This window comes from Xyrauchen texanus, chromosome 37 (assembly GCF_025860055.1).
Source record: "Xyrauchen texanus isolate HMW12.3.18 chromosome 37, RBS_HiC_50CHRs, whole genome shotgun sequence".
Classification (NCBI taxonomy): Eukaryota; Metazoa; Chordata; class Actinopteri; order Cypriniformes; family Catostomidae; genus Xyrauchen; species Xyrauchen texanus.
This window is the reverse complement of record NC_068312.1, coordinates 13008036-13152214: the sequence shown is the minus strand read 5'-3', so window position 1 is coordinate 13152214 and position 144179 is coordinate 13008036. Positions and strand designations below refer to the sequence as shown.

The 144179-nt window shown below is 37.7% G+C and overlaps 7 protein-coding genes across 9 annotated transcripts in view; 2 read left to right on the top strand and 5 right to left on the bottom strand.

The window, feature by feature from the left end:
• renbp (renin binding protein) overlaps window positions 1-1571 on the bottom strand; it is a 10935-nt gene extending 9364 nt beyond the window's left edge. Inside the window, exon 1 of the mRNA XM_052108223.1 lies at window positions 1407-1571. The gene's annotated coding sequence lies outside the window, so the exon portion shown is untranslated. The remainder of the gene's footprint in view (window positions 1-1406) is intronic.
• An 8503-nt stretch (window positions 1572-10074) lies between these two features.
• On the bottom strand, window positions 10075-16470 carry LOC127631305 (protein FAM107B-like). Its single transcript, XM_052109390.1, has 5 exons — window positions 16350-16470; window positions 15498-15716; window positions 15285-15396; window positions 14361-14508; window positions 10075-10332 (listed from the first exon to the last, which is right to left on the bottom strand). Exons 2-5 carry the CDS (start codon window positions 15685-15687, stop codon window positions 10216-10218), a joined length of 567 nt encoding a protein of 188 aa, XP_051965350.1. The 5' UTR covers window positions 15688-15716; window positions 16350-16470; the 3' UTR covers window positions 10075-10215.
• Window positions 16471-25180: 8710 nt separating this feature from the next.
• zgc:162200 (uncharacterized protein LOC558638 homolog) lies at window positions 25181-47366 on the bottom strand. 2 transcript variants are annotated; one of them, XM_052108759.1, is made up of 10 exons: window positions 47224-47366; window positions 45827-46120; window positions 42924-43136; window positions 40855-41007; window positions 36961-37407; window positions 33285-34169; window positions 30743-30922; window positions 29830-29981; window positions 28153-28483; window positions 25181-26557 (listed from the first exon to the last, which is right to left on the bottom strand). In XM_052108759.1, exons 2-10 carry the CDS (start codon window positions 46052-46054, stop codon window positions 26552-26554), a joined length of 2595 nt encoding a protein of 864 aa, XP_051964719.1. In that variant the 5' UTR covers window positions 46055-46120; window positions 47224-47366; the 3' UTR covers window positions 25181-26551. The 2 variants fall into 2 exon arrangements, with proteins under 2 accessions (XP_051964719.1, XP_051964718.1); XM_052108758.1 differs by having other exon boundaries at window positions 45827-46123; window positions 47224-47346.
• A 3295-nt stretch (window positions 47367-50661) lies between these two features.
• On the top strand, window positions 50662-62079 carry ren (renin). The gene is given in 11 exon segments (XM_052108760.1): window positions 50662-50726; window positions 51402-51555; window positions 51705-51828; window positions 51982-52100; window positions 52505-52548; window positions 52550-52681; window positions 53068-53195; window positions 58246-58391; window positions 58799-58897; window positions 61916-61997; window positions 62000-62079. Coding segments are annotated over 11 exon segments (1173 nt in total).
• An 11458-nt stretch (window positions 62080-73537) lies between these two features.
• Window positions 73538-98150, top strand: csf1b (colony stimulating factor 1b (macrophage)). Its single transcript, XM_052108480.1, has 9 exons — window positions 73538-73755; window positions 76391-76504; window positions 76661-76723; window positions 78268-78438; window positions 81343-81529; window positions 81630-81766; window positions 88631-88677; window positions 89490-89530; window positions 95673-98150. The coding sequence occupies exons 1-9, from the start codon at window positions 73714-73716 to the stop codon at window positions 95723-95725; spliced, it is 855 nt and encodes a 284-aa protein (XP_051964440.1). The 5' UTR covers window positions 73538-73713; the 3' UTR covers window positions 95726-98150.
• A 355-nt stretch (window positions 98151-98505) lies between these two features.
• On the bottom strand, window positions 98506-122529 carry rbm39b (RNA binding motif protein 39b). 2 transcript variants are annotated; one of them, XM_052108479.1, is made up of 17 exons: window positions 122282-122529; window positions 121913-121969; window positions 121627-121697; window positions 116259-116311; window positions 115073-115258; window positions 109453-109515; window positions 109267-109320; window positions 108640-108757; window positions 108348-108500; window positions 104741-104881; window positions 104589-104654; window positions 104184-104388; window positions 103952-104032; window positions 102505-102625; window positions 102292-102397; window positions 100520-100598; window positions 98511-100424 (listed from the first exon to the last, which is right to left on the bottom strand). In XM_052108479.1, the coding sequence occupies exons 6-17, from the start codon at window positions 109512-109514 to the stop codon at window positions 100324-100326; spliced, it is 1287 nt and encodes a 428-aa protein (XP_051964439.1). In that variant the 5' UTR covers window position 109515; window positions 115073-115258; window positions 116259-116311; window positions 121627-121697; window positions 121913-121969; window positions 122282-122529; the 3' UTR covers window positions 98511-100323. The 2 variants fall into 2 exon arrangements, with proteins under 2 accessions (XP_051964437.1, XP_051964439.1); XM_052108477.1 differs by lacking the exon at window positions 121627-121697 and having other exon boundaries at window positions 98506-100424.
• A 6192-nt stretch (window positions 122530-128721) lies between these two features.
• rh50 (Rh50-like protein) lies at window positions 128722-132467 on the bottom strand. The gene is made up of 2 exons (XM_052109347.1): window positions 132021-132467; window positions 128722-129717 (listed from the first exon to the last, which is right to left on the bottom strand). Exons 1-2 carry the CDS (start codon window positions 132465-132467, stop codon window positions 128722-128724), a joined length of 1443 nt encoding a protein of 480 aa, XP_051965307.1.
• Between the last annotated feature and the right edge of the window lie 11712 nt (window positions 132468-144179).

The following is a 144179-nucleotide window of genomic DNA, read 5'->3' as shown; positions in this document are numbered from 1 at the left end:
ATGGTATGAGGGTGAGTAAATGATGAAAGAGTGTCATACACATCTGGGATGGTATGAGGGTGAGTAAATGATGAAAGGGAGTCATACACATCTGGGATGGTATGAGGGTGAGTAAATGATGAAAGGGAGTCATACACATCTGGGATGGTATGAGGGTGAGTAAATGATGAAGGGAGTCATACACATCTGGGATGGTATGAGGGTGAGTAAATGATGAAAGGGAGTCATACACATCTGGGATGGTATGAGGGTGAGTAAATGATGAAAGGGAGTCATACACATCTGGGATGGTATGAGGGTGAGTAAATGATGAAAGGAGTCATACACATCTGGGATGGTATGAGGGTGAGTAAATGATGAAGGGAGTCATACACATCTGGGATGGTATGAGGGTGAGTAAATGATGAAAGGGAGTCATACACATCTGGGATGGTATGAGGGTGAGTAAATGATGAAAGGGAGTCATACACATCTGGGATGGTATGAGGGTGAGTAAATGATGAAAGGGAGTCATACACATCTGGGATGGTATGAGGGTGAGTAAATGATGAAAGGGAGTCATACACATCTGGGATGGTATGAGGGTGAGTAAATGATGAAAGAGTGTCATACACATCTGGGATGGCATGAGGGCGAGTAAATGATTAAAGAATTTTCGTTTTTGGGTGAACTATCCCTTTAACCTGAGTTAGCATTTTTTTTATGTAACCACAGTGATATTTTTGTCAATTTGGTGATTTATTTTTATACCACGCATAACATTTCCTAACTTGTATCACTACAAAAAAGAAATATCTTGTCTTTGTGGCAGAAAATAAATAAATAAAAATAACCGCGGCCGGCGTGTATTAGAGGGTCTCTCTGCACATCTCAACCAATGGCGTGAAATTATCCGTTTTTGCTATTTCCTTTTCTGTGCAGTGCAAGAGCCGCCTTACACAAGTTTGTACCAAGAACAAAACCTACCACAAGTTTTGGCAATAATGTCGAGAAAAAGACTGATTTCTACAGATATTTCTATAACGCACCGATTACACGCAAATGGCAAATAGTGTGACAGCCCTCGGTGGCGTTTCAGCGCTTGTGCCTTTAAGAGACTTCGCTTGTGTTTCGTGCTACATTAATATTAGACGCTTCACTGCACTAAAAGCGTTGAGAAAAAGAAGCAACTACGAGGAGCAGTTAACACTCTACTAACTGTCTCATTTTGAAAATGATTTTTTTGTAACTGGGCAAGTTTAGAATAGTTATTGGTTACACGTATTTACAAAACCATCTTGCACGCCACAATTAAATCAAACGGTCCGACAAAACTTCACAAGATAAATCGACATTCAGGCAGTTCATGCCTACACTCGTCCCTTTTGAATGTCCCTGCTTGCAAAAAACAAACATAATTTCTTTACCTGGTTTGCAAAATGAAGCAAATGTCGCTCCTTCGCAGGACTGTCTTAAAAATGTATCTTTTTTTTTATTGGCAGTTAATATAACAGCACTGTGAAAGCGACTCAATGGACTCTTCTTCCTTAATTTAGCAGAGGCAATGAAAAACAGCGCATCATATGACCAAAACCCCAGACAGCTGGTCCTGTTTATTCCGCTTTCTAAAGATCATTTGTCAGCTCCTTTCCCTGTTCATCCAATCACAGTTCAGAAGAAAAGGCAGAGGGGTGCGTTCACTAGAGCCATATAGGCGCTACAATTACGCAATACATTTAACAACGTGCACGTTCCTGTATTTTATAGAGGAACTAGTTTTATTTCAAATGCAGACAAAGTAATATATTTACATTAAACAATCAGATTTATGTCAGTCGAAAACATGTTTGTTTGTTTGATGTAATAATTACAACAAGCCTTGATCAACATGTGGCAATATGGTGGCAAAAACAGCCCACATGAAGTTGATGGTGATTACACAGATCATGTGAGAATAATTTACATAAACTTTGTGGACTGTGGAGTCCACCATAAGCTGTCAGTCACACAAAGCAAGCAGTTTCTTAAAAGAGATGTTGAAACCATTTCAAACAATGTAAAAACATCTTGAATGCCTCATATTGTTTAATCATTTATTCTTTATATTTTATTTTTGAGTTGATATTTAGTATTTTTTAGTTTATTTCTGTGATCCTCTCAGATAATGCTTATTTATCATGTGAACTTATTGATTTACATTGTGTTTGTTAATTATTACAATAAAAGGGAGTTTGTATTAATGGCCCTACATTCCATATGTCAAAAATGTGCTTTATTTTTATATTATTATTATTGGCAATGTTATCACACATAGTCATGGCAATGTTAAACATGTTAAAAGTCCCCACTACATCCATATCATTTAGAAAACAGAATTATACAATTTTAATGTAAAATTGGCTACTGTTTTTCTGGACATATATTCAGCACAAATAAATAATGGTTAATATTTTACATCATATATATAAAAAAAAAGAAGATTGATTTTAACATCAAGGAACAACATCAGGTTGTCAACAAATAAGAACTATTTCATGAAAAAGAAAAGCAAACAAGAAAACATATGAAACAACATTTTATTACAAGCTATTCATATTTGAAAGAATACAACCATGCTCTTTGATATTCATTTCAGATTTTTATTATTTGCACTTTGAATCAACGACCCCTTATAAACCCACATTGGGAATAAGAGCCAGATCTTTTAGGGTATCCATGACAGGAACCTCCAAAGCAGTCATGACAGGAAGGTCTGGGGCAGTCATTAAAAGTACCTTTGGAGCGGCTGTGGCTGGAGACTCTGGGACAGTGATGATGGGACCCTTTGTAGCAGTTTTGCAGGAGCCTTTGGTGCAACCATGTCTGGAACCTCTCGGGCTGTCGTCATGGGAAGTTTTGGGGCAGCTATGAAAGGAACCTTTGGGGCAGTCTTGGCTGGATTTCCTGTGACAGCCATTACAGAAGCGACTGAGGCGACTATGACAGGAGCCTCTGTAATGGTCATGACTCTAGAACAGGTTCTGGGGCTGCAGTAACAGGAGCCTTTGGGTGGCTGTGGAAGGAAACTCTTAAATGACCATGACAGAAACGGCTGAAGCAGATGTGGCTGGAACCTCTGGGCGACCATGACTGGAATCTTTGGGGCATCAGTGGCAGAAATTGGGTGGCCTTGATAGGAACATTTGAGCTGTTTTGGAAGAAACTTTGGCGGCCATGGCAAGAAACAGGAACATTTGGGCAGCTGTGGCAGGAACCTCTGGGGTAGCCATAACAGGAACATTTGGGCGGCTGTGGCAGGAACCTCTGGGGTAGCCATAGCAGGAACATTTGGACAGCTGTAGCAGGAACCTCTGGGGTAGTCAGAACAGGAACATTTGGGTAGATGTGGTAGGAACATCTGGGGTAGCCATAACAGGAACATTTAGACAGCTATGGCAGGAGGCTATAGTGGACTGTGATAGGAATCTCTGGGCAGCTATGACAGCAACATTTGGGGCCGTCTTGGCTGGATTTCCTGGGACAGCCATTACAGAAGCGACTGAGGTGACTATGACAGGAGCCTCTTAATGGTCATGATTCTAGAGCAGGTTCTGGGGCTGCAGTAACAGGAGCCTTTGAATGGCTGTGGAAGGAATGTCTTAAATGACCATGACAGAAAACGCTGAAGCAGATGTGGCTGAAACATCTTGGCAGCCATGACTGGAATCTTTGGGGTGTCAGTGGCAGGAATTGGGTGGCCTTGACAGGAACATTTCAGCTGTTGTGGCAGAAACTTTGACGGCCATGGCAAGAAACAGGAACATTTGGACAGTTGTTGCAGGAACCTCTGGGGTAGCCATAACTGGAACATTTGGGCAGCTGTGGCAGGAACATCAGGGGTAGCCATAGCAGGAACATTTGTGTGGCTGTGGCAGGAACCTCTGGGGTAGCCATAACAGGAACATATGGACAGCTGTAGCAGGAACCTCTGGGGTAGCCATAACAGGAACATTTGTGTGGTTGTGGCAGGAACATCTGGGGTAGCCATAACAGGAACATTTGGGTGGCTTTGGCAGGAACATCTGAGTGGCTATGAAAGGAACCTTTCGGGTGTCAGTGGCAGGAACATTTGGGTGGCCGTTATAGGAACTACTGGGGCAACCATGACAGGGACTTTGGCACCCGTTGCAGGAATCTCTGTGTGGCCATGATAGGAACCTTTAGGGCATCAGTGGCAGGAGTCTTTGGGTGGTCGTAATATGAACCCCTGGGTCATCCATGACAGGAAACTTTGGTGGCTGTTGCAGGAACCTCTTATGTATCCATGACAGAAAAACATAGGTAGCCAGAGTAGGAACCTTTGGCAGCCGTGACAGGAACCATTGAGGTGTCAGTGGCAGGAACCTCTGGGTGACCATGCCAGGAACCTCTGGAATGGCTGAGACAGCTCTGGAACTGGTGTGGAGTTAGAGCTTCATATTGACCAGAGTCATTGTGTGACCTCTAGGTGGAGACATATCCCTAGGCAAGCAATATCGCAAGACGCAAATATTGCCACCTCAAGCCAAGGCGCCAGTCGCTACCAGGACTTGCCAGCCTCGCAAGACGCTAAGGCTGGAGGGATGGAGAGGCTGCTCATTTCAGCCCATCAGATGCTAAGCTGTTAGGACTTTTTCTGTGACTTATGCAGTGGCCTGAGAAAAAAAGAAAAAAAAAGAAATCATTGTTTAAATACAACACACTTCTATACATTCTACTATACATTGTCTGATAACCAAAAAAAAAAAGATTTTATTCAAAATATTCAAAATGTAACTATGTCTTCAAAATATTTTTTTGCCGATCTGAGGTTCAGTACCTTAAACCAGTCATGAAGAAGGATATTCTCCAGATCAATCCGCTGCGATGGTTCACTCTGAAGGCAAGCAGACATCAGATGACAGCACTCTGTGTAGAAAGATGGGAGAAACTGATAGTAACGTCTTAAACCTTACACCTGCTCTATTTGATCATGATATTATAGGTTGTAAGATCTCACTACACGTCAGAATTCTACAAAATCTGGAAAGATTATTCCTTCATTAGCCATAAAGCCACTTGGTTCAGGTGTTACTTTTCTTACCATGTTTCTTTGTTCTGTTATCTGTGATTTAGAATTACAATTATATTTTTTGTTGTAATGAAGAATCTTACCTTCTGACAAGCCAGGTTTGGTCCAGGGGTTCACATTGATCATGTGGAGGTCATTGCTGTCTGGATAGCATCCAAAGACCAATGTAAACAACAGCACCCCAAGTGACCACACAGTCGCAGGCTTGCCATAGTACTCGCCTGTCTTTGTGAACTCAGGTGGTATATCTGTACCTGGAGGAAAGAGATTTTGTACAATGTGTAAGTATGATTTACCAAAGTCTTGACTCTATCCATTAGCATGTAAGAAATTATTTGGTGTAATTTATTTTACAATAGTGGTGCTACAAAAGTGAGCGTAACACCATGTCCAAGTAATTAAAAAGAGTTTACTCTGAAACAAAAAATTTTGTTTGACAAGACAAAATCTCAGCCAATCAGAACTTTTGAAAATGTATTGTGGGAAAAATGTCATGTTGCTCGTAGTTTGTTGGCGTTGTGGCTGGTAACAACAAAACCTAATTTGGAAGAAGAGATCATTTGTCAGTTTAGCACATTACGCCTGGTTAGGACATGGTGTAACTTGTCACTGGAGTTTAAGTCTAAACTACAGCTTTGAGGTATATACATATATACCATTGAATGTCTTGTAAGCACTGTCCTTCAGGAGGTCCCCACACCCAAAATCGATTAGTTTCACCTCCAGGGTGTCACTGTTGACCAGGAGATTTTCCAGTTTAATATCCCTGTGAAGGACGCCACGGCGACAGCACGTTTCAGCCGCTACAGTTGCCTGCCACATGCAACACCGTGCTAGCTCTTCATTTAAGCTGCCTCCATGGCGCTTCAGGAAATCAAACATGGTCTCGCACGGTGAGGGACACTCCATGACCATGATGTAATATTCTGCCTCCTCCTGCCAGTCCAGCAGGTGAATAATCTGGGCAACCCTGGGGCCCCTATTGGCAAGGATGTTGAGTGCCACTTCTGAAGGAAGGGGTTTGGAATAGCCAGGCTAGAAGAAAGATCATTTTTATTATGGTTAGATTGAAGTGGTTCAAATTAATAACAGTGATTGAGAGAAAAATACAGTGCTTGCAGCCTACTTACAATGGTCATATAAACCAGCTTGTCCGTTTTCATGGCAAATTTCACTGCCACCTGATCAACAAATAAAAAAAGAGGGATTTGGTAACAATTATCACATGTGTCATATTATTCCAGTCATGAACAGGCTTGTGAAGTTTTGTCAATTTAACTTCCAAGTATGAATTTAAAAATAGTCTATGTAGGGCATGTTTGGTCTGTTTAAACAGGTCAAGTGCTCTAAAAATTGGACATATGAGACAATATAATGGCTTGCAAAGGATACAGGCAGATATAGACAGGATAAGACAGATATTGTAGGTAAAAAAATGAAACCTTCTGGCCATCCTCGTAGCGAATGCCTTCAAAGACGTCCCCATATGCTCCTTCACCCAGTTTATTGCCCAGAATTGGCTTATAACGGCAGAAAATGTCATCTATTAAAAGATAAATAATTGTTGTTGTCATGAAATTTCAAGCAGTGACAGCAGTGTCCCATTTTAAAATCATTTAAAAAAAAAGTCCTATACTTGTATAATTATTATCCATATAGTTTTAATGACTAATTAGAGTAAATGGAATACTTGTACATTTAAATGAGAATAAATGGGATATTTACAGTTTTGAAAATGATTTGTTCACTGAAGATAAAATGGTGGTAATGTTTTGCAGATATTGTAAAAGGAGCAGAAGTGTGTTATGTTTGGTGTTTGAGTGACAGTAACCTCACCATCAAGACTCATGTCCATGTTGTCCTCCAGCGGTCTTGTCTCAGGAGACACAATGTCCCCTGCTGCCCGACTGGCTGAAGTGTTGTGGACTTCATCCTGATCCTCTAAAGTGGGGGGGACCTCAAGGTGAGTGGCAGGAGGTTCCTCTGCCGTGGGTTCAGGGTCACTGATAGGAGCAGTGTCCTGAAGATCATAGTCTTCTACAATATCAACCAAAAGCTTGTTTTAACCAAATATAAGTATTGCATATTCATATTAATGGATACTCATATCTACACTAATCATAATCATATTACATTTATGGTAAAAATGCCAGTAGTGGGCTGAATTTCACTATAAAATCATGACAATGTTTCAGACATTCTTGGATAGCATATTGGTGCCTGTATATTTTACAGTTCATAACCATTTATTTAATCAATTTATATAATTTCAATACACCAACCTAAAGATCTTTATTCCCAAGAAGAGCAAGTTAAATAAAATGGTCTTTCTCATTAACAATGGCTAATATAGAACAGTGCACAATGCTACACACTCATAGAGAAAACACCATCAGGGTAACACCACACGATGTCATGAAAATAATGCAAGAAACATAAACTACACAACATAACACCCCAATATGCATAACTGTAAAAATGTGTATTATAACAATATGCATTGCAAAGCTATTTCTAGCCATTTTACATGCACAAGTTACCAGACACAATCATATTTAAGAGAAAATTCACGTTGGATCATAATAATGTTTTTTCTTGTAAGACCTTTGATATTAGGGCAAAATCGTATTCTTGATAATACTTTTTGTATTGTTTTCCTGTATAAATAAATAAAAATCCTATTGGATTTATCTTATTTTAGAAACAACACTGCATAAGATATTTAGGTTATTCAGAGAATGTATTTTTTAACATGTATTATGTCTTACTGTACTGGCAGAGTTTTTAATAGTCAAAAGAAGTGAAAAAATCTACCAGTGCTGAAGAAGTAATCCAAAGTATTTAGATTGTTACTGACCTTGAGTTAGCTAACGGAATATGTTGCAAATTACATTTTACAGCATGTCATCTGTAGTGTAATACATTTCAAAAGTACATTTCCCTCCCAACCCTGTGCATAGGCAACAAATGTGCATAACTGATATCTAAAATAAGAACAAATATAAGTAGGCTATATAAATAAATATAATATGACGTGTTACACTTGGACTTCTGAACATTTAGATTTTCACCATAAATGATAAGGTGACTCTATTTTCGACAAAATGTGATTAACAATATTTTACTGTAAAAGTTGTGATGTTCACAGCTCGAGTATATAAAGAGATTAACCCCTTCTCATAATATCATGGTCATTTACCTTCAGCCCTGTTCTCAGGTGGACTCTCATGATGACCCACTGTCTCCACAGTCTCAACTTGACCAGAGCTGCTCTCTGTCGGGGCGACTTTTGCAGCTCTTCTCCACTTCCAGAAGGGCATCAGCTTCTTTCGCCTCTTCTTTCTATCAGCAGAAGCAGCGGGATTCTCACCCGCCCGATGACTGCTGCAGGATTCTGGTGCGGGTCGATGGTGAGACTCCAACTCCAGATCGCGAACCTTGTTCGTCTTACACAGTGAAACTAGCTGTCCCATAATGAACAGATAAACGCCAACTACACTCTCAGAGAATTACGAGAAATTCACACTTTTATATGCAACTCTCACTACTTTAAGAATTCTTTCTATTACGTCATAAACACCTAAGAACTTTAGAATATTCAAACAACGTCACTCTTGACACACATTCTGAGAGAATTACACGCATACATAGAACATTAGGATACTTAAAAATATAAGTGATAAAAACATATAATTATTATAAAATATAAATACAAATAATTTGTGAATATACATCGTAAACTATATTAATATAAATAGTGTAGATGTTTTCCCATAGAAATGTTGGCCATTTTTGTACGTTACATGTTTGTTAGTTTTTTCCATATCTTTTCTGTCTGCATGTTGGTCTTTCTATTGCTCCAAAAAGTATTTAGAAATAAACAATTAAGCATATCATTGCATTAGATAACAAAATATAAAAGCAAGTGGCATTTATTTTAAAGATATATAGCATGAGCACACTTTTCAAGCAAAACATTTCACAAAAAGAAGTTTGTTAGGTTTGAAATAATAATAATAAAAAGAATAATTGTTGAAAATACAAACAAAAAGTATTGTGACAGTGTGTGGTTGTCAAGTGTTAATTGAGTTAATAGGCATTCTTCTTGGTGGCCTTCCATAGACCAGAGTCTCCTTTTAATGATTGACTGGTGCACATTCACAACGACTGTTGCCAGAGCTGCCTGTAGATCCCTTGATGACACCAGTTGGTGCTTTGAGACTTCTCAAAGCATCTTGCACTCTGCTTTTAGGGTGATTTTGGTCAGTCAGCCTGGTCTGGACAGACTGTTAGTGGACTGAAAGCTTCTCCATTTGAAAATCATTTAACTTAAAATGGAAAGGTGGATTTGAATTAGCTTGGAAACGACTTCCGGACTCATAAGCCTCAACAATCTTCCCTCAGGGATCAGCCAGCTCTTTTATTTTGCCATGATAATAGCATGTACTTTAATGCTTATGACCATATCATACCAGTTTATTGAGGTTTATATTAGTTGTGGTCTTTCTTCCTGATGTTCTACTAATTACACTTGCTCTTCTTCTAATTGGTGCTCTTGATTCTACACCCCTGATAAAACAATTTATATTTCAAATATTCAGCAGACAATTAGATGGAGTTACAAAAGGTGCTTTTAGTTTTTTACATTCAGTGACAGGTTGTGGTTAATGTAATAAACCAAATAAAACTTCCTTGTTTTGCACTTTAAATTAAACAATGTGAAGAGCAACAACTGATAGACCGAGTGCTCTTTCAGGATTCTGCTGTGAAACTGAACTGATTTAAACAAATGCCAAAATACTGACAGTGACTGCACATCAGCATTATGCTCTTTACCAACCCTTTTACGAGTATCCATCAGTGAACCATATATGTACATGATACACAGTAATCATTCAGTGCCATGCTTTATATCACAATTACAATAGCATAACCAGCTGTACCATGGGACCACCACAGTCCTTCTGTAGGGAGGTTTCTATCTACAATAAAACATTGTTGTAATATATATCCGTTCAAACATGTATGAAAAACAAATGATTAATATCAGATATAATGGAAAACACTGTGTACATTATTCCACAATAAATTTACATGGCCAGATGAGCTTTTCCTTTAGTCAGATCAGTGTCTTGGGCTGATCACATTTAGGAGTGAGTGTGCTTGTGCAGGGCTGAATGGACTTTCTTCAGGTTCTGTCTCACTCTCACAAACTCCAAGAGCTGAACCTCCTCCTGTAACTTCTGTTCCTCTTCCTTCTCTTTCTGAGATATCAAGAGATACATAACTTAGACTGCATGAACACATTTTAAATGTAAACATTTTAAAAACTTTAAAAATATGACCATTTAAAAATATGCAGCCAGTTGCGGAAACTCCTTAAAGGAATTCACCCTCATGCCAACCCAGATGTGTGACTTTCTTTCTTCTGCTGAACACAAATTATGATTTTTAGAAGAATATTTCAGCTCTGTAGGTTCATAAAATGCAAGTGAATGGGTGCCAAAATGTGATGCTCCAAAAAGCACATAAATGCAGCATAAAAGAAATCCATACAACTCCAGTGTTTAAAACCATATCATCCAACATGATATGATAGGTGTGGGTAAGAAACAGATAAATATTTACATCCTTTTTTTTGTGCTAGACATTTTTCTCCCAGCCCAGTAGGGGGCATATGCATGAAGAATGCTAAAGATCAAAACACAAGAAGAAGAATGTGAACGTTAATGTGGAGATTGACTGAGGAGGGAAGAGAATTTAGGGTAAGAAATTACTTAAATATTGATCTGTTTCTCACTCACACCTATCATATCACTTCTGAAGATATTGATTTAACCACTGGAGTCTTTGGATTACTTTTGTGCTGCAATTATGTAATTGTTGGAGCTTAAACATTTTGGCACCCATTCACTTGCATTGTATGAACCTACAGAGCTTAAATATTCTTCCAAAAATCTTAATTTGAGTTCAGCAGATGAAAAAGTCATACACATTTGGGATGGCATAAGGGTGAGTAAATGATGAGAGAATTTTCCTTTTTTGGTGAACTATTCCTTTAAGAAAACAGTAATAATAACCTTGATGTTTTGATCCTGTACTAGAGCTGCTCCAGATGAATATGGGATAATACTGTTTGGTAGAAGCAGGCCCCTTTCTCTTTGTTTAGAGAGAGGGAGATTTAGAATGAAGTTTGAATCTGTATCTAATCTGTATGAATCTGTATAAACTGTGAAATTATTGTTGAACATTAATCTCGTACTATATAGTTGTCTTGTTGACTCTCTGAGCTAAATTATTAGCCCTTTTCAGCCAGAGCATGTGAGCGGAGCATAGCAGGAGCAGAGCAATCAGAATTTCACAGAAGTAAGGAGTGCATCTCACAAGATCTCCAGCTGATCTCGAGGCGCTCCCCATCCTCCCAGAATGCGCTACAATGTCTCATGCGGCCACATGAATATGCATTTGCATCTACACTGACAAATATATGGTGTTGGCAGCTCTATTAGATCCAAGATTTTAAACAGAGTAGATTATCAGAGATGAGCCATTCAGTGAATAATAACATTGGTCATCTGCTGTTAACAGGGGCCAAATCCAACAGACCACAATGAGGTGAGAGCGCAGAGGCAGTTCAAAACACAGATTCATTTCCCAGACATACACTGATCAGCATTACAACATTAAAACCACTGACAGGTGAAGTGAATAACATCGATTATCTCGTTCCAATGGCACCTGTCAAGGGGTGGGATATATTAGGCAGCAAGTGAACTGTCAGATCTTGAATTTCAAGTGGAAGGATCTGAATGATTTTGACAAGGGCCAAATTGTGATGGTTAGATGAGTGGGCCAGAGCGTCTCCAAAACAGCAGGTCTTGTGGGGTGTTCCCAGTATGCAGTGGTTAGTACCTACCAAAAGTCATCCAAGGAAGGACAACCTGTGAGCCAGCAACAGGGTCATGGGTGCCCAAGGCTCATTGATGCGTGTGGGGAGTGAAAGCTAGCCTGTCTGGTCCGATCCCACCGAAGAGCTACTGTAGCACAAATTGCTGAAAAACGTAATGCTAGCCATGATAGAAAAGTGTCAGAACACACAGTGCATCGCCACTTGCTGCATTTGGGGTTGCGCAACAACAGATCAGTCAGAGTGAAAATGCTGACCCTGGTCCACCGCCGAAAGTGTCTACAATGGGCACGTGAGCGTCAGAACTGGACCATGGAGCAATGGAAGAAGGTGGCCTGGTCTGATGAATCATGTTTTCTTTTAGATCATATGGACAGACGGCTGTGTGTGCGTAGTTTACCTGGGGAGAGATGGCAGCAGGATGCACCATGGGAAGAAGGCAGGCCGGAAGAGGCAGTGTGATGCTCTGGGCAATATTCTGCTGTGAAACATTGGGTACTGGCATTCATGTGGATGTTACTTTGACACTTACCACCTACCTAAACGTTGCAGACCACGTACACCCCTTCATGGCAATGGTATACCCCGATGGCAATGGCTTCTTTCAGCTGGATAATTCGCCCTGCTACACTGCACATATTGTTCAGGAATGGTTTGAGGAACATGACAAAGAGTTCAAGGTGTTGACTTGGCCTCCAAATTCCCCAGATCTCAATGTGATTGAGAATCTATGGGATGTGCTGGACCAACAAGTCAGATCCATGGAGGCCCCACCTCGCAACTTACAGGACTTATAGGATCTGCTGCTAACGTCTTGGTGCCAGATACCACGGGACACCTTCAGAGGTCTTGTGGAGTCCATGCCTCGATGGGTCATAGCTGTTTTGGTGACACAAGGGGCACCTACACGATATTAGGTAGGTGGTTTTAATGTTGTGGCTGATCGGTGTATGTCTGTAAAATAATTATTACTGGGGAAGTCTGTAATGTTTACCATCTATTCTCACAGGATAAGTAATGTCTGCATAGCAGAGATGGGAGTGTCCACTGCATGTTCACACAGCTGTCACGTGAAACTGACCCATCAGAAAATGTATTTAGTTTTGCTCATTAATAATGCAGTGAATAATAAACATTCTGTATCTGGGATAATTAGAAGAAACTCATCAAAATATTTGGCCAAATCATCCTATTTTACATTCCTGAACTGAAAATATAGACAATCCATTTACATTATGGAATTAATATAAATGATTACGGTAACACTTTATAATTAGGTTGTACTTGTTAACACTTGTTAATGCATTAGGTTATCATGGTGAACAATAATTGTTTTCACACCATTTTTTTTAATCTTCAATAAAGTTAATTTATTAAAAAATCTGTGGTTTGTTGTTGGTTTATGTTTACTTGTAATGCATAAAAGGAATATTCCAGGATCAATACAAGTTAAGCATTTGTAGCATAATGTTGATTAACGCAAACATTCATTTTTACTTTAAAAAAGAATAAGAAGCATAAATCACAGTAACTGTCGATTACTTTCAATGGAAGTAAATTGGGCCAATCTGTAAACATTAAAATACTCACTGTTTTAAAAGTGTAGCCACAAGACACATACGAAATGTGTGTTAACATGATTTTATTGTGATAAAACCACTTACTGACCTTTTCTGTGGAAAGTTACATTAAATTTAACTTTGTTGCCATGACGACGTAATGCCTTAAACCCTAAAATGACCATTTAAACAACTTTACAGATCAAATAATTACATTATAAATTAATGTAAGTGCTTTTATAATATAATAAGCTTCACATTTCTGCTTTTAAAACCGTTTAATTTAAACCCTTAAAAAATTGGCCCCATTCACTTCCATTGTAATTGCCTCACTGTAACCTCTTGCTTTCACAATAATTAACCTTGTATTGATCCCAGAACATTCCTTTAACTAATGTTAACATATACAACTTTTAATCTTAAAAATGTATCAGTATATTTTACAGTTAACATTAGCAAACATCAATAAGTACTGTAAACGTATTGTTCATTGTTTATTCATATTGACCAATGAAGTTACCTAATGTTATTGAACAAACTTATTGTAAAGTGTTACCATTATTGCAATAATTACATTATAACGGTTTTCTAAACAAGTTTTTTTTTTTTTTTTGCAACTGGGCACAGAAACTTAGTTTCCATCAAAATACCACACCACATTGATCGAAACTACAATTAAACTATGGTAATGCGGTTTGCCAGCACTTTCATTAAAAAGGAAATGAAACAAAAATAAAGAAATGAAACAAAATTGTCCAAATTCAACTTATTCCGATTCATTTACATAAGACACACAAACACACATCACAAACTGGTGTTAGCTGACCATCATCTCCTGATGTTTCTGCTGGCGTTTGAGGAGGACTTGTTCTAGAGGGCTCCTGCTCTGTTCTCCCTCCTCCTTCTGGGTCTGTTCTCTCTTCCTCCTCTCCAAAACCATCTGAAGCTCTGGCTTACAACACGCCACCAGCCCTCTGTCCCGCCCAAAGAACCAAAGCATAAGAAAGAGTCAGAGACAGATATAAAAGTAGCATTGTTATATTTTTAAATACAAACCAACCCCTAAAATCAGAGGGAAATTACTTGAAAAGAACGTAGTTCAAGCCCCAACCCCAGTCCCAACCCTAACCCTAAAATCGAAAATGGATGATAAGAATGCCAAACCAACAAGGATGCTGACCTAGAAACATGTTCTACTTGGGTTAATCACATTAAGAGCCTGGCACTACCTTTAAATTATACATCTCAACAAAATGATACCATGTAGCCTACTCAAGGTAAACAATTTGATCAACATTTTTCTTATACTTTCAAAATGATAACTCTCTGTCATTATGTCACTGAATTGTGTCATCATGAGTGTTGACTGATGTTATTGTAGTCAGTTTTAGGGCAATTTTTGATACCATCCAAACCAAGACTGAACTTTTCCTTTTTAGTACATCTCCAAAGGACATCACATTACTAGGAGGTTGCACATAGCAGGAGTGACCTGCCTAACATTACAGTGCCTGACACAGTATGGCTTGAGAGTAGACTGCTGATAATACCAGCGGGTGTACGATTGCAGCCTGTGTGTCCACACATGGCTGCCTGACACAAAAGACCAGGGAGAAAGAACGAGCCATCATCAATTTTTCACCAGCCCCACTTAAAAAAAAGCTCAGCGGTTTACAAAAGACAACATTTCATCAAAGGGGGATATGAAAATGTTTCTGCGTGGTAAAAGTTCCTATATTTTTTTCCTCACTTTTTGTGGGCCAGTAACAGCTCTTTGTGGAGTTCCTGGTGGCTCCTCGAGGCTTTCACTGGGTTGTTCAGGTTCTCGGGACCCTCGGCAACATCACATTTATCTGCATTTTCTTACACACAAAAGGTATTTCTGCAAGATTCTACAAGACACAGTCTAATTCCATCATGCATTTTAAAGGTGAAGCCTGTGAAAAACATCAGGGCAACAAACCTCGATTATGGCCATGATGATACAAAGAACTACAATGAAATGTGTCTGTGGGCGATTTTGTTCTGGCCTGGGCTGGTCTTGATGAGTTGGAGACGTGGTTGTGTCCTGTGACTGCACTGTTGGATAAGGCATTTTTCAGATCTTGCTCGGTTGGTCTTATCGGGAATGATGTTGCGTTGGCTGATCTCATGGCACACACTCCTGCTGCATGCTGGGCAACTGAATGTTGGGGTGGTCAATGAAAGCAATGAGAGTAACAAGAGGGGGGGAGATTGAGTTTCACCTAAGTTGGAATCTATAATTTATCTGCTGGCCAAATGCCTGTCCTGCACAAATCTTTTATTTGTAATTTCAAGCACAATCACATGAACAGATTGCGTACAGATTAAAAGAACGCATCAAGTTTACATGCAACTAAAGCATCATGGATAAGAAGATACATAAGGCAACAGACTGACGTAAAAAGACATGTTTTCATTTATTACTACCACTTCTAATTCGAAGGGAGCATATCACATTATTGCACTGCACATTGTGTAAATTGAAGAAAAAAAAAAAGGCATTAAAATGATGCTTAAAATTACATTATATTATTAATTAACACACGTATAGCCTACGCATGTATACAGTGAATTCTACAAGCACTGAAATAGAAAACACGTTTGATTCGAGTTTGGACTTGTTGGAAGATGATTACCGTCATCATCTAAAACTACTTTACAATTCCCCCAGGAATAATGAATTACATTGTGTCACACACCTATTTTGCAACAAACATATCGGCCTAGGTAACCATTGTTATGTAAGAATGTCAGATAAGATGAAAAATATAAAGTCTAGTTGTCAGCTCACCCAAAGTGTGTCACCGCTCCATGAGCGAGGTCTCCTCTGGCCAGAAGTAAGTATGGGCTATCATATTCACCACACAGCACAGAGGACGGACACCTGAGAAAGGTGCGACTTTATCTCGTCCGTCAATCTGAAATGCATTTCATCTTTACGCCGCATGGGGGCAGTGTAATGTAAGAGGGGGACCGGCTAGGGGTCGTTCACACCGAACGTGTCCTTGAGCTAAAAGGTTCATTCTTCCAATTCGGCGACATTTAAATCCCCAGTACACTAGTTCAGTTGTTTCATTTCACCCTATTAAAATTGTAATAGGCTTGGTAAAAGTAATTAAGAGACTTTATAATGTTACACACTGCTGTGGACCTTAAAGTTAAATGTTAAACAATTAAAATAATGTTAATATTTTCCTCATGTTCCCAGAGCTGCACGTCAAACACATTTGACAAACTGGTGCTAAATCATTGTATTCAAGAAAAATCTAGAGACATTGTCCAATGTTGTACTTCAAACACATCATAAAGTGATGCCTATCTAAAAATGACTAGGATAAGTTATTCACTAACAATTTTTAAATAAATCTATTATGCAAAAAAAAAAAACAACAACAACAACAACAACAAAATAAATTCTTAATGAGATTCTTTATCTTTTAGTAAAAATAAACATCCTAATTACAACTTAAATTTACCTGTAATTTTATTGTATAAGATATTAAAGGTGCACTCAGTAATTTATTCCTCATTAAAAAAGTTTTACTCCCAAATAAATTAATTTTTTCATTTTAAAACATATGTATAAAATCTTGACCTCTCACAGGATATGAATACTCATCTCAGTAACCTTATAAAAGCTTTTTTATTCTACACGGAGAGGGTCCACTAATGGGGGCTGCCATGTTAGGACCACATGACCAGCTGAATGTAACTTCATCTCAGTAACAGCCCTTTTATTGGACACAAGCCCCTCCAATTATGCACCTGTCCATGTTTATATTTTTTTATCATCTCTGAAAATAATTTTATTTGAGATACCTTGCAATTGCATGGCTGTGAGTATCTCATATTGAGACAAAAAACTGAAGTCCCCCCTCCATTGTACAAGTTGGTATCGCCCAAATAGATGGTGGTGTCACATGGTATAGGAATAAAACTTTGTGTCTTATAAGACACAGTCAGTGGCTTACAATATGCAATTTTGGTTTGTAGGTCTGTTACCCAAACAAAACTATCTTATGAATTTTTTAAATATGAAATTTATCACATGAGTCATCTCTGGAGTCAATGAAGATGTTTAGATTAGATTAGATTAGATTCAACTTTATTGTCATTGTGCAGAGTACAAAGACAACGAAATGCAGTAAAGGCGTCCATATAAATTATCAGTTGTTTTTCATGATGAAGAAAGCAGACTGTATTTTCTGAAAGGGTAAATCTTTTATGAGTCATTAACCCTAATGCTTTTTCTGAATTATGGATGACGTGATTATATGGTACTATTAACCCGGGATTAAACATTTCACATTTAATTTAACCGTAAGAACTTCGAATCCACGATTAAAAACCATGAAATACTTTACACGTGGCAAAAATATTATGTATAATGTATAAATATATCATATAAAAGATTTTTATCTAAATGGAAAAAATCTTGTACCTGTGTGGGTACTGGAGCTGTTGCTATGGTTACAGACAGTAGCCGCGTGGTGCTTTAATGGCCAGGTGTCGTGAACGGAATGTGAACTTCAAATTCATGTGAAACTGAAGCTTAAAGCTACTCTATGTAAGGTTGTTTGGTTGAAAATAAACAAATTGCCATTACTGATTGAGTACTGTAACGCAGGTCAAATGAAAGGAGGAGGCGAGAACCGGCCTGGCGATATAAACAATATTTTAATGATTAACTTAAACAAAAGACAAACACACACATGACAGACATCGTCACACCACCGTCCCCAATCGGCCTTTATCCCTCTCAGAGGCATAATTAGCCTGATAAGGGACCTGGTGTGTATAATCACGACCCGGCCCCGCCCTCCGCCCTGCCACATTCCTCCCTCGTTCTCTCAGGCAAGGGAGCCCCCGGCATGACCTACACCCCCCATTCCCTGGGGGAGGGCGTGCCCTAAGCCCCATCTGCTGGCAGGTCATCCCCGTCTACCTGGATGAGGGAGGGGACAAGGTGAGGTAAACAGAAACATTCTGTAACATACTTCCTGTAACAGTGTAGTACCCCCCAAAAAAACACTGTCAAATTTAGAGAGGGAAAAGGCCAACACGGATCGGCAGTGAGAGAGAGAGGAGAGAGAGATGAAAAAAAACCCCACTTACCAGTTCTCCGATACACCGTAGCTTGTTCCTCGGCCACTCCTCCACCCTCTAACGGACGACAGTCGCGCCTCTCCGGGCGGATCGGAGGCAGTCCTCCAGCCCCTGGTGGACGGAATGCCCCGCCGCATTCTCGGGGAACAGATGTGGTCTCCCCCGCCCCTGGCAGCGGTTCTCCCGCTCCAGGCGGTTGGTAGTGAGCCCCTCCCCGCTCGGTGGTCTTTGTATTTTGAGTTGTCGGGTTCGATTTGGTGAGAAACCGCTGGCTTATGACGTTCATCTTTGATATGTCAATATGTCATGTCCGCACACACAGGAAAGAAGTGCTGACAATCTGTGCTACCTGCACAGGATTACTACCAGCAGTAAAAACAGTGATATGTAAAGTTAAAACATGGGTAGCACATGTCGGGAGGCACAGGAGAACCTGTCAGTGAGCTCTACAACAGCATGAAATGAGTTACAATCCTAGGTAGTACATCTTGTCAGGCAGATAATACCTATTAGGATGTGTTACCAGCATAAATATCAGATAGGTGTGAGGCTGTACCAAGCCATAACCAGGGGTGGACTGGCCACCGGGACTTTTCCTGGTGGGCCGGCCGCAATACAAGGCCAAACGGGGCCTCGTCAATCAAAGCAAGTGATATTTTCATTTTAAATGTTTTATCATTTAACATAATATCAACATGAAAATAGCACTCCAGTCATGATCACACACAGGCGATGTCCGGGAAAACTCAAATTGGGAGATTCATCCGCTAGAAGAGCAGTGCCAGAACACGACTGACGTAATGTATACTTCTGCAAATCTCTTGCAATTTTAAGTTTCAACCACAGATGTTGCTTGACAGCACAAACTTAAATAGTGCAGCTTTAAACACACAAAAGGATGCTCTACTTGTCGTCCAACAACAAACTAGTAAGTTGAATATTTTTAGCTGTGTTGATTTTAAAATGATGATTTAAAAATGCCACTTTTTGTATTGTTTAAGCGTGCTGACAGCCGCACGGTGCATTTGCGTGTAGTTACTATAAGCATGTAAACGTAAAAATTTGTGTCTTATTTCGTCCTTATTATTTAAAGCATTGCTACTGCACAAATTCACCGCAACATCACTCATTCTAGATATATTAAAAGAAGAAAGAATGTTCAATAGTGGTATATTAGCGAATGTGTGCCATCTCTTCTAGAAAAGGGGTCTTCATAGCTTCATGCTGCAGCGGCGTGCGGCGAGGGAAGACGGTGTAAGTGAGGTCGTATTTTAGTAGGCCTGACAGAGGACAAATAGAGGTCAGAGTAATGACAGAGGCAGCGGGAGAAGTATGTCGGGTTGTGGCAGGTGCGAAAGATACTGCCAAACTGAGGGTTGAAGAGGTTCTTGATTCTAATTCTGAAATAAGGAAAGTTGTGAATTACAAAATGACAACATATACATATAAGAGAACTGTTTATACAATGTGGTTCAAAGGCCTGAATCTGCTTGTGAAAATGACTCTATTTTTCTAATATAGTACAGCTTTATAATTACAAATGATATTATTAGCATAAAACTGAGTGGATGGGACACATTATGGATGGACACATTATGCGAACTCACTGGTAAGCGTCATCATCCTATCAGACATTTTTGCATCAGCTCCAGCATGTTTACCTTCCACCGTGGTGCGACCAGAAGCATGTTGCATCAGCAGTGTGAGAGACCTCGGTTCGGATCTCAAATTGAAATCAAGAATGAATCGCTTTTAAATAATCAATGAAGAGCGCGATTCAGAGGTTGCATTTAGGATTAGATTTGGGGTTTGGGTTGGGGGTACAGTTTATCAAATATGCATTCCTCTTCACTGTATTTCAGCCTGCACAGCTGAAAACAACTTGCGTTTGCCGTCCCTCTTTGGACATCACCAGGAAAATTTGCACGTGCCCATACACCCAACAACACTTACCGCTTTAGCCACTGGGGGCAGTGTTTCAAATTTCGGTTAGCACAGACCAATTTTAGATGAAGAAAAGTAATATAAAAGTAAATATAATAGTAACATAATATTCTCTTTGCAAATAACTGCAACATCTTTCACCTGAGTCCTTCTCTCTATTTAAGCCAGTGATGCAAAACCTTTCTGGAATCAGGGTCTCGATGCACCTACAAACAGAGAAAAAAGGGTAACTCTTTCTCTTGTTGCATGAAACCTATTCACAGCTACAGACTGTAGGAAATAGGATGTCTGGGACAACAGTCACTTGTACAGTTTAACAATTGTTACACAAAAATACTTGACAGTAGAATGGCACGATTGCCCAGTCAGAATCAAGTATACCAGAGTGCTGTGTCATAAGTAATTATGGTACCAGGACTAAATGCAGAATTTCCCCCTCACCTGCATGTGCTCTCGTAGTCCAGTGAGAGCTTGCAACCAGGAGAGACTCGTAGCATACTGCAGTGTGTTCACCACTTTAGTTTCCAACTTCAACTTCAGGTCTGCACAGACCTGTTTGTAGATTTGACCTTTGTTTAGACTAGTGATCTTGTCCAAATGAAGGTCACCATTCATTTCCAAAGGTCTGAAAGGTCTTAAAATTATAACAATAAGTAAAATTCTCAAATTGTAATTTCATTTGAATTAAGTTAACTTCTTTATTAATAGAAGAAGGGCACTAACTTGACATTGCCTGCATGTATGATATGATGACAAAATCTCTCCAGTGCTTCCCCAACGTATACTTCATTCCTACATCTCAGAAAAATGATTATTATGAATGATTTAGCAATGTAAACATGTAATACTGACATTGGCATTTTCACCAAATCTCATTGTCATCTCGAGTCTCATCTCAACAGAGATACCTACACAACGCTGAAGTGATAAGGGATCGTGATAAGAAACAATGTTTTCTGTGGCTCACCAGCCAGAGCAGGATAGCATATGTCTCCTCTCCTCTGACTGTATTTCTCTGAGAGAGTATGAAAATTTTGTTACAAATCAGAGCTGATTGAGAAGAAAAGAAGCCTATTTATTATAATAAATCAACAGGCTACTTGTTGTTAAAAAAAATAAAAACTAAACTAAACTTCAAACAAAACAATACCTTTGGACCAACACAGTTACTTGCAAAATTGCATATTTATTATTATTATTATTATTATTTTTATGTTAGCACTGTGATAATTCAGTGATAATTTGTGACATTGGTGTTAATTTAACTAACCTAGATCTTGCATGATCCATTGGTACATTTATCCTTTGATGTGCACCATTCCAGTAGCTTCCTACAGTAGGCAACACAAAGAATGGTGCAAAATCTCCTTCCATTTCCCACAAAACGAGCATTTTGAACCATCTTACAACGAGTGTTCCACAAGAGCTCCAGCTGTCTGGACAAATAAAACTAATGTTTTTGTGTAATGTAATTTAGCTGAAAAATGGTTGTAATAGTTGCTCTGTAATGTCCTCTAAAACTAATGTTGCCCAAGACATGCAATCACTGAATTAACTTGTGGACCTACAAACCCAACTGGCATCCACATTTACAGTCAGCAGTCACTTTGGTCAGTACAACCATTGACAATATGACCTTACTGCCCAGTCTTGGTCAATTCTCCTTAGACTAGACAATGGAAAAAATGACATGGGCTGCATTCCAATTCAAGACTGTTACTTTAGATAATTTAAGTTGATTTAATGCATTAGATAACACTGAAATTGTCTCTGTTTCATTAAAGTAGACCACACAGTAATAACGAGAAGCGCTGGCCCTCAGTCAGCTGTGTAACATGAGAACCGTCACACTGAGCTTACAGATCTCTTTACTGCAGGACCTCATGACAAAAATTCACCTAGAGAGCACTAAACACGCAAGCCTGGAATATGACACTGGGAACTCTGAGGGGGTGCAGCATTTGATATTTGATGAGTAGAAAGCATGGGGCATGAAGGGTGGTGAAAAGGGAATGCACTGGGTATTATTGTTTTGATGATAAAATTAAGTGCTGATCTTCGACCATCATAAGCTCATCAGTAACTGTGAGCAGGGCCATCGTTAGGGTGGTGCAACCTCATGAATATAATAAGTTAGTAGGTTTGGTCTCATAATAGATCTGTTAACGCTGCTGCAGAACAACATATTTAGACATGCTGGGTTGATCATGTTAAACATGCTGCTGCATTATTATAATGAACCCTTTTATTCAAAGGCGAAAGGGTGTAGCAGTAGCGGGGGACGTGGCAGACACGTCCCCACACTCTTTAAAAAGGTGATATGATAACCCACACTATTTCAAACCCATATCAAGTCCAAAAGGTGGATTTGTATACAGTATTCTTTGCGTTTTGTTATAGTGGGCTGATTGAATGACCATCCAGCCAGTCACAGGTGAGTTTCATGAGCCGAAAACACTCTTATGAAATAGGCCATCAGTCAGAGACAGTCTTACCAACCGTTCATTTCTACAAAGTTGCTTTGAAAAATGCTTCAAACAATTATAGGTATTGATGTTGATCAAAATTAATAATGTAGAGATGAGGAACACTCAAACGAGAGATTTTGATCGACATATCGTTCTTGATTGGCAGCATTATGTGAAATGCACTGCAGTTTATATCAGTGCATGAGTCTTCATTAAGTTATGCTTTTTACATTGTTTGTGAGGTAACACAAACAGTCAGTTTGATCAGTAGTTTTAGCCAATTAAAGCAGATTACTAGATCTGTGTTAAATATGTAAAGCCCCCCCTTTTTCTCCCCAATTTGGAATGTCCCTAATTCCCAATGTGCTTTAAGTCCTCTTGGTGGTGTAGTGACTCACCTGAATCCGGTTGGTGGAGAACGGACCGCCAATCTGCGCATCTTATCACGTGGCTTGTTGGGTGCGTTACTGCAGAGACATGGCGTGTGTGGAGGCTTCACCTATTCTCTGCGGCATCCACGCACAACTCACGTGCCCCACCGAGAGCGTGAACCGCATATTATATTGACCACAAGGAGGTTGCCCCATGTAACTCTACCCTCCCTTGCAACCAGGCCAATTTGGTTGCTTAGGAGACCTGGCTGGAGTCACTCAGAATGCCCTGGATTCGAACTCGCAACTCCAAGGGTGGTAGTCAGCGTCTTTACTCGCTGAGCTACCCAGGCCTCCTGTAAAGCTATTTTTAATATCAGCTCCTGTTTATTTACCTCTATCTTGATGTGCAGTCGTCAAACTTATTAAACGTATTATTGTTGCCTTTTGATAAAAGTCATGCTCAGCAGCTCAAACTGTAGGGAAATTATAGATTTGCTTTGTTTTTATAATGTCTGTAGACACACACATTTTAAAGGATAACAATTTTCTTTGGATTGTTGATTCAGTGACTAACTCATTTCACACAAGACACTCATTTGTCACCACCATCTGGAATCACCAGAAATGGTCACTGAATCATTAAATGAATCAGAATGAATTTTAAACGTAGTCAAAACCCTCACGCCACTTGAATACATTTAAATCCCACAATGCACAAGCATAGAGGAAAAATGTAATTGTTCACATGCACAATTGTCATTATTGTAATTGATTAAATAATTTATTCATGACAGCTTCTGCTGTCTTTTATTGTTATGTGTGAAACAAAAGCAAGTGCTCCATAAGATGACCTTTATTTTTGCAGCTTTTCTGCAATTAATTTGCAAGAGTTGAATCTTTAAAATACTAAAAATATTAAAAGTATACAATACGTATATATTCATTTAATACTTATATCAAACTTGTATATTAATATATACTGTAATATATTAATACTGCACTGTAAGTGTTGGGTCTATGGGTGCCACCTACTGAGGGTTGCGTAAAATATCTGCATCGCCCCTGGCAAAAATCGTAAAATGATTTTATATATTCAAGATATTAAGTATTAAATCTCTCAACGATCACTAATAAATAAACACGATCACTTCATTAGCCTACTTTCAAATGTTAAATTAAGTTATTAGAGCATAAGTCTATGAGCAGTAGATAAATATGGACATGAATGTTTTTCCTTTTCTATACCGGACTATAGGTAAAACAAGTCTGTAATTTGTATGTTTGCATATAGTTTCACTTCTCACTAATATAAGTCACATACTAGTACATACATTTTAAAATACTACAAACATAGCTGTTTGCATACATGTAAATTCTTGCAGTTCACTTAAAATGTCCTGCAGTGTTAAGATTTTTTTTTTTTAAAGAAAAGGACGAAAGTCACAATTATTTTGGTTGTAATCAACATTATGCCACAGATGCTGTCGATTGAGCCCAACTTGTATTGAACCCGGAATATTCCTTAAAAGTATTAATATTCCATGTAGTTAAACAAGGTCATAAAACTACATCTATAATTACAAGAATTTGAATAATTTTTAACAAGTTTTAGATAAAGTATAGAACATCACACTGCTTGACATGCCAACTACCGATCTATCTATTATATATATATATATATTAGTAAAAATGTTGTGTACATTTACAGCAAACCAAAAGACAAGAAAATAAACATTGAAACCACTTTATTTTTACACTGCACATTTCACAAACAACATACAAGGTTGCATGAGATTTGCTATTGTTTTAGGAGTGAAGAATAAAATGTCAAAGAAAATTGGGTTTAAAAAGGAGAAAAAATAAATGAATCATTTTTTGTTGTTATTGAAAATAGCATTTTGAAATACATATTTTTAAACGTCTGGAAAGACGGGATGATTTTAAAATAGGTTGATAACACACACACACACTGTTCTGATAAGAACAGTGTAATGCTTCTGTTGCAAAGGCCTAGCTTTTAACAAAACTGGCTTATTGCAGGGAATGTTACATTATCTACACATACATGCACAAACAATGTCCATAATTAGTTTCAAAACAATCCAAACCCTTTTCACTGGTTAATAAACAAAATTTTAAATCAATATCTACAATTTTACACTCAAAACATTAAGGCACTATTTTATATCCTATTATATATTTTCCACCAGTGTTCCCTTTGACATGAACACATAATAACTGCCATATGGAGAGCAATTTAACACAGTCCTATATAATACAAATAGCCACAATAGTCTTAACAGTGCTGTCTGTTAACCCTGTGTTGTAGGCAGCAAAACTGGCAGTTTGGTGAATAGATTTATTATTTTTTGCATGAGCTTATTAGCAGCTAATTCTTTCTAATCTGCATAGTTGATTGTTCTGGTTATTCGTGTTTTGTTAACTGCTTCAAAAAGGCCACGGTAACAACTGCTACATCATTCAACAAAACCATCTGCCATCACAGAATGGTACAGGAGCAGAAAATATCAGCTTTTGATGAGTTTTGAATGAGTTAATTGGGGCTGATATGAGCATGCTGCTATAAATGACATATAACACGTAAATAAAACATAAAATAGAACTGGTCAGTTATACCTGAGGAATGCCTTCCATGATAGCTAAAAAAAAAGCGATAGTTTTCACTTGCTTAAACCAAATCTCTGGCAAACCCCAAAGCAAGGTATGTTTATCTATGGCTATTGAAGTAAAGGTCAGTCAAAACCTGTCAGATTTCAAACAATACTGATCTCCAAAAGTGATTTTGGTGTGGTATAAATATCTGTGACAAACTGAAGCAGACGTCTTACTATACTGTATGCCATCATGAGATGCCATGCAAGTGTTCAGCTTTTAGTCCATTAAAGCTGAGCAGCACTTGATTCAACAAACAAAAAAACGATAAACAAAAGAAAACACAGGAAAGGGAGAGGCACGAGAGAAATGAAGAGAGGCCCAATGAGGTGTGGTCTGTGATGAGGAGGATGATGGGTCAGGTCAGCAGGGTATGGGAGGTCATGAGGTCCACATATTGAAGCATAGAGTGAGTAAATAAGAAGTTTTTATCTCTGTAAAGATAGAATGAGAGACAATAAGTAAAAAGTGTTCATTCATACATATGCCAAACACTAGGTTAGCAGTAGAAATAAAAACAATTACATTGCTGACTTACTGTAAATTACAAGGGAATAATTACTCAAATATTACTGCAGAATTCTTAGTGGGATTACCCAAAGTCGTACATGTTCCTGGATTAACATTCTTGTTGGTCCTGGAACAACATGGCAACCAATCAGATTTTAAAGTTAGGGTTGGGTTTAGAGGCTTGAATGTATAACAATGTGATTTCTCTCTGATTTTCAGGATAAATTGGGGTTAGGTTTAGGGTTAAGGCTTAGGGCTGGTGTAAGACACTTAAAAAAACTAACATTTTCAACCAATAATGTGTCTGGTTTATGTTTAGGGCTATAATTGTTTGATAGCAACATTGCACCAAGACCAACAAAGGATGTTGATCCAGGAATACTTTTCTACTTTTGTAAATCCCAATGTGCATAAAGCTAACATGCTTTTGGAATAAATCAAGTTGTGATTAATCAAGTTAATAATTTAGCTATATGTACCAAGCCAGTAGATGAACACCAATTGGTAACATAAAAAAAACAAAAACAAATGATACAAAGAACCTGTAAGAGACAAGAAAAACACTTGCAGGATGTAATGTTAATTGTCATCTTGTGTTTTTACACCGTTAATGGCTGTTTTGATGAAATGGTGGATCAAGCTCATTTTCGTATTTTGTTGTTACATGCATCCGATTCTGAACCTCTGATTTTTAAATGATGTTCGTTATGTTGCTCTGAACTTCTGGTGTGTGTAGGTATGTGTTGACTTCTTTGTTGCATCAACACCTCTGAGTTTTTGGAGTTGACCTTGTTCCCTCCTAATCTCTCGACTCGTGTTGGAAGGCATTTCCTCAACAGTGTCGTGACGAAAGTTTGAATGGTTCTCTAGGGTGGAGGAAGATTTTTTTCTGCGGGGGAAAGATGATTTCTGGCCTTTTTCTTTTGGACTGTACGTAGCGGATTGACCACTAGAAGGTGCTACACTTAATCCTCGAGAGAGACTGTTGGATGGGAATCTGGGCTGTACAGTTGATGGCACATTTGAACAAGCAAAGCGACTTACAGATTTTGAAATGTTAGACTGCTTTTTGAGAAACGCACATTCTGCGTTAGACTTCTTTAAAGGTTTTAGATCATTTTCCTTCACTGTGACTTTCCCTCTTCTTTCTGTATGTGTGGCATCAGTTCTTCCTAAACATGCTCTAAAGGTTTCAACTGAACGTGAACAGAAAGGACCAGGTTTGGTCACAGGTAAAGATGCAGCGACGCACTTTAATAAACGTGTTACTGCGCAATGGTGCTGACACCTGCAGGCCTTTTGGCTGCGACTCGAAAACCTTGGGTTGTCGTGACTGGATCGCAAAAGGCCCCAACCCACCAGTAGAGTCATCTAACGAGCGAGACGAACTTGACCCATAACTACGTACAAAGGTAGTATCGCGCGCAAGGCCGACAGATACCAAACTCTGAGTGGATATAGAAGAATCTGTTTCATTTGAGACAGAAAAAGAAGATGAAGAAGAGGAGGACGCTCTTACAGGACTGCAGTGAAGGCTGCGTGACAGTGCCCTCATGTGGCCACTTATATTCTGGGGGCCAGCAGGCACCAGCACTGGACTGGAACGTGGACTTCTCATGGGGCTCCGTGGGGCACGGCCTGATTTGGTCAGATGCTTGGTCCTAGAATGGCGAGGACTGCCACCGTTGCTGACAGGGGAAAAAGGAGTCTCTAGGTCCTCCAACCTCTGGGTCAGTGCCAGCTTCTGCTGGATGGCCATGCGGAGGAGAGAGTTTAGTGTTTTTTTCTCATCCTCAGCAGCTGCGAGCTGTCTCTGCATCTCATCTAACTGAGTTACATACTGGTCACATCTGTGAAAAGAGGAGGAGCGATAAAAATACAGAGAACAGGAACGGTGTGAATGAAGAATGTTTGTCCTCATGAGGGCGCTACATGTATATACAAACACTAAAAAGGTCTAAAGTCTTTGCTGTCCAAGCAATAAAATGCTTCCAGTCAGTATTCATTTTATCAAGCAAAACAAAAACAAAGCAAACAGACTAATGATTTTTCTCATGGCAGATGATAAAAGGGTAAATAAAAGTCACACATATTTGCACTGAAGGAGGTGCACATCAGGGTTCCCACTCTTTTAAGGTACAATTTTCCAGGACATTTTGTGTCTCACACGGTTGTAATATTTAAGCAAAGACACATGAGAGGTCATTAAAATTGTGGTTATTGGAGAGTTTTTGACTTAGGCCAGTAAGCAACCACCACTAACCATAACCCTAGCATTGCAGTGACCAGTTTTGCATAGAAAACAACACTCATATTTTCTTCACAAAATACAAAACTCTAATTTGATTATTTACAATTTAAAATGTTTCAGAGTGGCAAGTCCATCCTGTAATAGAAATAGTATATTACATTGCATATTGTTGTATTGACGTCACCTATAAATATGTAATCAGGTTATTATGAAGTTGTTGTACATCTTAACATAAATAATATCAATGTTATGCACATTTAGATACTAAATAGCCTGAAACTCACAAAGGTTTATCCTTTGCTATTAACACAATCACTCTTTAACCCAAAGCTAAACAAAATGTTCTCATTTCCACTACCCACTTCTTACTTGATGCTTGATCTATGACCTCAGCTCAGACGGCACACTTGTCTGACCACGGGACATGAGATTGTGCACGTTAATCAGCATGTGAAGAGCTTGGGATTACAATCTGATTAGCTTGCTCTTAGGACTGCAGGACCCCACGAGGTTCATGACTGACTAATCTCTATGGCTCTGTATCCCAATGACCTCTCAAACTTATTTTGCAAATGTAAACAAACACTCTGCCTGCCATCTTTTACCATAGTGTGTTGTAAAACAATCATTCCACTTTAGTTTATGTTTAATAATTTATTTCTGCCCAAGGCAATCAATCAGAATGGAGATTTGATTAAAATGTTAAACCTGTAAAACTAAAAAGTTTCAGTTTCTTTTCTAAATTGAGATGGCAAACTCAGACTTTCTACAGCAATTTTAAAGACCTCATCTGCACCATGTTTATAAATCATAACCCTGTTTACAGACAAAAGAGTGTAGTCACTCATCAGCATGGAACAAGAGCCGCACAAACTGTGACATCTGAAGAATTCCCTTAGGCTGTGAGTGAGCAAAGCACTCTGCACACGTGTAATCCCATCATACCTGCTTGCAAACATGACCCGTAGGGTGGAAAAGGTGGCCGCGTCCTCCTTCAGGGCCTTCAGTTCATTTCTCAGCTTTAGCATTGTCTCAGACACCATGCTCTTCTCTGTCTCGTACTTTGTCTTCAGGTTGGTCAAAGCCAACTCTGCTGTCTGGAATAGAAAATTCCAACATATGGAATATTCAGCATCTTCCAGACAAATGTTATGCAGGTGCAGAAGGCAGTTGGCCATGTTCTCATAATAAAAGCACATCATAGGACACCACGGAAAGTTTAAGCAAAGCCAGACCGAGAGTTTAGAAACAGATCCTGAACAGCAGGAGAGTTATTGGATAGCAAATCCAATCCTTGTTCAACCAGTTCTCAACAAAGTGTTCTGTATTTATTAAGATGTAAAACTTCATAAATTGATGTTATATTCTGCAAAACAAATGTGCCAAGGAATGAAAGGTATCTTTGTATGAAATGTATTCAAATGATGTAGTTAACCATTACATTTCGAAAGAAACCATTGTGCTCAAAGTAAAAACACAAATCTCCAAAGCAAAAGACAACGTAACTTAGCTAGGCTAAATATAACAGCTCATGAAAATCTAGTAAAGTTTTTTTAGCCTACATGTTTCACATTTGTATAACATATTCAGTCATCATATATTTCCAAGTGTTCACCCCCTGTGAAATAAGTTTGCCAGTAATCAGTGTCTTTTAAATGTTCAGTAATTTATCGGTTGTTCTGCTTTTAAGGGGTTTCTTGCAACTGCCCAAAGAACTTTAAAAATCTCTCAAAACAGACGGAACACAATGTGTCAAACCAATATAGAGAATGGGCTTTATACTTTCTTGAAAAGCAATGTTTCATATTGGCCATATCATTCATGCAACAAAATCTATATGAGCGGCCATGTAATTTACCTGTTTATTGGCTTTTAAGACAGTTCTGAGAGTGGCAATCTGCTCTCGCTTGGTGCTCAAAAGGGACTTAAGTTTTAACACTTCCTCAAGTAATGCTTCTGCATCGTGGTCTGACTCAGTGCTGCCTCCTGCTGATGGGGAGGGTAACGGGTTGCGCTGTCTGCACAGGTCCACCGCCACCTGAAATGTATGAAAAAAAAAGAAAAAAAAAAAAAGAGCATAGATTTAGATATACATATCGCCATTATGTAAGAACTGTTTAGTTTACTTGATTTAATGTAATGCAATTTTGCAACTTTTGAAGTTTGGCATTAAGGAAGATTCAGACATCCTAAAGCAGAATGGACATTTTTTTTAATAAATGACCTCAAATCTGTTTTTAATTCATGCTTTACAAGCTTAACAAATGAAATGTTCCTGTAAGACATGGGAACAAGCTTCAATTTACATTTACTTATTTTTAACCGAGCATCACGATTTGCATTTGATATATATATACGCATTAAACATAGGTAAACTACATTTGCACATGCTTATTATGGTTGTGTATTGGTACAGATTTGATTTGATTCCGATTCACAAACTCTCAATTCGATTCCATACCGATTCATATGGGATTATTTCAGTTATAATGTCCCTTTTGCTTAAATATGAAAAGACGTTCTCGTCCAGCTAATGATGTTAATTATACAAGGGACCTTCTAACTAGATACATTTGGAAATTATACATTTTACTAATTATACTTTATAACTTTTTCATCATTTTGGCAAGTCAATGTATTCAATCAAGAAATAAGATATTATATTTCATCTATTATTTTTTGTTACATATTTAATGTTAAATTGCATAATTTGTAGTATTTACATTGATTTGTTGAACACGTGCTAAAACGGTAATCTTTAATAAAAATTCTGTAAAGGGTGTCTATAAATAAGCACATGTTATCGAGAGAGGACTTGAATGGCTTTCTCATCTGTACAATGCATGATTAGAATTAAATGTTTTTTTTTGTTTTTGATCAACAACTGACTGTAAAGAACATCAAGGGTATTAAAATAGACATTATTCAAATGACAAAAGTTGTGGGTGGATCTTATTTTTGGACATACGTTACACGGAACACTGTTTACTCTAAAAACGCTGTGCAAGTATCTCGCTGCTGAACAATTCACAACTAAACTACACAATCATTGGTGAGAGAAATGTAAACATTTACTGGCCAGTTGCCAAATATATACATTTTAATCACCTAGCATGAAAATTGGTTGCAAATGCAAGAGATTTCCTCTCATTGTAGTAGAGGGTTGCACAGAGTAAAAGATCGATCTTGGGATTTAAGAATAGAGATCTTTCAAATGTAGATTGCAATTAATCGGAAAATCTATATTTAGATTGCTTATACCAATTAAATTGCTTTGTGTCCCTCTTTGCCAAAAAGATGATGTTCATTTATACCAACAGTTTACATAAACCACTAATGCCACGTATTGCAATGCTCACTGCAGGGGGCAACAAGAACGAGTGTAAAGTATATGCATGGATACTTCCCCATTACCTTTTTGAGAACTAGTAATTTTTAAAGATATAAAAATAGAGTGCAACAGAGCCAGTCCATTTTTAGTCATTTTGGATTTGGAAGAATTTTCCCATGAATTTTTTTTGACAAAATAAATATTTGAATATCAGACAAAAAGACAAAGGTTCAAGACCCTGCACTTAATATCTTTCATGAGGGAATGAACAACAATCCCATGAAGCGCTGCGAATAACATAATCGAATTAAAACACTGAAAAAATATAAAATATTAAAGTTGTTGATTTTAAGTATAGAATTTTGTTTTTGTTAAAACGCAACTTGATTGCGTCATTCAGAGTTTGTCACAGAAGTGGGCAGTCAACGGCAGAGCTTGTTTGGTGTGCTTTGTTTGCTGCGATTCTCAGACTGGTGGATGTTTTCACTTCAGGATCATGGGTAGTGTAGTTGTTCACCTGTAATTCCTCTTTCAAACACAATTTTTTTAAATTGTAAATGAAACAACGCAGACTGGTGGCTTTAGCAGAAGCATATATAATCGATTAACAACCTCGGAGCTCACGGTAGGGCTGTCTTTATAGATTTATAAATTATCATAAAAAATCTTCTCCCCTACTGAGAAAATGTATGGGATTTTTACTTCTGTCGCAAGACTGTTGCGCTCCATAGGAAAATAAAGAACAGACATTACGTCTTCTTGAATGTTTTAGGACAAATACAAATGTTAATTGTAGTTACAAATAATTATAGGAGTGTCTATTTGCACCCCGTTCAGTGGCGTGGGGTGTAGACGTTGTGTGAATGTGTACTGTTGTCCTAGCAACCACGGTTCGAAACAGTGTTTTGGCCCACACTTTTTCCCATCTCCAGTCTTAATATTTCCTTTGATACTAAAAATAATAGATGAAAATAATGAATATAAATGTTGATTTCATCGCAGTGATTTGGTCATGGTGAATTTTGGGGAGTGCAGAGACAGGTTTGATCCGGAGGATCAGTAGACATACCTGTAAGTGTTTAATTTGGCAACGTATGATGGCTACCAGATTGCGCACATTGGTTGGGTCCCTGAAGTCTAGCGTAGGAGACCCTGGACAACTTCCACAGCTAGATGATGTGTCTCCGCTCCCTCCGCTACCCATCTCAATCTCTCCAGAGTAGGTTCCTTTCACAAACACCTCTCCCGAACGCCTGTGCCTCCTGAGGGATCCATTACAGTGGCGTGGCTGTGAATGATTGTGCGATCTCCCTGCCTGTGCTCCTTCACGATAGTAATCAAGTGTCACGCGACTAGGTGTGAGGTTGTTACAAACACACACATGATGGTAAAGGTTGGCAAGCTCCTCAGAGAATGCTAGAAGCTCCTCCTGAGCAGCACTGAGGTGACCTTCAGAATCGGTGGCGACCTGCCGTGTGGCGCCAATTTCCCGCTCCAACTGTCCTATTCGTTCCTGGTCCTGTCGGCTAGCGGTGATACACTGTCGAATTTTATTGGCAAGATCCTGTGCCTCGCCCCTCCAGTGTTCCTTCTCCTGCTTGCAACGCTCCTCCAAGGCCTTGGAATGCTCACCAGCCTCCTTCAGCTCTTCGCGTAGACGTGCAAGCTCTTCATTTGCCACTTGCATGCGACACTCTAGAACTTCTGTGCTTTTCACATCCACCTCATAGTAGTTGATGCCATTTTCGGCCTCTAGGTTTTGAAGGGACATGGGAGTCAGGCTCATTTCACCCCCTCGTTGACTAGGTCTTGACACTGGACACCGAAGGGTCTCTAAACGTTGGTTAAGCTGATCCATCTTCATCTGTTGTTCAATGTGAGCATCTTTTGATTGGACTAACTGCTGCTGGAGCTCCTGCACTGTACTGGTCAGTGTGGCTTTCTCTCTCTCCACCTAAAGATACACAACCAAATATTAAGGCCTTTAACAAACTAATTTCAGGTTTAATTCTGATTCAATCTAGCATGTCACTGAGATGCCTATAATGGAGCACATGAGGTGAAAAGCATTGCGTTATTATCGAATAATCTTGGTGTACAAACATTTTAAAGGGATAGTTCACCCAAAAATGAAAATTCTCTCATCATTTCCTCACCCAGATGTGTATGACATTTTCTGCTGCACACAAATTAAGTCTTTTAGAAGAATATTACTGCTCTTTATGTCCATACAATGCAAGTGAATGGTGACCAGAACATCTGGTATTCCAGTTCTAACAATGCTACATAAACAAGCTCAGAAAGAAAACAACTGCTGCAACTACAGCCACTTTAGAGAAACTGTAATATTTAAGAACCAACCAACTAGCAACTCTCTAAAGGGGTTGCACTTGAGACTGATTTAAACTATTAATGGGATTGAAATTTCATCCACAATTCTTTAACGTTGAGTGTGTCATAAATTACAAAAATCCATCAATAATTAAATAAAGACTCTCACCAAGGAAAAGTAAAAGCTGGGTGGTTGAAAGACACTTTGCTGCTTGGCATGAATGACTTATTGATGGTACAACCTGGGCAGAATGCAACAAGTAGCCCCTCATCTGCCAGATGATGCAGTTAAAAAAAAGTCCCAGCAGATAATTTTAGAGGCATGTACATCTTAAGGGTTTTATCTTTTATGCTTTGGTGGGAGATTATATTGGTTTTTAAATCTTGTTCTCTTGTTGTTGTCTTTGTTCATTCAGTCTTGAAAGTTTGAGTGGTTCCACATTTCTACAAAGACCTTGTTGATCTCTGTAGCTACAACTCTCATTACCCTCTCCGCTGGTTCATAATAATGATTACCGGTAACAGTAATGAGATTACATCATGGCCTGAAACTCATTTCTTGAAAATGAGGAGGAATTCCCCATTCATATGTGTATGGGGGGACTCCATGCCAATTGAAAAAAAAAAAACATTTCACATTGAACATTAGTCAGAGATTTGATTCATACACAAAGTGGTTAATGAAAAATGATTACTGTATCATTAAATGTTTTATTTCACATCATGCTATTTATCTACATATTATTTTTGTGAATATTATTGTTAACATTTTAGAATTTGGTAACAATATATTTTGTGTTATCTTGATAAAAAACATCCCTCCTTTTGCTGCCTCACCTTCTAGCAAAAACAGAGAGATGCATAAGTTAGATGAATCGATGGGCATGTAAGTAGGTTATAGCACAGTGACAGCGAGTGACAGTGTTACTTACTAAGTTAGATGAATCGATGGGCATGTAAGTAGGTTATAGCACAGTGACAGCGAGTGACAGTGTTACTTACTAAGTTAGATGAATCGATGGGCATGTAAGTAGGTTATAGCACAGTGACAGCGAGTGACAGTGTTACTTACTAAGTTAGATGAATCGATGGGCATGTAAGTAGGTTATAGCACAGTGACAGCGAAGTGACAGTGTTACTTACTAAGTTAGATGAATCGATGGGCATGTAAGTAGGTTATAGCACAGTGACAGCGAGTGACAGTGTTACTTACTAAGTTAGATGAATCGATGGGCATGTAAGTAGGTTATAGCACAGTGACAGCGAGTGGCAGTGTTACTTACTAGGAAAGTATATTTTGAACAAAAAGACCGAATGGTCACATAATTTAGCCTGAGAAGTGGAGTGCCCATTTGAGCACGTTTATGGCGCGAGCATCCGCCACTGACTCCGCAACGCATGAAACAAAAAAAGTTCAGCAAAAAATTCAATGAAGATTGCAATGTATGTATTTGGAAGCAGTTATCAGATGTTATTAATAAAACAACGAACTCTTGCGGGGGCATTTTTGCACCCATATTTTGAATTTAGGGGGCATTTTTGCCCAGAGCACCCATTAATTTCCGACCCTGGATGGGGATATAGAGATGAGAGATGAAACGGGTGATTAAGTGTCTCTCTTCACCATGCAGCTGATACACAAAGCATATTTGCCATTTCTGCCTTGTCAAATGTGCGGCATTATGACTGATGTAGCGACAAAATATGAAAGGTGTCAAAACTTTAGATCGCTTCAACATCACACTTGCAATGTTAACAGCATTGTTAATTATTAACAGCAGCAATAGTTGTATTGTGTAGCTCGCAAACGGAGATGCAGTAAAATGCCATTTGCATTTCGAATTAACAGGTTTAGAAAAGTTTATACATCTGTAATATCTTAAGTTACGCACCCCAGTGCATAATCTCAGGCCCTGTACATGCTTAAACAATAAAGTATGATGTCATGCTGCTGGTTGTAACCCATGTTTGGGAAGCATCTGGATCTTTTCCCTTCCTAATGCATAATATTGCTAGAAGGCAATCAAAAAAGTGATGTAAAGTAGTTTCGCTAGTCTTAACCACAACAGATCAGACCACTTGAATTTTATAAAAATATTTTACATTTTATAGGCACAGTAACATCATGCAGATTCAATTTCTAACAGGAAAAAACCCCATACAGTACATCTGATACCTAATTTGCAAAGTTAAATTTGTATGTTTGTGTATGCAGAGCAATGGCAGAAAGACAAGCACATTTCAATCAGTCTATTGCTCAAATACGGTTTCAAGGTCTCTAAAAAATTATTCTCCTAAATAGTTTGCCAAAGATGTTTTCGATAATGATGCTCTAAAACAAATATTATTGAACAGCTCAAAAGAAGTGTGTGAGGAGTATAAACATTATGTAGGATGTAAACAGGTTCTCCCACCTGCAGCAGTTGCTGTTTCAGTTTCTGGCTGTCAGACAGGTGCAGCTCACTCAGCAAGTCGGCCACAAGTCCAGGAGCCTGCGGTCTGAGGAACACATCACTGTTTCTGGGTGTGGAGCACCTGTGTTTCTCCATCCCTTTGGAGTTATTATATCCACTGTCCATCTCCTCTTCTTCATCTCCTTCCACCTTATCCTCTCCATCATGGCTGTTGTCCAGCTGTAGCTCAAGGTGACCAATAGAGTCAAACGGGTTGATGTTTATAGTGGCGAGCTCTCGTCTCAGACAGTTCTTCTGCTCTCTCTCATCTTTTAGAGCCTCTAGGGCCTCATCCAGCTGCCGCTCAGCGATCTCCCTCAGCCGCCCGGCCTCTTCCAGCTGGACCCTCATCAGCTCCAGCTCCTCATCTTTATGAGTCAACTCCAGCTTCACTGATTCAAACTCCACCTGTGGACACAAATGCAAATGTTTCAGAGTGTGAATGACACTCTATTTATAGTTTGTTTATTACATCGGTATAAATTAGATCTGTGCATATTTGCAGATGTATATGATTTTTGATTTATTGATATTTGCCTTTTTGTCATTAGACAAGACATTTAAAAGTTACAGGGAAATGTTGAGGAGAGAGAGGGAGATTGAAACAGGGGATCACTTTGTTGGATGGTAACTTGCACATCTGTGAGAACACCATGAATGCAGACAGACATGTACAAATTCTGGAGCAACATATATACTGCAATACAGCATTGTTTTTTTCCTGGGACGTCCCTTCATTTTCCAGCAGGACAACTTCAAACCACACATTGCCCCAGATTACAAGTGCGTGGCTGTGTAAGCCGTGTGTGTGGGTGCTAGATTGGCCTGCCTGCAGTCCTGACCTGTCTCCAATTGAGAATGTGTGACGCATTATGAAGAACACCATACAGCAACGAAGACCCCATACAATTGTGCAGCTTAAGACCAACATAATGGATGATTGGGGGAAATTCCAATTTCAAAACTTAACAAACTTGTGTCTTCAGTGCCCAAATGCTTAATAAGTGTTATTAGAAGAAATGGTGAGGTTTCACAGTGGTAAACACATGACTGTCCCAACTTTTTGGGAGTGCGTTACAATCATCTGAATTGAAATTAAATGTACATTTTCAAAAAAAGAAAACAATGAAATTCACAAGGTAAAACATCATATAATATGTAGTTGTAGTGCTTTCAAAGGGTGAAAATAATTTAGAAATCAATAATTTTCGTTTTTATTAGCAATTTTCATACTGTCCCGACTTTTTTTTGGAATTGGGGTTGAAAACCAGAGAGCAATGCAACCATATTAAATTACTGCAAAGAACATTGCTGACTGTTTAAAAAAAGCATTACATTTTAAACCAATGAGCATAGAATGCATTTTGGGCAGAATTATCCATTATTATAGTGGAGTACCTGTATTAACTGAGCTTCAGAAGTGTGTTCTTATCATCTGCGCTCAGAAGTCTTTGCAGAACAATTATTCAATGATTTATTTATTTTAACAAAAATACAGGCCTTAATACTCTATTCAAACTAGTGTAGATTCCAGTTTAGACACCTGACCTTGAGTAACCAAAATAGTACACAAAATAAAAATTGGTTGACACTGAGATAGGACACAATTTGTATCATGCAATTAATTTGACTTGTAGTCACAGTTACTAGAAGTCATCTACTGTAACCTTATAACTGCCTATTTCTAATGTAGCTCCCTCTTCCCAAAACAGACCACCACATTTCTAACTTGTTAGGCTGGTTCCACAATGCCTTTACTGATTTTTATCCCAAATGCAGGCTTTGCACAACAAATGACCACATATACAGTAACATTAACCAGCAACATAAATTGCTTATCAGTGCTGATGTGTTCCAGATATTCAAAATGACAAGTATGAGAACTATCACACATAATAGGGCTGGGCGATTAATACAATTATATTTTCAATTACGATTTGCCACATCTATGAGTTGCGTGAAGTGACCGGGAAAGAGACTAAATCTTCTCCTGGCTGATGCACACTCTGGAGCGGGGGCGCTTGTCACTTGCACACGTTTGCTGCAGCTAGACTATAACGTGATGGCTCATGACATCGTGAATCATAATAAATGTGTCACGTTCACTGTGTATATCTTGACGTGAAGAAAATAGTCATGTTAATGCACACTTGAACGGTCAAATACATATCAAAATTCCACCAAAATGCCCTTCTTGGTGAGGTAATCATGTAAACACAGTTATTTCTAAAGAGAAATTAAACAGCGGAGAAAAAAGTGGATTTGTATTAAAATGTCAGACTTTTAAGTATAAACGTTAATGTATAGTTGTAAAGTTAATAGACCTGCTGCCGTCTAGTGTGTCATAAAAATTAAACAACCAGAACATGAAAACACTCGCTGCTCTTGACTGGGAAACTTTGGTAGCTTTTAAAAGTATTAATGTATTACAATCATACAGTAATGACCAATAGTAGTTTTATATTGACCAAAATAATCGTGATTATGATTTTTGCCATAATCGAGCAGCCCTAACACATTATATTAATTATTTAAATTTCTCTTTCTCTGGGAATAACAGGCAACTAGCCATATACCCACTTCATGACAATATAAGCATTGTCAGACAACCTGAGGTTTTGGTGGAATTGACTTGCCATTTAAGTCTTTTAAATGGCACAAATGCACGTTGTGAAATATGCACAACTTTTCAGCGCATTTTTTTTTTAATCTCTCGTAGATTTGGCTTTGCCTAACTATTAATTATTTATAATTAATAAATAATTGACTGTTTTAATATGTTAAGTAACTTTTACTTAATGTATTCAGTTTAGAACAAGCTTTTAGGGTTGCTCTATTTGTCAATAGTTTTCAATAAATAAAACTGGTATTTGATAAATGTGAATGCGTGTCATGTTCTATATTTAATGTACAATGATGATCATGCAAGGTGAGCTTGCATTCCTTTTTCAGCGGAATTTAGAGTCAGATTTAGAATAGATTAATTATTTAAATGGGTCGCATAAACAATTTAGTTTTACTGTTTTCTAAAGGTTAGTTTCTTTTTAGTCTAGTCGACTCCAGAATTTTCAGTTAAACGTCAGTGAAATTAGTCGTTCTGCACATCCCTACTTTAGACATGATGCACTAATATCTATGACTATGAGTTAAGTCACTTAGGCAAAGTCTAAGGACAGCTCTGCTTTTTTGTTTATTGACTGTAGAAACTCATCCTGAGCAAACCGGTTTGAGATCCAATAAAGCAAGTCGAGTCGCTGTGTGTCTGAATATTCATGTGGGAAGTGAATAAAACCTTTCTCTTGTGCAGTTCTTCAGAAGGAAGGCTTTGTCAAAAATCAGCTGAGATGGAGGAAATACAACAGAAGTGTTGTATTGCACTGATAGCAGCTGCAAAAAACACATTCAAAGTCACAAGGCATCTTTAGCCAAGTCCACTTCACAATGGGAGACTTTTTACCAGCAAACATTAAAAGAAAGTGATTCAAGGTTATGTGTGCATTTTTTTCAATGTTAAAATATATTCACTTATCCCAGCTTAATTTGCATAGTCAACAATACACCAGATAATTATAAGCTGATTCCCTAAAAAGTGTTAACACTGGTGCTGTCAAAACGTTCTGTTGACTGAGAATGAAAGACAGGGGAGTGTTTTAGAAACCTGTTTAAAAACAATTTTTGCAATTCCATTTGGTGATGCTATTGGATACAAACCTTTCACGCTGTATGTTGAATTTAAATGGAAATGTTCATATGACATTTGTGAAAAAAGTTGAGATCTCAAATACATTTAGAAGACAACACTGCTTAAAAATAAGCCATCCCAAGAAACTCGTCCCAACCATACCGCACACACACCTGGTTTTCTTTTAGCACAGAGACTTGCTTCTGCAGGGAGATGTTCTCCTCCTCCAGCTCACTGTTATCTTGAAGCTGCCGCACCTCTCGTGTCTTGTACTCCTTCATCTCCTCTCTCATACAGGTCTTCTCCACCTCCAAACACTCACACTCCTGAAGAAAGAGCAACAGTGTGTGTTGAGACAGGGGAAGTCCACAAAACTCAAAATAGAACAGAACAGAGATAAACAGATTTGCACAGCAAACACATGATGGGAGTTTCATAAAATGTTTTAAGTTGTAATGACATGTTCATATCTTCTGGACCCTACTTTCAATAAAAAGTTTCTTAAAAGGTACAGTTCAACCAAAAATGAAAATGTGCATACAATGACAGTGAATAGGGATGGATGAAAAAAAAAAAATGAAAGTACCATTGTTACGTTCGTGGAAAAGGAGGATGCTGGGGCCGGCTTGACAAAACACATAGACGTTTATTGTTGCACTTTTCAGCCGCACACAATAAGGCCGCTTTTCAGCAATACACAAAAGGTTTTCTTTTCAGCTTCACTACACAAATTCGGTTGGCTTTTCAGCTCAACACACAAACAGCTTCACACCCTCTCTCTCTCTCTCTCTCTCCTGTCTGCCACTCTCTCCTTATCTTCACGGCCTCACTCTGCCCAGATGCCGCTCTGCTCTGCCCATCACAATCACATATCACACACTATTTTAATGTGATATAATCAAAGTATTCTGAAGCCATACAATAGGTTTGTGTGAGATATTCATACATGATTAAACTTTGCAGGTCACTGCGGTGCAACTCGACAGTTGGCCGACTCGGATTATGCACGTAGATTTTGTTGCTTATGAGAAATGTAAAATGCTAATCGTTCCAAAAGCAAATGAAACCGCTCTACCTGGATCAGTCACCGCAGCTCAATGGACAGATCAGCGCAGAGCATGTTTCTGTACCATCTGTACAACTTGGTGGCACCAAAGCTACTGCTCTCAAATGTTAGTCTGGACCAGTGCGTTGCTTTACATATCATATTTGAATATACCCAAATCCAAATGAGATTTGAGAGCTTTGATGGAGGAGAATATTTTCAGTGAATAATGGTTATTTTCTTGGAATTTTCTGACATTCCAATTTATAGTGCACATCACAATTTATTTCCCATTGTATGGCAAATAGAAGGGTTAACATTCTGCTTAACATCTCCTTTTGTGTCACACAGAAGAAAGTCAAATGATTTTGGTGAAAGGAAATTTTTCACTTATGTGAACTAACTTTCAAGCTCAAGGATTTTAATATGCATGATATATAGCCATAAGTGACAAATGTAGGCTAGTTCATTTAAGTAGTCCACCACAACATCTCTTCAAGTGGACACTGAAACTGGCTTTGTGTTACATGCCAAGGCCTCACGGAGACAGCCGCAGTATCACAATTCACAAGGAGTCTGATTTCCACTTTTACTTCTTTGATCAACAAGTTAGCTAGCACAGGATATGGTATTCAGCTCTATTTAGTAAAACATCAATGGCATTCTGATGTTGTTCAAGTCAACATCTAAACTGAGCTTTAATGCATGTTCTTAGTCTCACTGTTAATGATTTAGGGGTGCATGTTCTTCCAAATAAAAAAAGAATGTCTTCGTAGTCTTTAATCACAACATAATAAATAACTTGCTCTTCTTCTGAAACTACATTCCTTGCTCACTGAAAACTACACAACTACTAGGCATTGTGTTAGCAAAACTTATATCCAGGTCTGTCTCCTTACTAGTATGGAATGCCCTCTTTTTACAATCCAGTCAATTCCCAATTGATAGAATATCCAGATTCACAGAGAAATACAATTCATTAATACATCTGTAAAATGGGTTGCGAATGGGAATTTATGTTGACTGTGACATCACAAATAATTTTGCATCTTTCAGCAAACATACACCATTTTAATGCTCATTAATCACAAGCAATAAATAGTACCAGCAACTAAACTGTTATGTATATTTAGTAAGGAATGCTTGGACATATTTTCACAAAACCACTAGTCCTCTGGATGCCGAATGTTAATATACCTTCTTCAGCTGGGTGGAGAGGCTTGCCATTCGGTCATTTTCAGCTATGGTATTGGCCATCATGAGGCGGGCCTGTTTAAGCTCCGCCTGCAGCTCATCCATGCGAAACGACATGGCTGCCTCTTTGCTTGCTGTCTCTTGCAGGAGACACTCCTCTCGGCTTTCTCCATCTGCCGCTGCACGCTTATGACTGCTCACAGAGTCTGCCAGAGCCTACACACACACACAAAAAATCCTCTTATCACCATTATAGCCAAGGAACAGATACACTAGCAGAGTCTCTACCAATTCATATCAAAATAGAACAAATCAAAAACAAAAAAATTACATAAAAAAAAATTATTTTGTTGATTGACAGAATGAACAAACAACACTGACCAAATGTTTGGTCCTCAGCTACTTTAAGCTTGAACATTTTCAGAGCTGTTAAAAGTTAAACAAAATTGTCTGTCTTAAATTAATTTTAAGTAATTGTTTACTTGTCTAGCCAAAAAACTACACCAATTGTATTCAGGGGTAGTGATATAAAAAATGTATGACAGTATACGTTAACAATGACGCTTGTAAACATTACATTCCAGCTTCCATGGCTACTAAAGTGTGTAATTAATGTGGACTTCAGTTCATGCTAAGCCCCCTTTTGAGCTTAGACAAATGGTAACAAGTGTGCACCAGATTGTCTTACACTGAACTGTAACCAGAAGTAGCACAGCAAACCAGATTGCCTGTTATAAATATAGCTTCTTATTTTTCAGAACATTATAATTAAGTCGTGTAAGAATGTGTGGGAAAAACATGTTTGTTCTACTCTATAATTAATCAGGAAAGGAGGAGGCCTGAGGAGGGGGCAGTGAAGTGTGCAAGGCAGGGCTCATAAGATGCGAGTAGACAGGCAGGAAATGACATGAAATAAAATAACATATACTGTATAGTCTGTGTAGGAGCAAGGCAAAAAGATGATGTTACAGCACGAAAAGGGAAAATGTTACTTTTGTTTTATGGTATTATTTTTAAATCAGACGTGGTTTGAAACAATAATTCACTTAAAAGCTACTGATTCATCATCATTCAAATTGTACACAAAGTAAAAATTCTAGACTTTTGCAAGGTGACGTAATGATAAAAACATCTACACATTATTTAGATGCTCCAACAATCACTCACTAATGCTTTTTCCTAGCACACTAGACCCAGATCTGTTCACTCCTGTCATTTCACTCTACCACACTCACCTACTTTGCAGATTTCATGCTCTACTAATCAGACACACATGAGCCTAATCTTCATACCAGAGGGAGTTTGTCTACATTGTGGTGCGTATGTGTACTCCATATACAAATGACAGCGACACTGCAAATAATATATGCACAAAACTAATAAAACATGCACATTTTATGATGCCCTCAATCTGTTGCTACTTAGTGGGATTTTAAGTCCAAAAACAGGGATTTTTGGGGACAGATTTATGTAATAAATCCGATAACTGAGACCCAGAAAGGCTCATTGCGTACCAGGCTTATAGTGTATTTGTTTATGACTTTAGCAATGAACCACAAACTGCTCTGTATGAACAGTGTAGTATGAAAAATGGCTAAAACTATTAGTGCCGATACAAAACTTACATTATCTATAGGCAAATGCAGCTCTTTTCTAATACTATAATGGCAAGAACTCAAAAACATTTGTAAAATGGCATCTGAAGTATTTTTTAAACAGGGAAATAAGGCCCTTTGTGTATATAGCATTGAGCGGACAATCATTCTGGCAAGATATAAGGTCATGGCTCTTGGTGGCTATTTCTCAAGGGCTCTGACTTTTGAGTCAGAAATCTGGGGAGGGGAAAGGACAGGATATAGCACGTTATTTCAGTCTGAGTGACAAATAACGATTTAGCTTATAACAAAAAGAATAAACATAAAAGGTCCACTAAACAGTTTTTACCACACCTGCCAAATGATGGGTTGATTGAGAAAATGGCTTGTACTGGCTTTGAAACTAGTACTTTAAATTACTTTTATTAAAATTTTTATTTTATCCCCATTACAATCAGTGTAGGGTGTAACATGTTACTGTAATCTGATAACATTCTGCGGTAACAGTAATGTAACATGTTACTTATCAAAATAAGTAATCTCAGATAAATGTACTTGAGAAGCAACATATATGATATTTAGACATGCTTTAAGATAATGCATCTTAAATATGTGTATTTTAAATACAAGTGTATTTTTACAATTGGTTATACTTCTGTGAGTGCAGTAAAGACAAAATATACTTATATTAAAGATCAATGCTCTTGAAGCATGTCTACAAGTCTATTACACAACAAGAGTGATTCTGTATTTACTTATTTGGTATTTTTCCCCTCATTTTTTTCCATCAATTCCCTCATACTTTGCGATCTACATCACCGGAAGATGTTTGGAAAGTTTGGAGTGCATCTAGACTGTGAGCTGTGTAATTCTTCCTCTCCTCAGTAAATCGCAAGCTGCAGTGCTGCTCTCATGTGTCATCATCATCAGAGTTTAATGTGATCTCATGTTGCGTTAAATGAGATCAATCGACTTTGACAAAGAAAATTGTGTCGACAATTTTTTATTGTCGACGTTGTTGATAATGTCCACTAAATGTTTCAACCCAATTGAGCATGTAACTTAAAATGTCCTTTTTTCTCTCCAGACAAGTGAATGACCAATTTACTTGTCCGGATAACAAGCATATGACAATGCTTCATTTCAAGCCCTGCAACCAATGTGTATATGATTAAATTACTACTTGAGCACAACATTTTTACAAGAGCACAAAATGACCTACTAACGAAAAAAAAAAAAGTATTTTTGCTTTGTCTCGCGACAGTTTCCCAAAGCCTTCATTTCAACGTATCCCCCTCTTTCTTCACTGACCTCTCTGAGCTGTTGCATTTCCAGTTTAAGAGCCTCATGCTCTTCCTCCAGCTGGCTGTGTTTGGTCTTCAGTGCAGCGCTCTCTTCCAGCACGGCCAGGCCGTACCGTGCAGCCTGTAACTTCTCCTCATTGGCCTCCTGCAGCTCTGCCGTCAGCCTCTCAACCTCTACCTGAAGCCCCCCTCCACCTTCAGACCCCTCCACCTCTCCATCACCCTCCTCCAGCATCCTTAATCCAACCTCACACTCGGGACGAGACCAGATGCTTCACTCCTGTACCATCATGCCTGCAGTCTGCTAGGAGATAGAGATGGACATGAGTTCAGGTGTTAGTACCTTTGGTTCGCATTCAGCATTTCCATGTGCACTATTAGTCTAAATGTGATAATGATGATCCAATAAGCTTCTTCTAAACAAACAGCACAGCTCAAAGTCCTCAGACGTAACATTGAGATTATCTGAGTTGTTAATCTTACATTCTATGAGACAGTCTCCCATCCGCCTTGCAAGATACAACCGATTGACATTTACTCCAGCAGCTTAAGAGACATAAACTTTCACTCTAGTAGGCAATATGTCATCTAATGACATGATGCATTCACATGCTTGATTAAATGTTTAATTTAAATTGTCATTATTCGCTCACCCTCACGTCACTTAAAAACACAAGACTCTCTCCCGTGTAACACAAAAGGAGATGTTAGTGACTAAATGTCTTTTCTCTTTCATTGCATGGAAAAGAGCAGCGGCTGGATTCTTCAACATTACTTCCGAGTTTCAAATGAGTTTGGAGAGACAGTATTAAAACAGGAAGCAATGGCAGAAACACAACCTGTTTTTTTTTTATCTGTCCTACATCATAATCTAAAAGCAGTACCCGATTTAAGACAGTTTAGGCTTATTTTGACTAAATAGCAATATTTGGTTTGTTGACATTTGTCAGTTGTGGACTTATGGGTGACGCATGTGAACACACACATTTATCAAAATGGACTGGTCAGGCACTGCCAAAGCTTATTTATATTAATACAAAGCTGTTGTCTAGACATTGCTTTTGCATTATCAGGCTTGTTACAAAACGAATTTAAAAGTTACTGAGTTAAAAGAAAATTAGCTAGTTTGTCATCAGTTTGCTGTCGCCGCGGTGCTAACACATTTAATATTGTGGTCAAACTAAATAAGGCTACTTTATCGAAGGGTTACGAGACACTATTTCTTGTAATTATAAAACCAGGAACCGGTGCCTATACACGATCAATTTGCATCAGCAGTTGAAAAACAAAAACACATCCGCCTTTCGATTTGCTACATGGTTAGCTCGGTAACGGTTTATCTGAAGCCAAGTTGTTAGTCGGTACTTCCAAAAGATAAAAATGCCGCTATTAACTGAATCGTACCTTTATATTTGATTGACAGAATCGTGCAGTAACTGGATGTAATGTAGATTTGTGGTGGAGGTAGATCAGCCCTTGCGCGCGCTCCTGAAGTCAGCCGTTTGAATGCATGCACGAGCAGCAGCTCAACAGCCAATGACGCTCCGCCCCTTCCGCCTCAAGATCATAAAGCGCTCGCTCGACACCACAGCGGATGTGATTCTGCGGTTGAATCTTGTTATAGTTTATACAGATATTTGAAAGAAATGTGCTTGTGTGCACAGTTTGCTGACATGAAAAAAAGTGTTTAACTTTAAATAACTCAATGACTAATACAAACGCAATATACATGCAACATGAAAGGAAGTTCAACCCAAAAATGTACTTTATTTCTTCTGCTGAACACAAACAAAGATTTTCTGAAGAAAAGTTCAGCTCTGTAGGTCCATATAATGCAATTGTATGGTGACAAGAACTCTGAAGCACCAGAAAGCACATAAAGGCAGCATAAAATAAATTAATAAGACGTCTTATTGGTTTAATCAATGTCTTCTGAAGTGACCTAATCGGTTTGGGGTGAGAATACACCAAAAATGTAACTCCTTTATCACTGTAGCAGTCTCTAGGGACAATCATGATATCAAGTTTGATTACACTTCCTAGTGCTTGATGCATGCACAGAGTGAATGATGGCACTGTAGGAAATGTAATCAAGCTTGAAATCATGCTAGTCTGGGAGACCGCTGATGTCAAGATTTATAAAAAAAATAAAATAGTGTTATATTTTGGTCTGTTCTCACCCGAAATCGATTGAATAGCTTCAGAAGACATGGATAAAATGAAATTATGTGGGGTAAAAATAATATAATATTATAAATTTACTTCAATATTTTGTGTCTGTATAAACAATTATGCCACATTGTCTTCCCATGTTTTGTTTACGTTAACAGAAAACAAGGCATACAATAATGTGAACAATAAACTTTCTTGGTTTTAAAAAGAAAGAAAGAGAGAGAATCTAAAAAAAAAATCTTTAAATAAAGAGAGAGAATCTTTTCAGCATTAACAAAATCTGTTTTATTTTATTTTTAATAGCTACGTTTGTTAGCTTGTACAATATAATTAAACATGTTCTCTGCGTGTCTATTTCACAGTACAACAATATGACACCAAGTGGTTGAGTAGTGTAAGTGCAACCAGATATTCACTGTCTGGCTAATAGGAGCAGCTGTTCAGAATGGCATCAACATGTGTCAGGTGCCAGTTGGGATGGCACGATCATATTAGCTGAGAAGTTGCTGCCTTTCAGAATGGTGCCTGCATATCAGAGTGGCATCCATGAATCTATATCAGGATGACAGCTGCCCATAAGTTTACTTCATTTCTTTTTTATTAGCTCCAGTAGAGAGAGAGAGAAAAAGATGTAATTTTAGTAGTGGCAATTTCTGTATGGCAGCTGATGTGCAAGTTTTGGCTTTGAGGCCAAATAGTGTAGCCTATGAGTATCTGCCAAAGGTGTCTAAATTTACTTATGTTTTAGCAGCTATGGGTTGTTCTGGGGCATCTGCTGTGCATGTCGGCAGCTGCTATTCATTTTAATTTAGCCAAATGAAGTTGGCATATATCTGATTAGCACTTGTCACTAGTCATTCAGAGATGTAAACCTTATTTGAGGTGTTTCTCGTAACCGTTTCACACTGAATGTAAGCATATTGTGAAGTATTATAGAGCAGATATAGGTTTTTCTTGCTTTATGTAGAGACTGAACCTGGTAGCGGTTTAAGTGGTGACCAAAAAACATTATCTCAACTGCTTCACTTCACAGGAGTAATTATAAATATATATAATATAAGAACCTGGGGAAGATAAATATCAAAATAGGGAAAGATGTGAAAGATGACATCTTTAATGATGAAAGGGGCTCCCCAAACCCATGGGAGGGGAATAGAAAACAGAATGTCAGGGAAAGAGATTGGGCATTGCCTGTTACTGTGGGAAACCAAGTTCTTGGCATCCACTCAGCCCTCAGGTTTAAAGGTCATGGGTCATCAGGAGTTGCATGCCAATGATTCATACAAAGACAGAAACCAAGATTGTTAGTAGCATGGCAAAGGGGTGGCCAATGATGTAAGTGTAAGACCACACATACAAAAACTATGTTGAATGTTGTTTAAAGTATATTGAGTAATTCATTTATTGGGTGATTCATTTGTTACGCATGTAAAAATTGTGGTTTCAAAGTCTTTTACAGCATGCTCTAAGTCAAATTGTAATTATTTATTATTATTCATTTTCTTTTCAAGAAAAAATCAAGCTCAAAGCAATGTTGAGTTCACTCAAGTCTTTCTAAAGCTATTTAGAAGTTTTACAGTATTAGAGTACTGAAACAAAATAAAACTTGATCAATAACTTGGTTCTTTACCATAAAGAAATCTTAAAACAAACTTATTATTTTTGCCAGTTTAAGATGGAAGGGCTTTAATGAAGTAAATTGGAACTAAAGCACATTAGTGCTTTACCGTCTGAGGCATGAGGTCCATGCTGGGCTGAATTGTGTTGGTTACTGCAGGTGTGGTGCTGGTCCAGGCTGGTTTGTGCTGGTCCAGGCTGGTTCGTGTTGGTTAGTGCTGGTGTGATGCTATTTCAGGCTGGTCTCTACAGGTTGATGCTGAGGTGGTGCTGGTCTAGGCAAGTTTATGTTGGTTAGTGTTGGCCCAAACTGGTTTGTGTTGGTAAGTTTTGATGTAGTGCTGGTTCAGGCTAGTTTATGTTGGTGTGGTGCTGGCCCAAACTGAGACTCTTGGCATGTGTGTTTTTATTTAGTAACATTAGAGACATGTGCTAAGATACTGAACTGCAATCAGAAGTTTATACATGAGACCCTGTACCAAAACAAATGGTCTTGCTCATATTTAATTTTATCACAGGGAGTGGTGGAATCTGAATTCATAATCATGACCTGTCAGTGAGACTGCTTGTGAGTTCCAGAAAGAGTCTATGCAAATGATTAAAAGCAAATTCGATTGTGGCATTCAATAAGAATTCACTTTTACATTAACATATTAAAGGTTTCAATGCAAAGCTCAAAACAGATTACCTCATTCCTTTCTCAGGTCTTATGTAAACTGTGAGCGGCCAAATCATTAAAAATGACCCGTTTCTGAAGGATACTTTATTAAATGAAATGATCTTAAATCACTGTGTTATGTGTTCCCCTGGACCAAAAGGTCACAATGTTCAGGGAGCACTTTACCAGGAAGGGGGGATGAAGAGAGAGAGGCCTGGGGATTTTTCCGGGTCAAAGAAGAGTGTAGGAGAGATAGTATAAAAACACAAGGAGAAAATTCACTCAAATAAAGGACAGTAAAGAGGAAAGAGGTTTGTGAAGAAGTCAGGGACACAAGACGTCTAGTAGACTGGGTCGTTTTTGGGTTGTTAAAGTGATTAGATCCCACTGTTAGAATGAAAGTGCACTGTTCGACTCTTCTAGTCCTGTCACTCTCAGCGATCAGCGCACAGGCCTTATAAGTGAACTCATTCTTGCTCTGTTGAGAAATTCTTCCTCCCTGTCTGCAGTTGGAATCCAATATTGGGCATGAACATAAATCTACTGAATATATTTCTCTAAATTGAGTTTTAATGTTCTTACTGATAATTATAAGTTATTTAAATTTTTCACTCAGTTATTTTACACTCAGGCATTATAAACATTTCAATAATATTGAGTTTATGTATGAGACTTTAGTCTGGATTGCCTTTAAAATCATTATCTGGCATCTAGCTCAGTTGGATCTGTGGTTTCCTTTTGATGTGCAATACATAGAAAACTAACTACAATAATCTCTCTATAACCCAGCGTGTTTGTCTACATCATGCTAAGTTATTTTTTAACAATAAGACCAAAAAAGAAAAAGCAAAGAAAAATCACTTTTGTCAGGGTTTGGTTTATGTGTATGATCTAGCATAATTTAGCAAGAGCAGGTTTTCTTTCTTTTTCTTTGTTTGCTAACTTACAAGTTCCTTTGGTGTCTTTAATATATATATTTTAAATGTTCAAATGTTGTATAAGCCTCACTGAACTGGGTTTAAATGTGGACCTCATCTGAAAATGAGCTACAGTGCACTGCTAGACATCCTGATGTTGCAGATTTTATTGGTTATGCATTGAAAATCTAAAATGAAACACATTTCTCTCCACTAATCAGGGTAAAACTGAAGAAAATGCCCTCCATTAGAGAAACCCTCAAGGAAATGGGTGTCACTCCAGCTCAAGTGCTGTCTGAAATTATGCAGAAATTTGATGAACCCTCACCCACCAATGGCACAGCACAAACACCTCTAATAAACTACTTGGATGTATGACCCAACACCCAGTTGACACCTTTGCAATGCAATTTATGAATACAAAACTGGAGAAACCGCTTTCCTGTTAAAAGAAAGATGTACAATTTGAATACCGGCAAACACTTTATAATTTTGCTATTTGTAATCACTCTATTTTTTAGACTCAATACTTTGGGGAGATCAGTATTGGTTCACCAGCTCAGATGTTCAACGTCATGTTTGACACTGGTTCTGCAAACCTCTGGGTTCCCTCACATAGCTGTTCTCCTCTATACACAGCCTGTTGTGAGTGATTTAGCACAAAAAGTAAAACCATGAAATCATATCACAATTTTCACAGAAAATCATTGAACTCTATTCACCCGTTTAATTTGCAATGAAAAGGAATACCTTTATTTTTTCTCTTACCACACATTGACCTCTGCAGTATTCTTTAAGTTACACACAACAGGTATGATGCTTCAAAATCCATCACTCATATTTTCAATGGCACGGGATTCTCCATCCAATATGCTTCTGGATGCGTCCGGGGATTTCTGAGCGAGGATGTGGTTATTGTGAGTAAATAAGGCAGGAATAATTTAATGAATTACTTTCATGATAAGTTAACTCAAGTTTTTGATTGACATTTTTGGAAATGTAAAAAAATGAGTTAAATCTTTTCCAACATGAAAAATGCATTCATTGTTTTGCAAAATATGTAAATATTTTTAGACATCTTTGTTGCCATGGAAAGTGTGGAAAATATTTCTGCAAAAGATCAATAAATAACTAAGTCCAGATGCTTTTACAAAAAATGCTTACCTGCCATGGATCAATATCCTGAAATACAGACCTATTTTTAAATATTTGTATCCCAGTAAACCAAAATCATTATCATATGATGAAAAAACCCTGTAGAACAATACTTATATCCAATAGCGGACTGAACTTTTTCAACCCTGACCTGTGATTTCTTTAGGTGGGTGGTATTCCAGTGGTGTAGGTCTTTGCAGAGGTGACAGCTCTTCATCTTTGCCAAGTTTGATGGAGTGTTAGGCATGGGATATCCAGATGCAGCTATTGATGGAATTACACCTGTTTTTGATTGCATCATGTCACAACATGTCCTAAAAGAGGATGTTTTCTCTGTGTTCTACAGGAGGAAAGCATCTGGATTTCTTTACACATAGTGAATCAATTCTCAAAAAAAAAAAAAACTACAAAAAACCTTTTGATATTTTTTGACATGCTGAAACGGAATCTTTACAAAACTCCAAGTACTTTGTAAAGAGACATGTTTCTCTCAATTAAATAGGTTTAGTACAGGTTTGAACCACAGTAGTGTTTGCCGTTTTGGAGGAAATCAACCTATGATTGACCTACTTATATTTGACTCTGCATGTCTAACCAGAATGGGAGAAAGCAGTTTAACATTGAATAAAATTCACAATTATTACACAAATTACAACATTAAGATTTTGATAAGTGGAAAGTGTAATTATAGCATGTTAAATTACATGAATTTTCGGTTACATCCTTGTCTACAAGGGACCCAACACACATACCTGGTGGAGAGCTTGTGCTGGGGGGAACAGACCCGAACTACCACACTGGATCTTTCCACTATATCAGCACCAAAGAGGAAGGCAAGTGGGAGGTCAACATGAAAGGGGAAGACCTTTATCATAATCAATTATTCAGAAACAATGAATCCTTTTTTTGTCTTTTTTCTGCCATTCTACATCTGCTTTACATCACAATTTTCTTTAATACTCCTTGTTGTAGATCTATATCAGCCCATCCATGCTTTCAGGTATCCATCCGTTTTTAATTTTGAACAGAACTTTGAACCACTTCCAGAGATTTGACCAAACCATCCTTTAACTCTTTAAAGTCAACAAGAAATCTAAATCAGCCCTATTCATTTTCTTAATATATATTCCTTAAAGCCTGTTCACACCAAGAACAATAACTATAACTAATGATAACTATATTAGCGTTCACACCAAAGGATGATAATGTTCTGTTTATTCTGACTGATATGGCAAGACAATGTTGACGACATTAGCACTGGAGACCTGGAGGTAATTTTATGCTTCAGCTAGCGTTAGCTTTTTTTTTTTTTTTTTCAGAGACAGGTTAGCAGAGATGGACCACTGCTATTAAAAAGAGTGAGAGAATTGGAATGGCCAACAGATGTAGAAAAGTAAGTCCCCCCTTGCCAATCACCTTTTAGATACAGACATAGCCTGTCAGTGAACTTAAGAATGCACATGTGCATTAGCATCAGCCTGAAGAAGTCTTTTAGCGTGACCTGAAATAAAGAAGCACTATTTATGATACCACTGTTGTCAGATTTTACTGCTTATTTTAAATACTATATGTTCTTTTGATCGTAATCTTGACCAATCATTTTGGAGATTTCCAACTTTCCCCATTCAAGTAGATATGAGCTGTACTTTTATGTTGCTTATTTACATTGAAAATAGCTGCCCTGTCTGAGAGAATTCCAAAGATGGCCGCTGAGTGGACCGAGTTGGCTTGAAAGGGACTTTGTCTCCATTAATACTTTGCACTATTCATTCCGGGGGTAAACCCAGTTGTTTTCCAGATAGCCTATCCCTTTTCTGCATCTTTATAAAGGAGGATTGACTTGTTAAACAGTGGTGGGTTTTTCTGGATCTCATCAATGAGCTTCTCTGCAATGCCATGTGGACTCCTCTATTCTCTTCGAGTTAGAGCAATTTTTAAAACTTTATGGATATAGATATTGCTACAGTTGTCATTCTTGGTTTGAATGCGCCCATGTTATGCATGATTCATCAGTGCACATTATTCAAAAGAAAAAAATGTTGTCATCTTAATGTTCCAATAAAATGTATTACATTGCTCTGAAACTACTTTTTCACTTTTCATCATTTAGGCCTTGTTGACTATTTGTTATTGCTACCAAATCGACAAATATATATTAAGGCAGAGTTTTAGGCTACTCTAAAATCTTGCCAATAGTTTTGCCATTACTTTAATATTTGCCAATAATAGGAAACATTGATAGTTTTGAAAAAGAAGCATTGCTATTTGTACTACAATACTATACTGGCGTTACAGACTCCAATTTCTGTCAAAAACATAGTCTTCAGGGCTGTAGCTCTTCTGATAACATTAGGCGTTTCATCAATATCATGTGGTCATTAGCGAATGATCAGATTGTGGTCACGGCCATCTCACTTGATGCCGAAAAGGCGTTCGATATGGTAGAATGGGATTATCTTTTTAAAGTTTTGGAAATATACGTGTTCGCAAATACTTGTATGGATGGATTAAGTTAATTTACAGACACCCTGTAGTGGCAGTTCAAACGAATAGATTAATTTCAGATTATTTTACTCCAGATAGGGGAACTTGGCAGGGTTGCCCTCTCTCCTCTTATTGTTCTGTCTTGACCTGGAGCTATTAGCAGCCACAATAAGAAAGAAAGATGATTTTCCAGGAGTTGTGGTGGGAGGTGTGGCACATAAGCTTTTGCATTAAGCAGATTATATTTTATTATCCGACCCTACTAGATCTATGCCTTGCCTCCACATAATTATTAATTCCTTTTCTAAATTCTCAGGATACAGAGTCAATTGGTCTAAATCCAAAAGTTTGGCTCTGACAGCATAATGCCTGGTGATGACTTTTCAGTCAGGTGCCTTCCAGTGGCCCAAACAGGGCATTCAGTATTTGGGCATTTTATTCCCTGCAAATTTGTGTGATTTAGTTGGAGTTAATTTTAATAAAAAGGTTTTCCAGCGATGTGGGCAGGTGGGCTTCATTACATTTATCTATGATTGGAAAGGTTATTAAAATGAGTTCACCTGCTACAATCTCTCCCTATAGATGTCCCCCTCTCTTATTTCAAGCACTTTGATAGCATAGCGAAGTCCTTCATTTGGAATGGTAGATGTCCCATATTACATTTCAATAATTTAGATAGGCTGATTGACAAAGTTGGGCTAGGCCTACCAAAGATTTTATTTTATTATTATGCATTCAGTCTCAAACATTTGGCTCATTGGTTGCTTCCACCTGAGAGAGCCCCTCTCTGGTTTTGTATCGAACAGAAAGTTCTTGCCCGGGCATGCACTGCCTGGGTGTAATAGTCCAATGCAATGGCATCCACGACCCCGTGGGCAAGCTATTCCCAGAATTCACAGCATTCCCTTTCCGCTGTCCGCCAAAGCAAACAAAGAGCTGCTCAGAGAGTCTAAAGCTCTGTGTGTGGTCTAAATAGGTACGCAAAGCATGTACCAGACACAGCACGATAAGGCTGGGTCTGCCTCCTCCCGGGGCAGCATCACTTGCAGGTTCACTACCTGGTCCCTGAAAGGGTTCGTAGGAACCTTGGGCAAATAGCCCGGCCATGGTCTTAGGATGACATGGGCATCTGCCAGACCGAATTCCAGGCAAGTGTCGCTGTCAGAGAATGCTTGCAGGTCTCCAACCCTCTTGATGGAAGTTAGCGCAATCAGGAGGGCCATCTTCTGGGAGAGGGCACTTAGCTCGACTGACACTAGCGGCTCGGAGGGGGCTCTCTGAATGCCCGTGAGGACCACGGAGAGATCCCACGAGGGGACAGGCATGGCCTGGGAGGATTCAACCTCCGGGCACCTCCTAGAAACCTGATAATCAAGTCGTGCTTCCCAAGGGACTTACTGTCCACCGTTGTGGTGGGCCGCAATAGATGAAATAAATCAATGAAATACACCTTCAAGGTGGAGGGAGAGAGAGCCACCCCTCCAGAATTTCTTGCAGAAATAAGAGCACTGACCTGACTGCGTTTCCTCTGTGGGTCTTCAGATCGGGAAGAACACCAGTTTGCGAACAGAAGCCATTTCAAGGCGTAAAGCTGCCTGATAGAGGGAACTATGGCTTGGTTGATCGAGTCTATGACAGCTAGTGGTAGACTGCTTAGATCTTCCGCATCCCATCCAGGGGCCAGACATGGAGGTTCCAGAGGTCTGGGTGTGGATGCCAGAGGGTGCCCCGTCCCTGAGAAAGAAGGTCTTTCCTCAGGGAAATTTACCAGGGAGGTGCTGTCACAAGGAGCGTGAGATCCAAAAACCAAGTCCGGGTGGGCCAGTAAGGGCCACTAGAGTGACTTGTTCCTCATCCTCCATGACTTTGCACAGCACCTGTGCAAGTAGGCTCACTGGGGGAAATGCATATTTGCACAGCCCCAGGGGCCAGCTGTGTGCCAGTGGGTCTGTCCCTATGGAGCCTCCGTCAAGGAGTACCAGAGTGGGCAGGGGGAGTTTTCCTGGGAAGCGAAGTTGGTCGTATTGGTCCCAAATCAGCTGGACCACCTGGGGGAAGTCTCCACTCTCCACTGAGCACAGCCTGTCGCTACAGCATGTCCGCTGCTGTGTTGAGGCTGCCTGGGATGTGAGTGGCATGCAATGACCTCAGTCGCTGCTGACTCCAGAGGAGGAGATGGCGGGCAATTTGTGACAAATGACGAGAGCGCACGCCGCCTTGACGTTTTATGTACGCTACTGTCACTGTGCTGTCTGAACGGATCAAGACGTGTTTGCCTCAAATCAGTGGGAGAAACCTCCGCAGGGCAAGAAATACAGCCAATAACTCTAGGCAGTTGATGTGCCAACGTAGCTGCGGTCCTGTCCAGGAGCCAGCTGCTGCATGTCCATTGCACACGGCACCCCAACCCAAGTTGGAGGTGTTTGTAGTGACTATGACGCGTCTGAACACCTGCTGTAGGGGGACTCCTGCCCAGAGGAAACAGAGGTCTGTCCAAGGGTTGAATAACTGACGGCAGGAAGGGGTGATGAACACACTGTATGTGCAGTAGCGCCATGCCCATCTCGGGACTCGAGTCTGAAGCCAGTGCTGGAACTGTTTTAGAGGGACTGTAGTGCCTAGTTTGAGAGAGGAAAGGCAGTTCAGCACTGACTGCGTGCGCTCGTTTGTGAGGTGGGCTGTCATTGAGGTTGAGTCTAACACCATGCCGAGAAAAGAGATGCTCTGAACCGGGGAGAGCTTGCTCTTGTCCCAGTTGACCTGAAACACTAAGTGGCCGAGGTGCCTGAGCACTTGGTCCCTGTTTGGTAAGAATGGGTGCCAAAATTTTGAAGGCCAAAAATCCACATAAATGGAGCATAAAAGTAATCCACATGACTTCAGTGATTACATCCATGTGTTCAGATACAATATGATAGGAGTGCGGAGAGAAAGTGCATCATTTTTTCTTCCTGCCAAGTAGGGGGGGCGATACGTATGAAGAATATTAATCACCAAAAACACTAGCAGTGAAAGTAAAATTTTTGTGGACATTAACTGAGTAGGGAGGAGAGTTTATAGTGAAAAAGGACATACATTTTGATCTGTCTCTCACTGACACCTATCATATCACATAGATTTAACCACTGGAATCACATGAATTACTTTTATGTTTCCTTGATGTGGATTTTGGAGCTTCAGAATTTTGGCACCCCTTCACTTGCATTGAATGGACCTACAGAACTGAAATGGTATTCTAAATATTTGTGTTCAGCAGTTGAAAGTAAGTCATACACATCTGGGATGCCATGAGGTTAAGTAAATTATTAAGCAAAATGGTATAAAATTATTAAAAAATTATTTTATATTGACTTTAAACACTAAAATGATACTGTGATGCAAAATACTGCATGCATTACCAAAACAATACTTTATTTCTCCACAGAGTTTCAGTGGGGGCAGATACGCTGTTTTGCATGGATGGCTGTACGGCTGTAATTGATACAGGCTCCTCCTATATCACAGGCCCTGCCTCCTCTGTTTCTATTCTGATGAAAACAATTGGTGCCATTGAACTGGCAGAGGGAGGGGTAAATTCTGTCTTTATTCAACAGGATTCATGTAATCTATCAATATTATGTATAGCAGGCTGTCTGAGAGACCAAGCTTAAGCATGAGTGAAATCTTTTTTTTGAAACCAAAAAATATAAATCTGCAAATTCCAATTAAGGTTATCAATACCTTCATAAGAATATTATGACATTGCCTACACATCTCTGCAGTAGTGACAAGGCTTCAAAAGACTGAGATGCAATTGATTGGATTGAAAGCTGATGTTTTTTTCTTTGTCATCACCAGTATATTGATGATATGTGGAGATCATATGAAGTTTAGTTCCAGCTCAGTTTAACACACTGATGCAGAACAATGTAGAGGTTGTGTGGGGTTTAAAGCCAATACTAACATTATCTTTCTCTCTCTCTCTCTCTGTTTACAGTATACAGTGAACTGTGATCTGGTGAAGTCTTTGCCCAGTGTGGCCTTTCATCTTGGTGGTCAGGAATATCCTCTCACAGAAGAGGACTATATTCACTGGGTGAGGACTGAGGACCCATATATCTTAATTAATTAATCGCATATACAAATATTTGCTGAGAAAGCCCCTCATATTACAATAATTCTGTATAATGATTAAATAATTATACATAGTTATCTTTAAATATAAAAAATTATATATATATATATTAGGGCTGTCGACTTAACTCTTTAATTCAGTGCAATTAATTTGACAAAAACATTTACTCAATCGCAATGCCCCTGACCATAATAAGGAAGATTCCTGAGAAATGCAAGCTTGTAGTACCACCTGTTTACTCCAGAGGGCAGTAAGTGAAATTTCAGCTGTATGAGCAACGCTTTATACAGTGAAGAAAACAACACTTCAGTAGGCAGAACTACACAAACATGTTACTTTCTTGCGTTCAAAACACTTGAAGGAGCGCAAATGCGAACTAATGGATCTCAAGATGTGTTTAAAGATTGAGTATTAAACTATATTTAACTTGACACAGTGACCTAAACATTTTATATTTATGATGCAACGCACCCGAGACATGACACAAGCATGTCTGACGAAGGGTGTGGCTGGATTGAGATGGTGCAAAATTTTAAAATTACCCCATAAATATTTAATCATGAATAAAATCAAAGAAATTTCCTTCAAAATTATTTATAAGTACTACCTCACTTATTATTTTCTTGTAGAGAGATTTAATTGTGATGTCGATATATTCTGTACATTTTGTGGTCTATTTTTTGTGAAAAAAATTTTTCATTTATTTTGGAGTTGTCCCTACTCGACTTCTGATTTCTGCAAGATTGTTAGAGATCATATTATTCCCAGCTTTCAATTTTGTTTTGAAAATGTTTTATTCAGTTTTTTGAGCTATGATATGTCCCTTCATAAGGAATATTATTTGATTAATTTTCTGCTTTTGCTGGCAAAGTTTAGTATTCAAAAATGTAAGTATGGTGGTTATAAACCATTAGTTTTATACAAGAAAGCTGTAAAGTCTATTGAAATATGTAAACAATTTGATATTTTTATTTAAACCGTTTATTTATTTATTTTCCTTTTTATTATTGTTTGTTTTAATATACCTCTTGGCTCTAGATGTAAAAGTTTTGTAATTCACTTGTGAAATGGATTGCTGTGAACTGTATGCCAATGATTGACTTATGATCAATAATATGGTAGTAAACAATACATTGTATTCTAAAGACGCTTTTTGTATTGTCTTATCAATGATTAACTCTTCTGCTACAGGAATGTAATGCATTTAATATATATATATATATATATATATATATATATATATATATATATATATATATATATATATTTAAAGATAACTATGTATAATCATTATATATTGAATTATTGTTATATGAGGGGCTTTCTCAGCAAATATTTGCATATGCGATTAATCGTGATTAATTAATCGTGACACCATGTAATTTATTCTATTAAAATTTTTCATCGATTGACAGCCCTAATATATATATATATATATATATAAAATAAATTAAAAGATTCAGATAATTAAAATGCATTACATTCTTGCAGCAGAAGAGTTAATCATTGATAAGACAATAAAAAAAGCGTCTTTAGATTACAATGTATTGTTTACTACCATATTATTGATCATAAGTCAATCATTGGCATACAGTTCACAGCAATCCATTTCACAAGTGAATTTGTCAATCAGTTCAAGATTTATTATGAGGGCTTGTTTAAGAGCCCATCAATTTACACCTGCGTCAGACAGATGCTTGTGTAGCATCTCGGGTGCGTTGAGTCATAAACATAAAATGTTTAGGTCACTGTGTTAAGTTAAATATAGTTTAACACTTAGAACACTTCTTGAGATCCCTTAATTCGAATTTTCGGTTTTGAACGCAAGAAAGTATAATTATACAAGAAAAATTTTGTAGCAGAGCAAAGGCTTGAACAAAACAAAAAATAATAATAATTAATTGCTCCTATTTATCTTACACTGCAACAACAGACAGACACACAGTTGACTAATAGAAGAGACTGTGGAACATCCTTTCAAGAAAATTAATCTGTAAATCAACCCAATATAATTATTATATATTATTAATTATTATATGATTGTGTTGTTCTGCCTACTGAAGTGTTGTTTTCTTCACTGTATAAACTGCGTGTTGCCACACAGCTGAAGTTTCAGTTACTGCCCTCTGGAGTAAACAGGTGGTACTACAAGCTTGCATTTCTCAGGAATCTTCCTTATTACGGTCCGGGGGCATTGCGATTAATTCCGTTATTTTTTGTAACACGTTATTTTTAATAAAATGAATCGCACGTTAAATCAACAGCCCTACTTTGAACATTAAGTAGTGACTCAACACAGGACCAAACTTGTAACCTGTTGATGTGGTGTGGGACATAATTTCTTTTACTTTGTGTAGTTTTGTTCATGGCTTTTAAGGAAGAGAGCATGTCATTCAACTTGTCCATGTTGACATCTGAGTTGGATAATTGCCTTCTACCAAGTGACAAATTCATTTGTGCTATAATAACTTAGAGTTTGATTGGAAGCCCAGCCCTTGGTGTCAACAGCAAAAGTAATCGGAAGCTTTTCCTCTGCCTTGGTAAAAGTTGATAAGCCTACTTGTTTCGTTATCCTACATGCAAAATTCTATGGTTAGTTGCATTTTGCAACCCTATCAGAACCAACCAGTTTGACCAGTTATAGAACCAGTGCATTAACCAAAGTGATCATGGGTATTTTCTAAAGAACTTGACAGTATTATCAACTTTTTTTTATTGATGATAAATTGATAATACTGTAAATGAAGTCTGGGATGTATTACTAAACATGTTTCTAGGTTACTATTTCTGCAAACTGCAAAGGCAAAGTGAAACATAATGCATTTATATGTTCTTTTTCATATGGCTTCAAAGAGTAGCATCTGTTTTAAGAGTCATCTGACTATATACAGTTATAAGAAATTGCATTAACTAAACAAAAAACTCAATTTCTGTCTTTCTTCTCCTTTTCCCTTTCTTCTCCTGTTATTCTGCCCACAGCAGTCAGAGTTTGAGGAGGACATCTGTACTGTGACGTTCAAAGTGACGTTGGATGTGCCTCCCCCAACTGGTCCTGTCTGGATACTGGGGCAAATTTCATAGCTCAATATTATACTGCGTTTGATCGGAGAAACAATCGTATTGGCTTTGCTCCAGCAGTCTGACACTCACTGGGTTCACTTTGACTGTTTCTACTAGCCTAACATCATATTTGGCAGGCCACTTGATCTGTCACTATAATATCATTTTGCTAAGATAACTTATAAGTTATAAATGCTGTCCTCTTAAGAGTTTATTCTTAGTTAAATTAATTTTTCTGTGATCCAGATTTGGATGAAGATATTGGGGGCTGGTCCTATCATAGCAAATGGTTTGTGTCAGGAGTGATTTTACAACTGAGGAGGAGAATAAGGGTTTATAATATCTTTTTCTAACTAGGAAAATTGTTTTGCATTCCCTTGCAAATTCCAAGTTTCACTACAAAATTTAAAGACACTTTGTGTATTTCTGTGTTAGGTTTCGCAACTCCTTTATATTATTTGCACCATTTAGTCCTGTCTCTGATGTTAAGTAATTGTATATATGTGCTCTGACTGCAATTACTGATTGCTACATGTAAATTAAACACTATATCCCAGAAACCCACTTGCATTTTGCACCACTATAATCACCATTGTAATCTACTAATATAGAAACACTTTACAATAATGTTGTATTCATTAACATACTATTGTGCTTTGTTAGTTCATTAAGTAAGGTTAACATATACAAATTTGAATGTAAAAATGTTTTAGTATATGTAGAAATTGACACTAACCAAGATTAATAAATGTGTTTAAAGCACTGTTCATTATTAGTTTGTTTTAACTTTTGTGTTCACTAATGTTAATGGATACAATCTTATTGTAAAGTGCTCCCAGTAAGACTTACTTTAAATGTTTATTAAAAATTTCTGTAAACTGGTTTCACATGTAGCCATGTTTAGCAGTGTCCTACAATGTGTGAATAAAATAAAAACCCAATAAACTAAATACAACTGGACCTGTTTCATTGCTAAATGCTTCTTTCCACCTTAGAAAATCACAATCCAGACAGCACATATGAAACAAATCAGAGGTCATGCTGGATGGATATCAAACAATAACACTTTAAAAGTTTGTCCCATTTACCCACATTTTTCTCAGAGTTAAGTGCCATTATGTACTTAAAAAAATAATAATGATAATATAGGCCTGCCCAACAGCTGGAGACATATTCATTTAGCTGGGACATTCATCAAAAATAAACATACTAACCAAAGACTCACTATTTTTGATGTTTTCTTCTCTCTGTTGCAGTGTGTGCGTGTTTAGAAGCTTGCTAGTCTAGCAGCATTTCTATTGAGAAAGGTTGTGAAATGGAATGCGAGATGTGCTCTCCTGCTGCTACAGTCACGCTGAAGACGCCTTCCACAGCAGGAACTGCAGATTTTATCACTCTATTTTATCTCTCTGTATTTTTTCTGCCTCTCTCTTCTACCATTCCTGCTACATCTGGTTTAGTCAGTTAAAATGTTCGTTTTGAATAAGTTTATTTCAGCTATTGGTGGTGCATAACCACAATGGTAAATTGCTTTTTCATGCTCTACTGCTTTTTATTAGAGCTAGTCAAACCTGGTTAGGCTGTAAAGTTAGTCAAGTCTATCATTACCTAAAACACTATAATGTCAGATAGCCCTTTTCATTTTTGAAAAGTGCGAGTTAGGTGGAAAGATTGAAAAATTTGTAATTTTGGTGCTACTAGTGCCATCAATTGAAATTGCAAAAATAATGATTGCTTTCATGCAGGTTTCCTGAACACTCCTCCTCTCTTCCATTGGTTCCATTGTTCCAGATGTGCGAATAAAAAGAGCAAAGTTTTGGTAATGCCACAGAGACACAGTGTTTGCACACTTCCAGTCCAACATAGCAATCCATTATTTTTGCCTTCTCTTTGGTACCGCTAGATGTGCAGAAATGACACACTAAACCTTTCAAATCTTTAGTAACATGGATATTTTTACTCATACACAACCTGGTGCATATGCTACCATTTGATTGATGTACAATTGACATCTCACTCATAGGCGGAAATAGCGGGGGGGTCGGGGAGATCAGGACCCCCCATATCTGAGGGTTGTCCCCCCATAAAATATAATTAAAATATGTGTATTGTAAATAATATAATGATACATTCTTAAAATAATTGTTTAAGAAATACAATTATACAAATGCAAACGGGGCAACAACAAAAAACCCCTTGGTGTCCCCTTCAAAAATTGCCCTTGAGAATTATTATGTTTATTGTCCCCCCCAACATTTTGATGAAATTTTCGCCCCTGATCTCACTTTAAAATAGGATACATCAAAATTGCATCAGATACAACATTATAAAAGTACTTTTAGTATAAAACAGTATGGCATGTTATTCAACAATGAGAAGCAATGAAAAGAACACATTTCTGATGTCAATTTGGCTAAGATTGCATGTCACCATTTCCACTTGACAGTAAGACAGAAACTTAACTAAACAAAAACTTTGCTGTGTGGAGAGATTTCAAAATTAAACCAAAACATAAAATATTTGCCCTGGCAAGCCTTTTTATACTAAACACAAAAGCAGACACAAAGGAACAACATAGATAAGTGCCATTTGATGGAAAGTCCGTTAAAATCGCCCCAGTGTCACACTGAGTGTGCATCAACAACATTCTTCCATTGTTCCTGCACTTCCAAGAAAACACACCTAAAGGTAAAAACAACGACTCATCTGCCTCTCATAACCCTCATTTACTGTAATGACTACACAGCTAAATGAAAAAGTAACTTACTGTGTGTCCATAAAGTTAGTTACGGATATCTGTAAATATTCCTTAATGGATTGTAGATATGCTGTTTATTCCATCCATATGACCTAAGTACATTTTCTCAAAGGCACATTCCATTTTCAAAGGTGAATTCCAGTAAAATCGCTAGATTAGATCCTCACTTTGTGTGGTGCTAAATTTCTACATGATATTACCTTCACATTTTATTTAAATACCCCATGAAACAGGAGCAGATCTACCAGGGTGGCATGGGATGGAAAATGCCACCCTAAAAAAAAGCATTGCCAGCCTAACTTCCACCCCAGCATTTGGTATCCCAATGTATAAAATATTAATGTAAGTATATTTTAGTTGATGCTGATGTTATGTAAGAGTTTATTTATGTCTAATTGTCTCAACTCCAACTGAATGCATAAATAACAGCGGCATTTGATTATTGCGGCTGATTGCATGATTGATTACAGCAGTGGCCAATCGCATGTTTTTGGCTACTGCAACACGTGCATAGTAATTCTGCATCTGACAGGCATAGTTGCCAAGCCCGCTTATTTTTTAGCATCTTTGGGATTTATTCATAAAGTTGCTTATTAATATTTGTGCTGTGTTCTCTGTTATATGGTGTAAGGGGGTTAAGATGGGCAAGGAGGAGGCGAGAACTGGCTTGTAAATATAAATAATATTTAATTAAACTCAAAACCAAAACACACAAACATAAACACACACATGACGGATATGCCCGTAATTCTCTCTCTCTCGAACCGCATTTGTCCCTCGCGCTCCCCATCATGCCGATTGGGGACTGGGCGCGCAACACTCCAGCCTGGTCCAACCCCCCTCCGCTCCACATATGGCTTATAACAAAAGTCATGCCCATGTCGCCCATGCCTAAATCCACCCCTGATGATTACTTTGTAGGCTCTCTGCGGAAATGCAACTATATTGTAAATTCATATGCATTTGTAATTTGATAATTACTTAAATTAACTAGTATATTTTGCTATTAAGTTTGGTATCTTAATCCTGAAGAACTATGTATGTGTGCCTACTTTGGTGTTGCCACCCCCTCGTAGTTCTCATGCCACACCCTTGCCATCCCATAAATTATTTTCTAGATCCACCCCTACTATGAAATCAAAATGACAGTTTTTGGCATTTAGTTATCTTTGATGTAATTTACAGTATGTGCTAGTGTACTCCTAAATGTTGACAAAATTCACTTTTAGCAGATGCATTTAAAAATTGCAATCTTTCTCTTCTGGGATAAAGCACCAAAATATTGACAACTCATCTTGAACTACACAGATTTTTGTCCAATCAACTGTTGTCTAGAATGAGAATGTCCCTCCCCTTAACTGACTAGCATGTAGCAAATAATGTTTTATGGCCATGACTTAACTGAACCCTACTGGCTATTAAAAAATAAGATGCAATATGTCCCACCTGAACTTCCTGTTTTAACACGAAATATGTCAAATCAAGAAAGAAAAATGTGCTGGTCAAGTGATTTAATTTGGTCTAAATTATTGAGCAATTATCTGAAAATAATCTACTGTAAATTCTTGAAGAAATTAAATTTATTGAGAAATTGTCTGAAATGTTTGATGATGGGTTTTATTCTTAATTATGCAACAGTTAGTTCAGGTCTCCAAATCTGGTTGGACATGTGGTGTTCCAAGAATGCTGATATTTAATGTAATAGCTCTGGAACGTTTCATTGTTTGTACAATTTCCGCTTTTATGACAACACAATGGTTGGTCCTGCTAGCCTCATATGAAACTATTTTCATTAGTAGAGAAAAACTTTACAGCATAACTGGCCATATTGCGTTTAATAGGTAAATTACTTTATATTCATTTCTTGTTTATATAACGTTTGTGTAAAAGTATTATCACACTTACAATCATGCTATTGTACTAAATAGCCTACTATGGACTTTCAGTACAACAGCACTCTTGATTGTGTGATATGGCTTAAATGCTTATTCTCTAAAGATTAAAACATTTGTATCAAAAACTGAAAAGTAAAAAAACAAAAAACAGATCTACACCCAATAACTTACTTGTACTTGATTTGTGAAAATCTACCCATGAGGCTCACTGTATGTGAGTTATGGAATGTTATTATTCCCAAGTCAAACAAGGAACGAGGAATGCATGCATGTTTCAATATGATTAATGTGCAGAGTGACCTGGAGTGTTATCAAGTTATTTGATGCAGTCACATAAAACTTATTGACAGTATGGATTTTCAAGACTTAAAATTTTCACACGCCGAAAACTTTTGGATAGCGATACAGTTTTTGTTGTCAATCATTGGCTGGCAAGATCTTTTTGATGTTTGACTCTTTGCATTCTTTTCGAATTCCCAAGGGTTTCTGAGGGAAAATCACCCAGCAAACCTTATCCAATGATCTTTGAAGACGTTTGGTTGTACCCAGGGGCTACACACGACTACACACTTGTTAGTGGGTATGTAACACAAACTTAAGCATGAGACAGTTTTATATCATTGACCAGCTGAACTATTAAAAGCTTGTTTAGAAGTTAGCAAGCTGTTAAGATGCTACAGGCGTCTATTCACTATAAATGCATCTTTATGATTATAAAATATATTTTTTTGTTATTATCTTTTAATGATATATAACTAAAGGCTTTGAAAAATGTATTGAAAAATATCAATAATTTTGCCACTCTACTTTGAGTCACCAACAGGAGCTTGAATGTTTTGACTGTTAAAATCAGTGTAAGCTTTCCAAATGTCCCAATTGCCAGTCTGAGTGGCCAGAGCGGGAACAACAAGAATCTACTTCTTTGAATGGATGTGATGTGAAATGCACAACACATTCTATTTTATGAAACTTATGAGTAGTAATTACGTCAATACTACTAACCCTAACCCTAACAGTAAAGAGACCAAAACAGCATTTTTTTCGCTTGCATATTTGCAGATGTAATATCTGAGACGTGACATAAAATGCACAGCATGGGTGATTTTTGGGGCATGAACATTTACCGTACAGTGGCGCTTATCTGGATCCCATGTCTTTAGGTGTCTAAACAATTGAAACCATCACACCAATTTCTTGCACCCCACAAACAAGCATGACAGTCACATTATCATTGGAGACATGTCAAGTCCATTTCTAAACTAGAACACCAAATATCTCCATTACTCCCATATTTATTATAAACAATACTTTAAAGGTCCACATCAACTTTGAACACTTCAACAGCATGCTTTAACCAGTCTGTTCTGTTCTTGAGAATTACCAGCAGTCAACTTTTCAACTGTGTGTGTGTGTGTGTTATTTTAACTCAGTAGAAAAATTTTATCTCAATTTTGGAATGCACTGTACCTTATAAATAATATGTACCTTATACATAATATTTGTTTGCAAAGCAAGTTCAAAAATGAAAATTCCCTTCCCTTTAGGCATTTTCATTCATGAAAGGGTTAGATAACAGATCTAACCCCACCGTCAGTTTTCAGTGGCTTTTGTTAAGGAAAATATATTGGCAGATCAGTTTATTTTTGGTCATTATCCTCAGCTAATATATTGCCTCATAGCTATGGAAAACTACGTAACTGGTACATACTCCCTGTAGTGTGTACTTTTGCTTTTCCTTAACAAAAAGGTTCTTGAGAATGTACAATTGGATGGAATGTTGGACAGTTAATCCAAAGTAGATAACTAAATCTGCTTTTTCGATGTTTCTAAACGAATAGCTTCAATACTCTTACATCAGAGTGGCCTTAGATGGAGCACACATGCAAGACATATGAATTCTACTCAACTCATGTTCGGTTTGTTATACACGTGACCTCCTCATCTTAAATGAATGAAATCATAGATGCAATATGGATTGTAAATAACTGAAAATAGTGTTTTATTACCACTTGTTTATATATATTAGGGCTGGCAATCGATTACAAGTTTTAATCGAATTAATTAAACGGTGTCCCGATTAATTAATCGCGATGAAACGCATGTAAGAATGCATTACATTCTTGCAGCAGAAGAGTTAATCATCGATAAGACAGTACAAAAAATGGCTTTAGAATACAATGTATTGTTTACTACCATATTATTGATCATAAGACAATCATTGGCATATAGTTCACAGAAATCCATTTCGCAAGTGAATTTGTCAATCAGTTGGAGATTTATTATGAGGGCTTCAATTTCAACAAACATCAGACGTGCTTGTGTAGCATCTCGGGTGTGTTGCGTCATAAACATAAACTGTTTAGGTCACTGTGTCAAGTTGAATATAGTTTAATACTTAGAACACTTCTTGAGATCCCTTAGTTCAAATTTGCGCTCCATCAAATGTTTTGAACGCAAGAACGTAACAAATGTCTGTTTTGTGCTGTCTGGTTGTTTTCTTCACAGTATAAACTGTGCGTTGCCACACAGCTGAAATTAAAATTAATGCCCTCTGGAGTAAACAGGTGGTACTACATGCTTGCATTTCTCAGGAATCTCCTTATTTAAATCCGAGGGAATTTCGATTAATATAATATATATAATATATATATATACACAGGGTTGGGGAGTAATGGAATACATATTACATATTTACAGATTACAGATTACATATTTAAAATACAAAATATAAGTAACTGTATTCCACTGTAGTTACAATTTAAATAATTGGTAATTAGAATACAGTTACATTCAAAAAGTATTTTGATTACTGAAGAGATTACTTTAACTTTTATTGTTATTTGTTTCATTTAATATTTTGTACTTTCAGATGGAAAACATTTATCCATATAAATGATGTGATCCAAAGTGCATTTGAACAGCGTGAAACACTTTCTTATGATGTGTTAAATTCATACAAGCAGACAGAGAAGTAAGTTTGAAGTAAGTTTGGAGCAGAAGAAATAGAAATAAACCTTGTGTATATTGTCTGCTTTAGACTAAGCTTAAATGCTATTTCTAGCCATTTTACATGCACATGTTACCAGACACGATCATACATTTTTATCAAGAAAATTCACGTTGGATCATAATTTCTTTTTTCTAGTAAGACCTTTAATATTAAGTTAAAATGTATATTATGATATATGATTTATCTTGTTTTAGAAACAACACTGCACAAGATATTTAGGTTCCCCTTTTGTCACTCACTCGACGTTGTGTCAATTGTAGTGACACAAGGGGGTCTCTTCTGAGAGCCTAGCGTACCTCTGAACTTGAGAAAAGGCCAATGTCAAATTGGCAGACTTTTGTTTCTCAAAACGAAAGCCACTCCAGCCGCCCCCCGAGTCGCTCCTTCTTCCCACGGGATTAAGGGCGACCCGGCTGGCGATGGAGGCGATTTGGGGATGGCAGCGGGCTCGGTTTCGCCGGGCATGCCCCCCGACACGCTCCTTTGCTTCCGTCTGCGCTCGGGACAACAGCAGCTCTCTTCTCAGCCAGTTTGCCTCATCCCTGGAGCCAGGTTTGGATGACGACATCACCGCTGCATCGGAGAGCGTTCAGGCATCTGACTCTGAAGACATGACCAGACAACCCTCCTCGCTCGTCCGTTCTCGCTACCCTGGATGGAGAGGCGGTCCACGGGTACACGGAGGTCCCTCAGGTGGACAGGGTGGTTGCAATCCACCTGTGTCCCGAGAATGCCCCCACCTGGCGGTAATATGCAGGAATGTCCCCTCCAAGGCCTGTTGGACAACGTTATCACTGACTGCGAAAGCCTACAGTGCCACTGGGGACACTCACCTGCTCCTCTTTATACCCGTATGTCCGGGGGCGGGACATTGGCCTTTTCTCCAGTTCAGAGGTATGCGAGGCTCTCAGAAGAGACCCCCTTGTGTCACTACAATCGACACAACGTCTCGTTCCTTCCATCGGGGAATGGAGGTTACAACAGTAACCATGACGTTTTTCAGAGAATGTATTTTTAATGTGTATTTTGTCTTACTGTACTGGCAGAGATTTTATAGTCAAAAGTGAAAATCTACCAGTGCTGAAAGAGTAATCCAAAGTATTTAGGTTACATTATTGACCTTGAGTAATCTAACGGAATACTAATAATCTAATTTTATTTGCGATTAAAATGTTTCTTGCAATACATTTAGTTTAATCAGGATACACGGATATGCTGCGTTCTATTCAAGTTGTATGTGGGATATTCCTCCTTGATATCTCCGACCATAAATGCATATCATTCCCCGATTTTCAGAACTGCAACACTCCCATTAGCTTAGCAGGGGTTTGACTCTCATTAGAGATGTCTCCTAGCAACCCAACTGATAAACAATGCTGCAGTGCTAGCATGTGTGCTTCAGGTGTACGATTATCAAAAGAGACAATAATGTTTTATTCACCTGTTTCTGCAGGTATTTGTTAAACAAGCTTTAATATCACGTAATGTGGAAACAAACTCATTTATGGATATTACTTAATAAAGTGAAAGTTTATCTTATATATCTCACTGAGAGTCGACATGTTTGTGTGACATCATGCCCCTGCATGTCGGCGAAATCGGAGTTGTTGCTATAACAATGCAAAAACCACTTACCAATTTACTTGAAGTGAAAATCAGTCCTCCTTTCCTGGTTAATAAATTAAGAACATCTCAGGTTTTTAAATCCATAAGGATCTGTTTCTCTATGGTGACAAGGCAGTGACGACAGTCGATTCGTCAGCAAGATCTCGCGCTCTTCACTTTCAAATTACATACATCATTTAAAGTGTGATTGCGTCACTCAAGGCCAGATAGAAGGCACATATACTAATGATCACACCCACCAAGAACAAATAAATCAATCTGAAATGCTGATGAATCTGACAATCTGACTTTAGCTGCTCATTCATTTGCACTGTTGATGGATTCTGTAGAAATTCTGAAGGCCTGACGGGGTGGAGCTCAGACTCACATGCTGCTTCGGGCATGAGATTTTTGATTAGTGAAACAGTTGTCACACATCGCTTGTAAGCATCAAGGAATAAATTCTGACTGGATAAACTTTTAATTTTTCTCTAATTGTTTGTAGATTAATTACATATATATATATAAATAGATAGACGGATGGACGGATGGATAGATAGATAGACATATATCTACATATATTTGTCATACCATCTCAACAATGCTTGCCTTATACACTAATATTATTTAGATATACAAGCAATTCTTGTCTCACATTGTTGACTAGGTGCCTGCTACATGGCCAACTGGCTTGTTCACGAATGCAATTATGCACTTTTGAATTTTTATGCATTAAATCAAATTAAATATATCCAAAAAGTATTGTGAAACATGTTTATCAACTCAATTTGCTTTCTTATGAGCTATACAGTATATCTAAAGGGTGCTCAACACACTGATCAATTTCACTAACGTAGGCCACATTTAAATAAGACATTAACTATGAGTCACAGATCTTGTTGAATCAAAATATGGAAGCTATTAATCATTACAAAACATAATAAATCAAACTGTACAGACAGTGTCCCTTTCTAACTAACTGGAATGGCTTTCATAATATATGCAAATACATTTCTGACCAATAAAAACTGTAACAAAACTGGGAGTCAACATTAAATATCACTGATACACTAGAAATTGTAACATTTTTATTTTTGCCAAGGATATCAGTTTATGGTCACCGAATTAAGGCATTTATGTTTTACACTACTGAATTTAAAATATTTTTATTATATTATTTTATTTTTATTTAATATGTATAAGTTATTTAATAGTTAATAATAATATTTGTTAACATAAAAAATATTATAATATTTAAATATAAATATATTATAACACAAACATTTTAAGCGTCATTAGTGAATAAAACGTAATATAAATAAAATAATATTAATAAATGTTTTACACAAATGACTGTAGATATACATTTTATTATATCTACCATATTATATCTATTATATTTGTATTGTTTTATTTCTATTTTATTAATATGTTTTAATTAATAAATACATTTTCTTAACATTAATATGTTAAAATATAATAATATATATTTTACATTTAAATTATATCAAAATAGAAATAAATGAAACATTTCTGAAGTCAGTAGTGTAAGACATATCTATTATTATTATTTGTTATAGTTTATAATTTTTTAGCAATTGCAGATTATTTTTTAGTTTTTTAGACATCTGCCTTTGTGTCCTCTATATTTTTGTGAGAATGAACCCTGGAAATAAAGACTCAGAAGCATTCATGATTGACACCTCGTTCTTTAATCTCAGCCAAGCCTGTGGAGAACACAATCTTTTCCCCTCTCTTGAGAGCAATGACTTTTGCTTTGACAGTTAACATGTTAAGATGTCTCTCAGCATGCTTCTAAAGGTATAGACCAGGAACACTAAGAACACATGAGCATCAGCACGCCAACAGAAGACAGGAAAAAATTAAACAACAAGATGATGTGAGACCTTTGTTCAGAGGTAGAAGGGAAGGTAGATTTATAGTTGGGTGTCATAGTCTTTGTGTGTGGGATTAAGAGACATCCTGATGCTGGAATACCATCATTTCATGCATCATGTTTAATACGCAGGAATGTCAAACATTTTATTTGAAAAAGACATATTGGGCAGAAATCCTTGCTTTCATAATTTCCCTTATGAAATGTGAGAATGTAAGAAAGAGAGGAAGAGAGAGGTGTGCGCATAAAAAGGCGGAGAAGAAGTTAATCAAAAATACAAGGAGGGGTTGGAGGAGGAGGACACAGAGAGTGCTCCTGTGAGAAAATTCCAAAGACACAAGTTGTTTAATCATTGTCCCCTGTGTGACAAGTATGTGCACAGCAAATTCAATTTAGGGGTCAGAGCTCTTTTAGTTTGATGGTTGACGAATTCAGTAGTTAACTTATTCAGTTTCATTCAGCCTCAACTTTGCACATCCCAAAATCACCTCGGCCTGCTCAAATGTGTCTAATTGAGGACTGTAATCTTCTCCTGCTGGATCAGTGAGCCAGATGACCAACCCTACGCCCCTTCACTTTTTCTACAAAATCAAGGTAAGCTTAGAGGCAATAGGCTTCAATAAATCTTTTGTGGTCCTTCTAAAAGCTGGACGCACCTCTTATTAATTTGAGTCTGGTGATAAATAGGAGAGGTGGTTTCCATAGTTCAAGCCTTCAAACTAATTTGGAGAAGGTCTAATGGACTCTCGTGGTATTTTACAGAGGATTTATTACTGTTTAGGGGTGATAAGACAGCAGTGTTGTCTCAATCTCTGCTCCAGGATATCTGCCATGCACTCAAGGATGCTATATATGTATAATCATGAAAGGGATGTTTTTATATGAAAAGCCTTTTGGCTAGGATTAATTGATGTTCAATTCATATACAATACACCATAACAATCACTGATGTCAATTTACAGTTAACGAAAAAGCAATTTCAACAGCAAAATAATATTACATAGCAAAAATAGTACATTGCACATATTGCTGTGAACAGAATTTGTTTTGTTTAATGTAACACTTGTCTTGGTGTTGGACAATTGGTCATTCTTTGTTTTAGATCATTTTGTATTTGATGTGCATTTGTGCATGTCGATTTCCACAGTCAATAACCATTTATGGCCTGAGACCTCCTTGACAGTTTATTTTCCCAATCCAACTCTGTATTAATTGGCAGAAAAATTACTTTACATGAATCAACAAAAACAGACCGGGGGCCTGGGAAGCTCAGCGAGTAAAGACGCTGAATACCATACCTGGAGTCGTAAGTTCGAATCCCAGGGAGTGCTAAGTGACTCCAGCCAAGTCTCCTAAGTAATCAAATTGGCCCGGTTGCTACAGAGGGTAGAGTCACAAGGGTAACCTCCTTGTGGTCACTATAATGCGGTTCGCTCTCAGTGGGTTGAGGGGATGAGTTGTGCGTGGATGCCGCGGAGAATAGCGTGAAGCCTCCACATGCGCTATAACACACTCAACAACCATGTGATAAGATGTGCAGATTGATGGTCTCAGATGTGGAGGCAACTGAGAATCGTCCTCCGCCACCTAGATTGAGGCGAGTCACTACACCACCATGAGGACTTAGAGCACATTGGGAATTGGGCATTCCAAATTGTGGAGAAAAAGGGGAGAAAAAAAAACAGATCTGCATTTTACACTCACCGTGTGGCTAAATCAGTCTCTGAATATAAATCTTGATCAGGATTAAACTGAAAGTTATTGTATGGTGTTTATATTGGCTTTTAAAGTAGTGAAGGTGTGTATTGTTTAGTACTTTTATGTAGTTATCTTGTGGATGATATTCTATTAGTTGTCTTAGATCGGGGCTACAGTTGAAAATAGGCTGTAATAGCTAAACTGGCACATTTAGAGAAATGGTTATTGTGCACTGTCCCTGTAAATCTAAATTGAATAAAGTAGATAAAAAAGATATTGTAAAAACAGTGGGTGAGCGATGACATGAAGCAGATGCAAAAATGTAAAAAGCACCAGGTATCAGACAGAAAGAGAGTGAGAGAAAGAAAGAAAAAGAACAGAAATATAGGTGGGGCGGGTGGACACGGCACATGAGACAGTAGTTCTTTATTTTGGTTTTCCATCAGTGGGTCCAATATGCAAAGACTTGCAATTTGAAAAAAATAAGTTTAAACATATTTTTACCTTATCATTTCAAGCAAATTAAAGTAATTCAGTAAATAATCAACTTTGAAATAAAAGGTTTAATATTTGTATTACATTTTTATAATTATTTATTATTGTTTCACTGTGTTTTTTAACATGTACCCCAAATAAAAATACAAAAAAATCTTTATAAAATATATAAAACATATGTAAAAAACATATACTTTTGTTAGAGATGTCAATCGATTAAAATATTTAAACAAGTAAACTGTGAAAGAACCTGAGAAAGGCCCCCAAATAAAAGGAATACAATATAAATAACACGTAATGATTCAAATGCCCTATATATACATATGATATGATAATATCATAAATACGATAAATAATTTAGAAATTCAAATTGAAATATATTTCATTGTCGTTACAGGCGAGTGAAGTGAAGCTCTTGTAATCCATCTGCCCTTTTAATTGTCTGTCTATGTATATGTCTCAGTCGTAAGCATTTGGAGGGTCTCGCTGATTTTCATTGTCATAAACTTCGTGTGGGACACTGTCAAGTTAAAAGTAGTTGAAATTCAGAAACTCGCTCGAGCACTCTGTTTTACTTCTTCCTGTTGTTACGAACATGTCCTGTGTGATCGGCTGTCATTCTGTGGCTGCGCTGCTTGTGAGATTTGTTGATGCCCGCTGACTGCCGCCTGCTGATGTGGCTCATAAAAACATGTGGTTACATGAATTTCAAGCTTGAATTGCTCCAATGGTAGGAAAATATTCAGTCAGAGTCAGAAGGCATGAATATTAGCGTAAATCAATTTTATTTATTTATTTAATTAATCATACTAATTAGAATTTTTTTTTTTACATTAAATTGACAGCTCTAATTGTTCATATTTTGATGAACATTTTATATATATATATATTAAAAAAAAAAAACATGAAATGTGAAGTGTTTATATTCAGGTTTATTAAGTGCATGTAGTTGCATTGAATGAGTGATACAGTCTGTGATACAAATATATAAACTTGTGTGTGCGCGTTTGTGTTTATTTTCTCTGTCTGTCACTAGGGGAAGAATGTGTGTGTTCTTATGCTACTGTGTGTTCCCCTCTCCATGATGGACATTCCTGGTCCTTGCAAACATGCCATAACCATGGACCACCTACTTCAACTAAAACAACTGGTGAGATAACAGATCAATACAGTTAGCAATCAAAAAAGCCACACACCCTAAATTGTGCCATCATGTGATTTTTAAAGGTTAGGTTCCCTAGTATCTTGTGCCTGCTTTGTTGTGTGATGTCTCAACATTTTCGTCTTACATTTTATTACTTTGCAGATGACTAATCAGTTGCGGACTGGCTGTTCAATAACATATACGTTCATCGAAAGGAAACACCTGGTAAGAGTTATTAAACATTCTTTAAACAGTATGTTTTAGAGGTGCACTCAGTAAGTTTTGGTTATGCTGTGCTGGTAAATTTGGCAGTCGTCTTGGACTTCCACTGACACCTTTGGACATGGACGCAGCACCATTCAAATATAATAGTTTTCAGTTATTGATGTCAATGAAGAAATTCACTATTCACAATATGCCATGATTAATTTCATCCATGAAGGAAAGTGTCCAGTATCAGGCTGGTTACTGAGATCAAACGAGTAGTATTCGCTGGTGTGATCCTAACATGGCCTCTCCACGAGGGGACCCCCTCCGTGTAGAATAAAACAGCTTTTATGAATGTTACTGATATGACTGGAGTCAACATCTCATGTGAGTGGTTATTATTTTATACAGAAGTTTCAAAATTACTATTAATTTCTTTGGGAGTACAACTTTTTTAGTGAGGAAAAAATTTATTTGAAATACAAGCGACTAAATAAATACTGTGCAATACACACTGTATACTGAATAAACACTAACAATATAATTGTAAACTAGATTGTTGTAACATTTTCTAGTCATGTTAAAAGTCCTGAAATAAATATGGTTATTTAGCATTTTTAGTAAAGTTTTGTGTTAAAAGTTGAACCAAATAATGAGTAAAAAAGAGATATTGTGCCTATATGTAGTATGCATACTATATACTGCAGAGATATTAAGTGTAGTATGTTTTTATGCTTTCCTGAACAGAGACATTGACTTCTGATTTCAAATCAAACTTTCAAAAATAGATGATGTTGTCTTCTTTACTTTCATTACAACTTCTCTACTGCTAATTTAAATGTATGATGTTTCCAATGTCTTATGTTTTAAATCTGCTCTTGGAAATGCAATAATGTTGGAGCTGTGTTTTGAATTAGATCCTCACTCCAAAGTGTCATCACTCAAAAGTATAGTTTTATGTTGTGATACCTGTTTAAAATTCATTTTGATGTAAATCTTCATTCCAGACTTCTATGTTATACTGTTACCATTGACTAATAGAAGCAACATTTTTATCTGTGGACATGGTCTATTCCTCTAAACTTTGGTTTCTATGCTCTCAAACTGTCTGGGCTACATCTTTGTACAGTCATTGATTTATGGTCCAATTACAAATCCAAAACACTTCTCTTAGGAGCCTTTCCAAAAGTCAAACTCTCATTCTTATGTAAAATGTGATGATATCAATTGAGTGACTGATTCAGTTTTCTAACTGTATGAGTACTTTGTCTTGATTTCCAGTAAAATACAGTATTGAACAAGATACATTTATTTGAGAAGCAAAATGACATAAGAAATCAAAGTCTTGCTATAAAGAGAAATATAACTACATTTAGTGATCGTTATGCTTAAAACAAGAAAAAAAAACTTGTTTAAGCATGAATGTCAATACATTTTCAGTTTGCTTCTCAACTAAATCTAAATGTTTTAAGGATGTTCAGATTCCAAAAATCCCCAAGCAGTTGGACCTACTCACGTTTAACTCACATGTGTCTTACACATTCTGTATTTTTTTCTTTCAGAGTGTGATGTGTTATGTGAAGGCTTCTTTGCCAAGGGTGCTGGAATTGCTAAATGTCCACTTTCAATACTTGCGAGGATCCGGCAGTGCACAAGCAGTGGTCTCCATCCAGAACCTCATTCTCAACATCTACTCGCAACACTGCATACCTTCAATAAATGAAGAACTGGAGGTGTGTGCATGCTACGAAGACAACATTGCTTAGTCTTTAAGGCTAAATGGAATAAAATGAGTATATGTAACCCTGAGAAATATTCAGAAAGAGGTTGTTCTTGCAGTTAGGAGAAATAATGAAGCTTTCAGTTGTTTCATTTAAGCATTGACTTTGTCTCAGATGTTTATCCTAAAACAGAAATATAAATAGAATCAAGTAAGATAATTGAAATTAGCCTAAAATATAGAGCTGTATGTGACCACATGAATGTGGATAGCATAGGTCAGATAACTCGGTCTTGGAAGAATTTGATGATACAATTTTGAGTTCATATTGAAATCTCAGACTTTGTTATCTGTGCAAATTTTAGCACAGTCAGAAACATTGTTGAGATCTCTTCTGAAACTTAGGAGAAAATTATGAGAAGCAAAATTCTCCATTTGCACTCCATTTAATCTCATTGCTATCTAGTTTAGATAAAAAAGAGATCTCATTTGTACTTATTCTTATGCGTTAGTAATCTTTGATTTTCTATTTTCTATTTGATCTATTTGCTAGAGTCTTGGGAGGATTAGTCTAAAGACTATTTAAAGTCTCAGGCTCCATGTTGCTAGCCATCCAAACTTTTACATACAATTGACAGCCTAACGTTGTAACTTTTTTCTATTACAAAAGATTTGAAACACGTGGGGCTCAAATGTTTAAAAAGTCTTGATGTTCTCCTAGTCATTTTATGTCATACAATATCAAAGGCTAAAACTGATGAACTCTGATGAAGCATGCTTAGAAATATCACTAATTTATTACATTTTGCCCAAGGTCAGTTATAAAAATCTGCTCTCCTCATTCGTTCTTTCCGCAAGAGAATCCAATAAATCCAGTTAAGTTCCTTCAACTGGATGTTTGAGAAGATCTTTGTTTGTCTTTAAGCAAAGTTGCACGCTAGTTGTGCACTGTTAATTGAATTGCCCACCCTGGCACCACAGTGGACTATCACAAATCACAGTGGTCATTTTCATGTTTCATTAATAAATATTTCTTGAAATTCAGCTTGAGGATTTGACAGTCTGGCAGCCGGTGTCATATATCAGCTGTGCGTGAGAAGTGTGCTAGTTCAAGGATGGGTACAAAGAAGTCATGCTGCTACTTTGTCACACTTCAAATGTGAAAAGTTTTTTTTTCTTCACCCTCAGTATACCAGCTTTCAACATTTTCTTCCTTTTCTTCCTTTATCCCAAACAAGGATTTTATTTTTGTGATTTATTAACATTGACATCTATACCTCTGCTCACATTTAGCTATATCATTGCTAACTGAACCTTCATGTACAATTGAGTGACATGCACCAAAAAAAAAGAAAGAAAAAAGAACCAACTTAAAAAGCATCCCTCTTGGCACTGAACTAAACCACATGTTCTGCAATAGACCTCTGGAACTCCTTCAAGCTACACATCAGGATGTGCTTATTGTTGACTTTACTGAAGGGAATACTAAAGAAGAATTCTAAAAACTTTTTTTCCTTAAATACATTTTCTTTCTCACCTGCTAAGATTCCCCCTTTGTCAAATGAGCTAAAGGAAACATGATGATACAGTGGGGTTCAAAAGTCTGAGACCACAAATGAAAATGCTTCTATTTTGCATTTTTCTACATTAATACAATTGTTTTCAACTCTCAAGTGAGAAGTTGAGTTGAAAAATGTTCATGAATTTCAGAATTTCATAGTATTTGGTATATCCTCATTTTCAGCCTGATCACATGAATATGTGGCAACCTTAGGGACATTTTTGCAAAATGACATTATGCTGTTCATTACATGTATCACGGCAGTTCAGAGTTTAAATGTCCATTGTGTGGAGTTAAGAGCAAGTCATTTGTTCTCCCAAACAAATTAGGTTTTTATGGTTAATCGAGTTTAAATCAACAAAACCTCCCTACCCAAAACCTTAAACCTAAACCTGACCCATAATGTAATAAAAAGCAAATGTGAGATGAAAAACAGATGAGAGCTGGGTTTCCCTGAAGCACTAAGTTATCTAAGCATCGTTGTCTAAGTATACAAAAAAACTTTCTATATTACAAGGACTTTGATCTGCTCTTAAGATCATTATATGCAACTTAAATGTATTGCAACTTGCATCTTTCAGTTTATCTGAGACAAAGGGACATTTAATAAATTGTATTATTTCATAAAATGTATTTTAATAATTGGAAAGTCATTGTACACTATTTCAGAGTGAGTCACTACACAGACTGTGAATACGACGTGATAGATCTAAATTTACAAGATACATACAGTATAAAGTTTTCTTGACCTTATTTTACAAGACCTTGCTTTCTCTTAATAATCACCTGTAATTTGTCACTTTCACACACGGAATTAATTAATCATGGCTGCCAGTACATTTTTCAATGACATCGGTAACTGAGATTTTCTGTTTTTGCGTGATGCTGCTTAGTGCCATGTTACTGAGTGCAACTTTAAATATTTCATATACTTGTAACTCCATCATTATTATTTGTTCCTATTTATTATTATTATTTATTCTATGTTCTTTTTATTTTGTGTAATTTTCCAAAATTCTAAAACTTCAGTTTCTGAACTTCCAGGTTTAAATTGAATCCATGATTTTCAGCGTGGTTTAACACTTTGGGCCCCCTGCCAGGTTGCTGACAGTTTGAACTTTTTTTACCAAAAGTGTTTTAGAAAAGAACATGGCAGCTCAACAAATAAAGCACTGTATGTTATTTGTATGATGCATGACACTGACAATGTCACATACTGTACATGTTTTTAGCATTTTGTCTGTTCTTAAGATCAAACAAAACAGTGTAAAAAAAAAACATGTGATCGCATTATCCTAATGTTTTCTTTCTCTGTTACGATTTCCTTTCTGTCTTAACCTCTCTCACTCCCTGCAGGAGGACCCTGTGGCATTTGAGAGGCAGTACAATGAGTCTCCTGTCCAGGCACTACAAAGAGTAGAGGAGGTTCTGTCCCTCTACTTGCAACTCATCACAACCACTGACACTCCTCTTAACTGGACCTGCGAGCAAGAGTACAGCAGCAACACACTCCATACTGTAACACAGATAACCACTAGCACAGGTGAACATGTGAATGCACACATTCACAGGCACACACACACACACACACACACACATATCCCTTCAGCAATGATTAAAGCCATATGTTTGCTCTTTGAAAGAGACTGCGGTGGAGTTATTCAGGCAAGATCCTCAGGGGTCCTCCAGCAATGATTTCTACAGGCTGGCCTTCATTGTAGTCTCCATCTGTGGAGGATTTCTCACCCTACTTACTGTCTACTGCCTCCTAGAGAGAAAGGTATGCCATCCCTCTATAAACGTGCCATATGAGCTTTTTACTCCAGGTCCAAATCTTATTTTAAGTGTTTAATGTACAAAACATGTCCTGACATTGTGACCCTCCAAAAAAGTGGGAAACCTTTGACCCTTAACCACTGAACCAATATAACCTTAACCAGTTGACGGTTTCAGCAGCATTGAAAACATAGAAAGTTACAGGTTTTAGGGATTACAAGCTTTTGTTTACACATTTTGATGACTAATAATTACAAACACTTTTTTTTTTTATTTTTTTTTTTAAACTTGGCAATATTCTCCATAGTGTTTGATGATGAAAGATTTCCAGTCAGCATAATATGTTTCACCTCAATCTGGTATCCATTTGTGATGATGCAGATGCCTAACAATGACTATTGTATTGTCTCTGCCAAGTCCTCGGTTCTTAGAAGTTGGGTGGGATTATTAAAGCAGACATTTGTAGGGGCAGAAAATTCATAAATGATAATGAAGAGTAACTCACAAAGGGGTGCAAGTACATATACAGATCTCAAAAGTTAATATTGGAAAATATGCTTATAGCTGCACCGTGGAACTTTGTGCTCTCTAGCAAAATCTGTGGTTGAAATGTCAAATTGCAAGCAATTTGGGGAATAACACTTTACACAAGTTGTGTTTTCGGCACTGCATTTCTGCACGGATGAATCTCAAGGTTTGAGGTTACCTGGACATCACCTGTGTGCGATCATGACAGGAAGCTGGTCATAATTATTTTCATGTTGATATTATGTTATTCTATTAAACATTTAAAACAAGAATTTTACTTGCTTTGAAACAGATAAACAACACACGTATTTATATTTTGAACGAATTTGACACTTCTTGCGCTTTTCAGACAAATACAATTACATACTAACCAACCACCAGTATATTTAATTAATATATTCAAGTGTTTTATCTATTATTAAGGATTGTATTTTACTGCACTTATCATTTTAAGAGTTGAAATGGTGGATATGAGTTCAATGAGAGACTACATTATTTTAGATTATATTGTACTGCCTCAGTTGTCGTAATTCTTCAATAGTGCATACAATAACACTGTAAATAAAATCCTAAAACAAGAATTTAATAATGATGGGGATGAAATATACTTTATTAAACATGAAAATAATATGCAGAAATATACAATATAAAAATTACAATTATACGTTTATTAATTTCTTTGGCAGTAAAGTTATAATAGATGGATGGCTACTCTAAGAAATTAACATGTACATACAGTACATGAAGTCATGAATATTTGTGAACATGTTACATCATTATACTGTATATATATATATATATATATATATATATATATATATATATATATATATATAAATAAAATGATGTCCCCCTCAGTGGTTAATTTGGTGCATAATGGTCCGGAACTGCTTTCTGGCACCTTGGCATGGTGTTCCGGCACCTTCGATTCTAAGAAAAAAATAGTCCAGTCTGTGTTACGTCGGAACCTGCTCTTCTAAATTTTCCTAGAGTGTCACTGTTTTAAGAGCACACGTGCTCCGCTGCCCATTTCAAGCTGTTCAACTGGAGGGAAACAATGTATAACACAACCCCACCCTCACCCTTCTCTTAGGGTTCTGCCACCTCACAAAACCCAATATAACCACTGGTACCATTCCAACTTTCTATTTCAATTGGAAATATGTCACAGAAATGGTGCACAAGCCATTTCATGGGGTCTTTAAAGAGAACAGTTTATAGAACTACAGTCAGGTCCATAAATATTGGGTCATCGACACAATTCTAATCTTTTTGGCTCTATACACCACCACAATGGATTTGAAATTAAACGAACAAGATGTGCTTTAACTGCAGACTTTCAGCTGATTTCATCCAAATCAGGTGAACGGTGTAGGAATTACAACAGTTTGTATATGTGCCTCCCACTTTTTAAGGGACCAAAAGTAATGGGACAATTGGCTGCTCAGCTGTTCCATGGCCAGGTGTGTGTTATTCCCTCATTATCCCATTTACAAGGAGCAGATAAAAGGTCCAGAGTTCATTTCAAGTGTGCTATTTGTATTTGGAATCTGTTGCTGTCAACTCTCAATATGAGATCCAAAGAGCTGTCACTATCAATGAAGCAAGCCATCATAAGACTGAAAAATCAGAGAGATAGCAAAAACATTAGGTGTGGCCAGATCAACTGTTTGGAACATTCTTAAAAAGAAAGAACGCACCGGTGAGCTCAGCAACACCAAAAGACCCGGAAGACCACGGAAAACAACTGTGGTGGATGACCAAAGAATTCTTTCCCTGGTGAAGAAAACACCCTTCACATCTGTTGGCCAGATCAAGAACACTCTCCAGGAGGACGGTGTATGTGTGTCAAAGTCAACAATCAAGAGAAGACTTCAGCAGAGTGAATACAGAGGGTTCACCACAAGATGTAAACCATTGGTGAGCCTCAAAAACAGGAAGGCCAGATTAGAGTTTGCCAAACAACATCTAAAAAAGCCTTCACATTTCTGGAACAACATCCTATGGGCAGATGAGACAAAGATCAACTTGTACCAGAGTGATGGGAAGAGAAGAGTATGGAGAAGGAAAGGAACTGCTCATGATCCAAAGCATACCACCTCATAGGTGAAGCATGGTGGTGGTAGTGTCATGACGTGGGCATGTATGGCTGCCAATGGAACTGGTTCTCTTGTATTTATTGATGATGTGACTGCTGACAAAAGCAGCAGGATGAATTCTGAAGTGTTTCGGGCAATATTATGTGCTCATATTCAGCCAAATGCTTCAGAACTCATTGGACGGCGCTTCACAGTACAGATGGACAATGACACAAAGCATACTGCGAAAGCAACCAAAGGGTTTTTTAAGGGAAAGAAGTGGAATGTTATGCAATGGCCAAGTCAATCACCTGACCTGAATCCGATTGAGCATGCATTTCACTTGCTGAAGACAAAACTGAAGGGAAAATGCCCCAAGAACAAGCAGGAACTGAAGACAGTTGCAGTAGAGGCCTGGCAGAGCATCACCAGGGATGAAACCCAGCGTCTGGTGATGTCTATGCGTTCCAGACTTCAGGCTGTATTTGACTGCAAAGGATTTGCAACCAAGTATTAAAAAGTGAAAGTTTGATTTATGATTGTTAATCTGTCCCATTACTTTTGGTCCCTTAAAAAGTGGGAGGCACATATACAAACTGTTGTAATTCCTACACCGTTCACCTGATTTGGATGTAAATACCGTCAAACTAAAGCTGAAAGTCTGCAGTTAAAGCACATCTTGTTCGTTTAATTTCAAATCCATTGTGGTGGTGTATAGAGCCAAAAAGATTAGAATTGTGTTGATGTCCCAATATTTATGGACCTGACTGTAAAAGTACAATAAACTTGAGACACCACTGACAAGCTATGCATCAATTTAATAAGTATCGATATCTATATTGTATGTCATAGTGGGTATTGCTGGCATGATTATTAGGAACCAACAAATAACCCTCAAAACTCTCAAAGAGAAGCCAATGATCACTTTGAAAGGGCTATAGAGTTCTGTAGTTGAGACTAAAGGTGTTTGTTAACTATATCAAGAGGGCCTGTATGGGAGAATTCCACAAAAGAGGCCACTAATCAAAAAGAGTCATGTGAAAAGAATTTGCAAGAAAGTAAAATAATGACTCATACTGATGTGTGAAAAGATTCTTTGGTCAGATGAAGATCAAATCTTTCAAGTCAAAATTCAAAGTGATATATGTATGCAATACTGCCAACACCTCTAAAACCCACATCTACAGTGAATTATGGTGATCATAGTATCAGGCTGTGCGGCTGCTTTCCATTTGTACAGACTGGAAAATACTGCAAGTACCTATTTTTTTTCTGCTTAAAAACTGATGCTTGTGATAAAGTTAATCTTTCAGTCTTGCAGTGATCTTTAAAACAAGGATAACACTCTAGTGGCTCAAGATCAATCAGATGAATGTCCTAGGAAGGCCTAATTAAATCCAAGTGAAAATCTTTAATTTGGTCGCTGGAAATGTCTGATTTGTCTAACCTGAACAACCTGGAAACATTATGCCTGGTACAGTAACTTGGGTCAAGATCATCAAGTTGGCAAATTTGTTGCACATTTGTCACAAATAATTTAATGACGTCATTGCTATACCAGGCTCTGCCAAATACCTCAGGGTTTAGTGTATTTAATTTAATAAACTCAAAATGTACATACAATTTGATGCGCTAGACAGAGGTCGAGTTTTGCAAAGGGCAAAATATGCATTTACTGTAAGTGATGCAACAGTTTATTCTCAAAACTGTGAAGCGTTTTGACAATTTGTGCACGTGTTATGGGGTAACATTTGTGTGATAGCTTGTGACTATCCATGGGCCATGCGACTGGCCCAAGGAAAGGTCCCACCTTGGCAAACAATTCTTAGAACATAGCCCTTGACAGTTGGAAGCGTTTAACGCACAGCTGGATGTTAAAGTGGGTCCTCACAATCTGCCAGAACAGTTTTGAGAGCGGGCACTCCCTGGTATGAGGAGGCTGGCACCGTATGGGCATTGCAGCCAATTCAGCGTGAGACGTAGTGGATAAAAATACACAATTATTCACATTTTCTTCAGTCAAATATTTAGAAATGCTCTTAGAAATGGAAAACATTTAGATGGAAACTCAGGTATTGGCTCAAAAAATGGCGTGAGTTTGGGTGGATGGATTTGGATGGATTTTTGTTAACTGTTTGACAAATTTCTGTACTTGCAATAATGCTGATATACACTCACCTAAAGGATTATTAGGAACACCATACTAATACTGTGTTTGACCCCCTTTCGCCTTCAGAACTGCTTTAATTCTACGTTGCATTGATTCAACAAGGTGCTGAAAGCATTCTTTAGAAATGTTGGCCCATATTGATAGGATAGCATCTTGCAGTTGATGGAGATTTGTGGGATGCACATCCAGGGCACAAAGCTCCCGTTCCACCACATCCCAAAGATGCTCTATTGGGTTGAGATCTGGTGACTGTGGGGGCCATTTTAGTACAGTGAACTCATTGTCATGTTCAAGAAACTAATTTGAAATGATTCGAGCTTTGTGACATGGTGCATTATCCTGCTGGAAGTAGCCATCAGAGGATGGGTACATGGTGGCCATAAAGGGATGGACATGGTCAGAAACAATGCTCAGGTAGGCCGTGGCATTTAAACGATGCCCAATTGGCACTAAGGGGCCTAAAGTGTGCCAAGAAAACATCCCCCACACCATTACACCACCACCACCAGCCTGCACAGTGGTAACAAGGCATGATGGATCCATGTTCTCATTCTGTTTACGCCAAATTCTGACTCTGCCATCTGAATGTCTCAACAGAAATCGAGACTCATCAGACCAGGCAACATTTTTCCAGTCTTCAACTGTCCAATTTTGGTGAGCTCTTGCAAATTGTAGCCTCTTTTTCCTATTTGTAGTGGAGATGAGTGGTACCCGGTGGGGTCTTCTGCTGTTGTAGCCCATCCGCCTCAAGGTTGTGCGTGTTGTGGCTTCACAAATGCTTTGCTGCATACCTCGGTTGTAACGAGTGTTTATTTCAGTCAAAGTTGCTCTTCTATCAGCTTGAATCAGTCGGCCCATTCTCCTCTGACCTCTAGCATCAACAAGGCATTTTCAGCCCACAGGACTGCCGCATACTGGATGTTTTTCCCTTTTCACACCATTCTTTGTAAACCCTAGAAATGGTTGTGCGTGAAAATCCCAGTAACTGAGCAGATTGTGAAATACTCAGACCGGCCCGTCTGGCACCAACAACCATGCCATGCTCAAAATTGCTTAAATCACCTTTCTTTCCCATTCTGACATTCAGTTTGGAGTTCAGGAGATTGTCTTGACCAGGACCACACCCCTAAATGCATTGAAGCAACTGCCATGTGATTGGTTGATTAGATAATTGCATTAATGAGAAATTAAACAGGTGTTCCTAATAATCCTTTAGGTGAGTGTATATATATATATATATATTTATTTATTTTGTACAATTAAGAGTACACAAGCAAGAGAGAGCCTCAAAGCTCATAAACATATAAGCCACAAAACTCTTTTTGAAACTTTTATTTAATCAATTTAAATATTAAAAAATCATAATACAATCTACACTTAAAGGTTTGTTTGACAGACTGACGTGATCAGGGACCTTGTTAAAACTAAAGATGAGCCATGTTTTTAATGCTGGGAGCCAGAAACAGCACAATGTTTGGAAAACTTTCCCAATAGATTACTCTTATTATTTCTGGCAGACCTCTGCCTTTCTTGAGGAGGAGGAAGCGGGAGCCGGGTGAACAATCCACATAAGACACTTTAATGCATGACTTTACAGTGTACAAACCCTCAGTGTACCAAAACATATTGTTTATCAGCATTACAACCCAGCACAGACACACACAAGATTGCTGTGTCTCCTCACTTGAACGTGAGACTGGTGTGGCACACAGGTGGAACTCGTTCAACACTTACCTCTCCGGCCTTGCTCTGCCCAGACACCGCTCGGCCATGCCCTGCTTGACACATTATTATTTAAACACTGATTGAAATAACGGCATCTTCTTCTGGTAATTTAGGGTGATTATTATTTCTTCTACTTACTTCTTAATATAACCGTGACTGGGCAGGCATGAAGACATTGTTGTGATCCTAATAATGAAGATTGTTACACTATGCCATCAAGTTTATGCCCACAGTTCATTTGTAACGGCCCTTTAAATTAGTAAAGATGATGATTATTAAATTAAGAGCACTTTGTATGGTTTTTGTTGGAAAACCGATGTCACCCGGGCTTGACATTTTTGTTTTTATTCTTACACTTTACCTACAGAAACTGCGGCATCAACTTCACAGAGCAAGAATGTCATTGGACTGGGGGTAACTTTGCATGTAACCTTACAATTACCTCGAAACTTAAATGTATAGTATACACAAAAATGTAAATTCTTTCATCATTAACTCACCCTCATGCTATCCCCTATGTGTATGCAGAACACATCCTGTTTAGCAGAACACAATTGAAGAACACAATTGAAGATTGTTAGAAGAATATTTCAGCTCTGTAGGTCCATACAATGCAAAGACTGTAATGGTGGCATAAATATACATAAATGCATCATAAAAGTAATTTAATGACTCCAGTGGTTTAATCAATGTTTTCTGAAGTGATCCAATCAGTTTTGTCTGAGAACAAACCAAAATATAACTCCTTTTTCACAGTACATCTTGCTATTGCAGTCTCTAGGCATGATTATGATTTCAAGCTCAATAACACTTCAAGTCAAGATTTATAGTTAAAAGGAATTACATTTTAGCCTGTTCTCACCCAAAAAAAACGATTGAATTACTTCAGAAGACGTTGAGTAAACCACTGAAGTTGTATAGATTACTTTTATGCTTTTGTGATATTTGGACCTTCAGAGTTCTGGCCACCATTTACTTGCATTGTATGGAACTACAGAGCTAAAATATTCTTATAAAAAAACTTCATTTGTGTTCTGCAGAAGAAACAATTTTATAAGTGTAAGTAAATGATGAGAGAATTTTCATTTTTCATTTTGGATGAACTATCCCTTTAAAGTTGCTAATGCAGAATTGTTGTATTTATTTAACATATTTTTTATTAGAATGCTTTGAACATATAACCTATAACCTAAATGCAAAGTAATATCTACATTTCTCAATTACAGATCACAAGTTGTCCAAAACTTTGAAGCAGAAGAGCAAGAATGTAAGTATTTTATGAAAACTTAAACCATTTTTAAGAGCTTGCTTTCATATTTATTTCAAAAGTGACAAACAAATAATTTAATTGTCAGGTAAATCACTCAATCCTTAATTAAATTGTAGCACAACTTTGGAATTTGAAAAAGAAAAAATGGTTTCTACCATTCTGAAAAGACCAGCATTGCTAGGCTTTAGCATACAGTTGAAGCCAGAAGTTTACATAATTACATATTTGGCAACTCGTTTAGGACAGCTACTTTGTGCATGATACAATACATTTTTCCAACAACTGTTTACAGACAGATTGTTTTCACTTGTAAATTGACTATATCACAGTTCCAGTGGGTCCAGAAGTTACACTACATACACTAAGTTAACTGTGCCTTTAAGCAGCTTGGAAAATTCCAGAAAATTATGTCAAGCCTTTAGGCTATTAGCCTATTTGCTTCTGATTTTCTAATTGGAGTCAATTGGAGGTGTACCTGTGGATGTATTTTAAGGCCTACCTTCAAACTCAGTGCCTCTTTGATTGACATCATGGGAAAATCAAAAGAAATCAGTCAAGACCTAAAAAAAAAATGGTGGATCTCCACAAGTCTGGTTCATCCTTGGGAGCAATTTCCAAATGCCTGAAGGTACCACGTTCATCTGTACCAACAATAGTATGCAAGTATATACACCATGGGACCACGCAGCCATCATACACTCTGTGTCCTAGAGATGAATGTAGTTTGGTGCGAAAAGTGCAAATTAATCCCAGAACAACAGCGAAGGACCTTGTGAGATGCTGGAGGAAATGGGAAGACAAGTATCTATATCCACAGTAAAACAATTCTATATCGACATAACCTGAAAGACTGCTCTGAAAGGAAGAAGCCACTGCTCCAAAACCACCATAAAAAGCAAAGATCTCACTTTTGGAGAAAATTCCTCTGGTCTGATGAAACAAAACTTGAACTGTTTGGCCATAATGACCATAGTTATGTTTGAAGGAAAAAGGGCGAGGCTTGCTAGCTGAAGAACACCACCATTTACTAAAGGAGGGACAGGTGCACTTCACAAAATAAATGGCATCATGAGGAAGCTTGGTCGCAAAAGGGGCTTCCAAATGGACAATGGTCCCAAGCATACCTCCAAAGTTGTGGCAAAATTGTTTAAGGACAACAAAGTCAAGGTATTGGAGTGGCCATCACAAAGCCCTGACCTCAATCCACTAGAAAATTTGTGGGCAGAACTGAAAAAGCGTGTGCGAGTAAGGAGGCCAACGCACCTGACTCAGTTACACCACTTCTGTCTGGAGGAATGGGCCAAAATTCCAGGAACTTATTGTGAAAAGCTTGTAGAAGGCTACCCAAGATATTTTACCCAAGTTAAACAATTTAAAGGCAATGCTACCAAATACTAACAAAGTGTATATAAACTTCTGACCCACTGGTAATGTGATGAAAGAAATAAAACCTGAAATAAATAATTCTCTCTACTATTATTCTGACATTTAACATTCTTAAAATAGTGATCCTAACTGACCTATGACAGGGAATGTTTTCTACGATTAAATGTCGTGAATTATGAAAAACTGAGTTGTAATGTATTTGGCTATGGTGTATGTAAACTTCTGATTTCAACTGTATGTTGTATTTTGAATGCTGACATTGGATGCTGTTGTCCCCATCAGGTGTAGATAAACAGATTAACTAGCAAGGCTACACTGGTCAACCAGCTGGTCCAGGTTGGTTTATGTTGATTTGGTGCTTTCTCTGGACTCTCTCTTAACAAAGTGACTTAAAAGAAATTGAACAATATCCAGCTATTCCAAACACTGCAGGGTGATGGACCTGAATGGATGAGTGTTTCTGCAGGTTTCCTCTTTTGGAATCCAGACACTGCTGCTGGGTGACCTTCGGCTTCCTCAAGATTACCTGATAAACTGTTAATGCTACTTGCATCAGATTGTCTTTGAATGGTCTGTGCATACACCATCTGAGGCTGAGACTTTTGTAATGGTAAATGCAGAATTTGAGTCCAGTCTCTGTTGCAAACCTCAGATGCTTTTTGTGGTTTGATATAACGGGGAGCCATGACTCAGCCTGGGGGAGCATAATTTGTGCAATACCTTTACAAAAAGAAAACAATGAAGGAGGGGAGCATAATTTTTTATGTTTGATGCATTAGTGCCCTGCCTTGGGTTAGCAATTAGTTGTGCATTACCCTTGACAAGAGTAACCAAAGCTTATGATATATATGAGCCCTGAATTGTACAAATATTTGGTTGTGCAATACCCTTGACAAGAGTTATCAAAATTGTATGATATATGAGACCTGAATTGGACAAACATTTGGTTGTGAAATACCCTTGAAAAGAGTAATAAAACTTATGAGGAAAATGAGGGGAAAGGGTGCGTTGGCTGTGCAATACCGTTGAAAGGAGTAAACAATGTTTACAATGCTTATGAGCTATGAATGGGTGAACATTTGGTTAAGGGGAGCATTGTTGTGCAATATCCTTGAAAAGGATAACAATGCTTGGAGGAGTATGATGAAGGGAGACTCCCGGAGGTTGAATCCTTCCAGGCCATGCCAATTCCCCTCATGGGATTTCTACGTGGTCCTCCTGGGCCTTAGGAGAGCCACATTTGAGCTGCTAGAGTCAGTCGAGCTGAGTGTCCTTTCCTTAAAAACAGCCCTCCTGATTATGCTCATCTCCATCAAGAGGGTGGGAGACCTGCAAGCGTTCTCTGTCAGCGACACTTGCCTGGAATTTGGTCCGGCAGATGCAATCTTATTTGGATTGCATGCAGAGCTTTAGATGCTCTGAGCAGCTCTTTGTCTGCTTTGGTGGACAGAAGAAAGGGAATGCCGTCTCCAAACAGAGGCTTGGCCACTGGATCATGGATGCCATTGCATTGGCCTACCAGACCCAGGCCGTGCCCATCCCCTTGCGGGTTCGAGCACACCCTACAAGGAGTGTGGCGTCCTCGTGGGCACTGGCCAATGTCATCTCTCTAGCAGACATCTGCAGAGTAGCGGTCTGGGCAACACCTAATACCTTTGCGAGATTTTACAATCTAGTTTTTGTTGTTTTGTCCCGTGTTCTTTCAGTTATAAGCAGGTAGAGTTCGGAAATACGGAATAGCTGGCTGGGTGTATCACTTGCTTAAAGCGCCTTTCCCCTCCCCTGAGGGGAAAACGTGTGCTTTTACCCCTAGTCGAGTTCAAAAAGTCGTGGATCCTGGATGTCCTTCCTTCTTAGCCCTTTGGTTCACAAACTCACCAGAGGAGTTTGCAGCCAGCCCCTCTAAGGGGTCTAATATGCCCTGTACTGTGATAGGTGCTCTACAGGTGCTGATTACTCTGGTAAACCCTGTGATGTATATTCCATGGTACGGTCTAGCTGTCGGCGGACCAGCGTCTCCCTTGGGCAGAGCTCTTTCTGCCCCAGTCCAGTTAACTATTTTGCTTAGTCTGTTACAAACTGTTAGATGTGTACTGAGTATTTGATTTGATCCTAGTGATTTTAGATGCTCGTGTATTAGTTTTAAAGCACAGGGATCACTAAGCACCATATATTTTCTTGTTCTGTTGGTACAATTGCCACAGATGCACCTAAAGAGTATTGATATCAATATATTTAGACAATCTCTTTCCTTTTTAATGAAAACATGACTCATTGTAAAGTTTAACATATGAGTTTGTCACTTCACTGAATATATTATGAAAGATGATATGACAAACAACAGTGCGACAAACACCAGTGAATGTATCATGAATACGTTTACATGTTGCATGGTAAGTGTTTCCTTTCCCAGTTATAAATGTGATAGCACCATGTATTTACACTTTATTTGGTACTTTCATGCATTACTCAGCATTTGTAAAACACAGAAATGTTTCACCTTTGGAAAATGCTCAAACTATGTAACAATTTACACACCATTGTGTCGCACCTTGTTTTAAACAACAATAAAGGTAATATCTGTCACACAAATAGACAAGTAAGTTACAGTGATTACTTACCACACTGTCACAGACTGCTGTATTCGTGGTGTTTGTGGAGGGAGTTAATTTTCTTCAATTTCGGAATCAGACTTTGGCTCAAACATGTATGGATGAATTCCTCCGGTTGTCATTTTGTTAACTATCTGAAGTTTTCATAACAACCCCAAACACGCATAATGGTGGGGGCGTTGACAACAGAGTGGCTGGGAGAGCTGCAAACAGAGCATGTGAGCATGGTGTCCGCTGAAATGCCTCATAAGGAGTTCCGTGTCGGTAACAGACCAGTCCAGTCTATAGTTGAGTTGGGTAATGAACATAGTCGATTTTGTGGAAAATTATTTGTGGTATTCGTAAATAAATGTACTCCATACCTTTGATTGAATTCCGCAATCATAGCTAAATAGCAGTCAAGTTCTTGCCTCCGCTCAGGAAAAGTGCTGCAGATAACATCTCTGTAAATGCCAAAAGCAACCACAAACTCGCTAAACAGGAGATTGCGGAGTAATCTCGGATCAGATGACTTAAGAACTACTGCTACGTCTCCGCAATCCACCAACTCGTGATTGCATTCAGGACATGGGAGTAAGAGGGAGGTTAAATTAACGCCTTTACCTTGGATGATCTAAGATCAGCAGCTGGAGAAATGAATCTCCTATCTGACGGAGGAGAGGGATAGAACTTGCAAGGGAGATTTGAAACAGCATTAGATGTCAGAACAGCATTAGGTGGCAGAACTGCTGGCAGAAAAGGCATGGAAGATGGGGCTGAATTTGACATTGTTGGAGGAGTTTCCAGGGATTGCAATCTGAAGTCAAGATTTTTGACAGTGTCGGCTAGAGAACACACAACCTCTAGCCAATAAAGTTGAAGGAGTGGCTAGATGAGTAAAAGATTTCTTGTTTGGCTGAGAACGAATAGGATATCTCTATTTAGCTGTACGCTTTCTCCCTGCAGATTTTGCTGATTGCTTCACCACATTATCAACATGACACAAAACCTCAGGACAAAAACTCTGGCTCTATAGAACTCAACTGCTCAACTTTATGCACCCCAGTCTGGTCAGGATCACCCCAAACCAAGCTAGCTGTTGTACAAGTTAATACCTCCATGCGCATTATATCTGGAACACAACGTTCTACTTGCCTTCTGTGGTTGCCAGATCTCAGTCTTATAGCACCACCTCAAATCCGACAACAGCTTGCAACTGCAAATATGTTGGTCAAGATCAGCAACAATGATCATCTCCCAGTACATGCGGACATCACATCACATCCAGCAGTTTGTCTTTCATAGAGACATCCCATCTGGCTAGATAAGCTGCCAGAAGAAATCAGAGCTAATTTGGCCTGGAGTGCTGAGTGGGCTGCAGCAGAGGTTGTCAACCAATCCTTAATAGATGAACTGTCTCTCTGTCCTGCTGGCTTTAATATACCATGCCTATGGTGCACGCTAAATCAGTCCCGAACCAACCAGGGTCGATGTGCTGCCAACCTGGTTTGCTGAATGCAAGCCACCAATTAAATCTGCAATTGCAGTGCTGGACAGACCGTGTCCCACACCATCAATGATTGCTTTCTGACAAGATTTGTCAGAGGCCTACAGGCTGTACATCAGGTTGCTGATGAAGAAGCGATCCAGTTTCTTGGCACTCAGTGTACAAACTAAGTTAATTACGTGTCCTTGACTGAGCTTATTTTCAGTTCTGATCATCAGATGGGGTGTCTATGCTTTGGTGCCTGCTTTGGATGATGCTGATGCACGTAATTTACACAATGTCTCACTGGCACCAGAGTTAGCAAGCTTGTTTACGGGCAATAATCCTCCCTAGGCACTGATGACATAAGAGTGATTTAGCCTTTTTCCCCCAAATCAGAGGTTGAATGGTTTTGAAAGACGCAATACACAGACTGTATATCACTCACACCAAAAAGCAAAGGGTAAAAAAAAAATGCATGTTTAAACATGATGAAATAATCTCCCAGACCTTTGAATATTTTCTATAGTCCTTCCACTTCGCCAATTAAGACTGATAGCCTGACAGACTTTAACAAGGTCTTTACTCACCACCCATCAAGATAAAATTATGCTCAGCAATGTTAAAATTCACACAAAAACATGAAATCCTGAATTCTCATTTTTATCATTCATAGGCCAGATGTCCAATCCACAGCGGTTTGGGTCTCATCTCTCCACTGTTTTCTAACTGATGTGATGGTTCTAACTGGATACTCAAGACACCATCAAGAAGGCAACTATGACATCACATGGACCAGATTTTCTAAATATGTCTGATTTTTCAAGATCACTAATGCAGTATTTGTATGACCTTGTAAATATGTAAATATTGATTACTATTACAAAAATAATTGTCTGAACTACTGGAAAGGTCTATTAGTCCAAGTTGCATGTCCAATATTGCTAATCCACAATGCAACTAAAAACTTAACTAGACTGGGAGCACAAGGAAAAGCAGCATCATTATATGATATGTAACAGAGTGGATTTGAGCTATGCAATGTTGAATTCAGATGATCATAATTCAGTTGTCAACCTAAAATAACGCCATTATTGTTCATATGTGAGCAATATCATACAGTAATGGCTTAATTGTTAATACTGAACAATTCCATTCATTTTCAGTTATAAAGTAAATATATTATTACATTTAAGGAGGTTAAGGGAGTTTACTCACAACTGTCTTAAGACAAATTCTCTAAGATAACACACAAACTGTCAGTTTTGGAGATCCTGTATATGAGACAAAAAGCCAAAAAGTGGACAAAAGGTATTCTTTTTATTTCAGGTGGCATGATGATATGGAAATGCTAATTGTGCTGATGACTAAAAGTATTGCAGTGAAGAGCACATTTTACCAATCACTTTAGACGAGGCAGTTTGCTTTTTCGAATACATATTACTGTTGCTATATAGTACTGTCACTGTTTTAAATGTTTATCAAACCACAAATCCATTCAGAAACACATGTATGCATTACAAAATAAAGGGAAAACCTGATATCAATGTTTTAAACAGATAACTTCAGCCTTTTGATTTGTGTTTTATTTCTGTCAAACCTCCTGTTAGACTGTGCATCATCTTGTTTAGCTAAGCATTGAACATTAGCAGATTTATCTCCCTTAAAAGAAAACACAAATAAAATAAATGTGGTGGGATTTTAGGATGTCTGCTAAAGATTACAACTACACTCAAATGAAAGAGTCTTTAGTTAGAAGAAAACAGGATGAGGCTTGTGAAACAGATTTGGAGTCATGCCCTCCTCTACCAAATACATATCAAAAATGTATTTTCCAAAACAATTAAATGGAAGGGCCACTTAAATACAAATGTGAAAAAGTTCAGCCACTAAAAACAAAAAAACATTTTAACTGAATAATGCTCTTTGTGTATTTCAATGGTCACTTCCATTCATATTTATACAAAATGCACATAAAGGGAGCATAAAAATAATCCTAAAAATAATCTTTTGAAGTAATATGATAGGTGTGGGTGAGAAGTCCTTTTTTACTTTCCATTTCCACTTTCTCAATATTCTTTTGTTTTTGGTGATTCACATTCTTATTGATCACCACCTACAGTGCAGTGAGAATTTATAGTAATAAAGGACTTTATTATTGTATTATTATTATTATTATCCGTTTCCACACCTATCATATCACTTGTGAAGATATAATTTAACCACTTTGTTTGCTGCCTTGGAGCTTCAGAATTTTGGTCTCATTCACTTTTTCTAAAAATCTTAATTTGTGTCATGCTGAAAAAAGAAAGTAATACACATCTGGGATGACACGAGGGTGAGTAAATTATGAGAATTTTTTGGGTGAACTATCCCTTTAATGTTTGCCCTCCATATGGTTAAAATGAGGACACGTCAATTATTCCATGTAAAAACAGTTATAAAGTAATTTCGAGGGATAACTAAAATGTGTTAGTTAACGATCAGTTCCATTTTTATACAAGGCTTGTGAAATGTTTGTTCCACCAAAGACATTCATCAGTCTTTCTTATTCCTAAAATAATTTTGGTAGCAGCACCTTTCTTCCCCACACTCGTCCTTTTTTCAACTTTCACAACAGTTGTATGTAAACATCTATGGCATGTTTTAGAGATTTAGTAGTTTTTCCACATTGCTTTTTCCTCAAGAGCATTTATGGTCTGCTAGTCAGTTGCCTCTTCACAAGGGAAATTATACTTTGCCTCTTCACCATGATGGTTTTATAAGGAGACTATGTTTTGACCTGGTCCTATAATACCAAGCAAGAGAGTTATTTCCTTCAATCAAGTTTTAAATAGATTTTGGTATACCCAATATTATGGATTGACCAAATGTTGCTTCTCAAGCTACCCAATGCAAGAGAAAAAGCACAAAAGAAAGTATTTCTTTCTTGCTGTGCTAAAGGCACATATTTCAAAACTGTTGAAGTCTGGATAAGTAACTTTTTCAGTGATTGTTATGGTGCTAAAACAGGTGTTATGCAATTTCAGAAATAAACATTTCCCAATTAGTTGCAATACCCCCGTTTTACAGGGCATTATTTACATTTCCGAGGGCCTATTTTTTCCGACCATTTAAATATATGCGGTTTGCCATCTCATGTCGAATACTTACATTTATTCAATTAAATACATTCTCAATCTGAAGCTCAAATTATGTGAAATTGTGTATATCAAGGCCTAAAATAGAATACAAAGAAATATATCAGATAAAAAAAGACATTGTGGGGGCATTTTTTGCCAGAACATTTAACATTTCTGGTGCATTTTTATTTGCCTTTACCCCAAGCCCTGGTTTATTTCTGACCCTAGTGCTGACTAAAAAGCAGAAAGAAAAAACACAAAAACCCACTCAAAGCCAAGCAGTGATTAATAATTCAGCTGTGATCCTGTACGAAGAATAATTCTATTTATTTTTGTGATCATATAATAATGAATCCTATGAATGATATGAAAATTTAATGCACAAACAGATATGCCCAAATATTATACAAGAAATAAACATTTAATTTTGTCATTCGGGAACACAAAATGATTGTGGTTTTCAGTAAATGTCAATATTAACAAAAAAATTAAAGACATTGTTTTTGTCACCACCAAAGCACATTTCAGCCAGTTAATAGTGGTTTTAGCACATTTCAATTTCTTGCTATGCACTAGACTAGATGGCATTACAGATTCACACTTCGCAGCTCCCTCTAGAGGTGTTCTCCAATCTTAATAAAACATTGCTAAAGATGTCAACCCTTTTGGCATCAACAAAAACAAAGCCAAACTCATTTTATACAGTGTTGTGAAAGTCCTTTAATTGTTAGTAGATTTTAGAAAAAAATCAATTTTCGATTATGAAAAGTTGTCATTTCAAGTGGATTTAGAAAATTTAACAGCTTAACTATCTGCATTAAAGAGAAAATTACTTTTTTGGTTGTCTTTTGTTGTTGCTTGAAATTAAAGAAACAGACTGGATATAAAGCAAGAGTTCACAACAGTGTCTGTCATGAAAGATTAAGTCAGATGAAACCTTTATGACTTATGATTTTTTCTTTTTTACAAGGCAATGATAAAATAAAAAAAAGCATAAATTTAAACAAACAAAAATCTTCAAAAGGAATACCTTTAAAACACTAGAATATCCTTCAAGACTGGTTTTAGGAGTCTGGATCCTGTCTAGAAAGGGTACTGCAAGTGTTTACTTAACTTGACAATAGGTCAATATAAACCAATCAGCCACAATATAAAAACCAAATGCCTAAAATGGTGTAAGTCCCCCTCGTTCTGCAAAAACAGCACCAAACCAGATCTCAGAATAGCAATAGTCTGAGATGATATTCTTTTTACCACAATTGTACAGAGTGGTTATCTGAGTTACCGTAGACTTTGTCAGTTCAAACCAGTCAGCTATTCTCTGTTGACCTCTCTCATCAGCAAGGCGTTTCCATCCACAGACCTGTCCCACATTGGATGTTACTTGTTTTTGGCACAATTCTGAGTAAATTCTAGAGACTGTGTGAGAAAATCCCAGGAGATCAGCAGTTACAGAAATACTCAAAACAGCATGTCTGGCACCAACAATCATGCCACGGTCCAAATCAATGAGAGCACATTGTTTCCCCATTCTGCCCCGTATCTGTGTGATTTTTTGCACTGCACTACTGCCACATGACTGGCTGATTAGACGATCACATGGATGTTTGTTGGTGCTAGACGGGCTGGTTTGAGTATTTCTGTAACTGCTGATCACCTGGGATTTTCATGCACAACAATCTCTAGAAGTTACTCTGAATGGTGCCCAAAAAGATTCAGTGAGCAGCAGTTCTGCAGATGGAAATACCTTGTTGATGAGAGGTCAACAGAGAATGGCCTACGATAACTCAGATTACCACTCTGTACAATTGTGGTGAGAAGAATATAATCTCGGTATGCTATTCTGAGATGCGGGTTGGCGCTGTTTTGGCAGCACGAGGGGGACCTATACAATATTAGGCAGGTGGTTTAACCTGTGTACATAAAGCTTTATGTGTGTACTGACCGAGAATTTTCTTTTATTATTACAAGCAAAATGCACAGAGGATGACTGACTGTAGATTAATACTCCTGCTAAAATACAATATCAAAATACAAAATAAAAGACCTAACTAAATTTAACCCTCATTATGTAACTTATAACAGGACTGTCCCAGATCCACAGCAGTTAATTAACACAGAAGGGGGTGTAGGGTAAATGTTTATGAACGCATTGCGTTACCACGGGTCATGGATAGACAGGGGTTACAGGTGATAGAGGCTAGATCACCGGCGCGTGGGCCTCAGGAGCTCCGTTGCTGTGACTGAGTCTGGAAACAGGTTATGGTAAGTGGGAAGGGGCACGTAGGCAGCGGTGATCATTTTACCTGTTAAAAGGGAAGGGATTAATATTAATGCCATAAACATTAAAGGCACTCAGAGTCAATTATGGTATATCGGAGAAAAAACAGGACAAATTTACCTGCAAACCACCGGCCATGGAGGCCGCTGACAACAGCCATTGCTCCTGGGATGGTCGGACATTTTACATAAACATTTCCCTGTCAAACGAGAGCAAATGTGGGTTAATGTTGTTGTTGTTAAGAAAAACAGCTGACTCTGATGATCGAAGCCCTAAAATGTAAGGATTAGGGGTGCTCCAATCGATCGGCCACCAAACGAAACTGGCGGATATTTGTCTTAAATCCGTGATCGGCCAATCGTGCCTAGATTTAGGGCCGCTCTTTTTTGCAGCACGCAGTGAATCACACATACACTGCTACTCTAATGAATGAGCGCTTGCTCAGCCCTTGAAGCATGTGTTGTTGGCAATTCTAAGCATTCACGCATTTAAACTTTCAGACAATGTATTTCACATGAATATGCCGTTTTGCGCCACGAAACCAAATCATGAAAATTTGACTCCAGACTGTGGTCTGGTGTTTTATAAAGTCAAAAAGCCATTCCAACAAGTCCATAATGACTGGATATCCATAAATAGTTGCAGCATCTCCGCTGCCTTTCAATTTCAATTTCTCTGACAAATCGGTCCCATAGTTGTTTCCATTTTCTCTTTACAGTGTCGTTATCAGAATCGATAACAGGAAGCTGTATTTTCTTGCCAAGCATTTTAATCACTGTTTTATTCGAAAGGAGGGGACAAATTATGTTTGTATAATCTAACTTGTTCGGACAGACTCTCCTCCAACTATCATGGAGGAGCAGCAATTTTTGACAAAACAGAAAATCCGCTCTAGTGCTGCAATGCCAGAGAATGCAGCGCGCACTTGCGTTGGGTTATGAATTGAGCGCTGACTCATTTCACAACGCAATGATGCATGGAATCAAGCTTGTGTAGTAAGGTGCGTCTGGTACATGTTGTAACTAACGTTAAATTCATTAGTTCATGTTAACTGCAGTAATGTTGTTAAATAATGTTAACCAATGGAACCTTTTTGTAAAGTGTTACCATAATATTACTGTGTGGGGCATAAACATAACTGCAGCATATAACTTGCAAAAGTGTGGCAAACAGCTACAAAATTTTTTTTTTTTTAAATTACTACAAATATTTTAATAAGACATTTCCAGAGTGCAGATCTTCCTTATCTTTTATGGACTTAATCATTTGGTCATAGCACCTAGATTAGCTGGAAGAATGCAGTGAGTAACTATTTATAATTTCAACAATTACTAAAAACTGTTTTAACTTAATGTTGTATTCGTTAACATTAGTTAATCCAATATCAAATAACATGAACTAACAATGAACAATTGTGTTTTTATCAATGAATAAAGATTACTAAAAAATTGTTAAAAACAATTTTTGTACATTGTTAATGATACCTAATGTATTAACTAATGGTAAGAAAAATGATTGTAAGGCATTACTGGTAACCCAGTAAATGTATAATGTGATAATGATTGACGTACAGTTTTTTTTAATTAGCATAAAGGCAGTACAACAAATACTACAATAAAACAAATATATGTAAATCTTAATTGTAAAGGGTTTAAACAATGTTTTCTATGCTTGTTCAATGAACCATAAACAATTAATGAACATGCACCTGTGGAACGGTCGTTAAGACCGTTAAGAAAAACACCAAAAGAATGATGCCCAGGGTCTCTGCTCATCTGGGTGAACGTGCATTAGTCCGTATTGTGACACGCCTTCTTTCTTTACATTTTAAGGCAAAATATTACCTGGACATGTTCTGACAGGTTTCCAATTGACTTAACTAAAGTGCTTACTTGAGGAGAGTTCTTGTCAATGTATATGTGAACGATGCCACCGTGTTTTTTGCACTCTTCAATGATGTCATCCTGTATCTCTGTGTCCCACCCTGGTTCGTCTTCCCTGCAAAGCAATAAACCAAGAAGTTTAAAACCATACATATCATGGGACGTTATGTAGACGTCCACCACACTGCAAGCGAAAGCTCTAGCAATGTCGGGGCAACTTACGACTGTGGATTGAACATGTTGGATAGCTGTAAACAGTGTGTGGCCAGCGGCTGGGTTGGAAGGTTCATGGCCTGGTTCATCCCTGGATTGGGGAGTAGGGGAGCTGTGGCTGTGGTCGTAGCTGCACAAACACACAAATAACTCAGTGTAATTGACACTTTCAGAGGTGAACATCATGGTAAAAATCTATGATGAGAAAATAATAGATTTCTGGAATGACTGTCACTAAACACGATTTCTCTGAAAGGCAGCTGAGAAACAAATAAATGGTGGGAACCAGTCAGCAAGCCAACAAGCTTTGTTCGGATTTGTTGAATCTTACAATTCAAATCTGGATTCAACAGACTCCTGAAGCAAGTTCCTGAGGTTTCAACACATTTAAAAGTAAATAAAATCAGCAAGATTTGAAAGACAAAATGCAAGATTTAATTTAGATTCAAAGCTCCATTATGGGATTCTGGAACTGAACGATTATCAAGATAGAAGTACAATGAAGTTGGTCAAGGTCTTAAGCCTAAAACAAAACACCATGTTGTCTTTTACATTATCTGTTGAGATAAACTTAAAGCAGGATTTTATAGAACTGTTTTCTCCGATTATGTTTTTATTAAAACAGGTACCATATGATAATGTTACTTACTGTGCTCAACACAAAAGTAATTTGTTAAAGGAGAGTTCATTCAGTATTTTCACTCAAAAGGCAAACTATTTGACTACCTCACTTGGACCTCAACAACAGTTTTTTTTTTTTTTTTTGCTTATAAAAGGGCACATTATATGAATGGTAAAATTGAATTAATTTGGACACACAGTCCTTTCAAATACCTCAGTGGTATTGATGATGAATGTGCAACATGCTATTGAAGGAATAGTTCACACAGAAATTACATTTCTGTCATCAATTACTCACCCTCAAGCAGTTACAACCCCATATGTTTTCAGTATTCCATTGAACACAGAATGTCCAAGTTGCTCTTTTCCATACTATGACAGAAGACAGTGAGCCAGTGGCCTTCAAACTCCAAAAAGGACAAAACAGCACAATAAAAGTAGTCCACAAAACTTTTGCAATGTTTTCCAAGTCTGTGTGAGGAACAGACCAAAATGTATGTCGTTATTCACTAAAAATCGCCACCTCCACCACAACTCGTTTCTCATTCTTGCTTCAATTCAAACTTGTCGAGCCACAATCTGCCACAAGGCATAAGTGCTCAAGGCATTTGGACAATTGTTAGGGTATATTTATGGTGCTTTTCTTTTGTCCTTTTTTTTGAGCTTGACAGCCTCTGGTCACTATCTACATTCACTGTAGAGCAGCTCCTTTTGTGTTTCACGGGAGCATAGTCTTAAAGTTTGAAAGAACATGAGGGAGCATAAATTATTCATTTTTGGGTGATCTATTCCTTTAAAATAATATTTTAAAGAATTAATAAGTTCAAGCCCTCACCATTTGCTAGATTTCCAAGCGCCAGAGAGCCACTCATCTGTAAAGCCTGCTTGGCGGCGGCAGGAATCTGCAATCCTGTACCTATGAAACATCCAAGCACAACTTTCATTTCAATGGCTTCACTACAATGCAATATGATATGAAAAAACATGCTATAATGCAAGTAGACAATTGGTTAGAATCAGTTATTAGTGCATAGGAGAGAGACTAATATGCGGGGTTAAATCTGTACCCTCTGCAAGTCTTGCCATCAGCTGAAGGCGTCCCGTCGTGCCCAAGTCAATACCAGTTCTCTCCAGCTCATCATTGTCCAAGAAGGAGCTGGCTGAAGACGCATCTGAACGCTCTGTAACATGACCGACCTTCATGGGCCGACCAGCAAGCTCAAAACCATTTAGCTGCTCCAGGGCTTTTTTAGCACACTCTGCATCTGCAAACTGCACAAATAAACCAAGAGAAGCCCATCATCAGGTAAATTCTATCATTATTTTATCATGTCATTCCAAACCCAATGGCTTTTTTTCTAGTGGGATACAAAAGAACAATTTTGAATGAGGTAATGTTTGCTCTTTACATGTAATAAAATTGCATGGGGATTGGAGCTTTTAAGCTGCAAAAAGGATGCAAAAGCACTCACTGATATGAAGCCATATCCTTTTGACCTGCCCGTTTCATTGTCCATCATTAGCTGGATGCCCTCAATCTAAGTAGAGAAACAGAACTCGCATTGAATGACAGACTCACTGCACATTAGTTTAGCTAAGACACCATTTCAAATGACAACCCCACCTTGCCAAATGGCTCAAAGATACCCCTGAGCATGTCCTCAGTTATGTTAAAGTGGAGGGAGCCCACATAGAGCCGCATCGGCCCTGCACCACCTTTCTGGAGGCTGGCTGCCAGTGCTGCTGCTGCCCTGTTCTTCTCAGCCTGAAACATGCATGGGGACAATTCAACAAATAATTCAAATAAATATCTGCGGATTAAGAAGCAGACAGGCCAGTTGTGATTATTGCATAATCGCCTGTTTGATCTAATTGTGATTTTTTTTGCAATAAGTGTGATTATTGTGCACTTTAAATTACAGATGCATATTGTCATCCAAATAAGTGAATTATAAGTAAACATGGAAAAGCTTTGAAAAGTGCATCATGTCTTTCTTTATGGTGCTGTATATTATGTGAGTGCTCAGAAACATGCATAAGCAGAAAGCATGTCAGTATAATAACATTTTTAACATTTAAAAAAATAAATAATAATAATAATAATAATAATAATAATATTTACTTGCACTTAAGACCCTTTTTCACCATCGGGCCAACCGGTTCTGATCACAGTAGGGAAAGGTTACAGTAGCATTCCCACTTAAGCACAGTTTGGCGCATGAAACAGCTTAAGTACATGCTGACTTACGATTATTTTTCACGCTTTGTTGTTTCTAGCTTGAAAAGTTCACTAATATTTGGCTGTTAGTTAATGATTTTACATCATATCAGCTTCCATGGCTATTTTCATGGCAAATATGGGGGAAATAAAGGAGAATATGTTAAATGTTAGAGTAATTAAAAACCTACATAAGGTTTTTTTAAATGTATTTTCGATAAGAATTCTAAAACTGACTCAGGGTTGACTGTTAAAAATCTCTTCTGTAATAAAATATGCTTTGAAGATAGTGGATTCTGATAAGCGGTGCATAATGGTGGATCTTCATCTGATATTAAAAACTTAAGTCTGGAATGTCCTATTCTGCAACAGGTGTAAATGATCTGATCCCAACGATTACGTCTTTTGCCCAATACATGGTTGATTTGCAGCATGAATTTATAGCGAACATGATTACATGTTTGTTATTAACTCATATCATTATAGTAATTGTATTGCTAAGAATGTTTGTATTTATGATGGTTTTGTGTTATACTTTCTTTTAATCATCTAATCTAACAAAAGAGTCAGTGGGCTTTCTGCCACCACTTCACATGCGCTGACATTTTTGTAAATTAGAGCACTGGTCTATAGAACTTATTCACAGTAGCACCATGTTTGATTTTTAATGGGAATGGAAACGAGGCTGTGAGGGATAGACTTACCATTTTCTTACCAATATTCCATCTGATTTTCCACAACTCATGTTGTCTGGAGATTTTTGTCTACGGAGTGTCCTTGAAAATATATATTGTTTTAATGTTTTTTACACAGAACGATCCAAAAACACTTTAAACTGCTGTACATCTCATCGAAGAGATAGTACATCTATCCCGCACAGCCTTGTTGTCTTTGTCGTTAAAAAAATCAAAGATACCGCTGCTATGAATAAGGTCTACCATGTGCTCAATAACATTTAGATATTTTTCTTGGTAAATACCTTCAACAAATACTTTAACAGGTAGATGATAAATGACGGATGCATGAGCGAGAGAGGATTTGACTTGAGCAGATTCTGCTGTTTTAAGAGTCTCCTCTATTCACGCCCCGAAATTTAAGAATTCTTGTAATTTAAGATATTTATGGATTTTTAAATTCCAAAAGAAGTCAATTTAAGACTTTAAGGACCCGCACATACCCCGATTTATAATTAAAATAGCTGTTACACCAGAAGCATATCTATTGTTTGGACCAAAAGATTAAAAAACATTTTTTTTTTTTAAAAGGTAGAATTAGGTGACAACTGTGTCTCTTGCAGACAAAAGGCAAGTGGATTTATAATTGCAGCTAATCGTTGCAATTCTACGAAGTTAGCTCTGAGCCCACAGCAGTTCAAATGGATAATAGTGTGATCCATAATTAAGTTGGGAGAATAGGGATATTACCCCTAGTTCTGACTTTTGGTGAGCAGATCCTACTGTGATGTCTTTGTATTCTCATCTTGTAATACTTTTGATTGAGAACATCCTGTTTTTTTTTTAATTCTTGTTAATTATTTGGTTGTCTGTTTGTAAGTTCTGGTTGGTTTGGCAATGGATTGATGTAGTTTCATTCAGATTTCCTGCACTCTTTGATCTAGGAGGTATACCTTTACTGTTACTGTCAGTTTGTGGTTTATCCATTTGCAGCCAGGTCAAATCTATCTGGCAATCCACAGAATTGCAGTCCATGTACAGGTCTAAAAGTTGTTTTTTTGGATGCATGTTTGGTAGCCATGTTAGCATATTATGCTTCATCTTTACTCCCCACCCACCTTGGAGTACAACAAGGGGATGCACAAAACCACCGAAATACGGCTGACTATGCACCAGGTATATAGGGATGGTATACTCAAGCACAATGAATGAGAGATGTTCCATCTATACTCAAATTACCTTTAGCCAATGCCTTCTGGGGATACTGTAAAGATAGCTGAGGTTAACTTATCACGAAGTACTACCAGGGCATATCTTGACCAGCCGATTGATTGGACCGGGCCTTTCCAATCTCCCGTCTAGATGAAGTAGGAGCCAATGCTCAGTGTTGAAAATAATTAAAGCCTCCACAAACCACATTCCTTAGTAGCCAGGATCTCTTCCGACACAGGTCGCAATTCTTGGCAAACAAGTCAACCTATTTTGTTGTATTTTTCGAGAAGCAGGGGGATGCTAGAACTTTATTCAGGGTCCTTGTGGAGAGGTAGACAGTGATGGTATATGATGATGGGCAAACACAAGTACAGCAGAGAGAAAAAATAAAAGTATATAAACAACTGTGGCCCTATTATGGGAGGCTCAAGTGACACTAGCACTACGGAGGGAAAGAGGGTGCTGCTGTTCATTTCATGAGCTACCATCACAAAGGAGGGTCCTGCACCATACCTGAAATATTTGGCTGAAGTTAATAATTTTATAAAAACAAAAAGTGCATGTTTAGTGTATCTTTATGATTTTATGATGATGGTTTAACTAGTATTGTAGCCAACATTTATTTTTCAACACTCCTTTTTTGTCTATTATACTATTTTCATATAAAAATTATATTATAATTTGTCAATTAATATCCTTTTTAGCTAGTCTGGAACCTTTTACCTTTGTGTCCGTTGGCATACACAACCCCTCAGCAAATGACGATAAACCTCGCTACTTTTTCTCTTTGCGACATGGGCCATGTCTTTCCTGTGTATTAGCAGAGTAATACCAAGGAAAAAGCAGTCCTAAAAACTGGAACATGCGAACATCCTCAGTGGCACACTCACTCATGCCTCTCATGCGGATCTGTTATGTAAATTCTACTGATTTCACGGCACCATGGTGGAAAAAGTGTAACCATGTCAACTGTACCGGCACGTTATGGTTTTGCGAAGCGAACTGTTGGGCCTGATGGTGGAAAAGACACTTGAAATTATTTGTATTATAATTACTTATCAGCCAAATGACTCAACAGCTCTAGCAGCACACAGTGGTGGATTTGAGATGTGTGGTGATGTTCTGACCTGTGAGGCCTGGACTATAATTGGCACTCCCAGAACCCGCTGTCCTGTCAGCCCAATGGCCAGCGGTACTGAGGTCGCTTCTACAAACTCAATATAGGCAATGCCCTTTGATCTCCGAGAGTTTCTGTCTGAGATCATCCTTACGTCACGAACCTTATAGATAAACATAAAAAGTATGCTGTGTTTTTCATTAAACGTTAGAAAAGGGTCACCAAAAATAATAAAACACAAAGACCAAAGAAATGGAAACAAATCACAATCAAGCACATTTTGATCAAGGGCATCATCATACTTTTCCTACTGCTGAGAAGAACTCTTCCAGATCTTTGGGTCTAATTCTGGCAGCCAGCTGCATGCAGAACACCGTGCGGGCGTCTCTCTCCTCTGGGGTCAGATTATCTATTGGCTGCCTGTTCAAAAAAACAACAGGTCATTAAACATGTCATTCTCTCTGCAAATACAAAATATGACCTCAAATCAATCTCTCGTGGACAGGATGATATTCCTAAAGCATAACAAGCTATTTGAATCATAAACGCATCATGGCCATATGAAAAAGTTGTTTAACACGTGAGCTCTTAGGCATGAACTCAGATCTTTTGACCAAAGCATGTTCCACTAAAACGACAATACAAAATAATTCATGTTTTGTATATCCCTATAAATAGCAACTTTTTTGGGGCTTAAAACAGGGTCTTTTGACCAATTTATTTCCATGATTTTGTTCAGTTGTTCATAATAACTGAAGAATATTTTTTATAAGTTTGTAGGATGTGCACTGACAAGAGCAATTTCCAGCCAATAAAATAAAATTAATAAAATAAAGAACATCCCTGTCATCAGCAATTACGTAATTACATAAAAGTTATTGTAGTGACGCTTATAACATATAAACGTGTAAATGTAATGAGAATCTCACCTGATGGGGCTCTTGTCTTTCTTAAAGGGACTCTTGCTCCGAGAGCGCCTGCGGCTGGAGTGAGAGCACAGTAGAGTCAGTTTGTGTTTGATAGGCAGCCACGTATGGTTCTTCATGATATACACACAGCACACACATTAAACAAGCAGCACAAGCCACAGACGAGGAAGATTAGATTATAGAAACCTGTGCTTGTTGAAATGTGGGCCAAACTTCCCTCCAGGACCACCGTTTAATTTTGGCACCATACTATAACAAACAAAACATGGGTTTAGTTTTAGCATTAAACCAACCAGATTTCAGCCATTATGGCCATGCAAGGGCTACTATGTTCTGATGCAGGTGGGAAAGTATTCAGTGAAAACCAAATGCAGTTTCAGCCATTGCAATAGATCTAGTTCAGTCATGATGTCAATGTGCAGGCCAACCCGGAAGGCTAATTCGCAAAGGTTTTTTTTTTGTTTGTTTTTTAAAAAAATAGTTTTACATTTATTTTTTGATAAAACAAACAAGCAAACACACATAAAATAATAACAATCGTATTTTTTTAGAACAGTGGTTTTCAATGAGTAAAATACGTGGTCTGTGGTTAACATTACTTTAAGACTAATGAGTAATCTTTCACGTTGTGTTTTATAACAAATTACACAGAGAAACGTGAAGTGCAAATTAAGCGGTTCAGACAACCATGGAGTAATTATATTGCAAATTACAAACAACTTGCCATTAAAAACAGACACATTTTTTTAATTCTTGCTTCAGGTTTGACTGTGTGTAATGTGAGTCTCTTTAAGTAATGTTAACCACAGATTTTATTGTACTCCTAAATTGAAAACAGCTATTATAAAACTAGGGGTGTAAATCTGACATTTCATCATGATACAATCTTGAATCGATTCTCTTGGCCAGTGATCTGATATTTGCCAATACTTCAAAGTCTGCCACGATACGATTCAATTCAGGGGCCTGCGATCAATAAACACACAATCAATAAAAAAAAATGTTGCCCTCAAATGCAACCAAAATATTATTTTATTATTTTATTCAGCTCTCTTTACACACATCCACAACAAAATAAAGTATTTCAGAAGTTGAAAAACAATTACCGGTATACAGATAAATAACATTAAAATAACATCACACACAATTGATCATCACTCGTATGATTTGTTTCCAACTACCTGTGCCATCCGTGGTTTTCTTGGCTACAACTTCCACAGAAATATTCTGTTACAGTTAACTGGGATAAATGTTAGTAAGTGTGTTGGTGTAGATGTGTCATATCTAATGCAGAGTAGGTGATTTCTCTTTCCCTCATTAGTGCTATTCACAATGTTGTCGTTGTCAAGATGTTTCACATGGTTGAACTTGTCAATGCTACTTAAAAATAGCAAATTCTCTTGTAAAATTCAAATGGGTCACATATATACAATAGCAATGGGAGCCCGAATTAATTGCGCATGTGAGCAGCTCTGCGTTTGTCACGAGAGCTCACATTTTAAAGACCCAGTTATACTTCCGCGTTCAGTCTCTCTTGAAATTATACCTCACGTGGATGAGCACGAATGGACGTGTTTGACACATGCACACTACAATTGCTTTGTTATAAGCTACCTGACATTAGAGGACAGCACCGAGTGGTGTCATTTCCAGGACATCTGCTCTTAAGGATAAAGAAAAACTGAGGATCCGCCATTAGAGGAAGCAAGAATGGGCGATACCACTTATATACTTTTCGATCCGATACCAATAATTTCAAGTCCAATATCGTCGATACCGATACCTATACCAATACTTATATTCAATTTATTTTTTTGCGATTACTTGGGATATAATGGGTAATTTTAAATAATATTTTTAGTCAAGTCATTATTTTTAGCCTAAACAGAAAATGACTAGTCTTTTGTTTTGTTTACCCTTACAAAAATTAACAATTTCACTGCAGTAACTATAGCTTAACCATGGTATTTAGTCACCAAACAATTAACCATGGTTACTACTACAATATTACTGTAGTAAAACAATGGGTTCAGCACAATAAATAAATAAAACATGGTTACTACAATATTACTTTAGTTAAACCATGGTTAACTATTTTTTAAATTACGTATTAACAACAATTGCACACAATTATAAGAAATGTCACCTTTAGATGTTATTTTAGTGTGAATTTCCTCAAGAAGCAGTGTAGTAGTGTCTGAAGATGTGTGCATACTGTGAATTTATATATTAAAAAAAAACACATGTACCCGATATATAAAATGTATTTACATTTATACACAGTTCATGTGAAATGTGTAAGTTTATTTTACATTAAAATTGGGACTGTTGTAATTATAGTCCCACATAAACTTACAATATGTACATCAGGGTATGTTTCTTGCTGGCTTGGTGTAGAGTACCCTGCTAAGAACATTGGTATGGTAACTTCATGTTAAATATGTATTTAAATTAATAGGTGTCATTAATGTTCCTTTCATTAGGCTACTATGAAAATTGTTAATACTTTATTATTATTCTAAATAATAAACTAATTCATACTATGCAATATACTGTTAAGGATTGTAGCTAATATGTACACGATAACACGTTATATTGTACTACCATACATAGGCTGCATAAAGATTTATGGTTATTTGTTTTAATTTGTGTACTTTTATGTGCTTTTCTCTGTAGAGTGAAATTGTTTACCTACTTAGAAATATAAATGTAACTTATTTAATATCACGAGAAATGCACCACCAACAACAGTAAAAGGCAAAAAAAAAGCATCATAAATTATCAGGGGTGCAATAACATGCAGTATTTTCACAATGTTTAATTGCACAAGTTAAATTTAAATATATACATATAACACAGCAGGGAAATAAATATGCAGTGCAAATTATAGTTTCTCCAGGGATGCTTGTGTATCAGACGCTGGAAATATCCCACCACTTAGTGAAACGGAAAATAAGATTGGTTAGTAAATATCCAATCGTGTCTGAAATGAACGTACTGATTGGTGGATCATATTAGTCTGACTGTCTGTCAACGGAGCTGCGGCATCGCGTTATTAGATTGAAAAAGTTCTGGATCAAAAGCCTATACTCGTTGTTCTGGCGGCCACACTTATCACTTATTTCTGGTGGGCATAAGCAAAATCCTAAAACAGATAGGGGGGCATACAACGTTTATATGCCCTAGACTACACACCAGAAGCTGTTTCTCTGATTTTCTATCATTACCTATACAAGGCACTGATCCCTCATTTGAACGAGTCTTGTGAAGGAACAAGTGCTTGTCTGTTTGTGTCTTTAAGAATTTATGAATGTTAAAATGAGTGGAAGAAACAGTTCCCATCCTGCACAAGTATTAGCTATTATAGCCTTATCCATTTTATTTCACTTTGAAGCTTATGATTATTGTTCGTGGTAACCAAATAATAATATCCCTAGTTAAAAATACATTATTTAAAATCAATATTTTCGTGTGAGGATCGATATTTTTGATACCACATCAGTATCAGACGCATCAATACTTTTAGGATCGATTTTAGGATCGATCTGCCCATCACTAGTTCTTCGACTACTGATTGACAGGACAGCCCAACTGTGCGTATTAACACCTAGTGGACTCTTATATCTCAACAGATAAACTTTAGCAGAAAAATATGGCTGAACGCGGACATGGTGCGCAAAAGCCCGAAGACACTCCTGATGACGAAAAGGAATGGAAAGAGAAAGTTAATGTGGTTTCAAGGTTTGCTACACAAAGTTCCTGAAACCATGTATCAGGTATCCCCAAAAAGTATTTAAAAACCTAAAGCTCTATTGTGGTTGTTCTGGATAAGAGCATATGCTAAAATGAAATGCAAATGTATATTCTCTATCGAGTAGTTATAATATTTTCAAAACATGCATTTAGTATGAATTATTAACTCCATGGCAAGTGCATTGCAACACTAAAGAAAAACAAAATGCAAGTACCGGAATTTCCGGACTATAAGCCGCAACTTTTTTCCCATGCTTTGAACCTCGCGGCTTAAACAATGACGCGGCTAATATATGGATTTTTCCCGCTTTCAAATTTTATTAAAAAAAAAAAAAAACACTGTGACGTGCTTAGTTTTTTGACGGCGTGAAGCTTTCATTAGACCAATGAAATTGCCGAACGGGTTAAGGTCAAACAACTTTTTTTGTTTACTGATTAGATTAAATCGAGCACGCTCAAAACTTCCCATCATTCTCATTACGGTAGTCATTTTGTCACCCTCATCATGGCAAAGACATGGAGAAACGCATATGATGCTGCTTTCAAGTTGAAGGCGATTGATCTGGCTGTTGGAAAAGGAAATAGAGCTGCTGCACGGGAGCTTGGTCTTAATGAGTCGATGATAAGACGTTGGAAACAGCAGCATGAGGAATTGACTCAGTGCAAAAAGACAACTAAATCTGAGGCAATTCTGAGGCTATTCAACTCCGACACCGAAGGAGATGACTTCAGTGGTTTCAGTGCACAGGACGAGGAAGATAGTGACCAATGACTTTCTTGGTAGGCTACTGTTTACTGCTAATTTTTTATTTTTTGTTACAAGCCGTGTGTGGCAGCGGGGGCGTGGTCAAGCGCCCGTCCGGGAGAGAAAAGCTGTAAGGGCGCTTACACCTGCGCTAAATTATGTCTAACACCGGTGTCTAATTTCAAGTGCCCTGCTTCACGTGTCCTTGGGAAAACTGTCACACGGGCACCAGTGTGACAGTTTTCATCAGGGCACTTGACGTTCCAGGTAAGGCTTTTAATGGCCACAGCAATGTTTACAATCAATTTGATAAAGTTTCTCAATTCTTCTATGCGCCAACACTAGACTGACGTGTGTCACTCTCTCAGCTCTGTGGCTGCTGCCTTTTTATGCCGCTCTCCCCATGCTTACTGAAATTAGACACAGGTGTTAGACATAATTTAGCTCGGTGTAAGCGCCTTACCGCTTTTCTCCTCGGACGGGCGCTTGACCACGCCCGCTGCCACACCGTGTTTCGTTAAAGCCTATTTATTTTTGTTACAAGTCGTGTTTCGTTAAAGCCTGTGTAAAGTTAATTTGTTTCAATGTACCGGTAGGCACCTGCGGCTTATAGACAGGTGCGGCTTATTTATGTCCAAAATAATATATTTTTTTAATTCAGTGGGTGCGGCTTATATTCAGGTGCGCTCAATAGTCCGGAAATTACGGTACTTCTGCATTTCTAACAGATGCATACTTTGCAAGACCACCCCTTTAGTTGCAACAAACTGCGTCTGTGAAGTGCTGTCCAGATACAAAACAGGTTGTAATGCATAAGATTTGTCCATGGTTCATTTAAACTATTTTACTCTGATGATGAGGAGTGGCTATTTACAGCCATAAATTACACAACCACTTATTCTGTCCTAATCTAGCAGTAATCCATTTTAAGCACTTAAACTCTATAAATGACTCTGAGCTGAATGTACAAAAAATAAGCAAAATTACAACAGAACTGACTGCCCTGCTAATCAAATACAGTGTAATTTATTTATCCAGCAGCATAATTATCCTGCCGAAAAGACCAGATATTTTTCAAAAAGCTAAATTTCCATGCTTGTCCACGCTGGTTTATACTGGTCTGGAGCTGGTCTTGCAAAATTCACATGGTAATGCTGCTCAACCATGATGGTTGACAAAGATAAACTTGGTGAAACCAGCATCCAAAACATAATCTTTAACTGTACTACAGCACTGTGAATTTTATAAAGCTTCACTTAAGACTGCTGTTCATTTTACACTGACATCAAAGGGTTAAGGTTAACTTACAACGGACTTTTGCGACCTCGGTATCGCCCACCACGATCCCGGCTGCGGGATCGAGAACGCTTGCGCTCTTTGCTGCGGGAACGTCTCCGATCACGACTACGACTTCTCCGTTGCTCTCGACTCTTCTTGCGGTCTCTGCTTCTACTCCTCCGGCGGTCTGGACTGCGACTTTTGCTATGTCTTTTCCTAAAGTGGAAAACATAACCATTGGAATCATTATCACTTTACAGAAAAGTTTCAAAATAATTTATCTTCGATTTTGAAGATTTTCTGATTCATATGGAATAATTATTGAAGACTTTCAGATTACACACAGTCATACCTTAAATGTGCACTCAGTTTTACTCCTAAAGAAATTATTTGTAATTTTGAAACATGTAGGCCTATAAAATCATGATTTCTCACGAGATGAGGACTCTAGTCAAATCAGTAACATTATAAAAGCTGTTTTGGCATGACACGAGCAAAAAGTTACTGAGTGCACCTTTAAGTGTGAATTTTAACTATTGTGTGCATTAAAAAAAAAAAAAAAAAAAGTGGGTGATTCTCATAAAATGTATCAAGAAAATGTCCTGGCCTTATCCAACAGCAAATTCAAAAGAAACAAATACAAAAATATATTTTTGCCTATAGAAAATAAAGCCTATTTTTGGGGGCATTAAGACTTTTTACATGGTAACATTTTCATTTCAGTTATGCACATTTTACCCCCCCAATTCTCATTACTGCAGCAATGCGAAAAAATTATGTTTATTCTGATATTCTCAATCATCTCAAAACCATTATGCAACAGCAACTTTTCTTAATACTGTAAAAACATGACTGTTACTGTAATGAGAATTCCCATTCAATTCCATGGGAATGGTCAAATTAAAACATTTGGACACTTTTAGGTAATGAAAATTGATGGAAAATTTTGTGTCATGAAAATAATATTCTAATGCAAAACTTCTTAATGGTCCTAAATGTACGCTTCATTTTCTTTATGCAAAATATAATTTTATATTTTTTAATCGCCGAATTGCATGTCATTCGCAAGAGTGCAAACTCGTATTTGTGCAAATAAGTACAAATGTAATCAAGCATACAACTGGTTTCAAAATGCTTGTGGTATGAATGTGTGTAATTTGTTGTAAACAACATCTCTTGAAGTAATGTTAAGACAACCCAGAGGTTTTTTGCTTACTTCTTGCTGCGGCCGTCATCGTGACCATTGGCGCAAGAGGATTTGCTTTCACCCTGAGAAGAAGAAAAAGGAAATTTTAAGGATGGAGATTGCAGGGAGAGGGGAAGGGGGACAAGAGAGAATTCAGAATACAGTCATTTAATAATAATTGAGAGAAGCACACCAAAATCGATTTTTCTGAAAGTCATTATTGAGGATTGCTCATATTGTTGCCTCCTTTGTTAGAAATTGCTTGTGCTTCTCCTCACTTTAAGTCACTTTGGATTAAAGGCTGTGGTAAATATATAAATGTAAATGTAATCAAACTGTCAGTTCTATCATCTGTTAGTAAGTTTCTGTCATTTCCCTCTTAAACTTTTGAGAACACATTTCTCGTTCAGTTCTTTCCAGCTATTGTTCTCCATCACTGTGTCTACACTGGAAGCGACATCAGAATTTTCATTAACCACCGAACAATTAGCTTTAACTCCAGTCTAGACTTATCCAGTATAATAGGTAAAGTTCTTGTTTCCAACATCATTTTTAACAAATACATTGTAATAAATATGTTACAACAACATATACTTTACATATGGTTAGAAACAAAAGAGTATTTAAACTGGTGGGGCACAGACCACATTACAAGCTGGCTTTGCAATAACGAAAATGTTATTTAAATATACAACAACAAAATTCATAGCAAAAAATCCATGATATTTGTAAACAAAATACATTTCAGCTGGATGGTGAAAATAAAATGGCTGGAGTAGCTGTGCAACGTGTCAATAAGGCAGTATAGGGCGATTCCACTGTAGGTAGTATCAGATTGTAATGGGAGTGATTTACTCTGCTGTTAAAAACTATTTGGCCCCCATCCTGATTTCTTATGTTTTTGTGTATATCTCATACTAAATTGTTAAAAAAAAATTCTAACAAAATCTCACATAAAACAAATTTGAGTAAACACACATTACATTATTGTTATTTACTGAAGCAAAAAAGTGATCTAATATGAACTGGACCTGTGTGAAAGTATTTAAGTATTTACTTAGTTTCTAAATCCCCAAATCTATGAAACAGCATTCATAATTGGGTTCAGCTGGACTACACATACCCAGGCCTGAATACTGTCAGCCCTGTTCAATATAATCAACACCTAAATAAAACTTTTTCAGCAGCATGAATTTTGCTAAAAGGTCTCACCCATTATCACACTATACCAAGGTTGAAAGAAATTCCAGAAATGAGGAAAAAAACTTATTGAAATGAATCAGTCTGGGAAGGGTTACAAAGCTATTTCAAAGGAATTTTGCCAAAACACACTTTGATGATCCTTAAACCTATCGGGAGAATGATCTGTGGACTGATGAGTCGAAAGTGGAACTGTTTAAAAGGCAGGGGTCCTGTTACATCTGACATAAATAAAACACAGAATTCAACAAAAAAATCATACCAATGGTCAAGCACGGTAGTGTTGGAATGCTTTAATGCTTCAGCGCCAGGGTGACTTGCAATAATTTGGGGAAACATGAATTCTGCACTCTACCAGAAAATCCTAAAGGAGACTGTCCAGTCATCAGTCCATGAGTTGAAGCTCAAGCGCTACTGGATTATCCAGCAAGACAATAATCCAAAGCATAGGAGCAAGCCCATCTCTGAATGGCTCAAAAGAAGAAAAATGAAAGTTTTGGAGAGGCCTAGTCAAAGTCCTGACTTGAACTCGATTGAGATGCTGTGGCAGTACCTTAAACGGGCAGTTCATGCCCGAAAACCCTCCAATGTGGCTGAACTAAAGCAGCTCTGCAAAGAAGAGTGGGCCAAAATTCCACCACAGGTTTGTGAAAGACTGATCTCCAGTTATCGTAAGCATTTGGTTGCAGATTTTGCTGCCAAATGTGGCACAACCAGCTATTAAGTTTAAGGGGGCAGTTCGTTTTTCACATGGGTGATATAGGTGTTGGTTCAATAAAAAAAAAATATGTATTTGGAAACTGTATTTTGTGTTTACTCCAATTACCCTTGTTTCGTGTTATATCTCGTTCGAAGATCTAAAGCAATTTAGTATGAAAATCAGGAAGGGGCAAATACTTTTTAACAGCACTGTAGCATCTGTTATTTGCACGATGTGTCACATAAAAAACAAACCATCCTCAAACATAATTCAAACCCAATACAAAATAAAACTGTCCATCAAATGTCTAGACAAGCTAACAGGGAGGCCATGTATTTTCAGGGCACCCTCTGGGTTGTATTCTAGTACCCTGCTATTTTAAGTCTAAATCTTGCTGTAGTCATGCTATAGATCTGCTACAGGGAATTCCAGTGTTGAGGCTGTCAGTCCGAGAGATCTTCTCCAGTTAGCGTGGATGGTCTCACAGCACGTCCTGAAGCAGACAGGGATTTACACGGCTTAGTCATATCGCAATCCCCATAGACAGCGCATTAAAGAAAGCCAAAAAAGATACAACTTCAACCTCATCAAAAGATTTTAGTTTTGTCTTTATTTGCGTAATTCTAGATCCACTGAGTAAATTTTAACTCTACAGGCATGTATTTTTCTTTAAGTAAAAAAAGGCACATAAAATGTGCCTATTCTTATGGATATTTTTTATTTAGTGTAGGGCTGCACAATTCATCTAATAAATAATCGAAATTACAATTACAGCTGCCACCATTAACTTCTCAAAAGTGTTCATTCTAGCAGTCCATAGGCACTTTTCCACTGCACCTTACGGTTTGAATCGCCTCGACCCTACTCGCTTTACTTTTCTGAGCTTGCATTTCCACTGCAGTTTAGTGCCGCATCAACGTGGGTGGGATTATAGGCTGCCGTGACATCATCTTAAACATGATGACCAAAACTATAACAGAACCGCTAGCTGTTAGTTCATTGTGCTGCATAAATCAGTTGTTTCATGGTGATTTTTTTTACACAAGTGTAACAGTTAAAATGGCCTGGTTGTTTTAACGCAAGCTTTCAGTAGCTGGTCAACTAAATAAAGTGAAGCTTTCAACCAGAGTATAGAGTTAACGTAATAAAACATACCATCCTCCATCGTGGCTGCGTCCGGGGGACTCTCCCTCCCATTGCTCGCCGGTTTAGATTGAGTCCAATACAACTTTTCCTTGATGGTTCTGCAGTCACTTAATTTTTTTTTTTTAACTTTTCCCTACACTGTTGGTAGGTCCGGTGTTAGCTGTGTGCGGCCAACAGCTGAGACACTTCCTCAAGAGACTTTTCGTTTCGCTCATCGCTAACAAGTGGATCGTCTGCACCTCGTTTATTGACCTGGCTTGGTTTTGCGCAGAGCCATTCCTTTTTTCACAATTCGAATGTCACGTGAACAAATGATACTGCCATTGCGGTTACTAACTTTAAAACTAGCAGGTTGATGCCGCGTGTCGGAAACCCAGTGATGGTAGCAGTGACGATTCTCTCTAACCAATCAGTGATCTGCAGGATTTGTCACATTTCTCGCTTGGAACCTCGACCGAGGTGGTACTAAAAAAAAATGTATCAGCTACCATCCACAGTGGAAAACCCTAAAAAGCGAGCAGAGTTGAGAGTGCAGTGGAAAAGCCCCACATGTAGGGCTACTCAAGTTGCGTCAGAATTAAGTTTTCTATTTTAGCTAAAAGTAACTCAGACAAAGTTCTCAGCTTGTTTTGGATATGTAGCCTACATACAAAATATGGCAGTTGATCCACCCATAATAAGTCATTTAATGTAAATTGCATCAATCGAAATTAATCACAATAGCAAGGGAAATAATTACCAATTATGATTGTCATAATCATGCAGCCCTAATTTAAGATGATTTTTTTTTTAAACGGTAAGCAATTGTATGGTAAAGAGATTACTAACTGTGTAATAAGGGCATGCACAAACCAAATGCCAACGTAACCGATGTTGGAGACCTTTAAAACAGACTATGTAGAGAGACAGTATTCTTACTTGGACATGTAAATTATATGTATAGGGCAATTCTGCTCTACCTAAAGTAAAAGTCAAGCACATGGCTGTGGATCAGGGCCATGGCTTAAATTCACAGGGTCTAAGACAAATGATGGCCCTGCTCAGGGATTTCTCAGTTTTAAACAAGAGCCCAAGGACTGAGTACTGATGCTGACTAACACCCATATGTCGCGAGTTCGAATCCAGGGCATGCTGAGTGACTCCAGCCAGGTCTCCTAAGCAACCAAATTGGCCCGGTTGCTAGGGAGGAGTCACATGGGGCAACCTTCTCGTTGTCACTAGAATGTAGTTCTCACTCTTGGTGGAGCGTGTGGTGAGTTGTGCGTGGATGCCGTGGTGAATAGCGTGAAGCCTCCACATGCGCTATACCTCCACGGTAACATGCTCAACAAGCCATGTGATAAGATTCGTGGCTTGGCAGTCTCAGATGTGGAGGCAACTGAAATTCGAGAGTCACTATACCACCACGAGGACTTAATGATCATTGGGATCTGGGCATTCCAAATTGTGGTGAAAATATTATTATTTATTTTTTTTAAAGAGCCCAAGGACTGTACTCGACGACTGTTCATTAATCTATTGCATTATTCAGTGTATTAATGCTAATGCCCCAAGCATATTTCGGTCAGATGCGAAAGCTAGGCATATGTGTACAGGATGGAAATGTTATCATCAACGGAGTGCTTCAGCACTCTCGTAGCTCGATTTTTCTAACCGCACGTACTCTGAACACAAAATGTGCCAGGAATTGTTTGTACTAACTGTGCAAGGTGGCAACACTCACAATCGAGCCTTGGCTGTCACTAAGAAGCACTAGATGGCATGGATGCGCGCTCACTTGTGGTAAAGAACAAACAGTTTGCGAAACATGCGGAAAAGCATGCCTGATTTTGAATTCATAACATGTATTCACCAAAACATAGAATATACCAGTAAAATGTAAGTTATGCGCTGGAGAGACACAACTCTTAAGCGCAAACAGCACAAGCACTTTGTCAACGCACCTGATGCAGTAACCGGTTTATATTAAACCATATGCTTATCATGATCTTCTTTGAAGTGTTAATAAAACGCTCATGCTTCAGCTTGTCTCTGGCATTTTTCAAACGAGTTTCATCATGTACACATTTTTGTCTGGGCTGTAAAGTGACGCCATTGATGGAGCTTCTCTGTGCTCGCCGCAAATATCAAACTAATCGATAATGAAATTCGTAATAGCAGCCCTAATTGTGACATGGCAAAATACAATATCGGAATACTGTCTCTGCTCCAAGTCACGTAATGCTTCATCCACTGGCACACATTCACCTTGCTGAAACCAAACAGGTGATTGGATGGTCTAGGGTGGCGGTCTTTTTGTGTTTTACCTAAGGGATCACAATATATCAAAACATTGCGCAATTACTACCTTACGTTTTTTCACAGTTCACACTGGAATCAAAGATGTATTCAGGGGAGTAGAGGTGAGATATCATTAGGCAAGTCTATAAAGAGAGATAGACGGGCATTTATTTGTAATTCACGATATCACACTACAAAAACTCACTCTTGTACACAACATACACAATCATTCACTCTAGTCAGGCACAGACAACAAAAGCAGTTTTTCTGAACAGCATATCAACATAAACTTTACGTCTGAAAAAGTATAAATGCCAAAAAATAAATGAGATCCGGCAACTTTCAGACGTTAACCCACCTTCTTATAAGGAGCTTCAAGCATGGCCTCAACATCAAAGTCATCCGCCATCCTGACCTGCGAAGGAAAAACATTACGCGGGTTACAATCAGCAAACCAGAGTTATTTAACTTGTTCACGGTTTCTGGTTACCTAAATTAAATTACATCGAAAGAAAAACAAGAAAAACACATGTTACGGCCGAGCTTTGGGGTGCTGCAGGTGTTTAAATAACACGCCCGAGTGCCCACGAGACACTGTAGTGTGTGCATTACATAAGCAGCTGGTTTAGATACTACCGTCAGATTCTTACAGAAAGCCTCATTACAATTTATAATTCAGTGGAAAATAAAATCTGAATAAGAAGAGAAACAAAGCGAAACCCGTCACCTGTTTTTTTTATTTACAGTCCCGTTTTCGACGCGACCTCTGCGACGCGCGCGTGAAGTTTGACTGTCACCACGGCTGCCAAACAAATGGTCAAATCCGCGTATAGCCCTTTGCGTGAAAGTCTACCAGCAACGGCCAACAATCATTCAAACACAAAAGGAAAAAAATAACGATATATCTATCGGTGGACGTTTAAGAATTTGATCAGTTTGGCTTTCCTCTAAACTTCCTGCTTTGCCCAAAATGGACGCCGATAGTGGGCGGGGCTTCCTTCATGACAAAAACACGTGGTGCGTGCCAATCAACCGTTAGTGCCCTCCGAAGTGCACTTCACACGGTATTCTGCCATTTTAATGGAGATTCAATTCAAAAGGGAGTGTTAATGTGCAGTTGGAAGGGCACTTTAAACGGCATAGAGAATAAGTGTACATCGATACATCGCTTCACAGGAAGTGGAGAGGGAAATTTACACACCAGTCATACCAATGTTTTTTTTGTTTTTTAAGGATAAAACAATCTCCAGAACAATATGTACGAGGGACAAATCATTTGCATAAAGGGGAAAAATAAAAATAATAAAAGAGAAAAACCTCATCCCAATATTGCATCTCCATTCATAATAGTTTTCACAATCCCATTCAACATCTGGGATGTTTTAAAGGCTTTTTGATTTTCCTCAGAGAATCAGCAAAAACTTTTATCTCAGAGCGAAATAAAATAACGTTAGGTTTAGATGCTATCACTCTGGATTTGTGGATATTATATTTTCCCAACAAGCAAAGGATTTTTACATCATTGTTTTAGAGAATAACCAGTGTTACAGAATATAAACAGGGCCAGCTCTTCTTTGACGTCAGTTAGATTATTAAAGGAAGTAAAAAGAAGTCATAAGAATCTCAGTCCAGAGTGAATTTGAAAGGAACATCTAAAAATAGATGAAGCACCGATTCAATTTCAGAATCACAAAAAAACACATTCCGGTTGAATTTCCATAAATTTAGATAAGAATAGATTGCAAGGGTAAAAATTGAGAAGGATTTTACTATGAATCTCTCTAAACCTTGTTTGGTATTACAAAAAGTTTATGTACAGTCCAGACATTATGAAAATATATTGAAGGATAACTCTGTCGCCATCGAACCATTACTTTTGGGGCATTGAAGCAGCAGACTGCTGACGTAGTTTGTGTAAAATAAACGCTCAAATCAAATAAACGAAAGGAGTTTGAGACGCTGTCGTTAATTTGTTTTTAAAATTTACCTCAGGCGTGCTTTCTATGCGGTTGTGCTCGAGTGCAAAGCACACGACCGTTACATCATTTAACAGTTAAGACACGTATTATTAATAACCACATAACATTTATTTTTTAAATGAATCAGCAACAGTCATTTTACGGGTTACAAGTCTAGATAAATGTCAATAAAATATAACAATAATGTTGTATAGGTATACACGTAAATGTATTTCAGAAATGTAATATTTATATATATATATAGATGGATGTAAGGTAATTTATTGTACATTTATATGTATTTGCTCGAGTATTTTGTGTGTCATCTTACTTCTGAAACCCGTATTCCGCGCGACTCAAGCGTCGTCTGTGTTTGATGACGTCGCAGGGTATTCTATGAACAGATTTTGTCAAGTGACGTGGCCTTCAACAGATATCCCGTGCTCAGTGAGTAGGGAGCAGTGAACACTGCTTACGGACCCTGCAGATTGGAACGCACCTACGGATTTCCAACAGTGTGCGGTTAGATGAAGCAGAGATTGTTTAGCAGAGACGGGCCACTGCTATTAAAATGAATGGGAGAAAATTGATTATGAGATAAAACGATATAATTATAATATTAATAGTCATACTTTTAATATAAAATATCAGAACTATAAGGTAAAGTAAGAATTATGAGATTAAAAATGTAAAATATGACAAACAAAGTCATAATAATTTAAAAATAAATTAAATATCCAAATTATGTGGCCAAAATTATGAGATGGTAAGTGATAATTGTGATATTAAAAGTCAATTATGAGATAATATTAAAATAAAGGGAAAAAAGTAAAACATTATGAAATATAAAGTCATAAATATATTATATAAAAGTCATAAGTATGAGATAAAATCTAAATTATGAGATAGTAAGTGATAATTATGAGATTAAAAATTTAAATTATAAGATAGTGATAATTATGAGATTCAAAGTCAATTATGATATGCTGTTAAAAGCCATATGAGATAAAAAGTAATATTTATGAGATTCTAACTCAAATTAATTTTGAGATATAAACGAAGACATAATTATGAGCATAAAAACTCATATTGATATGATGTTTTCTCATTGCATATAAAACATTGTGGCTTAATAAATTGTGCATATATTGCAAAGCATTTCAAACTAATCTTCTGAAATACTTGCTTTACCAGCTCGAATTGCATGAAACTGTACTAAGCACACAAGGATTTTAAGCAAGAAAAACTTTTGTTTATATTCAACAACCTCTAGACAATCTCATGGTTATAGGTCAATGCACTATAAATCTTGGTTGAACGGGATTGAAACCGATCATTATGATATATTATGATATATCATTATTATAACTTAGTATCTTATGACTTACCTTTTTCGGAGTGATTTGCACAAGGTGCAATTCTTGCCTCTGCCTTTTTTCATGGGTCATCACATGCAGCTGAAACTTTTGCTGTTGGTAATTTATTTCCTGAGGAAGCACCAATCTATCTTTTTGGCAGCATCTTGATCAATACAGTATAGTGATGTCCAGTTCGTGAACAAATTGTTCCTTTGAACCGATTCTTTTCAGTGAATGAGTTGAACCAGTTCACCAAATTGGACTTAATGGTTTGAAACAGTTCACATCTCGAGTCAACACTGATGCACAAGTAACTCAATCATAACACATTCTCGGAAATGCCTGACAATCCGATTTAAAATGAGCTAATAACAGGGAATAATATGATCCTAGAACTGGTATTATCTGCTTTTCCAAACTATTCTTTGCAATTTACCGCAGTCCACTGTTCACTGAACTGAGAATCACATTTTACGGAGGTGTCCGACATGCTGAGAACTGATGAGCTGCTGATACTGAGAATGCATGGGCATGTGATAAAGGGGCACGAAAAGTTTGTTACGGCTGTATTTTGCTAAACAGCAAAAAGTATAACATATAAAATACACTGGAAATATGTTTATGACTTAATTCGACCATCTCATCAATGAATGATGAGCTGGTCAATTCAGTTCTCATCTTAACAGTACTGAACCGAGAACAGTCTCTTTCGGAAATACTGAGAACTTACACTAATAAGCACCAACATTAAAAACATCTGCTTTATATTGTGTAGGTTCCCTAGTGCCGCCAAAACAGCACCAACCCACATCTCAGAATAGTATTCTGAGATGCTCTTCTGCTCACTACAAATGTACAGATTGGTTATCTGAGTTACTGTAGACTTTCTCAGTTCGAACCAGTCAGGCCATTCTTTGTTGACCTCTCTCATCAAAATGGCATTTCCATCCACAGAACTGTCACTCACTGGATGTTTTTTTGTTTTTGGCACCATTCAGAGTAACTTCTAGAGGCTGTTGTGTGTGAAAATCCCAGGAGATCATCAGTTACAGAAATACTCAAACCAGCCCATCTGACACCATGCAACAATCATCCATACATTTATCTAATCAGCCAATCTTGTGGCAGCAGTGCATAAAATCATGCAGATACGGGTCATGAGCTTCAGTTAATGTTCACATCAACCATCAGAATGGGGAAAAATTTTGATCTCAGTGATTTGAATCGTGGCATGATTGTTGGTGCCAGATGAGCTAGTTTGAGTATTTCTGTAACTGCTGATCTCCTGGGATTTTCACACAACAGTCTCAAGAATTTACTCTTAATAGTGACAAAAACAAAAAAACATCCAGTGAGCGGCAGTTCTGTGGATGGAAATACCCTGTTGATGAGAGAGGTCAACAGAGAATGTTCAGAGTTGTTTGAACTCACAAAGTCTACGGTAACTCAGATAACTGCTCTGTAGAATTGTGGTGTGAATAGCATCACAGAATGGAAATGTGTGCCGAGGGCTTCGTTGATGTTAAATAAATGTTTCTAATGTATTTTACTGAACAGCAGAAAGTAAAAAAAAAAAAAAAAACATACTGGAAATATGTTTATGACTTATTTGTATGAATGTAATTGTAATTTTCTTATCCATGTGTGATGATCTGGTCGCAGCAGTTCTCAGCTCAACAGTACACTGACTCTTGAAACAGTATACTGAACTGAGAACAGTCTCTTACGGACATGTCTGAAGAACCGATCAGTGAGCTACTGATGTGAGCATGTGTGTCCCGAGGGTTTGACGAAATTTACGTTTCTATTATAACAAATAAAACGTTTGTTTTATTAAATAGCATTTAATCAAAGCATGCTAAAACTTAAGCTGATAAATGTAAAAGAATTTTACTACACATTGAGAGTAGTTATTGGGTAATGCTTTACGTGCAAAATAAGAAAAATATTCAAAACCTAATAAGTATCGGTCAGTCATTTTCAATGGACAGGATTGCTGAATGAGTTTGTGATGACAAATAAACACCCTTATTAATAACTCAAAAGAAAACAATAATCTGTAATAATCTGCAATATGTGCCCACTAATAGCTTTGAGTGTTTGAGTTTGTATTACAAGACGTCGGTTGATATCGTTACATTCTAGTGACGTCATGACACCTTTTTTTTTTTTTTTTAACCGATTCGTTTTTTTAATGAAAGAACCAGTTCGCAGAAAATAATCAGACTATCCCATGGCTAATACAGTATGCATTTGCAGTGCTCGCAACTTACATTCTTCAGGTTGTTTCTGGATTTGTTCACTTGAACTGCATCTTTGTTTTGTAAAATGATCTGTCTTTAAAAAATACTTTCTATTTCTTTTTATAATGCATGATGTGGAAAATGAAAGGTCATAGATTCACATACATAAAACACAGGTTCCAGGTTCAGTACTGATCAACCAGCAGCTGGAGAACCATAGAGATCAAACATTCACATTAACACTTTATCTCTGTTGTGCTCTTGAGCAACAGATTTTACCCCAGGTATGTCTTTCAAATTGCATTCAGTTCAGGGGTAATATTTTTACACTCTACAGTCTTTCATAACTCACAGATAGCAAACAAATACAGTACATGCATTCTTTTGGAATGAGAAACATATGTGTCAATAGGAAGACCATTACTGTATTTACATCGAAAAAGACTAGATCACAATATTGAATACAATAAAAAATCTGCACACTCTCTCAAATAATAGTAAATTCAGAAAATGATATCTCAAAGCAATATGTGATAACATTACTATAACATTTCCTCAGTGATTTTCTCCTTTTTAAAATAAGTGCATATGTTTCTTCAAACAAATAATTTAATGAAATAATGTTCATTAAATTATTTAAATATTAATTAAATAAAAAAGACATTCCATTTTAATTTCATAACTTTTGGTCAAATTGCCCAAACTGCACAGCCACAATGTTGTATGGCAGCAACCAGTTAACTTTTACACTTGATCATTCATGTTAACTTTTAATCAACACCCCAGAGATAAGATATACAAATATAGTATAATGGACATAAAATAAATCTTCAGACATCAGATGAAATGAATGGGGGGTGGCGTGGGGGTGGGGGGGGCATCAGCTAAATGACATGTCATAAACAGGTAAACACATCTCGCAGATGTACTGTGATTAACCTACCCTTACATTACAAAAGGTTATCACATCGTAATACTGCATGTAATTGCAGCTACGTTTTATAATATTCAAGCCAGGGGGTATGTTATACACAAGTGTGCATATACTGTATGTCTATCTAGAGTATATAGAAGGATGAATGAAATGAGGGGACAGGTCATGCAATACAATCAAATGAAATCATTATATTGTCTCTAACAAAGTCAGCACATGTTATTGCATCGGTTTATGTATAACCTAGGTGTAGATAACACACCAGTAAATAAAATATAATGTAGTTCATATTTTAACTATTTCATATTTGCATATTTAAGATATTAAATATCTTTAATTCTTCACAGACTTTACTCAATGTACAATATTGGCTCCTGTCACATTGGCTGTGCTCAATATCATCATCATTTTCTTAAAACAATGTAATATAATTTATTTGTATAATAATGAATTCATAAAACATGTGTTAACCAGTTGTGATTTCTTAAAAACTACATATTTTAACCTGGACCCACCAAATGTTGAAAATACTGAATAATAAGTTTATAATGGATAAATGTAATTACATATTTTACAGTCCACACTGACTTATGAGTGTCCTGATCCAACTTTCAGATATTTTCCTCTTGTTTAATGGCCTTGTCTAACATCAGTCCCCTGTTATGCATCATTCTTTAGTTAGCATCAGTTTTGTTTGTGTCTTTGATGACATAGGACCCCAGATCGGGTGTATTGAGTACACAAGTGTAATCTGGAGGAACATTGAAGAAGAGCTCATCATCAAAGCAGTTCTCATCAGCTGGGGAAGCAAGGTACGGTAGTTTGAGGACAACACCTGTCAGCAAACCCCCCACTGCTGCCGCAGCAATGGTCCCGAACACTGCCGCCACCTGAAACAGAGCCTGTTCCCGTGCACTCCGCCCCAAACCTGCCTCCAAATCTGGAATCAATTTCTGCAGCTCCAGGAGCTGTGGGTCTCCCTCCGGGGGTGCCCGATGGGAGAAAGTCTGGTAGAGACTGGGGCCGTAGGTTTCCTCACTTGCGAGGAGGATGGCACAGATTCCAGCTAGGCTGGAAATGAGTCCCGTCAAGCCATGCAGGTTGTGTATGCCACACTGATCCTGCAGCCTCAACCGCTGTGCCAGAAAGGGGCTCAGATATTTGTACCCCAGCATGCAGGCTATGCATCCCAGGATCCCCAGTATGTAAGCAGCAGCTGGGGAAATCATCATGTCCACTGTGGCACCAACAGTTACTCCACCGGCCAATGTTACATTCTGCACATCGGCCATGCTGATCTTACCATTTTTGCTGAGCATGGTGGACAGAGCAAAGGCAGTGATTGTGGAGGCACTGAGACCAATGAACGTGTGAAGAACAGCTCGGTGCTGGTCATCACCCTTAAAGGTCAGTGCTGAGTTGAAAGAGGGCCAGAACACCCAGAGGAACAGTGTTCCTAACACAGATAACATATCTGACTGGTAACTTGTTGCCTCTTTTGGATTTCCCTCATTTAGGCTAGGTCTGTACAGGACGAAGGTGACACCCAGTCCAAAGTAGCAGGCAAACAGGTGGATGAGGATAGAGCCACCAGCATCATTGATCCTCAAGTATTTCAATACAACCCATTCTGTGATGACAAACACAGGGATCTCAAGAAAGGCCATGACCTATAAACAATACACAGTAATTATTATGACTCTGACACAATATACAGTACAATTTTTCTAACTAGATGTGCAATATGTGCAAATAATCTACAAACCAATGGAAGATTGTGAAACTTTATAAACATTGCACAACATATTTCTTTATCGCATGCTTTTATTACTTATGAGAAAATGTTGATACATGCCATATCTGTATTACATACTTCCAATGTGCATAAGTCTGACTCTTTGTCCAGTTTCATTATATGGGTTTCCTTGAACAATGTTTAAGGAATGTTCCAGGTTCAATACAAGTTAAAGTGATAGTTCACTCAAAAATGAAAATTCTCTCATCACTTACTCACCCGTATGCCATCCCTGATGTGTATGACTTTCTTTCCTCAACAGAACACAAATTAAGATTTTTTTTGAGGAATATCTCAGCTCTGTTGGTCCAAACAATGCAAACATATTGTGTTCAGAGTTTGAAATCACTATCACCAAGGAGACTGCTGCCAAATTATTGGATCACTTCAGAAACATGGATTAAATCACTGGAGTCGAATGGATTATTTTTATGCCTTTATGTGCTTTTTGGACCATCAGAGTTCTGGTCTCCATTCACTTGTATTGAATTAACCTACAGAGCTGAAATATTCTTCTAGAAATCTTAATTTGTGTTCTGCTGAAGAAAGAAAGTCATACACATCAGGGATGGCATAAGGGTGAGTAAGTGATGAGAGAATTTTCATTTTTGGGTGAACTATTCCTTTAAGCTCAATCAACATTATTTGTGGCATAATGTGAATAACCGCAAAAAAACAAACAACCAAAAAGCAACAACAACAGCAACAACAATTTCACTGTGATTTTAATTTCACACTTCAAAGTGAAATCGGAAACAGTAGTTTTATTTTTTTAGCTAAATCAGTCTGTGCTTACTGAAATTTGAATAACTGCCCCAGTGGCCAAATCGGTAAGTGTTGTTGGGCATATGGGCACGTGTGATCTCCAAAAGGGGCACCAAAGCAATTTTTTGAAACAAGATGTTTTCAGCTGTACAGGATGTAATCCAGTGAAGAGGCATGTATGTTTTATACACTGAACCCCAAAACCCCAAACTTAACCATGCAAAACAAAAATGACTGCAACTTCAGAATCATGTTGGTCAATAATTATACAAACACGATTACTTCCTAGTTTCAGTGCAGTATCTAAACGCAGGTCACACATGCTGCTGACTCTTCTGGTCATGCATGCCGCATGGGAAGTTAAACACACTGGAGCTGATGCAAACATGTCAGATAGGAGATGGAACTTGTCAGTGAGTCAGCATAATGTGTGCAATCCAAGGGCGAGTCACAAACAAAAAGTTGACCTGTGATTATGTTGAAGTTAATGGGGCCAGTCCATAAACACAAAAATGTACATCGTTTAAAAAGTAAAGCTGCAAGACGTTTAAATATTATACATGTTAACATGATTTTTAGTGCGGTAAAAATCAATTATTAACCTTATCTTTGTAAAGTTCTAAGCAATACCTGGATTACAGGGATTTGTTGTCATGCCAATAAAGTTGTAAAATTTAATATAACTTTACTCAGCTAAGGTTATTAACCTATTTATCACACTAAAACTGTTAGCATGCATATGGTTTATGTCTTGTGATTATAATTTTGAAACAATGTGTATTTTATAATTTGTGGACTGGACACATTCACTTCTATTATCAGTGTCTTACTGTACCCACAACTTGTCAAAAATTTTTTTAGGAACGAGTCAAATTATTTTTTATCATATTGACCAGTGCTGTTGATTAAGCTTAACTTCTTGAACCCGGAACACTGCTGTAGGTGTACAGTTGTGTAATGTGTACTCACGCATCAAGTCTATGCAATAAAACAGCTAATGACAAGCCAGTCTTTTTTCAGGTGCCTAACATTTGTAAAAAAAATAAATAATAGCAAGTTTGTATAAAAAGTTTTGTGCAGATTTTTTATTTTTTTTAAATAGACACAACTATATTACAAACTTTAAATTAATGCTAAACCCCCTTGAGGGTGGTGTCTGTTGATGCTTTGAGAGGCTGTAAAACACTCTAGGAAGAAAGGTTTGTTGATTTCACGTGTTGTCAGGTTGATGTTTTCTCAACACATCTTTCCAAAGTACTTTGAATATATTTCATAAATATGATTGTAAACTATATCTGAGTAGGGTGACATTTGAAGTGCTGCAGCCATTCAAGAATGCTAAATAAGACAGAACAACTCTTTTATATGCAGTATCTGATAGCAATCCACCTCCTGCAAAAAAGAAAAACTTACCAGGAGCTGAACAGGGCTGGTCTTCCCCAAAACTGCTCCAAAAGAGATTAGTACAACGGCACAGGCAAACTCAGCATTGATCAGATTCAGCACTCCGAGGTGAATCTTCCCATCATAATAAAACTGAAAGAAGCCCTGGACCAGAATGGCCCATTGAATGGTGAACGTGGCAGTGAGGAAATTAAATGCCATGCCACCAAACCCATACCGCCGGAAAAAGGCCAGAAGGCAGCCAAATCCAACAAATATCATCACCTGAATATCTGCAAAAAATGGATAGTTCTGATATAATGAGTTCTCTAATGGCTTTGTCTCATTGTTCTGTTGAACAGCATTAGCATGATCATCATAAGTAACAAAGAGAGCGTAAAGGACCACAATCAACACCTCCAGAGTACAAATTAGAGCAGGAAGCCGAACACGCAAGCTTGTCGATTTTTTCTTCATTTTGACTAAATCTGAGCGATTAGCCTACAGTCCTATCACACCTTTTCCTCCTGTGACAGTTTTTTATTTTATCTGCTGTTGCTTGATAAGCACAGTGCTGGCCATTGGCTAAAAACAAAAAGTTACATCATTCACATGCTGCCTATAAGCACAGAGGGAGCCACCTGCACTTTGTCCTTGGTAATAACCATTCCCAGGATTTCAATTACTAAGCAGTTTTTGAACTTGGCATAGACAGTGCTTAAATCATAAATCACATAAGAGTGACAGACAAAACGAGAGAGAGAGAGAGAGAGAGAGAGAGAGAGAGACATAAAAAAAACAATTAACATGTGTATTTTCATTGATCAATGAGACAATCCTTCACAGAGTAATGGTGCCGCCTGCAGTGTCTGGAGGGATATACTTTTTATGTTTTCTCACTTGCATCTTAACAGTGCATCTTTTGGAAAGCCAGAAAAGTTTAATTTGAAAGCTTAAATTGCAAATATTTACACTTGCAGCCAAATGTTTGGAATAATTAACAGATTTTGCTCTTATGAAAAGAAATTGGTACTTTTATTCACCAAAGTGGCATTCAACTGATCACAATGTATAGTCAGGACATTAATAATATGAAAAATTACAATTACAATTTGAACTTTTTTCTTAAACTACTTCAAAGTGTTCTCATCAAAAATCCTTCACGTGCAGCAATGACAGTTTTGCAGATCTTTGCATTCTAGATGTCAGTTTGTCCAGATACTCAGGTGACATTTCACCCCACACTTCCTGTAGCACTTGCCAAAGATGTGGCTCGTCGGGCACTTCTCACGCACCTTATAGTCTTGCTGATCCCACAAAAGCTCAATGGGGTTAAAATCCATAACACTCTTTTCCAATAATCTGTTGTCCAATGTCTGTGTTTCTTTGCACACTCTGACATTTTCTTTTTGTTTTTCTGTTTCAAGAGTGGCTTTTTCTTTGCAATTCTTCCCATATAGGCCTGCACCTCTAAGTCTTCTCTTTATACTTCTGTACATGAAACTGGTGTTGAGCGAGTAGAATTCAATGAAGCTGTCAGTAGAGGACATGTGAGGTGTCTATTTCTCAAACTAGAGACTCTGATGTACTTATCTTCTTGTTTAGTTGTATATCTGGCCTTCCACGTCTCTTTCTATCCTTGTTAGAGCCAGTTGTCCTTTGTCTTTGAAGATTGTAGTGTACACCTTTGTTTGGCAATTTCAAGCATTGCATAGCCTTCATTCTTCAAAATGATGATTGACTGATGAGTTTCTAGAGAAAGCTGTTTCTTTTTTTGCTATTTTTTACCTAATATTGACCTTAAGTCATGCCAGTCTATTACATACTGTGCCAACTCAAAAACAAACACAAAGACAATGTTAAGCTTCATTTAATAAACCAAATACAGTACTGTGCAAAATTGTTAGGCACATAAAATGTGTCACAATAGCATTTGTCTTAAGATGGTTATTTACATCTTCGGCTGTAGTGTATCAATAGGAAATATAAATGTTAGACTCCCAAACATTACTTTTGCAAATAGAAAAGATCAGAACAGAAGAACAGGGAGCCCTGCAACAGATGTCATGAAAACCCCCCACTGAACATCGTGTCAGTCTGAGATTACATAAAGAGACAGAAGCAACTGTAACGATTGTAGCTGGCAATGGCAATGATGATGACACAATGACGATGACGTGAAGTGAAGAACCCAAGTGCAGTTTATTTACAATCATGAAAACCCTAACTCAACACATGAACTAAACTAAACATGACTAGACTTAAACATGGCTTGACTTAAACATGGCTTGACTTAAACATGGCTACATATACATACATCAATACTAGACAAGAGACAATGGCAAACATGAGGGCTTAAATACATGGACATGGGGAAACATAAGCCAATGAACAAACAGAACTCTAATCAATATAACAAGACAATAAACTAAAACCAATGACAAACTAGAACTGATAACAAAGTAATCAAACAATGAACCAATGAAAACAAGACACATGAACATGGAGGGAAACAGGAAGATCACATGACAAGGAAACAGGAACAAAACATGACATGAACTTTTCAAAATAAGAGACTTGACAAACAGAAACCAACAAAATAAATATGACATACCCCCTCTATGTGAAAAAACACACATAAAACATGACTAAATTCCATAGTTATGTTGGGTGCTTCAGGGACAGAGCCGATGGGGCTGAGGACCAAGGTGGAATAGGGGGCCTGGACCGTGGAGCGGAGGCGGGCCTGGGCAGTGGAGCAGAGGCGGCCTGGGCCGTAGAGCAGAGGCAGGCCTAAGACATGGCATGGAGTACTAAGTGGCCTGGAGCTGACTCTGGCTCGGCTGTGACGTGGCCTGGAGCTGACTCTGGCTCGGCTGCGACGTGGCCTGGAGCTGACTCTGGCTCGGCTGCGACGTGGCCTGGAGCTGACTCTGGCTCTAGCTCTGGCTCAGCTGAGATGTGGCCTGGAGCTGACTCTGGCTCTGGCTCGGCTGCGACGGGGCCTGGAGCTGACTCTGGCTCTGGCTCGGCTGCCATGACGTGGCCTGGAGCTGACTCTGGCTCGGCTGCGATGTGGCCTGGAGCTGACTCTGGCTCTGGCTCAGCTGCGACGTGGCCTGGAGCTGACTCTGGCTCTGGCTCGGCTGCGACGGGGCCTGGAGCTGACTCTGGCTCTGGCTCGGCTGCCATGACGTGGCCTGGAGCTGACTCTGTCTCTGAAGAAAATTTCAATAATATGAAACTGGAAGGAAGCGTTGAGGAAAAATATAATAAAATAGTAGAAGGAATTATCTTTGCAGCAAAACAGTCTATTCCTTTAATAAGAGATAATGGAAAGAAAAAGAAAAGTGTACCATGATGGTCAGAAGAATGCACACTGGCAATTAGAGAAAGAAATAAGGCATTTCGAAGTCTAAAAAGATTAATAAATCAAGATACAATGGTAGAGTATCAGAAGAAAAGGGCAATTGCAAGAAGGGTAATTAAAAATGCATAAAGAAAAGTGTGGCAGGAGTTCTGCAGTACAATTGGGTGAGAGACTGAAATGCATGTGGTTTGGAGAATGATTAGGAAAATGAATGGTATTAATAAATATAAGCAGATCCCTGTAATAGAAGAGAAAGGGAAAATGGCCATTACAAATAAGGAAAAAGCAGAAGTCTTAGCTACAACCTTTGCTAAAATCCACAGTACTGAAGTCTTGGATGATAAGTTTTTAAAAAGAAGACAAGAAATAAGCCAAATATATAAGAATGTCCGTATGAAAAAACAAGGAGTAGATAGCAATATGGATGAAGATTTTAATTCTTTTGAGTTCAAAATAGCTATAAACAATTAAAAGAATACAACACCAGGGAGAGACATGATCAGTTACAGTATGTTAAAAAAACTTACCAGAGATAGCCATTAAAGTATTATTGAATTTATATAATCATGTATGGAATGAAAGTACTTTACTTAAAGATTGGAAAAGTGCAATAGTGATACCAGTAGTTAAACCTGGGAAAGATGCAACAAAACCTAACAGCTATAGACCAATTACACTCACATCTACATTGTGCAAAGTAATGGAGAAAATGATAGTAAGAAGGCTGAATTACTTTTTGGAGAAAAATGAAATATTATCAGCAGATCAGAGTGGTTGTAGGAAAAAGAGATCTACAATGGATGCTCTGATCTTATTTGAAAATTATGCAAAGAAAGCACTTCTAATGAAAGAATATCTTGTTGCGGTTTTCTTTGATATTGAAAAAGCATACGACACTTTATGGAGGCATGGACTTTTAATTAAATTAAATAAACTTGGAATAGGGGGGAGAATGTATAATTGGATATTAGATTTCTTATTTGAACGTACATTCCTGGTAAGAATAGGGGAAGAAATGTCAGCACAGTATTATATTATGAATGGGACTCCACAAGTAAGTGTCATCAGTCCAATTTTATTTAATTTAATGATTAATCATTATATATATGAAAAAGTTAATCCAAATATTGGAAAGGCATTTTATGCTGATGATGGAGCATTATGGACAAGAAATGTAGTTAAAGGAATACAAGAAACAATAAGTGAAGTTGAAGAATGGTCAATAGACCAAACTTTTGGCTGCCACTGTACTTAAGGAATAGTTCACCCAAAAATGAAGATACTGGCATAATTTACTCACTTCATGCCATCCCAGATGTGTATGATTTTCTTTCTTGGGTGCCAACATTTTGAAACTCTAAAATCTACATAAAGGGAGCATACAAGTAATCCATAGGACTCCGGTGGTTAAATTCATGTATTCAGACACAATATGATAGATGTGGTTGAGAATCAGTTCGATATTTAAGTCATTTTTATCATAAATTCTTCTCCCAGCCCAGTAGTGGAAAACAGAAGGAGAAAGTTAAATTGAAGGAAAAAGGATTTAAATGTTGATCTGTTTCTTAACCTCTTAAAATCATATCACTTCAGGACACTTCAGGATTTAACCACCAGAATCATCAGGAGTACTTTTGTGTTGCCCTTATGTGGATTTTGGAACTTTTGGCACCCATTCACTTGTATTGTATGGACCTACAGAGCTGAAATATTCTTCTAGAGACCTTCATTTGTATTCAGCAGTTGAAAGAAAGTCATACACATCTGAAAAGGCACTAGGGTGAGTAAATAATGAGATAATTTTCAGTATTGGTTGAATTAACCCATTATGATATATTTAGATGAACAAAAGAAAATTTTATCAGTACGGTTTTTTTTTTTAAATATCATTGTGTTTTAATTAGTCATAGTGAAGAGAATGTATTGTAGAAGCTTATGATTGTGTATGAACGTTTTGTATGTCCCTAAAGTTCAAAATGTTTCTTATGCAGTAGTTTTTATTAAAAACACAACATGTCTTGAGATGTTGTTGTTTGTAAAGTGCATGACCACCGTTAGAACAGACATCACTAGGTATTATTATGTATTATATATATATATATATATATATATATATATATATATATATATATATATACAGGTCCTTCTCAAAAAATTAGCATATTGTGATAAAGTTCATTATTTTCCATAATGTAATGATAAAAATTAAACTTTCATATATTTTAGATTCATTGCACACCAACTGAAATATTTCAGGTCTTTTATTGTTTTAATACTGATGATTTTGGCATACAGCTCATGAAAACCCAAAATTCCTATCTCAAAAAATTAGCATATTTCATCCGACCAATAAAAGAAGTGTTTTTAATACAAAAAAAGTCAACCTTCAAATAATTATGTTCAGTTATGCACTCAATACTTGGTCGGGAATCCTTTTGCAGAAATGACTGCTTCAATGCGGCGTGGCATGGAGGCAATCAGCCTGTGGCACTGCTGAGGTGTTATGGAGGCCCAGGATGCTTCGATAGCGGCCTTAAGCTCATCCAGAGTGTTGGGTCTTGCGTCTCTCAACTTTCTCTTCACAATATCCCACAGATTCTCTATGGGGTTCAGGTCAGGAGAGTTGGCAGGCCAATTGAGCACAGTAATACCATGGTCAGTAAACCATTTACCAGTGGTTTTGGCACTGTGAGCAGGTGCCAGGTCGTGCTGAAAAATGAAATCTTCATCTCCATAAAGCTTTTCAGCAGATGGAAGCATGAAGTGCTCCAAAATCTCCTGATAGCTAGCTGCATTGACCCTGCCCTTGATAAAACACAGTGGACCAACACCAGCAGCTGACATGGCACCCCAGACCATCACTGACTGTGGGTACTTGACACTGGACTTCAGGCATTTTGGCATTTCCTTCTCCCCAGTCTTCCTCCAGACTCTGGCACCTTGATTTCCGAATGACATGCAAAATTTGCTTTCATCCGAAAAAAGTACTTTGGACCACTGAGCAACAGTCCAGTGCTGCTTCTCTGTAGCCCAGGTCAGGCGCTTCTGCCGCTGTTTCTGGTTCAAAAGTGGCTTGACCTGGGGAATGCGGCACCTGTAGCCCATTTCCTGCACACGCCTGTGCACGGTGGCTCTGGATGTTTCTACTCCAGACTCCTTCTCCACAATCTTCCTCAGGGTCCGGTCACCTCTTCTCGTTGTGCAGCGTTTTTTGCCACACTTTTTCCTTCCCACAGACTTCCCACTGAGGTGCCTTGATACAGCACTCTGGGAACAGCCTATTTGTTCAGAAATTTCTTTCTGTGTCTTACCCTCTTGCTTGAGGGTGTCAATGATGGCCTTCTGGACAGCAGTCAGGTCGGCAGTCTTACCCATAATTGCGGTTTTGAGTAATGAAACAGGCTGGGAGTTTTTAAAAGCCTAAGGTGTTTAGAGTTAATTAGTTGATTCAGATGATTAGGTTAATAGCTCGTTTAGAGACCCTTTTCATGATATGCTAATTTTTTGAGATAGGAATTTTGGGTTTTCATGAGCTGTATGCCAAAATCATCAGTATTAAAACAATAAAAGACCTGAAATTTTTCAGTTGGTGTGCAATGAATCTAAAATATATGAAAGTTTAATTTTTATCATTACATTATGGAAAATAATGAACTTTATCACAATAGCTGACTCTGGTTGTAAATGCAAGAGGTACTTAAGTATATAAAGGACATATTTTTCACATCTTGGATAACTCCAGTTACGTACAGTATATTGGTCCACAATATTTTTCAGCCTCATTTTAATTTGAAAACAGGACTAACAGGACTGCAAACCCTGTAATGCAATACAACTGAACAGAAATCTGAAAGTATATTGTAAAATGTAAACCATTGTGGTAACTCTTTACAATAAGTTTCCATTTGTTAACATTAGTTAATGCATTAGGTATCATAAACAAACAATGGACAATATATTTTATGCATTTGTTAATCTTTGTTAATGTTAGTTAATAAAAATAAAATTGTTATAAAAGTTTGATAAAAAAATAAATGTTTGTTCATGTTAGTTCATAGTGCATTAACTGATGTTAACAAATACAACTTTTGTTAGTGCATGTTGAAATTAACATTAATCAAGATTTAAAAATCCTGTAAACAAATTGTTCATTGTTCATTAAGTTTAACTAACGATGTTAACAAATGTAAACATTGTTACCACTATTAAATGAAAACTGATCAAGAATACGGGCATTTCTGAAAACACATTTACACTAATGGAATCTGTTTTATTCAATGTCTACTGAAATATTGCTAACAATCTAGTGTCATTGTGTAATTCGAAAACACACACAGATATTTCTGTGCTGTCTTTTAGTCTCTGTTAATTGAACCAGCTTTGTTCATCACTCATTTCCTTTGCCCACAAAATAAAACACAATAGTAATTGTAATAAATTACTTGAACTTTATTGCATTTTGTGCAGACAAGTTTATAAAATGGTCCAGAGAAACCATTATTCATAGAACATAGAAGCATTTGACAAGGTAAAACAATAATGTAATATATTTAGTTGAAATATATATTTAATATAACACAATTGAGACACAATTGTCTATTTATTTTAAAATATTAAACTTGCATGGACACACAAATTAAACATCTAGGGTAATATAACTATAATGTGTCATATATTTACAAAAGTTACTACTGGTACCTATTTTAACCTTTCTTTTTCCTAGAGTGATATGTCACACACAGTCATACACATAAACAGAAACATGCCACCTCTTTCCACGTTACAATCACACTCATAAACGCATACCATTTTGACTCAAACTGAAGCAGAAAACATAAAACACATCACTAATCAAGATTACTTTCTTTGGATCTATGTTTACTACCAAACAAAATTAGTCACTGCTCTCCTATGGATAAAATAGAAAGGCTCAGTTCTTGCACACACTGCTGGGAAAATGTCAGAAGTTCTTTAAGATGCACGTGTATCTTGTTGAGGCCTGGAGACCATCGGTTAAAGTACAAAGATGCTGATAGGGAGCAGGTACACGGAAAACAGTTGAAAGATTGACGATTAACCTCCATCAGCCAATCAAAAGTCAAACGTAAATATCTCACTCTGAATATCCATATTAACACACCAGAACAAAGCAACTGTGGTAACTTCTGGTCGTGTCCAAACTAAGGCTTCCCTTGAATAAAAGGATAGTTTATCCAAAAATAAATATTCTGTCATCACCTTCATGTCATTCCAAACCCAAGAGAACACAAAAAAGATGTTAGGCAGAATATCATACTCAGTCACCATTTACTTTGATTATATAATGAAAGTAAATAATGACTAGGGCCCCCCAACATTTCATTTTATGTTCCATGAAAGAAAGAAAAAAAGCCATATGTGTTTGGAATGACATGAAGGTGATGACAGAATGTTTATTTTGGGTGGACTCTCCCTATGGAAGTATATTAATGACTAATGTCTTTGATATAAAAAGCATATTGAATTGCAGTAATTGGAGGGGAAAAAAGAAGAAAAGAATCTTGGTTGAAATTAGTCACTTTTATACCTCCATACTGTATATTCCTTCAAATCTGGCTAAATAGCCCCTTCTGTGTTGAATCCAAGGACATACAGCTTTCTTAAAGAGAGTTTCACATTTTCATACACACTACTTCAGCAAACACTCACAACTAATCATTAGCAACTTCTTAAACACCTGGTTATTTAATAAGCCCTGTTAGTCCACTAGACCACAGCATACCAGAATACCATTGTTGACAAGTTACAAGTCATCATTGCATAAAAAGCACTGTGATTCAACTAGATGGAAAATAAAGAACCTAAATGCTTACTTGGGTTTCTCTACAACAAAAGTGCACATCGAGAGCAAAAAGATAGATATATTGGCATACAATTACAGACAAATTGAATGTGAATCAATGTAGAAATGTCAAAAAAACAAACAAATGTGTGTTGAATGTTCACAGTGCTTATTTGAAGTTATGCTTTGGCCAAATTGGGGTAACATTATAGTTTACCATCCATTTCAAGTGGAGATAAGGAACTACATGCTTTGCAATGTTTATGACAGCTAATGTCTATCCTTGGATAAGGATAAGACAAATCTGATAACATGATAAAGCCCTTAGAATCAATGTGATTTCAATTCAGATATTCCATATTTCATGAAGAATGGGACATCAGAAATCATCTTGTTTGCAGAGTGAAACCTCTGTGTCAAACAGCATAGCATGCAGCCAATATGGCTAAATCTCTGCTTTGTCCCAGCATGTTTTTTTTTTTTTTTGCATTACTTGATGTGGTAAAGTTCCAATTGAATTTCAAGCCACCCTGGCAGATAATGGAAGCTCTGATTTTAATCTCTAATTCTTAAACAGCTATAAACAATTTAATAGAAAGAAATTTGAGACCCTCAAAGAATTTACTAAACTGTAATTGCATAGGACTCCAAAGAAGCCAGACTTGTATTTTGTGTTGTAAATACTAACATACAGCAAATGCAAAAAAGATCCTTCAAAAACAGTAAGATAGTCATTTCAGATATAAGCAATATATTAGCAATCAAATTGGAAGAATTGTGATAGGTAGGTAGCACTTATTACATAATTTGCAATTTCCTGTTTTGGATAAAACGATGAGTTGATTCTGCGTTGGTATAATGGTAAAGGAAATATTCCAAGTTATCATTTAAATGTTGCAAACAATGAATTAGTTAAAGAACAATCCTATAAACTTAAAAATCTTAACCCTAATACCTTAAAGAAAATATATTTTAGGATTTACCCATTTAAATTTCATAATAAAATTCCATCAAATTGAATTGATTCATCTTCAATAAAATTAAATAAAAAAAGACTTATTGATAATTATTATTATTATTTTTAACATTACATAATTCAATTTCTTATGAAATTGAAATGCGTAAATCTTAAAAATGGGCTAAAATATTTTTTGAGTACACTTGATGTGAACTTTGACAAGAATGCATTTGAGGTAAGATGAGGTAAGCAAAGCGAAAACGAATTCAGACAGACTGACAACGGCATCATGATAAACTCTCATTTTATTACCTAGATAATCTAGACATTTTACTACTAGAGTTGTAGTACTCAAAACCCTGTAAAATATTTTTGTGAGAAATCACTTTCAACTAATTTGGGTGTCTGAATACACACTTTCATTATAATGAAAATAGTCTACAAATTTTCTTTTCATACTTTTAGCTTTCATTTTTTTTTTTTTTTTAGGGGGCAGGGATATATTTACATTTGAATGAAGGTAGTGTCACAGTCTGTCTCCCTCATTTTTTCCTAAGGACTATTATTTTTAAGCTTTCCCCTGGACAACATCTCCCATAATTCACTTCCCTCATCACTTCCATCTGTTTCCAATCCTCCTCACCTGTCCTCAATTCCATCATCTGCCCTTGTTTGTATAAATACCCTCCTGTTTTGTACATTCCATTGTCAGTTCTTGGTGTTACATTGTGTTATCTTATGATGGTAAGCTTTATTGTTTGTTCCACTCCAGTGATTGTTATAAAAAAATGTAAAGTAGCTACTCATACGTGTGCTGTCTTCCACTCCAAGAACCCAGTGTTACAGAAGGACTGACCTACAAACCACCAACTCATCTCTTCCACTACTGTCTCGGACACCCACCTCTGTATCATTTATGGAATGGGCTTGAACTTCCATCATTCTACAGTCCTTCCGCAAGGGGAGAATCTTCCCTTTTTGGAATATGTTCGAGCCACGCTGTCCATACATTTCCACTCACCTCTACCAACCCATAAGGAAGACCCTCACCAAGTTCCGGTGGTAGATCCCCTGTATGCTGTGAATTATGGACGGAACGCCAGGCCACAACCAGCACCCACGCCTGCCACGGTCAATGAGCCAGCACCAGCCACGGTCAATGAGCCAGCACCAGCCACGGTCAATGAGCCAGCGCCTGCCAGGGTCAACGAGCCAGTACCCAGACCTACCAAGGTCAACAAGCCAGCGCCCACGCCTGCTAAGGTCAACGAGCCAGCGCCCGCAGCCTCGATCGTTCCAGAGCCTGCTTTCACAGAGCTTCTTTTCCTAGATTCCATTCCCACCCGTATGCCCCACCCAGTGTACTACTCCTCTGCTGGCTAAACCCAACATCATGCGCACACTATTTCCATCCAGTACCCTGGTCCTTCCTCCTCCACTGGCTCCACTCAGGACACACCCTCCTCCTCTTCCTGGTCAGCCACCTCCTCCCACATCACAGGCTCAACCTTCGCCCCCTGCAAAACCATGGTCAAGGGGAATCTGAAACCCTCCAACTCCTCTGCCTTGGCTTATTGTTCCCTCTGTCCCACCTCGGCTCTATGTCCCTTTGGCCTTGGTCAGTCGGCTCTCCGATCCTCCAGCTACGCTTCGTCACTCCAAGCCTCCGGCTTCACCGGGGACCTGCTTCCCTACGGCTCCACCTCTGTCCTCAGATCCCCAGGTCCGCCTCGGTCCTCAGATCCCCCAGGTCCGCCTCGGTCCTCAGATCCCCCAGGTCCGCCTCGGTCCTCAGATCCCCCAGCTCCGCCTCGGTCCTCCAAGCCTTTGGCTCCACCCTGGCCATTCGAGCCGTTGGCTACCCTCCGGGCACCAAGTTCCATGGCTCCGCCCCTCAAGTCTTTCACGGCTCCGCCCTCAGAGACTTCTATTACAGCGGCTCTGCATGCCCCTCTGCCAGCAGCTCTGCCTCCTGACCCAGTCCCTGCCCTGTGGCCGCCTCCTAGGCCTCCTGACCCAGTCCCTGCACTGTGGCCACCC

What these genes read in the sequence shown, in the direction of transcription:
- rbm39b (XM_052108477.1), bottom strand. Translation starts at nt 121,963, where the DNA reads ATGGCGGATGACTTTGATGTTGAGGCCATGCTTGAAGCTCCTTATAAG. An exon ending in GATGACGGCCGCAGCAAGAA is followed by an intron (nt 115,259 to 116,258) that starts GTAAGCAAAAAA and finishes TTTCCACTTTAG; the next exon opens with GAAAAGACATAGCAAAAGTC. An exon ending in TCTTCTCAGCAGTAGGAAAA is followed by an intron (nt 108,501 to 108,639) that starts GTATGATGATGC and finishes TTTATCTATAAG; the next exon opens with GTTCGTGACGTAAGGATGAT.
- csf1b (XM_052108480.1), top strand. Translation starts at nt 73,714, where the DNA reads ATGACCAACCCTACGCCCCTTCACTTTTTCTACAAAATCAAG. An exon ending in ACTTTTTCTACAAAATCAAG is followed by an intron (nt 73,756 to 76,390) that starts GTAAGCTTAGAG and finishes GTCTGTCACTAG; the next exon opens with GGGAAGAATGTGTGTGTTCT. An exon ending in AGAATGTCATTGGACTGGGG is followed by an intron (nt 88,678 to 89,489) that starts GTAACTTTGCAT and finishes TCTCAATTACAG; the next exon opens with ATCACAAGTTGTCCAAAACT.
- rh50 (XM_052109347.1), bottom strand. Translation starts at nt 132,467, where the DNA reads ATGAAGAAAAAATCGACAAGCTTGCGTGTTCGGCTTCCTGCTCTAATT. An exon ending in CCAGCCCTGTTCAGCTCCTG is followed by an intron (nt 129,718 to 132,020) that starts GTAAGTTTTTCT and finishes TATTGTTTATAG; the next exon opens with GTCATGGCCTTTCTTGAGAT.
- zgc:162200 (XM_052108759.1), bottom strand. Translation starts at nt 46,054, where the DNA reads ATGCTGGAGGAGGGTGATGGAGAGGTGGAGGGGTCTGAAGGTGGAGGG. An exon ending in TGAAACAGCAACTGCTGCAG is followed by an intron (nt 34,170 to 36,960) that starts GTGGGAGAACCT and finishes GTGTATCTTTAG; the next exon opens with GTGGAGAGAGAGAAAGCCAC. An exon ending in CGGGTCATGTTTGCAAGCAG is followed by an intron (nt 28,484 to 29,829) that starts GTATGATGGGAT and finishes CTCTTTTCACAG; the next exon opens with ATGTGACCAGTATGTAACTC.
- LOC127631305 (XM_052109390.1), bottom strand. Translation starts at nt 15,687, where the DNA reads ATGAGATCAGCCAACGCAACATCATTCCCGATAAGACCAACCGAGCAA. An exon ending in CTGTTACTGGCCCACAAAAA is followed by an intron (nt 14,509 to 15,284) that starts GTGAGGAAAAAA and finishes TGGGCGGGACAG; the next exon opens with AGGGCTGGTGGCGTGTTGTA. An exon ending in AGAAACATCAGGAGATGATG is followed by an intron (nt 10,333 to 14,360) that starts GTCAGCTAACAC and finishes TTGATATCTCAG; the next exon opens with AAAGAGAAGGAAGAGGAACA.